This window comes from Rhinatrema bivittatum, chromosome 11 (genome assembly GCF_901001135.1).
Source record: "Rhinatrema bivittatum chromosome 11, aRhiBiv1.1, whole genome shotgun sequence".
Taxonomy (NCBI): Eukaryota; Metazoa; Chordata; class Amphibia; order Gymnophiona; family Rhinatrematidae; genus Rhinatrema; species Rhinatrema bivittatum.
The window spans coordinates 82,286,731-82,427,938 of NC_042625.1; the positions used below are offsets into that span (position 1 = coordinate 82,286,731).

The window sequence follows — 141,208 nt, forward strand, 5'->3', positions numbered from 1 at the left end:
TCATAGAGATTAGTTACTGGCGGCTCTGATTTCCCAGTCATTGAAGATGCTGGGAGTAACTGGGGCTGACTCCATGTCTGAGCCAAAGAAAGATCCCACTGATTTCTTTGCGTAAAGCCTCATGTTTCTTCCCTATTATGGAGGCCATTCAAGAATTAATTGATCGTGAATGGGACACCCCGGAAGCTAATTTTAAAGAGGGATGAGTCTTGGAAGGACTGTACCCCCTGGAGCCAGTTGCGAGAGAGCAATTGCGTTTTCCAAAGGTGGATGAGCTTGAGTGTACTATTACCAAGCAGATGACTATCCCCATAGAAGGAGGAGCAACCTTGAAGGATGCATAGGATATGAGAAGTGAGCTTATTCTTAAACAGGTTTTTGAAGCAATTGCAATGAATTTGCAGATAGCTTCCTGTTGTTCCCTGGTGGTTCACTCTTGTTTACTGCTCTCTCAGGAGATAGATGAATCTGGTGTGAATTCCAGGGCAGTGATGGAACCAGCAGCTGCCTTTTTCACAGATGCAGGCGGTGATTTGGTCCTCACTTCGGCCAGAGGGGTGGCTTTGGTAGTAGCGGCTAGGCATCAGCTATGGCTGAGACATTGTTTGGCAGATGTAAACTCGAAGTCTAACCTTACAAAGTTGCCCTTTAAAGGCTCACTCTTGTTCTGGAGTGAGCTGGAAAAAAATGGCCAATAAGTGGGGTGAGTCCAGTGGTTCCAGTGCCCATGTCTCAAGAAAATATGGACTGATATTCCATTTATTTTGTTGTGCCCAAGGAGGGGGCTCCTTTCGTCCCATCCTGGATCTCAAAGGGGTCAACTGTCATTTGCATATGACTTGTTCTTGGCATGGAAACCTTGCACTCAGTGATAATGGTAGTACAGTCGGGGGAATTCCTTATGTCTCTGGATCTGTCCAAGGCATACCTGTATATTCCCATCCAGCTGGAGCATCAACGATTTCTGCATTTTGTGGTTTTGGGGCATCATTATCAGTTTTGAGTGCTACCTTTTGGTTTGGCCACCACGCCCAGAACTTTTTCCAAGGTTATGTTGGTGGTGGCAGCAGAGTTGAGAAAAGATAGGATCTGATACACCTGTACTTGGACGGCTGGCTGATTTGGGCCAAGAGTCTGGAAGAGAGTCTCCGGGTCTCATGCAAGGTGATCTCCTTGTTGCAGGAGCTGTCATGAACCTAGCCAAGAGCAATTTTCAGCCATCACAATCGCTTGAGTATCTTGGTGTTCAGTTTGACATGAAACAAGGCAGAGTGTTCTTGCCAGAGAGCAATATTCAGAAGCTGATGTACAAGTGCATCTATTGACAAACACAATACACCTGACGGTGGGGGACCTATCTACAGGTGCTCGGATTAATGGCAGAGATCCTGGAGGCATATGTGTTCTCTTCAGCGCACTCTGCTATCTCATTGGAGCTCACTGTCTCAAGACTATTTGATTCAGCTCCAGCTGCTGATGGAGGTCTGCACTCAACTGCAGTGGTGGTTAAAAATCGGGTCATCTAAGAAAGGTGGTTTCCCTAAGGTCACCAGACTGGCTAGTACTCACAATACATGCAAGCCTTCAGGGTTGGGGAGCTCACTGTTAGGAGCTGACAGCACAAGGACACTGGAGTACAGAAGAGTCTCTCTGGAACATCAATCAGCTGGAAGCCCGTGCAGTCCGGTTGGCATGCTTGCGATTCGGCAACAGATTGCAGGGTCAAGAGGTTCAGATAATGTCAGACAATGCAACAACAGTGGCTTACATCAATCGGCAGAGAGGAACTAAGAGCCAGCAAGTGTCGCAGGAGATAGCCCAACTTATGGAATGGGTGGAACTGCATCTTCAGGAGATCTCAGCCAACTTTCTCAGCAGAGTCTGGATCTAGGAGAATAGGAATTGTCAAAAGAGGCATTTCAACTAATAGTGAATCACTGGGGCTTTCTGTTTATGGACCTACTGGTGACTGCTCGCAATGCGAAAGTCCCTCGCTTCTTCAGTCGCAAGAAAGGTACAAAGTCTTTGGACATCAATGCCCTCATGCTGGAGTGGCCGGAGGACAAACTGCTGTAGGCTTTTGCCCCGTGGCCCATGTTGGGCAGAATGATTAGGAAGATTGAGAGTTACAGGGGCTTGGTCTTCTGATGGCACCAGATTGGCCCAGGAGACCATAGTATGCAGATTTGCAAAGGGTCCTGGTGGACTCTTCCCTCTAGTTTCCAGCACACAGGGATCTGCTACGGTAGGGATCTGTTCTTCACAAAGATCCAAATTGATTTTGTCTTATGGTTTGGCCCTTGAGAGAGCTCGGTTGCTGAAGCATGAATATTCTACTGCAGTGTTTGCCACCTTGCTATGAGCGAGAAAGTTCTCCACTTTCTTAGACTATGTGCGGGTTTGGCAAGTGTTTGAGGCTTGATATGAAGATTGAGGAATACTTCCTCATTCAGTTAAGATCCTGCTCATTTTGGAATTTTTGTAGGATGGATTGAGTAAAGGGTTGGCCCTTAATTCTTTAAAGGTACAGGTGGCAGCTCTTGCCCGTTTCCGAGGTCAGATGAATGGTGGGCCCTTGTTGGCTTATCCGATGTGGCCTGTTTCTTGAAAGGAGTGAAGCATCTTCGTCCTCCCTTGTGGTTACTGGTGCACTTGTGGAGTCAATCTAATTTTGGATTTTTTTTTTAGTGGGCCCTATTTTTCAACCGATGCATAACCTTTCTTTTGAAGTTATTGACCTTAAAAATGGTGGTTCTTGTGGGCTTGTCTTGCTTGGAACCATTTCTGCAAGTGACTCCAGGGACGATACAGCTGTGTACTATTCCTTTTTTTTTGCCAAAAGTGGTCTCGGATTTTCACTTGAATCAGTCTATTTCGCTGACATCTCTGCGCAGGGCAAGAGATGCGGAGGAATATCACCTGTTATGGCCCTTGGATGTCAAGAGGCATATCTTGACGTAGTTAAGTTTTCTGAACCTCTCAGGAAGATGGACCAGCTGTTTATACTTCATGGTGGGAGTAAACAGGATGAGCCGGTGTCGCGGATTACAATAGCCTGTGGGATTGAGGAGGTAGTCACAGCCACGTATGTGGATGCTGAGCAGCCGTTGCCTAGTCAGGCTAGGGCTCATTCCACTAGGGCTCAGGCAATGTCATGGGTGGAGTTTAGATTGTCTCCTGCCATTTGCTGAGCTGCGACATGGTCCTCTTTAGCCACCTTTTCAAGGCATTATCGCCTGGATGTGCAGGCCCGGGAAGACGGAGACTTTGCATGTGCGGTTTTGACTGGACCATGGGCAGCCTCCCTCCCTGTTCGGTTCCCACTGGTTTTAGATTCACCTGTCTGAACGCTAAGAAAGGAGAAATTACTACTTACCTGACTATTTATTTATTTTTTTAGTACAAACAGGTGAATCTACTTTCCCACCCTTGGCTGCCAAATGGTTATACTATGGTACTCCTACATGGCTGTTTTCCAGGCAGTACTGGTGTCAATCCAGTCCCTAGTGTTATTACACTCCTTGTCTGAGTGCTGGAATGGGTGTCTGTTAATATTCAAGTTTTGTTAGTTTGTCCACAGTTGACTTTTGCAGAGAATACTGGCAGGCTGGTGTCCCTGCTGGGGTGTGTATATACACACACCATGATATCAGCTTTGCTCCATCTCCATCTGCTGCTAGAGGTGCATAACCCAGTGCTTTGGGATTCACCTGTCTGTACTAAAGAAATTATCAGGTAAGTAGTAATGTCTCCTTTTTCTCCTCTCAACTACAAGCCTCAGGACTGGCCTCAAATGGGAATCCCCCTCCCCCCCCCAAAAAAAAGGCCATAGGGCAGGGATATTAATTCTAGTGTTACTAACTGGGGAGGGAGAGGGAGGGATTGTTTATGAATGATCAAACGCTGGCAGTCATGAGGAGGTGTTTTTTTTTTCCTTTAAGGACAAAACTGTTGGCTGGCTTGGACAGGAAAGAGAGAGAGGGAGAGGGGATGTGTTTAAAAAAATAAGAGCAATTTTATTTTTTTTTAGAAAACAATTTTCTTCAACTGGCTCGTTACCTCCTTAAAATGAGATAGGCCAGCAGTAGGGCTGACCCATGAGATTAAAGACATAGTAGAAGATTAAAAGTGGAGGAGTAGCCAAGTGGTTAAAGCAGCAGACTATGAACCGGGGAAACCAAGATTCAAATCCCATTGCCGCCCCTTATGAATTTGGACAAGTCACTTTACCCTCCCATTGCCGCACGTACAAACTTAGGAGCTAATTTTAAAAGGCGTTACAAGTGTAAATGTAATATAGCATCCTAGCTATTTTCAAAAGCCATTTATGCCTGTAAAGTGCACTTACATGTGAATATCCTATGGACAATTCAATGGCATAAATTGTAGCAATTTTCAAAAGCCCATTTACATGGGTAAAGTGCATTTACACGTGTAAAACCCGAATGTTAAGCATGTAAATGCTTTTTGAAATCAAGCTCTGACTGTAAACCCTCTGGGGATAGGGAAATACTTGCAGTACCTGAATGTAATCCACTTTGAAATATCTGAAAAGCAGAATAATTCAAATGGATAAATTTCTCTTTACCTATACATACACCTTTTTCTACCAATATGTGGTATCAATTAATGTTTATACATTAATTGATAACAGATATTGATACCACATATTGGTAGAAAAAGGTGTATGTGTAGGTAAAGAGAAATTAAGCAAAAGGTCAGGGGAAAGAAGAGTAAAAGAGTAAGGAAGAAAGAAGAGTAAAGAAAAGACAAATAGATACATGAAACCCTTCAAAGTTGTTCTGTTTAAAGGCCCAAAAGGTTCTTTCACTAATGCCTGCAAAACTAAATTCAAACTCCATTGAGGATTTTAACACTCGAACTGGTGGACAAACATGCTTCACCTCGTTCACAAAAACATGCAACATCTTTATTTGAGGCTATGCTTAAAATATTAACTCTGCCTCTAAAACCGGATATTGTTGCTACCTGTACCTTTAATGAATTAAATGCCAAATCTTTATCCAAGCCTTTTTGTAAAAAACAAGAATATCTTTAATTTGAGACTTCCAGAGAGATATAGTAACTTATTCACAATGCAATTTGAATGTCCTACGTATTTGTATTGGGCAAGTCACTTCACCCTCCATTGCCTCAATGTGAGCCCTCTGGGGTCAGGGAAATATCTATACCAGCTAAATATACTCTACTTTAAAGTGCCTAAAAAACTGGAATATAAATCAAAACAATAATATGCGCTAAGGATGTTGATCTCTTCCTTGAGTGCAAAATCATCCCAAATACTGAAAGTGAATATCCCCTTCTGAGTAACTGCAATCTTTCAAGAGCCATGCCATTAGCGAAAAGGGAGTAGTTAGCATTACAATTGCCTCTTGTCGAAGAAAACCCTTTACCTGGGCAACTTCAACAGCTGATTGACTAACAACCTTATCAGATAGATCCACCTACCATTGCCATCTTGGCCAATTCGGAGATACCAGAACTACTTTTACTCCTTCCTTCACTATCTAAGGCCTAGATTCATCATTTTGGTATAAATATAGCAAAAATAGCACCTGCAATAAAAAAAAAAAAAGGAAAGGGTCGTGGTTAGGGTAACTTTCCTGGTACCGCTTCGCATAGGTATTTTACCGCAACATGCGTTAAATTTATCGCACCAGCATTAGTACGCTGAAAAGTCTATCACCTTTTATTGTGTTTTGGGCTGCTGGCTAGAGAGAGATTCTGTAGAGGCTCACAAAAAAGTTAACTATTTATACCACTTTAAGAGAGGGCACTAGTAACTCGGAAATGAAGGGCTCCTGTAGGGACAAAACCACTGGGAACACCTGTTATGACCCCTCAGAGAAAAGGGGTGTTGCACACATGCTTATCATCTGGCAATCGGGGAAGCAGAGACTCGCCCCACATACTGCCCAGTTTTTTCAATTCACTCCCAAACAAGAATGAGCCTTTAAATGGCATCTTAGTAAGATTAGGTTTGGACTCTGTGTCAGCTGACCAATTCCACAATCACAACTGACTGCACTACCGAAGCCACTCCTCTGGCCAAAGTATGGACCAAATCACAGCTCGCATCTGCTAAAAAACAACAGCAGTGGGTTCCATAACTGCTCAGGGATTGACCCCAGAATAATCCACCTCCTGAGAGAAAAGCAGACATGAATGGGGCCACAAGAGCGCAACAGGAGGCAATGTGTAAGTTCATTGCCACTGCATCAAAGGCCTGCTTAAGGATACACACAATCCGTCTATCATGCACATCCTTCAAGGCCGCTCCTCCCTCCATGGGAATAGTTATTTGCTTAGAGATGGTGCAAACCAGCACATCCACCTTGGGAAAACGCAAACACTCTCTCGCAGCTGGATCCAGAAGGTAAAAATCCTCCAGTGCCCGGCCCCCTTTAAAACTTGCTGCCGGGGTGTCCCATTCAAGGTCAATCAGCTCCTGAACAGCATCCATAACAGGGAAAAAGCAAGAAGCTTTGCGCAAGGAAACCAAAATGGGATTCTTCTTCTGCTCTGAAACAGGATCCGCCCCAGGCACTCCCAGCATCTTCAAGGTCTGGGAAAGCAGGACTGGCAGCTCATCTTTATGAAAAAACCCTAACATTGTCCATTATGGCTCCAAACCAGGAGGAATTTCCCCAACTTCCAAGGAACCAGGATCCGCCTCATCGTCCATGCCATCCAGATCCCTATCAGGGAAATCTGCGGCGAAACGAGATGTGCCTCAGCACTTAACCGTGGGAGTGGAAGAGAGAGGGGCCACCAGCAGAGGATCCAATCTGACAGCAGCGGGCGAAGCCAAGGCCTGAGCCTGAACAAAAGCCTGTAAACTCTGAAAAAATTCCACCCAAGAAAACACAGTTGGATCCAGGCCAAGCCCAGAAGACATTGGAGGGACCCAACAGAACTGCTATCTCGTGAAGAAGCCAGTCAAGGAGGCACCCAGATCTGATGCACCTCCAGTCAGAAGCAGACCATCAGCAGAATGGGAGGATCCAGGCTTAGCAAAATCCAAGGAAGACAACTCTCCCTGAGAATCTGCACAGTACTGACACGTCGTTAGACAGGTCAGGCTGAGAAATCCTTATGTGACAGGAAACACAGAGAGCAAGGCGCTTAAGGCTTCTTGGTGACCAGCACCATCGGTGATGGTAACAGTGCGTGCAAGCAGCTCGTGCACAAAAATCAGGCACTAAGGAGCAAGTGCACATGTGCACCAAGCAAAATATTGTCGTACACACTGAAAAGTTGTGCAGGCAGGGGCACACCAAATGCAACGCGCACTGCGCACACAGATGTCCTGTAGAGGGCAGTAAGAGACGCACAAGAGTGCGTGAAGAAACCGCTGCCATGGCCTACCACTTGGAGCGCCGACAAAGCCTAAAGTGGAGCCTAGCCCACCGAGGTCGCTCAACCCGCCAGGCTACCCAGGTCCCAAAAATCCCAAGGGGAGTGGGAATGGACATCAGAACAGTGCACCGAGCACGGAGTCAGAGGAAGTCCTGAAATCCCTCCGACTGACTGTTGCTAAGGGCAAAATCCTTTTTTTTTTTTTTTTTTTTAAACACACCTGCCTGAGCTCAGCGCTTACTAGCGCAGTACAGAGACGGTCTCCGGCTGCAGGGAGAGAGGGCTTTAGCAACAAAGTCCACGCCGGAACAGACTACCAGACCACAGCACACCTCTGAGGGACCAGGGAATTCAACTCAGGAATATCTCAACTGGGGGAGGGACCTTTAGGTATCATCACAGGCTTTTCCTTATTCTCAATTTAGAAATCTCCTTTCAAAACAAGGCAATCCCCATAGGGAGATGCACATCCACCAACTCCTGGAGATGGAGAATACTGACAGACTGGGGGTAACTGCAGGATTATATATATAGATTGTGACAGCTTGCTCCGTATTCATCTGCTGGCAGCGGAGCATAATCCACTGATCCTGAGTCCATCTGTATACATGCTAGTAAAGTATATTTTAAAGTGAGTTTGCACTAAGGAAAGATGCTGGACACTTTATTGGATTCACAAAATTAACTAAAAAAAATAGAGGAAAAATATGATCATGGAAAAATAAAGAGGTTTTCAGGACCAGTGACTGAATTATCTGAGTTTGGATCCAGCCATTGACATTTCCTCTCAGTACTGAGGTCCTTTCCTTGTTTAGAAATAAAATTCATATTTTTTTTTTAGAAAAGAGCAATTACTGGAGTTATTTTTTTGCATTATTGAATGATTAGCTCCCGATTCTCATTGTATTTTCAAATAAATAAACCATAGCATCGACTTTGAGCAAATAAAATAATTGTTCCACAATGTCAACAGGCAAGGGGTATAACTTATTATAAGCCCTCAATTGCCTGCATCCTGAATCTGGTGTTTCCCATTCAGAAAGCATCATAGGCTCGATATCTTGATGTAAAGGAAAAGAAGTTGTTGCCTTATGTAGGCTCTTTCAAATAGGATCCCTTCTTGAACCTTATTCTGTTAGCCTTAATGCTGTGATGACTTGCACAATCATCTCTTCCCTGTGAAATAATCTTATTTGCAGTTCCACTTCACCCCTAGAATTTATTTCCCCTTCTTCCAGGGACTCATGGTTATTCCCCGCATAATCTAACTAATTTTCTAACCCAGAGCAGTATTAATTCGGGTGAACCTAAATCAGTATCTCCCATTAAAAATCTTCTCTGTTTCTGAGGTCTATTCTGTTCTCCCAGTGAAGGTTCTGGCAGAAGAAAGATTTCCTTATCATCCCCTTTATCCTGCAATGCCTGGAAAGCCTAATGTAAAAATTAAAAAAAATTCAGGGGAATATCCCAATGAAGTGCTTGTTCCTTCTAAAGTAGCATGCAACTGAAAATCCTTTTCAGGAAACAATCGGGGGGGGGGGGGGGGGCGGTGTTTCTTCATTGCACATTAATTCAGCCTACAAGGAACCTCTCCCCGAACGTGACGATTTCAACTGACTCTCAGCATCGACTATAGAAAGACACTTCAGAAATACTGTAAATAATTATACCTCTGTCTGTTAAGTTACTATAGCTTTGTTTCTTCTTCCCCCAGTTGAACAGCCTTGTTTTATTGTAACTGCATTGATTCTCTGCACTTGTTCAAGGTTCTAAGTTATTACATCCCCTGTTATTTGTAAACTAGCATGATGTGATTGTATCATGAATGCCGGTATAGAAAAACTCTAAATAAATAAAAATAAATCCTCAGCAATGGCCAAATCCCCCCCACCGTTAAATTCTGCTGCCTCTGATCTCTTATGATGGCCACTGGCTCAGCCATCTGCCTCTTTATTTGTTATGCCAATTTGAAAGACTCGTTTTTCTCTGCTGTGGCTTGGCAGACAGAGCAGCTGGAAAAAATCAGCACAGGCAGAACTGCGCTTTGATTTTTCAGTCATGCTAAGCTTTTTTGCCTTACCCTCGGAAACAGTAGCAAAAGTGTTTCCTCTTTCAAGTTTAACCAAATCCCTCGATCCAAGGGAACTGGGAGCTGTAGAGTCAAACCAGCTTGCTTCACTGCAATGCAGTATTGTTGGCCCATTTAAAAAATTCAGCCAATAATGCCAGCTCTGTAGAAGACAACACTCTCCAAATACTTTCTTTGAACTAAATAAAAGGGTGTGCATTAGCCAATCATCGCATCTGGAAGCCGAAGACAGAGAACACTGACATACCGGTTCTAATAGTGACATACAGGCCAGTGATGTCATAAAAAAAAAGAAAAAGGACTGTCTCCAGTGGCTGTATGAGGACAAATCCATCTGTTCATGACTGGTGGAGCAGGCAGCTAAGGAAAAATAAAATTATCCTCCCTGCCTCAATTTATCCAGGGTATCCCTTCCCTGCAGTTCATCAGCACTGTTAACTAGCCCACCTATTTTAAAGAAGGTAGCTAGCTGGTCCTTGGCATACAAAAGGCTAAGAAACACTGCCATAGAGGACTAACAATTGTTTAGACTTTCTGATAAATCTGTAGAGGGGATAGCCAGCAAAAATGACAGGAGTCGGGTGGCACCTTATAGACTAACCGATTTATTAAAGCATGAGCTTTCCAGGACAGAGTCCACTTTGTCAGAAGCACGATGAATCTAGTCTTCCCCAACTGCAATTCTAAGGCTCTTGTAAGACCCAGAGAGTGATGTTTCACTTCCTTTTGGCTTTTCCTTCAGGCACAATCTAGAAAGCCTAATCTCTTGCCTGATATGAAAAGCAGAATTAACTTAACTTTCGGGAACAAAACCAACACCACTTCTCAAAGTAATTTTATTTGCAAAAAAATGCAAGAAAGGAAGCGCCAATGTAGGGCCTTCAACTCAGACTCTTCTGGGAGAACAAATAACAAGAGAGTTTTGGGTCAAAAAATAAAGAGAAGTTGAACTCGTAGTAGTCACAATATTCTGATCCTGGAAAAGGCAAATTTTCCTTCAGTAAGAGAAATATCTTGTCCTCTGACAATTTAATCAAATTAAAAAAGATACAGAATCTCAATCAAGGTATGAGAGACCTTAAGAAGGGTGAACATAGTAACAGCAATGACAGCAAATAAGGACAATTTGACCCACCTAGTCTGCTCATCGTCTTCTATTCTGGTTCTCTACCACTTTAGGTATATAAGCATATCAAATTTCCATAAATAATAACAGTTCCCCTACCCACATACATTTTACCTAAGCTCTTCTCGCTGTTCCTACCACTGCCTTTCGTATTCATCCCAAGCATCTATAGATTAAAATGTATTGCCAGATTGAGACAGCCTGTTTTTGTGCACATGACACAGGCCCATGGTTTTTTGTGCATTGGTGAGAGGAGGCTGTATGTGTTAGCTTGAAGTCATTTACATGTACATGTTTGTGTGTTGGTGATAGAGATGCTGTCAATTATTTGTGTATGTGTATATGCAATAGACAAGGGGGCTATGCATGTTTGAGAAATGGAGTATATGTATATGTCCTTGCTGATTTCCATTTATGTGCTTTTTGCTCAATAACTCCAAGGAAAGTGTAATACTAGTGCCTGGATCCTGATTAACAAAAAATAAAATTTTTTCTGTTTGAAGAAAAAGAGATCAGTGGATATGATAAAGTAATAAAATAAAGTAGATGAAAAAGGATTATTAACAGCAGTTCTATCTGAAAGCATGCCAGAGGGGATGATATCCAAAGTAGAAGATGCTTTCTTGACAGACTTAAATGACAGCTTTAAATACACTTTAATTTGACTAAATACCAAGCTTTGTATTTTCAATTTTTTTTTTTGCTGTAAAATTTGAGTGATCTTATTTTTGATTACAAAATACATTATGTAGCAAATGCCTACCAGTTTCATTTCATATATTGCACTACTGATTTTCCCACCATTCAAAAATATTCAAAGCAAAACTTAATCCTAATAAAATTTTAATGAAAAATGTCTCATGAAATATTAGTTTCTGTAGGTCATTTAAGTAACTAAATGCAACACTGCTTGGATCAAAATCTCGGGAATAAGTATACTGCATGTCAGAATAACCACACGCAATATTGCAAATATTTAAAACGCCATAGGTTACACTGAAAATCTTGTATGAAAGTTTATTGTACCATAAATAAAATGGGTGAAAAACTGTAATTTATTGAAACTCATAACTCAAAAAAATATAAGATGCTGTAGTGTACAATATATTACACAAAGCACGCTAAAGCGCACATTCAAATCAAGTAAGAACTTTTTATACCGCGCAAAGTACCCTGGTACTTACTTCATATACAATCATGCACATTTATTTTGCAAGAGGAAGCCCCAGTATTTTAATGTGTTAGCACCAAAAAAGCAGACCATTCAATTTCTTCAAAATGACTGGGGGAAGAGACCATGTTTATCAATACTGTCTACATAGATATAATACATTCATGGAATTAAAAACTGTATATTCTACCCCCAAAACATTTTTCTGCTCTGTAAGAGTTAATTAATTGGAAATCATCTCTCCTTCTTCTAAATACTGGAGGCAATCTAACTATGAACAAAATTATTAGTTATGAGCTTCCTACACAAAGGTCATCAGTCTTTTTTGATGGAAACAAATCAATAAGAGAGGTGGAAAATTTGGACCTCTCCAGGACAACAACTGGGCGTAAATAATGAAGTTGTTTTAAGGCCAAGTCTCCACAGTCATTCAATGCCTTGTCCAATATGTCCCTTAAGTTCTGTAAAGAAGGTACAGTTGGTGACTCGATCGATGACAGTAAAGGCTGGATTGCTGAAATTTTCTCATGTATCGCAGATCCATTTTTCGTCTGAGGTATAGTGATTTCTGGTTTCCCATCAGCAAAAGTCCTGAATGCCCCACTATTGTCGTCTTCTCTCTCATTTTCCATGTCATCTGTTAGGCTGTGTTCTGCTTGCTCCCACTCAATGTCTTCATCAAAGTCATCGTCTCTTTCTTCACTCTCCTGAATAAACTTCAGAAATGAGGATTCAAATCCCATTGGTTTGAAGGATTTTAAATCAATTGATCTGGTCAGTGAATGTTTTTGATATTTTTCTTTTGAAGCACTGAGTGAAGTACTTGTACTATCCTCATGCTCTGAGTTCTGTTCATCATCATCTTCCTCACGTTTCCTTTTCAAAGGTGACTGGGAAGCACAGAAATCTGATTTATTCTCTTTCACACTGCATTCATGCAAGCTTTCTTCAACTTTACATAGCGGGGAATCTTCAAAACAAGCTGTATTTGAATTGTGGTTATAGTCCAATGTGTTTCTGCACAGAAGTGCATCTGTGTCACTGATCATATTGTTCTCCGCTACACATGTCTCTTGGTCTTCAATTTCTTTACTTTCAGAAACACAATAATCATTCTGAATAACATTCTCACCACTTTCACATAACTGAGGCGGGTGCGTCATATTTTTCTGTACAAAGTGAATGACCTTCTTCCTTTTTAAATATAATTTCTTTTCTGAACAAGGTTTCATTTTAATTTCTAAGTCATATTTAACACACATGATCAGTTTATGATAATGCTTGTCCACATAGCTAGCCTCCAGGTGATGCGTGCGTTTATAATGTCTCACAATACTGCTTTCTAATTTCACCACAGACAAACACCCTTGTACCATGCAAGGAAACTGTGTGTGTTTAATCTCCTCTGAACACATATTTTGAGCATCCTCTCTTGTTTTAAACTGTAACAAACGTTTAAGTTTTGACCCAGATGTTTTTGCTTTGCTTTTGGTTGGTTTCTTGTCCTGATTTATATCACATTGACGGTTTTCTTTTACACAGTCCTGTTCACTATCTCTTTTAAGATCCTCCTCTACCTCTTCCACCTCCCCTTCTCCCAGTCTCCCAAAGAGATCATCATAATATTCCCTGTGTTGACAATATACATGTTGCGAGTAACCACCGTAATGTGTAAAATGTCTATCACAGCCATTTAAGCCACAAGGAATTTCAAAATTTTCTATTTCTCCTTCAGCACTATGGTCTTCCACCTGATGAGGTTTCAGCTTGTTACAGGTATAAAACATGGCAAGTCCCTTAGGCTGGTTACAAGAAAACTTTGCAGATTCTGTTAAGGACAGAACTTTTTGATCACTTTCATTGTCAAGACTATGAACATCACGATCATGTTTAGCCAGTGTTCTATTGCACATGAAGCGCTTAGTACAGTCTTTATATTTACAGACAAAGATTTTTTTACATTTAACAAACTCTCTTTTTGTTCTTGCTTTGTCTTCTTCTAAGCACAATTGTTCTCTGTTGTAGCGATGCACAGTTCTATAGTGACGGACCAGACCTTTCTGAGTGGTGAAGGAGGAATTGCAGTTTTTATTAATACAGTGGAATGGTTTGTGGTACTTGTTCAGCATATAGCACAGATTTCCCTTTGCAACAGTTCGTTTGCTTCCCCTCCCTTCCCTTGCTTCCAGTTCATCTGCATGGCTGTCAAGCGGCGAAAGCTCAGATGACTTTCTGCTGAAATTAGTCTCGGTTTCTTCAGACATTGAATCAATATCTGTTTCAGAGTAATACTCTTGGCTTGACGGGCGATGTATTGCGCGCTTCAGCTGCTGTTCAGAGAAGCCACTTCTCTTTCCCAGCTCTTTGGCTTCCCTCTTCCGAAAAGCAGAGCCTAAGTAACTGCGACTTCTGTTCTTCAGTTTGCGGACAGCAGGCTCGCGCATATTTGCAGAAAATTTGGAAGCAGTAAATATCTTGCCTGTTACTTTTGAGTTGCTCAACTGATGTTTGTTTTTATAATGAATTCTAAGGTGTGTTCTTCTTGTAAAAGCACTGTGGCAAATATGACATTGAAAAGGTGAATACCTATATTTAAACTTGCTTAACTGAAGGACTTTTTCCCTTGAATAATTGTGTTTTTTAACATAATGCATTAACAGAGCTTGTCGAGTCACAAACTCATATGTGCAGCCCTGAAGTTCACAAAAAAAGGGTTTCGCTGCTAGCTGAATAAGGTATTGGCTGGAGACATTTTCTTGATGCTCTTGAGAATGAGGTCTTAATACAGTTTCATTTACTGGCTTGGGGGATGCAGCACCAGTCTGCAATGGTGTTGAGACAGGCCTGTGTGTTGAACAATTTTTAGTAGAGTTCTGTAGGCTTAAATGTTTTAAGCTGGACAGAAGTTCCAAAATGACATCCTCAGTAACTGGCACATTACGATCATGAGAAAGTGAGGTTTCTTGGGGAAGATGATCTGTGTCTTTTTTGAGAGCACTTTTTCGTCTGGAATTTGATGTGCATGCTATCCTTTTATTTTGAAAACTAGTATTTGTTTTGAAACTACGTTTAGTCCCTGTACCAATTTTTTTAGTAGAGTTGCTCTTTTGACTGTCATTGAATAGCTTGATAAAACTTTTAGTCTCAACCCTTGACTTTTTCTGGATTTTGAAATGCTGTGGATGAAACTTACGAAGATGTTTTTGTATAATTCTTGTAGTTTTGCATGTAAAACCACATCCTTCATAACCACATGTAAATTTTTTACCATCAAAGCAAACTAAAGGCTTAGAACACTTTTCTCTTAAACAAGACAATTTATTTTTTTCACTGGATACTGGTGTACTTGTGACAGCTTGAGTGCTCTCTCCTTTTCCAATTAATTCTACAGAAATTTGCTTTTGTTTGAATGTACCTGAGTCACGGTTCTCTAAAAGTGTTCGATGGTTAGCTTCGTTTATTTCTTGAGAGGTATGTTCCTCTTTAATCTGTGGAATTACTTGATCATTAGCAGGATCCATAAACAAAGTAAGAGCTCCATGTACATCTGAATTCTGAGGCAGATCTACTTGTTCAATTTTGATTTCTTTATCATTTGTAGTCGATTCGTCAGAATGAATGACTATCTGATTTTCTTTTTCTTTAAGATTGTGTGTTATTAGGTGATCCTGAAACTCAGTTTTAGAATAATAGAACTTTTTGCAACCAAGAAAAGTACAAGCATATGATGCATCCCGAAAGTGCTGAGCTTCGTGGTGGTACAGCTGTGCTAAGTCGCTGAAAACAATGTTGCAGCCATTTAACTCACATTTATACCGCAGATCATCATGTGTTTGTTTGTGACTTAGTAATGCATTAACTGAATCAAATCTAGCAAAACAACCTATTGACACACACATAAAAGGATCAGGACCAAAATGTACTTTTTCATGCTTCTGCAGATGAAACCTTGACATGAAATGTCGCCTGCAGAAAGAACATTTCTCTCTCCTGTTTTTCATTTCCAAATAGTGTTTTACATTTTCATCATCGCTTTGATGTTCAGCTTTCAGATGGACACTTAAGTATTTAAACTGTTTAAAAACTCTGGAGCAGTCTGTTCCAGGACATGGATACAAGTCTTTGTCTTGTAAGTGATAGTCTTCTATATGGCTGAACATAACATATTCCAGTGGGTCATTTGTGGTTTGATCACATAGCTGACTGCTTTCCTCAACTACTGCAGAAGCGCTAGATAATCTCCTCTTTGATTTTGAGATTCTATGTTCTTTCTTCACCAAAAGCTTCTTCTTCCGTTGCTGCCTAAGTGGCATTTTTACATGTTCCATTACGTGTGTCACAAATGCTTCCTTTTTCTTGACCTTCTTTAAACATACTGGACACGTATAAATACCATCTTCCAGGTGCATTTTAGAATGATGAAGTATTCGAGCCTCTATAACTTCCCTTTTACACATCACACAGTAGAATTTATACTGAAGCCATCTCTGGTATCTTTCAGAAGAGCCAACTGGCTTTTTCACTTTTGTTTTATCTATCTGCTGATTTATATCTGTGTGCCTGAAGCGTGGAAGTTCTTTAGCACCTTCATAGTCACTTAAACGTTTTTCTAAAATATCTGCTTCATTAACAGGCATTTCATTGCAGCTTTCATTCTCTTCAGATTCAGATGCATCAATTCCTAACAATTTAAGACATTGGCGTTTTAAAGTTTTCCAATCCCAAAATTCTGGATCAAAAGGCCAATGGGCTTTCAAAGCCAACAAAAGCTCACAACGTAATGAATTTGGAACCTGAGCATTTTCTTCATCGCATTTTTGATCTGGTTGCAGGTAGAGTTCTTCCAACATATTATACGCATCAATAGTTGGCTCAAGTAAAAACTCTGTTAATTGGCAAGCTCTTTTAACCTCAAGGTCTTCTGATAAAAGGCATGAAATTGTCTTGCACACAGATGTCTTCATTTCATCATTTTCATTTGATTTAATCTGAAGAGCTCTCATGCACAAAAGCACAGAAACAGAAAGTCCCACTTCTTCTGCCTGTATGGGAAGCAAAAAAAAATAAAATAAAAATTACTTGCTATAATTTTCTAAAATTGACACCCCCTCCCCCCCCCACTACACATAGGCTTTGGAGTTAACTGCATCTTATTGAATACTGAACCTTTGCAAGAAAACTTGAAAAATCAGACCACAAAGTATGTAACCCATTTTCCAAGCTGCAGTGATAACCACTCAAAAGTTTGCAACATCTACGACAGCTCAAAAAACAAAGGTTTGCTTACCCACGATTCCTGTTGAATGAAGGCATATTTACTGTATTACATTATATTTGGTAACAATGTTCTAATGCAAAACAATTTATAGGTAATTGGGATGTAAAAATACTTAGAAAAGTTAGGTGCCAGACAAAATATCTGGCAGCCAAGGTAATGTTTATTTCTTTAGTATTTATTTTTATTTTTTGCTTTTATGCTTGGTTTTTTTTTTTAATTTAATTTATAATCTGCTATTTCATTTAAAAATGCTATGGTGATGAACAATACCAGAAGTGTTTCCCTTTTTTTTTTTTTTGTTTATTTTGATGGGGGGTTGCTTTTCTATTTTTCTTTCTTCCCTCTCATAGTGGCTAATCTCCAATAACTATCAAACTCAGGCAGCCCAGAGGGGCCCATAGCAGGTTGCAGTTGCCTATCATTTGTCAGTCAAGGATCAAAGCAACCTGCTAGAGACTGCACCAATATACAATTTTCTTTCAGTAGTACTGGCATGCAGTCCTATGGTGGCTTGGCAGAGGCCACACAAGCATGTGGTTCTCTCTCAGTGGTCCCACGCCTGCCCTCACTGGTAGGCACTTCTCTCACAAAGGCCCAGCACCAGTAACATTCTGCTCAATATATCCCAGCATGGATGCATGGAGCAGGTGCCAGCAATAACATTTCAGCAACCCAAGGGTCCAGAATTTTTCCCACCTCTGTCACTCAATAAAACATCTTTTAACAATCTTTTCTGTAAATAGAAAAACAAAAAGTTAAGTGTCTTCTCTGCACTTGTCTCACATGGAAATAAGCCACTGTAGTGGATCTAGACTGTCATGCCAGTTAGACCCAATATACTTAATTCAGATCTAACTGATGACTTCCTTGCCAAGGCAATTATAAACTGTGATCTTATTTAGGAACGATCAGTCATGACCCAAGCTGTGTCTCGTAGAACTGATTGATCCTTCTTGACATGCCAGGTTAGTGACTAATATTGATCTGGGTTCTTCAGTTTGAGAGGTAACTTAGACCAACTAATCATCCAGCCTGGGAAACACGTGCATACCCCAACCTGAGCAAATATATAATACAACAAATAATTTTATGAACACACACAAACCTCTTGCCAGCCCAAAAGGCAAAAAAAAAAAAATCTGGTGTAGTACCAAACCCTACTAAAAATCTGAGATAACTGAAATTATTCCCAGCATCACTCGATGGCCAGTTATCAGATTTTTTTATTGGGTGCCAGCTGGTAGAGTAACTGGTTCTCAAAAGCAGTAAACGAGACACTATGGGAAATGAAAAGCTTCTAGCAGTTAAATCTTCCCAGCCATCATTCAACAGTGACCCAAAGTGACCAGATTCAGGACACATATGGACCACGTTCCAGAAGCAGAGGCAGTCTGAGGCCCCTGGCTGACAGATTATCTCTGTAATGCATGAGGGCTCAAAAAAAAAAAATGAGGCGAAACCCTGAATATCCACAAATGAAGGGGCATGAGACCTTAGCCTCATTAGAAGCAGGCTCTGACTGAGCTGAAAAGAAATGCACAAAATATAATAATAATGATACAAGAGGTGCCCAGAAGATTTACCCCAGGTAAATCTAATTTAAAAATGAAAATAAGAAAGTAACAAAATAAATAAGAGGACAAATGAAAAAAGTAATGGCCTACAAAAACTTTGTGGCAAGGCAGGAAAAGAAGCAGTTTTGACTAACAGCACAAGACCTTATGAATTCTAGAAAGCTCTAGGACCTTCAGGTACCAAATCTTTCCGTCATGTGACCTACCAATGCGAATTCATGAGACAAATCGTCAATGGAGAATTTAAACCTGATTATAAAACTACAAAGTTCCTTTGGTCATAGAGCTGGCAAATCTTGTGTGTTTTATTTCTTCTTAATTTCCTCAGCCTCACTAGCTCTTTTGTGGTTAAAGGTACATTTTTATCCATTCCTAGTCTTACAACATGAAGTCTTTAGTAAGTCAAACACACATACATTTCTTATTTACTTCAGAAAATATAAAGTTAAGCATGCTTGTATAATTTAATGTTCATCCCCTAAACTAAGTCTCACTCTACTACACCTATACACGGCAATGTTTACACCAACGATGGTGAACTTCAGTCCTTGAAGGCTGCAAAGAGATCTCATTTTCAGAACAGTCAAACTGTGCGAATGAATGCAGATACTGAATCAAATGGGAGGGGTACTTCACTTTTGTATCTTTTCCTCCTCCCGTTTAGTTTTCCTACGCTGGTGAAGGGATGGGTGGTTTGTTTTGTCCCCTTTTAATTTTTTTTTAATAAATGAGCATTATCTGCAAATTGCGTGTTAAAATGTTAGTGCATACTAAAAGCTGACAGCCAAACCTATTAACCCCCCTCTTCCCCTCAAATCGAGTAAACCCTGCCCCTCAATTTTTTTTTTTTTAAGTTCACCCTTAAGGCTTGCCCTCCAATCCATTTGCTCCCCCTCCCTATCATACCTGACCTCGAGAGTCCATATGAGGCAGAAGTCAAACCCTAGTCGCTTCTGCCCCACTGGTGCTGTACTCCAAAATGATGGCAGCCTCTATTCAGCTGGTGTATGACACTGCAGGACACAGTTTGAGTCCCAAGATCCAAAGGTAAGATTTGGGGGATGGAGGGAGGGGAGGCTTTTTAACAAAAAGGTTTGGGGGCTGGGTTTGTTGTTTGAACTTATGTAGTAAATGTTAATGCTTGAAAGCTAGTCAAGAAATGTATTGTTAGTCCAATAAATGGGGGTCTCTTTATATTTTGTTAGCCTGTATTTCCATGCTTTCAAATGTACTACTATGACAACCACACTATTTTATTCATAGAAACAGAGAAATTTATTCATACAAAGAAAACTGTCCAGGCCCACCCAATTCGTCCATTATTTTTTCATCTATTGCAAAATCAGAGACTCAATTGACTTTTTGCTTTAACCATTCTCTTACCACTAAGAAGACGTTCTGCCTGTCCCATGCTTTTTCTAAATTCTGATGCTTATTTTGCCCCATCATGTCCACTGGTTTTTTTTTCTGTCACTCTGTTTTGTAAAGACAAACTATACTCAACATTACTCCTTATTCTACTTTTCTCCAGCCTCATATCATGAAGCTAAAGATTTTGCCCAAGGCAAAGAAGAATTTTGTAGCAGTAAGTCAAAAATTTGTACCAGTTTTTAAATTACAAAGAATAGTTAAATGTTTTTCCTAACCTGGGACTCTTTTCTCATCTTCTCTTTAATTTTGACTATTTTAGTGTCTTTTCATTACTTAAAGCAGGACTAACTTGGAGTTTCTGGTAAAGATAAAGGGGATGACCATCATTTTTTAAAAATATAAGCTCATTTGCAATATAGGTTCCAGTCATCAAGAGCAAAACTTACAAAGCAATGCTAGCAAGCAGAACCCCTGAAAATTCTACAAAACAATTTGGCCAAATTTTTTTATTTTGATCAGCATACTGTCAAAAAGTATCAACCACTCTGCAAAGTGAGAGAAAGCTAAGGAGTCTCAAAGAAAAATGTCCTCCTTAGGCCATAATGGTCTATAGCAAGATCACCAGAGCACAACAACCCAACATCTAAGATTTCTGCCACATGATGTTCTACACCAGAGCTTTCTGAATCTGAAAAACAACCAGTCGGGTTTTTAGGATATCCATGATGAATATACTTGATCTCCAATGTATGCAAATTGATTTCATGCATACTCATTGTAGAAAACTCACCTGGCTTTCTTGTCACCAGGACAAGTTTGGTAAGCCCTGGTGTGGAACATGCTTCGTGATCTTATCCCTAACAGACCCACTAGTGCATTTAAGATTAACTACTTACCTCTGCATGTACAACTCTTATCAAGAAGAATAAATGTGGAAGAGTTTTAGCTAAGACACCAAACTGTCGACATCTCTCCAGAAAGGAATCTAAAGAAGGATCAATTCTTCTTTGCAACTTGCTCCAGAACAGAGTTAGCTCCCTAAAGAAAGAGAAGTAAAATAGAATATAATTATGTAAATAATGTATCCAATATGAAAAGCATGGAGGAGGTCACAGGCATTGCATTTTAAGTAGATCTCCTGGTGACAAGGAGATTACATGTAACCAAATGGTTGGGGAAAAAGGCACATCTACTGAGACAGATGTGAAGCTGACTGGAGAATTGGATAAGCTAGAAAAGGAACATTAGGAAAAAAGTAAAGTGGTTATTATAGAGAAAGAGGACCAACTGATGAATGAGTTGGGAGAGCATGTATCAAAATAAACCACATGAAACAAACGTATAATAGGGAGCCTATACTAAATAAGGATATATTTAGAGATGTGAGCATGGAACTGGATTTCACTATTATGTACAATGGATTTCATTCATTATGGGAAAATGAAACAGGGCCAGCACAATCAAGGTCATTCAGGCTAGTAAAATATATCACCCCCACCCCTACGATTTATCTATCTCCTTTCCTATTCCCCAATTTAGCTTCTCATTTCCCCACAAATGATCAGGGTGGCAGGAAACCAACCCAATAACTCTTAACATCTGCTGTCTCCTCTTTGGGTCTGAGCAAAAGTGCTGACTCCGCAATCAACTTTAAACCTTATAGGCCCGTGACAGTGACATCAGCTGGTTCTTGAGTTTTAAACATAATTGCTAAGTTGGATGTTCCATACTGAGCTGAACAGGCAGCACATATTAGAAATAGTAAGAATGGGCTTCTGCTGTCCCAGTTGTTCGGAATGGAATGAGAAGATGTGGGGGAGGCAGATAATTTTGCTGAGCTCAGATATTCCAGTAGTCCTTGCATTTCAGAGTTGACCCCTCTATCTAAACCTCTGTCCTGCACAATATTCCTGTGGGCATCAGGCAGAACAGCCCAGGATCTGTACAGAACATATCCACAGATACAGGAAGTGGTGGCTCAGCTTACAGTGTACGGTGGCAGATGGAGGCGCAGCAGTTTGGCTCATGGAGACAAGAGCCATTGGGCACAATGGTGGAAGGAAGAATAAGCAGGCAACCTTGTCCCCATGGAGACAAAGCGTAGGCTGGGCAGTAGTGAGTGAGATCTACTGGCTCTATACTGGCTGTCTGCCTCTTGATAGTGGCCAGCCAACCAGCTGTAGAAGAGAGAAGAGCAAAACACCTGAGGAGCAGAGGGCCTCCTAAACCAGCTAAGCCAGACCAGGCCAGGGTAGTGCTGGAGCTGTGTGAGAAAGGCTTCTATCAGGAAGTGGAGGAAAGGACTGCGGATCATAAGAGGAGCTGGACGGAAGAAGGGAAGCAGTGCCTCTCTCCTTTTCACCTGCTAGTGGGCTCAGGGTTCATGTAGAGGACCAAAGTAGTATGACTTTCCCCACTTCCTGTAGCTGGTTCACCAGACCCAATACAGAGATACAAAAGAAGTATCTTGGCAGGTCCTCTCTCATCCTAAGTAAGTTAGCATAGGGCTATGTATTAGAAAATCCATAAGAAGTTATATGTATAGCTAATGAACCCTATAAATGCTCCACTTTTTGTGTTGGCATAAAGAGAATACGAGGTAAATTTGAATACAATGCTATACAGTGCCTTGTAAAAAAAAAAAAAAAAAAGTCTTCACACCCTTATACATTTTTCATATTCTAAAATCAAAATGCAGTAAAGTAGCAGTTTGTCTCACTGATCTACAAAACATACTATATACTTTCAGCGTGAAAGAACAATTATTCCAAAAATTGTTATTCCAAAAATTATTCCAAAAAAAAAGAATAAAAAAACAAGAAGTCTTGATCACACAAGCCTTCACCCTTTCCCACAGCAAACTCAATTTAACTCCAGTTCAAAAAAATAGCCTTAGCAAGGCTTATAATAAGTTAAACAGAGCTCACCTGTATCCATTCACAGTAGCTGAGCTATTCTGAATACTCCAGCATGAAGAGTCAAGCTGTTTCTGTTGTATGACGTGAATTTGAAGCAAAGGTCAAAACATGCAGAACAAGGGGCTGCCAAAAGAACTCCGTGATAACGTTATTCAAAGGTTTGACTATCCCTTGAGGCACTGTCAGGTCTATTGTTGTAAAGTGGAAACAGTTTAGCACCATTAAGACACTGCCACAATCCCAACTCAGAAATCATGGTGTTAAGAAAGCTGCTATGGAAGGTCACAGTGAGGCCGAAGATTATTTTAAAACAGGTACAGAGATCTCTGGCTGAGACCGTGGGGAAATACGGACTCTCCAGCAATTACAAGATTACGCCACAAACATGGCCTGTAGTAGGGGAGGGCTGCAAGAAGGAAGATGCTGCTGAAGAAAAATCCTATGTGCTGCCACAGTGTTTGCAAAGAAACTCAGAGGACACTGCACACATGTGGAAGACCCTTATGTGGTTTAATGAGACCAAAGTGAAACATTTTGGTCTCAATGCTAAGCAATGTGCGACATAAAACAAACACAACTCATCCCTGTAGTAAAGCATGGTGGCTGTAGTATTACCTGCAGCAGCACCTGGGACAGGGAGACTTGTCAAGATCGAGTGAAAGATGAATATTACAGACAGATCACAGAGGCAAACCTGCTTCTCTCTGCTATACACCTAAGAATGGGGAGAAGATTCACCTTCCAGCAGGACAATGATCCTCAGCACAAAGCAAAAGCAACAATGGAGTGGCTTAGCAAAAAGAAGGTGAATGTCCTTGAGTGGCCCAGTCAAAGCCCAGACCTAAATCCAAAGGAAAATCTCTGGCAAGACTTGAAGACTACTGTCCACAGACCATCCCCAGCCAACCTGAAAGAGCTTGGGCTCTTCTGCCAAGAAGACTGAGCAAAAACTGCACCATCCTGCTACGTAAAGTTAGTAGCCATTTATCCTAAACCACTCAGGGCCATGTTATTGCTGCAAAAGTGGCTTCCACCAAGTATTGAGTCACGAGGTGAGAAGACATGCTTTTTTTTTTTTTTTTAACTACTTTTGGAATGTTTTTATAATTGTTCTTTCACAATAAAAGTGTAGAGTATATAATGTCAATCAATGAGTGGAGCAGTGGGCTATGAACCAGGAGACCAGGGTTCGAGTCCTGCTGTCGCTCCTTGTGACTTTGGGCAAGTCACTTTACCCTCCATTGCCTCAGGTACAAACTTGGGCCTGAATTTTCTAATATCGCAGTGGTTTGTGAATCCCGCGGTGACAGGGGGCGGGCCTGCAAAAGCAGGCAGCGATTGTACCATCACGGTGTTATCGCTGCCGGCTTTTGCACCCAATAGTGCCTCCTCTTCCGGTCCCAATGCCGCCCCGACTCCGCCCCTATCTAGCTATTGCATGCGAAAAGGGACTTTTCGCGTGCGATAGGGATAGAAAATGAACCCCCCCCCCCCCTTAGATTGTAAGCGCTCTGGGGATAGAGAAATACCTACAGTACCTGAATGTAATTCACTTTGAAGCGCTGAAAAAAGTGCGAAAAGCAGAATATAAATCTAAAATAAATAAAAAATAAATAAATGAAAAACTCCTACTTTAATGCATTTTGATGGGTACTTTTAGATTGCAGAATGCAAAAAATGTTGAAGGGCTTGAGGACTTTAACAAGACACTGTATATCAGCTGAGACGTTTCAACTTTTCAAACCCATGATAAAATAACCAGGACCCTCCTTCTGGTGCAGGAGGTAAAGGGGAAGCCCCTCTACCAGGAGGAAGAACGCCTAGACCCAGAAGGGACCAGGCTATCTGAATATGGGCACAGGGAGGGCCAGATCTATATGGTACTATTCTGCTGCACAGCCAGTATTCATCTGAATACTTTTGGAAGTTTATATGGCAGTAAATCTCTGTAAGTATGGTTGCAAATGTAATTCATGTGCTATGTATGTTTGCTCTGCATGGCTCCTGTGTACATCACATGCACCTCAGACTGGCAGAGGTTTCTCTCAATACTGATTATCCCTCTGTGTTGAATGCATACAGATCTGTCTTACTGGTACGGTGCATATATACACCTGTTCATCACTGTAAGACGTGCTTTCTTTTTCCCTCTTTCCTATGTATTCAGATTCCATTAGTAACACCATTATTTTTTTTTAATATTTTGAATCCTACCTTTTTCTGGTACAGCGTCTTTAGTTGGCTCACTTCCACCATCTGTCTGTTTCTCTCGTTCTCAAGAGCCATTTTGTTTAAATTGTACATTGTAGTTTGTTAGGCAGGGTATAAGGAAGCGTTGAAGTATTTGTTTTCTTAATTTGTTTCTGGTTTTTTTTGGCAATCCTGGAGGAGGAAAAGGACCTCCTTTTCTGCTCCCCCCTTCAAGGCACTCCCCTCAGCCGCCAGCTAACCCTATTCATGATTCCTATATAAAACTCCCTCCAAGAAAATTTAAATTTAAATTTTTATTTTTTCTCTGTATATATATATATATATATATATATATTTTATTTTTACTTCTTATCTGTCATGTTGATTCCTGTACAACATGACATGTTGTGATGTGCATACAGAACAGATATGAAGAGTGACTTGAAAATCGGATGTGGTGCTGAAAAGGGATGTCAGTAAAATATGTTTGGAATGTATCTGACCAAGAAAGGACTGCATGTAGTAGCTGTAGCTAGTGTACAGTTTGTGTGGATCATGCATACAACAGTGGAGATAAGTAGGACCATGGATTTGTGCTATATGCCTTAGTAGATAAGACAGAGTTGCATGCATATTACAAGTGCCCTATATTAAAGTGTATTCTTTCCTAAGCAGTCTACTTTTACAAGTAATGCTTGACTTGGCCACATACAGTATTCACAGTGATTTTTTTTTTTATCAGCAAATCCATGCTCCTGCTATCTTCCTGATCTGGCAGCTATGATTTAATGCTTAAAAAAAAAAAACCCCAAAACCCAGGATCATGCATCTGGGCTGCAAAACCCTAAAGGAACAGTACAGTGTAGGGGATGAAACAAGAGCAGGATCTGGGGGTGATCATACATGATGATCTCAATCAGGCCAATACAGTAAACACACGCTAAAAAAAAGAAAAAGGCACGTCCATTTCGGCACCCGTTCTCAGAATGCGTGCGATTAAGCGTCCCTAGCACCTCCTTGGCCCAGGAGAGGTGGATGTGAGCAGGTTTGGAAAATGGATACTCAATTTTAAGGGCATCCGTTTTCCTAACCTGACTTGCCGGCAAATTTTTTTTTTTACCTTTTGGTTCCTCCAACTTAATATCGCGACAACATTAAGTTGGGCAGTGTAATATGTGCGGATCAGTTGCACATTTTTTTTCAGTATCCTGGGAAAATGATTAATAGCCTCATCAACATGCAACTGTATAAAGGGTAGTGGACGTGCATCAAAAACATGCATCCAACAGCAGGCTAAGCAGTGTGCTCAGCTGAGCGCACTTCACAGTATTGGCCAGATTGTGGCCAAACAGGTGGATAAAGCAACACCAAGAGCCAGAAAGATGATGGACCACACATAGAGAGGAATGGTCAGCAGAAAAAAGGAAATGATATTGCCCTATACAAGTCCCTAGTGAGACTTCACTTGGAATACTGTGTCCAATTCTGGAGACTGTACCTTCAAAAGGATATAAACTGGATGAAGTCGGTCCAGAAGATGGCTAATAAAATGGTCAGTGGTTTTCCTTGAAAAGCATATAGGGACAGACAAAGATCTAAACATGTATAACCTAGAGGAAAGGCAGGATAGGCAAGAAGGGACAGAAATGTAAATATTTCAAAGGTATCAATGCACAGGAGGCAGACATCTTCAACGGAAAGAAGGCTCTGGAATGAAGGGTTATGGGGATGAGGGTGAAAAGGAGTAGTAGACTCAGGTGTAATCTAAGGAAATCACTTCTTTACAGAAAGGGTGGATGTATGCACAGAACAGCTGCCCAAGGGAGCTGATGGAGTCAAGGAAAGGATATGAATTCAAAAAAGCATGGGACAAGCACAGGGAACCTAAGGGAATAGTATGGATTGTAGAAATGAGCAGTCTGTATGGGTGGGCAGATTAAATAAAAACATGATGGCAGAAAAAGATCATACGGCCTATGTTTCCCTCCTTCTATAGATTGATTTCCTCTTTTTGCTAGCCTGTAAAGCAGGAGTGCTCAAACTGGTCCTACAGTCCCCACCCCTAGCCAGTCGGGTATTCAGGATATCCCTAATGAATATGCATGAGATTTGCATGCACTACCTCCTGTGTATGCAAATATTTCTCATGCATATTCAACAGGGATATCCTGAAAACCTGACTGGCTGGGAGGGTGGGGGCCCCCATAGGACTGGTTTGAGTACCTCTGCTCTAAAGTATCCTATTTGTACTTAGGCTTGTAAACTGAACCTGTGACTCGTGTGTTTATGGAATCAGAACAGCACATCCAGAGGCATGCTAGCCCTTGACTTCAAGGACACATTAAGTGTCACTGTACATGCACTCTTCCATAGGAATAGATACAAAGACCAAGCTGTTATCCTCTACATCAAGTCCAACTTTCTTCTGATTGCTTAGCAGCCCTCTCTGAAGAAGACGAAATACACTGTGACTTGTAGCCAATTATGCAGCAACAAAAACATTCCTTCCAGCTTGAGGCTAGAGAAAATATATTTGGGTTTAAGGGCACCAACAAGTGATTACAACGTATGTATTTAGGAAAATCAATCTTGTGGGCAAGTCTACTGGTGGAGGGAAGAGGATTAATGGATCTATGGTGGCCCTGTCCCCTGTATGGCTTGAGAATCTTCATTCAAGTTATCCTGGATCTTTTTTTTTTTTTTTCAGTCAAACTTATTTTTAAGTTAGGGTTATTCTGATTTTTATAACTATTTGCTATCATGAGGACACTTATTTTAAATGACTCAGTTTAAGAAAGTCAAACAAGCTAGGCAGCCTGTGGGTAACCTCTAAGTTGTTAAACTCAGTTAGAAACTGGTTGAATGATAGCAAACTAGATACATAGAAATGACGGCAGAAAAGGACCAAATGGTCCATCCGGTCTGCCCAGTAAGCTTATGGTAGTTTCTGCTGTGCAGGTTACCCCATGCTTATCTTTTCCCAGACCATAAAAGTCAGGGCCCTCGGTTGATGTTTGAATCCAACTCCCCGTTACCCCTGTGCTTATCAGTTTCCCACACTAGCCCTCGTTAATTTCTGTTGAATCCAATTCCCTGTTATACCTTGCCATTGAAGCAGAGAGCAATGTTTGAGTTGCATTAAAGTATCAATCATATTGGTTAAGGGTAGTAACCGCTGCATCGGCAAATTACCCCCATACTTGTTTCCCCAGACTATAAAAGTCGGGATCCTCGGTTGGTGAACGAATCCAAATCCCCTTTTCCCCCTACCATTGAAGCAGAGAGCAATGATGGAGTTGCATCAACAGTATCAAGGCTTACTAGTAAGGATAAACGAACATTATGGTGGTGGGTCATCAGGTGGCTACATAGTTTTGAAGAAATATTTCAGAGTGACAGTTTCTACCTTAAAAAGCTTGCTGGGTAGACTGGATCGACCATTTGGTCCTTTTCTGCCATCATTACTATAATACTATGTTTTATATATATCTTCTGACAAGAAGAAAAAAGGAATGGCAGACAGTTGATTACAATTGTTCTATCACCACCTAGTGGTACATAAACTTCCTCAAAGTTCTACAGCTTAGGAGAAGCGCCTTCTGACCAGCCAAAAACTCATCTGTGTGACATATCTTTGGAGAAAGAGAAGTTTCATGGAGGCCCAAAAACTGGAACTTTTCATCTCAAAACATGATGATAATATTTATGATTAAAGGAATTCCAAAGAGTTTGCAACCAACTGAACGAGGGACTTGCTCAAGTCACACAGTAAATACCAGGTAGGGTGTCTAGGCTCACAGCTCTGTATCCACACTACATAACCAATTTGGATCTTCTTTTAACACAAAATTGTACCTTGGTGTTACTGCCACAGTTTACACTAGGCATATGCATTTGTTGCTCCTTTTGTTTTGGCGCTAGTGTATTTCTGACGAATGGATAGTGTGTGCATATGTATTTGGGGTGTACATATGCACACATTATTCATTTCTGTGTACACACTATCCTTTCATCAGATACATGTGTACTGCCAAAACAAATCAAATGAATGGACAACAAATGCACATGCCTAGTTTACACTACTTTGCAGTTACTGAAAATCTCATTTAATTTTTCAAAAAGCTCAATAGCTTTCCATAATCTAACAACATATAAAAATAACAGAACTTACCAGGAGCAATCTAAGTTTTCCGTTTGAAGCTGTTGAGTGAGATATGTCGTACACAGAATAAATGCTGTGTTGTCATGTCCCTCAGATTCCAGATTACAGATGATGTCTAGTACTTCCTTGCAGTCAACTTTTGAGATCTATTAAATTAAAATGATATAATTCCCTCAGAGAAAAAACTACATTTGGCGTAACCAGGTTTTATATTTTTCAATTAGCATGAAAAGTACATGTAACAAGAGGAATTTCTCTTACCTGTTAATTCCCCTTCTGTTAGTCTCTTGGAAGTCTGCGTCATGTAGGGTGCAACACCACCTATTGGCTTGGCTGCCCAACACCAGCATTTTTAGGAAGCATTCACTTGATGCTTACTTCCCCCTAGGATTATTTCTGCTGCTCTTCCTCCTCTAAAGAAGCAGTACATGATGTGGGCAGAAGGGGGTTATGTATGGAAATACAACAAACAGGAGCAAGATCTTGGGGTAATCATGTCTCACTATCTATCAGATCTTTCAGTCTTATGCAGATGTAAGCCAAACAGATGTTTACTATCAAATGTACCTTAAGGAAAGTCACTGTTTTAGTCGGGGGGTTCCTCAGATATGAACCCTATATACTATCATCATCAACACTGCAACAGAGTCAGAGGACGTGTCCATTAGGAACTAGACCACCATTACCATCAGAGTCTCAGCAGATCTTGACCTGTACCCATCTTTCCTTTTCATCAGGTTCTCTCTTTCCAGGTACTGAGCCTATTTCAAGATAATTCTGGGTCTTGTAACCTGTGATATGACTCCATTACACTCAAAGGGCCAGATTTTAAAAGCCCTGCGTGCGTAAATCTGGCTGGATTTACGTGCACAGGGGGGTTATGCGCACCGAGCCTATTTTGCATAGGCCCGGCGACGCGTATGTCCCGGGGCTTTGAAAAAGGGGCGGGACTGAGGCCTCCAGCACAGCGGCTGGCCAGTGGCAGGCGTAACTTGGCGCCAGGCCAAGGGGAGGGCGTAGCTTTTAATATCTGCCCCAAATTGTTTTTAGAGTCATTTCCATGATCTGCCCATTCTAGCCTTCAAGGATACCAGCCCTTTTAGCACGTTCTCTTTCTTCTTCTTGAACAGCTCACAAATACACTTTAGAATGACCCCATTGAAGTCCAAATCAGCCCGTTCCTTCTCTATAATCAGTATTAGAGATGTGAATTGGAACCATCGGGAAATTTTTTTCCCACGGTCCAATCTTTTTCTTTTTTAATCGGCTGTGCCCGAGCCGATAAAAAAAACCCCACCCCGACCCTTTAAATCTGATTCTTTAGCATCCCCCACCCTCCTGACCCCCCAAAAACTTTCTTAAAGTACCTGGAGGTCCAGCGGGGGTCCCGGGAGCGATTTCCTGCTCTTGGGCTGTCGGCTGCCAGTAAACAAAATGGCACTGATAGCCCCTGTCACATGGTAAGGGCAAAGGACAATCTGTGCCATTGGCCGGCCCCTGTCACATGGTAGGAGCAATGGATGGCCCGTGCCATTTTTAAAGATGGCGCCGGGCCATCTTTAAAAATGGCCTGGCACCGGGCCAAGGGGAGGATTTCCTATTGAGTTCGGGGGCCCCCTGAATTCTGACGAGTTTGAAAGTATCGTCCGATATTTTCAATCTTGAGAAAAACGATTCACATCCCTAATTAGTATTCCTTTGACTCCCTACTGTCTCTTCTGCTCTTATCCACGCCTTACTCCCTGAATTTCCACTTTCATAGACTAGACCTAATGATTCCATACTACAACCCACGCAAGGACAATCCCAGTCTTTTTGCTCTAGATTTCTTCTCTGTGAAGAAACAAACCAGGAAATCTTGTAACAAAATCAGATGTTGGCTGTTATACCATTAACTAGTGCAGATTATCCTGGTAAATGGATACATGCTTTCTCTTGCCTCTGGAGGATCCTTTTCCTCAGAAAGTAATCCAGGCCAACCCAACCAGCTACTGCCCAAGGTCCTCAAGTATTCCCATTCAGTCCTGCAATTATGTGAAGCATGAGAATGAAAGTGCATATACCCCCCCCCCCCCTTTCAAGCTCCAGTGCAATCTCCTCTGTCAGAAAGACTCAGTTTGTATTCACTGCTGCTCTTTAGTCATGCTTCACTACAACTGTACTGTGGGAACCACTCAACCAGTCATGTGCAAAACAGATGCTTGCAGCAAGAGGATCCTGCTTCTGCATGTCAGCAGACCATCGCGAAGACTAAGGGAAGGAGACATCATAGGAACTCTTCCAATAAAGGTGCTGGACAGCAGAGCCAGTAGACAGTATTGTACTTTATAGGGTCCAGACTGGCAGAGACATAGCAAAACCATGTTTGTATATTTCAAAAATCTAGACTCTATTTCTGAAAACTGGGGCAACTATACATTTTCTTTCTGTGAACTTTTTCTGCATTTTTGTTTATTTTTGTAAAAAAAAAAAAAAAAACCCACCAAAATTGTTTTTATAAAATAGCAGCGATTGGTAAGTATATGCCTTGGAATGTAGTAATACTTCTAGTGAAGACAAAACACTATTGAGCCATTAAATTATTTTTGATATTTCTATTTAATGTAGGTAAGAATTATTTATATAGAAAATAAACAGTACTTCTCTACAGAATGTACAAATACATTTGGATGCAACATTCTAAAAATTAGAAAAAAAAAATTCTGGATACACACGAAAGCATTTTTAAAAATCTCATTCACACAGTCTCCCTTGATTGAATCTTGGTTTACTTCTATTTGGCACAGTGACAAAAAAACATATGATGTAGAAGTTCGGGCAACCCAGATTTAAAAAGGGTTTGCCGTCAAGGCTTGCTGATGCATTTTATCTAAATATATTTCAATAAGCTCACAGTAGAGTTGATAAAAATATTTTATAAAGGTTTTTTGGTGAAGGCTTTTCTTATATTTTGGAGTTTCCTGTTTTTTGGATTAGTGTTCCTTCTGTTTGGTACATCTAAGGAATAGATACATTTACACAATAACATGTGCTAAAAGAAATATCCTGATTATATCGTATGGCAAGGCTTTTTGGATTTTAATCAATGGAGATAGCAAGGGGGAAAAAAAAAACCAAAAAAACAGCTTATGGCCTTGCTTCTTTCAGTTTTTACATTAAAAAAAAAATTTAGAGACATTCCTCCCCATATTTTATCCCTTAAAATATTCCTTCACGCCTATGCAACATAAGGCTGTTGACTTCTTATATTCTGTAGGGATGTGCATTTGTTTCTTCTGTTTCAGCAGGCAACTCTCCAACTTTATACTACATGTGAAAAAACTGATATGCGTATAATGCATTATTGAAAATGCACAATATCCATTTTTCACGCTCACTTGCCAAAACGGAACAAATGCACATCCCTAATATTCTGTCATAATGCATTTATGTTCGACAGCTTCCAATTAAAAAAAATAAATTAAACAATATCAACATGATATTCTCTCTGTTCTTGTTGTTTATTAACTGATATTTCAATAAAAAGTCTAATATAAAGAAAATGACTTTATTGTATCAAGCCAGAATTAATTATACTTGTAGATGAACCAGAATCGGCACAGGTGCCATAATCCTCCACAATCCCCATGGTGCCAAGTCATGTGTTTTAAGTGGACCAAAGCAACATCTCTACCACTGGCATGGAGCTCAGATTAGAGGACACAGCTAACACATTTGGTGCATAAGACCTTGCATTGTCAATTTGGGCTATGAAAATTATTCTACTGGGACAGGCATATGTCATGAGAATTGAGATTTGTGCACATTGGATTAAACCTGAAAAGACTGGAGGGCAGAACCCAATTGTTTAGACCGGTGGGGCAAAGACCCCAGACTTCATCTCTGTACTGTGTTCCTCCCTGTTTTCATGGTTTGTTGGTTGTAGAATATACTGTCCTGATTTGCTCTCGGGATAGCGTCTCCAAACAGGTTTGTTTCACACTTACTATGGCAGTAATGAACCTCACTTGTAAGCCAGAATACTGAGAGCATCCCTTTCTGCTGCAGATCTCACCTCGCTCTACTCCTGACACTTTTATACTCACAGATCGACTGGATTCCCATCAGGTATGCTAGCCTGCCTTTTTAGCTATCCTCTTTTTATTACTATTCAAACAACTACTTTCAGCATGGTACCCATGCATTTTTCATCTTCCTATCTTCACAAATTTTATTTAGAGAGAGTGAGCTCCTCCACAAAGTTTTCTTAGAGGCCTTGTTATTTCCATTCATGTTGTACCATGTCCATACAACTCAAAAGCATAAATTATCTACCAACAAGAAATCAGCATAAGATCTTATATACACTACCAGAAGTCTCCTCTAAAGTGTTACTGCTGTGTACATTTACTAAGGAATCTTTTGTTTCCCCCTGTCTAGTACTTCCTCTCAATTGCCATTCATGCAGAAACCTAAAAATCTAATTTCTTAGCGCTTTCAGGTTTTACAGGAAGATCCCTCAGCAGTCACCATGACAATAACCCTTTCTGTGAACACTGGTAACAAGAGAAAATTACAACTATTTAAAAATATATATACAACAGAAAGGGGGGAAAAAAAAAGTATGAGAAAATGCAAATAACATGAGATATAGAATCTATTGGAAGCAAATACTAAGACACCCCAAGAAAGAGGGGAAGAGAATTAAAAAACAGGTAAGTTTATAGTCTGACAGGCCGATGCAGAAAGGTGTGTTCAGCTGAACACACCTTTCTGCCTGCACATGAACCCGCATTTTCTGTACACAAAGGTTACTGCCGACGCAGCAAGCAGTTCTGCACGCAGAAAATGTGCGTTCCTAAATGGGAGTGCTGCTTAACGCCCTCGCATGCAAATCCCAGGCAAATGAAGGCATTAAGCAGTACATCCCAATGCAGAGAGATTGTTTGGTCAGCACACCTTTCTTAGTGCTGGAAACTTAGACCTGGGGTCAGAGCTGGAGTTAATTTCCAACGCTACCTCAACTGGTACAAAAATAAAGTGATAAAAGTCCAGAACATTATTTGATTAAGTGGCAGCAGCCACTGTCACTTACTCAAATAAGTACAAACTTACTGGCTCTGTCTGGCAGGCCTTGTCTTTTGATTTTTACATCCTTCCTAATGAGATATCTATGAATATTAGAGCAGTACTAGCAAGAAAATTGAAACCTGAAACTATTAAAATAAAATATGCTAAAAAGCCACTTCATTTCTCAATTTAATAGAAGTGGGTTTTTTTTTACCATTGAATGTTTCATATAAAAAAAATAAATGAATAAATACAATGCACTGTTACTATAAGCAGCAGCAGAGCTAAAGAGATTTTTTTTTTTTCAGAAATGAAACATGGCAACTTCAGCACAGAAGCATTAAAAGGAAAAAAACAACAGGAAATAAAGTGTAATAAAATAAAACACACCAATACATGTGGGTTGTAACACATTTTGAGCGCTTTCTGAAATAAAAGCAGAATATAAATCTAACAAGTTTAAAAAATATATATTTAACATCTTTGGTTATTTTATGTTTGATAGGGAAATGCATTTGCCAGGAAATATACCCAGATAAGTTAGAGTTAGCCGGATATGTGGTATCCAGCTAACTTTAGACCTGCCCTATGGTACGTCTAGAGGTAACTCCGCTCCTCCCCAGAAATGCCCCCGACTTATCCGGCTAGAATATAGCCAGATATGCCTTTTAAAGATGCAGCTAAGCCATTTAAAAGGAAAACGTTCCCGTTATCTATCTAAACGGCTTTTGAATATCTACCCCCAAGAAGTTCTTCCCACTTGGCTAATCTCAATATTATGATGTGAACTAATATGGAAGGCCGTGCTGCAGAATCTTATCAGAACGCCATCAAATCTGAATGTTTTATGTAAAATATAAATACAGTACCAATGAAAAATGATGCAATGGTTTTTTCTAAATGGGTGACAACATAAGAAAAGACATAAAACTTTTACTCAAAAATCAAAGTGCTAAATCATAAGACATATGATACTGTATGACAAAAAAGAAAACAAGACATAGGAATAACCCACAAGGAAAAAAAACCAAAAGGGTTGAAAACTGGCAAATCTATCTTGAGAGATCGAGATGGTGCAGGAGCTCTAGAGCAGAGCTTTCCAAACCAGTCCTGAGGATGCTGCAGCCGGTTGGGTATTTAGGATATCCCCAAGGACTAGAGACAGTATATGCAAATTTATCTTATCTACCTGAAAACCCGACCAGCTATGAAGGTCCCCAGGACAAGTCTACAGGGTAATAGCAAACATTATTCAGTTGTACATTCATTAGTATCTGCCTTTTTATTCATTTCACTTTTAGTTGGATTCTGAAGAGTTAAAAGTGTTATCCTACCAAGACAGGATACTGTACTGCAGACTCCTCAGAATCCCATTCATACATTGCAATGATTCATGTAAAGTAATCCTACAAAACTGAAGAGGTGACTCAGGAAGCTTTAATTCCAAAATGTATAACATTGCATTTTCTGAGAGCAGGGAAAACAGAAAGCAGATCTAGGAATAAGCCCTAAATGGAAGCAATAGGGCCAAGAAATGGAGAAATTGATTCTTGGAGGAATCTAGATAATACTGCTGCTTTAAAAGACAGTGGTAGTCAAGCACTAACCTCTTTAATTGCTTCTTCATTAGGCAGCATGGTGCACAAGCAAGTGATGTACGACTGGCGAAAGGAGGATGCATTTGAAATTTCTGAAGACTCAGCACACAGTTTTGCCAGAGTAGCTGCCTGTGATATGCAGTTTGACTTCATCAAATGCTTTATTCGCAACTGCAGAAAGGAAGGGCCTTCTTGTGTAATCAGCGTATTAACTAAAGAAGATTTAGAAATTTTAAGAGTAAGCATTTTACAACTGAGGAGGTGAAGAGCAAACATATAAACATTAAAAATTAAAATCCAAGTACTATATTGCTTACCACAAATAATGAACAAAAATCTTGTGCATTTGAGTTTAATTATGGAGTGGAGGAACAGTTCAATTGTTAGAGCAGCAGGCGGTGAACCAAGGAAGCCAGAGTTCAAATCCTGTTGACAAGCCTTGTGACCTTGATGAAGTTACATCACCCTCCAATGCCTCAGAGGTACAAACTAAGGAGGTCATTCTCTAACGCTAGCTGGGGGCGGAGTCGGCCCCGGAAGAGAAGGAGTCAGGGCAGCACCGGGGCCGACGCTGCGGACACATCGCTGGCGGCGAAAGGTAAGATTCCTTATCGCTGCCAGTTTCGCGGAGGTGCGATCGCTGCCGGCTATCGCAGGCCCGCCCCCCGCTTCGCCTCCCCGCCCGGGGACAGGGAAATACCTTCAGTACCTGAACGTAATCCGCTCTGAAGTGTCACGAACGTCAGAAAAGTCAAGTTTGCTTACCGTAAAACGGTGTTTTCCATAGATAGCAGGCTGAATTAGCCATGCTGAGTGGGGTGACATCATCAGGCAGCACAAGGTGTAGCAGTCTTTCAAAGCTTGTAGAGCTTTTAGCTCTGCTGGGCATGTGTGGCTCTTCCCACGTGAATCAGTGTTCCAGAAATCTCAGTCCATATCAAAGCAAAGGATTTTGGTTTTAATGAATATACTATCCAGGAGGAGGGCGGGAACACATGGCTAATTCATAATGTCTATGGAGCGCACCATTTACAATAAGCAAGCTTGCTTTTTCTCCGTCAATAAGCAGGCTGAATTAGCCATGCTGAGTGGCGAGACCCAAGCTGAGAAGAGCCGCTAAAAGGTTTTCAGGTTTTTTGTTCCCTTCAACCCGAACTCCTCAGTGGACAGCATTCTATTTTGGTGCTAACTGTGGCAATACTGCTTGTCCAGCTGCACTGTCTGTGTTGCCAGTTCATCCAGACAGTAGTGCGAGATGAAGGCGTAAGCAGATGTCTTCAATGGGCAAGTTATGCAAGCGTGCTATGGAGATCACTGCTGTGCTTTTACCGGTTGAGTCAGGGAAAGCGACTTTGAAGCACAATAGTACTGTATGCAAGATATAATCCAGTTTGACAGTTCTCTTCATTACTGGCATTCTCAGTCTATTTGAATAGTAGATAATGAATAGTTGAGAGGAACGTTTATGTCCTTGTGTTCTGCACTTGTAATAGACCAAGGCTTTTTGCAATCCAGGGTATGGAGCGGTTTTTCCTGTTCTTGCTTGTGTGATTTTTGGAATAAAGTTGGAAGAGTGATGGCTTGATTTATGGGGAAAGCTGATAATACTTTCAGCAGGAATTTTGGGTGCATGTGTAGGACTATCAAGTCATGGTAAAATTGTAAATATGGAGGGAAATGAACTAATTCTTGCAGCTCACTTACTCTCCATGCGGACATGACCGCTACCAAAATGACCACTTTTCATGTCAGTAACTTGAGGTCAGTTGTATCTAGAGGCTCGAATGGAGTTTCTGTAAGTGTTGTAAGTACCACATTAATGTCCCAGGATATGGATGGCTTCCATGTGGGGGGACAAAAATGCAGGAGGCCCTTCATAAATCGGGAGATTAGCAGATGTACAGAGATCAGGGAGCCATTCTCTTGTTGCTGATAAGCCGTTATGGCGTTAACGTGCACCCAAATCGAAGAGGTTGCCAGACCTGCCTTGGAAAGATGATGGAGATACAATAGCAACTGACAAGGCTCACATGTGAGGGATTTAATGGAATGCTCCTTGCACCATTTGGTATAGGTCCAGGATGGAGCAAAGACCCCCAGATTTCTTGGGGTTGAGGAAGTATTTAGAATAACAACCCTGATGTATTAGGAGTAGTTTTTCCAGGATGGCATTCTGCTTTAGTAACCTTTCCACTTCTTGGGCCAGGATGGCAAGGTGTGACTGATTGAGTGGAAGAAGAGTCAAGCGAGGAAACTGAGGACAGTTGACAAAGTTTCGATTTTATTTTTGTTTTAATTTGCAATATTAGTTTTTATTACATTTTACAATGTGTCATTTAATTTGAAGTCAGTACTTTATTTGATTTTATATTTTTATTGTCTGTCTTTTTACTAAGTTAATTTTATTATGTATGTATTTTATGTTCATCGCTCAGGCCTTCATTGTGTTGAGTGATTAAAAAATTCAATAAATGTAAATGTTTAGGTGGTAACCATTCTGTACTATTGTCAAAACCCACTAGTCTGTTGTGATCATGGCCAGTCCCTGAAGAAGTGATGGATCCTGTCCTCTACTGGTATTTTCTGCTGTGGCGGTATTTGGTTGCCGGCTGGGGTTGGGAGATTTGCTGATGCCGGTCTCTTTGTCACCCCCGACCTTGTGAAGGTCAAGACTGCTGTCGACGTTGTTGGTTACGGGTCTGGCAGTAGGGTTAATACGGCCTCTAGAACCTTCTTGGGAAGTATGCACATTTGTACTGGGAGTAGAAGCATCTTGACATGCTCTGCTGGCCCTCCCCTGTGGACAAAGATTGGACCATGACATTTTGCTCTTTTACCTGAAACACCATCTCTCTCAGCTTCTCGCTGAAGAGATGGGCTCCCAAACATGGGAGGTTCGCCATCTTTTCATGGACATCTTCTCTGATGTCGCTCGCTCTCAGCCACACCATGCGCCTTGCTGCCATAGAAGCCGCCGATGTTTTTATTGCAATGTCGAAGCCTTCGTAGAATTACCTTAGATGGCAGCAAAGCCCTTCCTCCAAATCATGGAGTGGCTGTTGTGTCATTTGCTGTCCTTCCTTCGATCTGATATAGGGTTTCAAGCCTTGTACGCATTTATACATTTATTGTACCATATAAAACTGACGTTGCTGGACTCGAAGTGAGCACTACTCTCTGAAACACCTTTTTACCAAAGTTGTCCAATAGCTTATGGTCTTTTCCCGATGCACACTGGATTGGCTTCTGGTCTTTTTTGCCTTCCTCATTGCAGATTCCACTACCAAGGAATTGTGGGGCAGTTGGGCTACACCGTATCCCGGTGCCTTCTTCAGACAGAATTTGAGATCTATTTTGCATGCAACGGCTGCCCCCCAAAAGGAGGACTTCCCATGACTTCATGCGCATGTTATTGAGTCCCGCATGAGAAGGAAGTGAAGATGGCGCCACTAGAATGTCTAAAATCTTGAAGATTCCCATAACTTTTACTTGGGGACTGAGATTCTTCTTTTCCTCCACCTTGAGGGAGATGCCCATTTTTTCGACAAATCAGGAATAAGTTAAGTCCTCTGGTGGAAAGGAATAATCTGGTGGTTCATCCAGCAGATCAGATGGTATTCCAGTAGACCTTCTGGGGGACTCCCTTGGGAAAGGAAGTATGGGACTTTCTGATCTCAGTGAGTGTGCTGGAGTAGGTTCTCTGGAGGGGACAAACAATGGTGGGAGCTCTTCGCTGTTGTCCTCCAAAGGAGGTGCTAGTGGCGGCACTACTATCTCCGTGGTGACTGGTAGAATAGGGTACGCTGGAGGGAAACAAGGTTGCTTCACTAATGGGAATAATGATGAACAAAAAAAAACTTCACGATATCGGTAATCTATTCTACCGCTTGCTGTGATCTGCAACCTGGGGAGCGTAGTGATGTAGGTACTAATGCCTGTTCCTGCTCTGCGAAAAATGTATAGCCCAGTGGTAGTAATGAAGAAATGGGTTCTGGTGTCTGTAGTAAAGTGAACTGCCATCTCATATGAGGAGTAGATCCTTTGGGGTAATCTAGGAGGTAAACTGCCACGCCTAAGATGTCATAGGCTGGACAGTCTGGAGGAAATGATGTTGGCATTGACCGTCCTTCCATATGCAAGTGTGAAGCACCGTCCTCCCTCCTAGGGGTCACATGTCCAAAATACATCTGATGTCCACTAGCCCAGAGGACTTTGATGGAGTTTTTGACCTGTGTATCTTCTGTTGAGGAACCGGTGAGTCATGGCTCGTTGCGACTTGACAACAAGGCTCTTGCATCAGCTGAATCACCTTGCTTCAGTTAGTCGAAGCAACTTCGCTGGAAGGTCTAGGGGCACCATGCTCCTTGGTTTATGGCCTCTCATGCTCTTTTCTCCTTTTGTCTTGTGGAGCAGAGTTATCCAGAGCTGGTTTCTTGGTGGAGGAGGCCTTTTTTATGATCCTTTGAGTCTTGAGTTTTTTGACGAGTCCCCTGCACCATGGGCATCGTGCTGTACGTTGTTCAAGGTACACCATACGCAGTGGAGCGTCTTAAGGCATCGGAGCATTTGCGCCTTGGGTGGGTGCGATGTGTCGATGGTGTCGACTGTTTCTTCTTGAACGCTACAGTGCCGTGTGCATTAGGCTGTGCCGTAAGAGATTTCAATGGTACTTTTGGTGCGTGTGTTGACTCTGGAGGCCAGTTGGCACTCAATTCTTTTGGGAGAGGAGTGTGAGGACCTCCTACTGCACTGCCGATCTCTGATGATGAACTGCCTGATGTTGAGACAGAGGAGACTCCTGCGGGCAACAGCGGTGTGCCTTCTGTCCAGAGACACTTTTTTTCTGCCTGCTGCCTCTGAGCCCTGGGGGACATTCTGCCGCAGTCACAGCAATTTGCCTGATCATGATCAGAGACCAGGCACAGGTAGCAAGAATTGTGGCCGTTGGTTATGGACATTATACGGCCATACGAGCAGTACTTAAATCTGGAGTTCTTTCATTGAGCCATCGTAGCACTGAAAAGTGCTGTTTGGGTTTGCCAATATGAGTAAAAGTAAGGAGAAAAAAAAAAAAAAACCTGCAAGAGACAGGTTCTAGCCATCCATGCTATGGGCGGACAAAACAAGACTCCTCAGAGACTTCTGGAATACTGATTCGTGCAGGAAGAGCTGCACATGCCCAGTAGAGCTAAAAAGCTCTACAAGCTTTGAGACATACCTCTGCCTCGTGCCACCTGATGACCTCACCCAACTCAGCATGGCTAATTCAGCCTGCTTGTCAATGGAAAATATAAATTAAAAAAAAAAAAAAAAACAACCCAGAGTACTGACCAACATATTTTACTGCTTTTACAATTTTTGAATGAAGTACACCTGTTTTCCTAAAAGAATCAAAACAGGTGAAATTCAAAAACACAGTTCTGGTACAGCAGAAATGTTATCAAACTACTAAAAATTTTACAAGACTTAGTTAACTTTATTGCATTCTAATTCTGAAATACCCTGAACTTAAATGTACTCTAGAACATTGAATTAAACATTTAAATTGTCTTCCTCTTCATCCCTTTCAACCTGAATCACATACAGCACACATCATTATTTTTTTATTTATTTGTATTTTTCTATACCGGCATTCACGGAGTTCGTATCATGTCGGTTAAAAGTCCTTACTAAAACATGAAATGACGCTCTTTTGCCCAAAAGCAAGGCCAATGCTTTATCATGACCTTCTGACACTACTGCCGACTAGCACAGCTGATCATGTTTTATTCCTTAGCATCCTTCAAGTCTTGGATTTCCTAACTCTGTCCTCTTTTGATTAAGAACATAAGAAGTGCCATGCTGAGTGAGACCAATGGTCCATCAAACTCAGGATCCCATCTCCAACACTAGTCTGGTTCACTATTATCCTGGAGATCCCTGCATTCTTTGTTGCTTACTCCCAAGGATAGCAATGGTTTTCTATGGTCTACATGGCTAATAACTGTTTATGGACTTTTCTTCTAGGAACTGGTTCAAACCCCTTTTAAATCCGGCTACACTAGATGCCTCTGGCAACAAATTCCACAACTTGATTGTGTATAGAGTTAAAAACATCTTTCCAATTTGTTTTAAATCCACTACTTGCTAGTTTCATGGAGTGTCCCCTAATCTTAGTACTATTTGAAAGGTAAATAAACTATTTACCTATGCCTCACCACTCAAGATTTTATAAGTCTGTAGCACATCAAAACGCTGATAACTTTCAAATCAATCTACCACTGGCCTATCCTCATCTATCCAGTCCTTTATTTCAGTATTCCTCTCTGCTATCTCTTTATGGACATTCAACTGCCATCAAGACTGAGTTCCTTGCATTACTTCTTTCTTCCAATTTCTCTATCATAACAAATACAAAAATTCCTAAGCTCCCTTCAAAGCACACTTGATTCCTCCCTTTCAGACCCCTGCCCTCAATACTCTGTCATGAAATCTTGATTCTAAAGCACAGATCAATTTCTTCCTCTTTTCCCTTCTTGCTTTGACTGCTGAAACGTATGCTTCCATGTGCTATAAACATGTAAGGTTTACAGCTGAGTCTTACACCAGACTGACGTATCCCCGTTTCTTTTCCAAAACTGATCCTTGGTATCATACTGGATTGGACACTAGTACCAAATCTACATGTGGTGGGCAAACGTTCTGGCACATGGCTCAAGCTGAATATACGGCCACAATTGGTTCATTTCTATTACTGCTTGCATTTACTTTTTGTTTGCTTGGATACTGGCTAACAACATTGCTCTGATATACTACAACAAGCTTCTTGTGCATTTGTTACATGTGGCCAGCTTCACAATTGCTAAATTTTGGAAGCTAGTTCCAATAATGGATCAATTATGTATACAAGTATTTAAGATCTCAAATGTTGAACACAAACACAAAAGCGGGAGCTTGCACATTACCCTCTGTTTGGGAAAGTCATCTGTCCTTTCATAACTTGGTTTAGACTGGGTCCAGCTGCACAAATTTTATGATTTGTGCTCTGGGGAAAGCTTTGATTGATTTTTGTTTTGTACTTGATATTTGGTGTAAGTTCTAATTTTCTGAGTGTTCATGCCTGTATTCATGTTCACAACATAATTTTTTGCTTGTGTATTCTCTTATCTTGTTTAACAAATTAAAAGAAATGTTCATGCTTACCTTCAGCCACCTCCACTGGTTGCTGGGAGAGAATCTTAAGATATAATGGGTTTTTCCAAATGCCACCTTCCTTAGTAATATCAACCAGTGTTTTAAGATTATTGTTCCCAAATTCCAGTAAAGCATCATGTGAATTCTAAAAATCAAGAAAGTAAGAAATACTGGACAATGTTCTAAGGAACGAAAAGGTTAAATTTAAAAGATGAGCGTGGGCATCTATATGTGCGCGGTTCCCAGCGTGCGCACTTGGTCGTGCCGATTTTATAACACGCGTACATCACAGCATACATGTTATAAAATCCACTACCCATGCGCCAGATTTTATATCGGCGCACGCAAAGGGTAACTGTAAACCGTTGTGATGATGCATTACTAAACGACGGTATAGAAAAGATTTTAAATAAATAAAATAAAATGAGCACAGCAATGCGATGTGGCCTTTCCCCAGATCCCTCCCAGTCCACTCCAATTAAGGAGTGGACTGGGAGGGATCCAATTAAGGAGTGGGAGGGATCCAATTAAGGAGTGGACTAGGAGGGAACTTCTTTAAACCTCTACCTACCCTACACCAGCCTTTTCCCCTAATTTCCCTGACCTCTAAAATCCCTCATACTTACCTGCTCTCCGGAGCAGCAGTAACTTGCACGGACCGGCTGGCTGCCAGCACGTGCTGCCCCAGCCCGCCTCTGGCTCACCCCCCCCCCCCTTTTTTTTTTTGCTTTGCCGGTTCTTCCACGTGTATCAAGAGATACACGCGAGGCCACGGGCCTTTAAAAATCTCCCCGGCGCGTATCTCTGGTTTTTACACACGCCAGCCTTTGAAAATGAACCCGAAAGTGATTTACATACTGCCGATTCTTTCCTTAGTTTTTGGGTCATGAGGTGCAGCTGACATGAGCAATATTGTATTTATATGATTGGCAGAATTAAAGATATCAGAGAAACAAAAGAGTTATAAGTCAAGGCTAACACCAATATTGCAGACTCGAGAAGAGAAACCAAACTGTGATCAATTATTCTTGCCTACAAGGCCTTCAGACAAACTTCCAGCAAAAAGAAAAAGTTAAAATGAATCCATGAGTTGACTCAACAAGATGATATAATATAGCTTGCATTTAACCCAATGAGATTGGAAAGTGGTTTCAAACAATTTTACACTGCAAAATGAACTTAGTCCATGACTGAATGCAAGTAAAACCCATTTCAAATGCATTGTACTACAATTAAAAGAGTACTTCAGATTATGAAATACTACAATGGCAGGTGAATCATGAGCCATCAACAGGCCTGATTTACAAAGGCTTCTTGCCTACTCTGGGGGGGAAAAAGCCTAGTTAACCAGAACCCAAATAAGATGTCCAAGAGGAAGTAAGTGGATTCAGAAAAGCATTGTGCTAAGGGTAGAACCCTAGTGAAGGGGTTAAGAAAAGGAAGAAAAAGCACCTCAGAGCACAAAGACCAAGCAGTCAGAAAGGTAAGAGTGAAAGCACAAAAAGGAAGAAAGGTGGTCTATTATAGTTAGGTCAACTGTGACAAACGGATGGAAAGCTATAAAGGAAGAACAACAATCAATACACAGAGGAGGCACTCAGTAAATATTCACGCCAAAGCTACCCAAGTTCTGCCTCTTCTTCAGAAATAAACAGAAGTGAAAGAGCAGCAACCTTACCCAAATGACTTTCAGAACAAAAGCAAACTTACTTGTAAAGACTGTTGAAACTGTAGCCATACTTCATAGGATAGTTCATTATCAGGCACTGACAAGAGCAGTTCAAAACAACTCCTGCAATATAAAGAAAATACTTTTAAACACTTATGCAGCGCAGCAGACATGCACAGTGCTTACAGTAAAAAAAACAAAACAAAATATTTGGTAGACCTTTTGAAATTCCAATTCCAAGGACAAAGTCAAAAATTTAACTTTTTCAGTTTTCAGGCAATTAAACAGCATTTCAGTTTATTTAAAACAAACTAGTAAATGTAAAGAGTAAATACATATTCATCATAGTGTGTGTGTGTGTATATATATATATATATATATATATACACAAACTGTTCTCCACAGCATATTTTAATGTATATGTGTTTTATTACACTGCCATCTGCATCAATTATTGTCATTGCTTGACATAGGTTCTCTTCATGTCGTAGAGCTAACCCTCCTTATTGGTTATTGTTTAAATGTTGCTGAGCTTCTGATTGCTCATCCTCTGACTCTATTCTCCAGCTTCTTCCTATTGGTCTTTCGCTCCTTGGAATCCCTGGGAGTCCCTGCTTCCTGCTCAAAGTTCACTTTGGAACTAGCTCTGGACAAGCCTGCGGCTCTCCTGGATCCTCTGCAGGTTCCTAGGAGCATTGCTCTTTCACCTTGCTTCCTTTCCCTCCTGCTGCTGGTTTCTGCCATCTGCTGCCAGCCACAGCTTCCTCTACGACTGCAGTCATCTGTCTTTGACTGAGCTCTCAGAGTTCCTCATCAAAGCTGTATCAGTTCTGCCATCTGTGCAGTTATCTTCAATACTGTTTGTCATTCAATAAATGTTTTGGTATTAAGATCTGAGTTCTTGCTGACTTTGGAAGCTTTAAAGAAAGAGGTTTCATTTTCTATATAGGCTCCCAAGCTAGAACATGGGGTGCTAAGGACAGAACATATACAACACACACACACACAAACAAGTGTGTGTATATATATATATATATATATATATATATATACACACTTATATATATATATATTATATATATATGTATATATATATATATACACTTCTCTTTTCCACTTATACGTTAATTGGTTTTTCCCCTTGTTCTAATGTAAACCGGTACGATAAGACCTGGTCTTGAGTGTCGGTATAGTAAAAGAAGTTAAATAAATAAATAAAAATAAAATATATATATATACACACACACATACATACACACACATATACCATGATGTAAATGCAAGCTAAATATTATGAAGTGTGTATTTCAAACAAAGCCCAGAGGAATTAATGTATCAATGAAATAAAAACAAAGAGCTTCAATCTCTGATATCGATTATGCAAACATCATACAGCAGATGGATAAATTCTACTTTGGTTTGAAAGTTTTCAAATCTAATAAATTTGTTAAGAGACTATAATGATTATCAAAGGGGTGGATGGTGAATCTCTGAACCAACTGTCAATGAAATGGCAACCAAACACTTTAACAGGCTTCCTGATCATAGAAGCAGAATGCAAAACCACTTAAGTCCAAGCACTCTTATGATTATCTAAAGGGCCCAGTTTATAAAATCACTGGGTCTGGTTGTAACTGACTAGAGATTTATTTATTTATTTTTATACACCGTCATTCGGTGTAGACATCACAATGGTTAACAAAGCATGACAGAATCAATTCCTAACGCAGGCAAGTACAAATGCACGCTAAAATAATAAAAGGCTCCAAGTGAGGAGCCTTTGAGAACTCAGTTAATGACCGTTCCAGTAAAGATTACTTATATTTAATTCCTTCCATCAGCTTGTTTTTGGACAAAACTATGAGATCTGGCTAGCTGCCATAGAGGACAAAATGATGTGGCAGATCACAATAAAATTACTCTGCTCAGCAGCAGGACGTCCTTCACAGACACTTGCTAACAGCCCATCTTGATGATTAATTTATCCCCTGTCCTCAAATTGATACATCCTGGTCTCTCTCTTTGCCCTATCCTTATTTATGATAGTTTTCAAACTTTGTGGTCAAAGATCTCTCACGGGCCGATACAGTAAAGTCCGCGGGAGAGCGGACGAACGCCTGCTCTCCCGGCGCGCGCGATTCTGTATTTAAATTAGGTGACGAGGTAAAAACGGGGAAAAGGAGGCGCTAGGGACACTAGCGCGTCCCTAGCGCCTCCTTTTTGACAGGAGCGGCGGCTGTCAGCGGGTTTGACAGCCTACGCTCAATTTTGCCGGCGTCGGTTCTCGAGCCCGCTGACAGCCAAGGGCTCGGAAACCGGATGCCGGCAAAATTGAGCATCCGGTTTTCGGCCCGACAGCTGCAGGCCGAATTCAAATTTATTTATTTTTTATTTATTTTTTTTTACTTTTCGGGACCTCCGACTTAATATCGCTATGATATTAAGTCGGAGGGTGCACAGAAAAGCAGTTTTTACTGCTTTTCTGTGCACTTTCCCGGCGCCGGAAGAAATTAGCGCCGACCTTTGGGTCGGCGCTAATTTCTGAAAGTAAAATGTGCGGCTTGGCTGCACATTTTACTTTCTGTATCCCGCGCGCATACCTTAGGGCCATCAACATGCATTTGCATGTTGAGGGCGCTATTAGGTGCCGCGGGTTGAAAGCGCATTTTCCTCCCCTTACTGAATAAGGGGTAAGGGAAAACGCGCGTCCAAGAGCAGGCTAACAATGCGCTCCGTCGGAGCGCACTGTACTGTATCGGCCTGTCAGTACTTGAGGTTAATGCTCCCAGAACTTTCAATAGCTTCTGCCAACCTATGCGCATGGGCCATGTTGAGCTCTCCGAAGATGCCTCCATTGTCATTAAATCAGCAAAGAAGGAGCCCTTGTTATTCAGAACAGGGCCAATTAGGTCTCTGAAATATACTGCCAACTCTTAAACACTTCATTTTATCTTAAACTCAGCTCTGAATCCTACTCTTTGTTTAAAAAGAACAAAACATCAAAACCAATGGGGATGAGGCTTTGCCGGCTGCTTGGTTACTGACCAAGAACATTCTTTTCAATTCACATTCTACGGTTTTTGTTATGTCCGTGCTCCATAAAGGCTCAGAAATGATTACAAAATTCTCCAGCCAGACCAACTGTTTGACACAGCAGTTCCCTTCATGAGTCCCTCCTACAGTATATAGATTTTATCTTCTAGCAGCTCTTTACACTAACATTGCTCAGGATGAGGCTCTGGAGATCATTCAGCATACTTGAGACTCAAGAGGTTGCAATCTGGCTCCATAATTGGACTTTGCCCTCTCGCATTTAAAGAAAATTATTTCTGTAAATTGTGGTAGCAATTTTTACAAGCAAGTCAAAGGTTCTGCAACAGTGGCAAATCTGTACTTCTTTCTTGAATCACAACATATTTATCCAGGTCACAATAATGAACTTTGTTGGTTTCACTACATCAATGAGATTTCTTTTTTTTTTTTTTAATTTGGCATGTGATGAACTATTACTGACCAAACTGCACATCTGTCTTTACCATTTCAAACCTAAACTCCATATAATATCAGGAAGATCTACTTCCAGCCTTAATATGTATGGTTTTCATATAAGACAATTCACCGATCACTACACTTTTGCACAAACATACTGACAAATATACTTCTTCCATAAGCCTGGCAGTTTCCTCTTGCTTCTCTGGGCTTTCAGCTCTGTCAGACCCGTGGCATAAGCCTTCATTCACAACTCCCTGAGTTTTATACTCCTATTTTTATATACCCTCCCAACTTATCTAGCCAGTCAGTGCAGCACACGTCCTTGGTCTGGGGCCATATACTGCTGTTCCCTCTGGAACATAGTAATATGGACCCTGCGTGACTACAAATAGAAAACCTCAAAACAGATGAAATAGCCAAATGCAGAAAAATGTGTGCAAAAGTTGTGTAAAGGACTCGATATCTTGAAAGAAAATAAAAGGGAATCCAGCAGAAAAAATGTTAAGGAAGACAGTGAGGTCCGGTTCAAAGTATGCTAATACAGAGGTTGTCCTTGAAAAAATCTCACAGAATTTTCTTCTACCCAGGTTGTTAAACCATTATTAGGCATATTATATTCAAAACAACGGATAGTTTTCATGCACACCATTTTCAAAAATTCTCTCTATTTTTCCTGCAACACAACTAAAAACATATGAGATGCTCTGGTATTATTTCAGCTCAAAGATCTACCCATTCAAACCATTTTTCAAGTCTTCCCCCACCCTCTGGCATTTTCATTCTAAACCTTGTTTTACTGCACCTTAATGTTAACAGGAACCTCACTGCATATTCCTTTGTCTAGAATTATCCTTAAATCACGTGGTTTTTCTAACAAAAGAATGTCACTCCTCTACTGATCTGCCCACATAGTATGTGTTGGTAAGACCAGCAGAATACTCAGAATCGTAGAGCACAGGCGCCATATCAGAAAGCAGGTCCTATCACTGAAATATTTAGGGAATATTTCTGCAACAACCACCATTTTTTGTGAAGACTGTAGAGTCCATATGCTAGATCTAGTTTCAACCACAAGGAAAGTAGTCATATTTATACATTTTATAGAAGGAAAAAACATGGCTTGAACTCTTGTTCAACCAAGTGGCTTGAACTTGATGATCTTCAGGAATGTATTTTCTAAAACATTCTTTTTTCTTTCTTTCTCTGCTTTTGGCTATTTCATCTGCTTTGGAATTTCCTATGTGTTTCTTTACATTGCCTTAACTACATTGATAATGCTATGTATGCAGTTAAGAACATTAGACATGCCATAATGGGTCAGATCAAAAGTCCATCAAGCCTAGCATCTGTCGGAGACAGTGGCCATCCAGCAGGATCCTAAATAATAGAACCAATGCTATCTGCTCATTACTAGGAATAAGTTGCAACTTTCTCAAGTCTACATGGCTAATGAACTTTCCTCCAGAAATTTGTTAAAACCCTTTTTGAACCCAGCTACACTAACTGCTTTCATCACATCCTCTAGCAACAAGTTCCACAGTTTATGTGTTAAGTGAAATTATTTCACTGATTTGTTTTAAATTTGCTATCTATTAGCTTCATGGCGTGTATCCCAGTCCTAGTACTATTTGTAAGGCTGAATAATTATTCCGTTTACCCAATCTATCCCATTCAAGATTTTATAGATTTCTATCATAACTCTTCTCAGCCATCTTTTCACCAGGCTGAACAGCCCTAACTTGGTTAGCCTTTACTCCTTTTTAGGGAGCTGTTCCATCCCTTTTATCATTTTGGTCACACTTCTCTGTACCTTTCCTAGTTTTGCTATTTTTTTTTTTAAGATGGGGTTACGAGAACTGCACACAATACGCAAGGAGTGGTAGCACCATGGGATGGATACCAAGACAATATGACATGTCTATTTTCCATTCCTTTCTTAATAAAACATGTCTATGTATTTTTTGGATGCTGCCACACACTGGGCCAAGGATTTCAAAGTATTATTCACAGTAACTCCAAGATCCTTTTCTTTGATAGAGATGCCTAATATGGAATACAGCATCATGTATCTATAGATTAGATTATTTTTCCCTGTATGCATCACTTTACAGTTAGACAGTTACCAATCCATAACTTGACATTGCCTATCCCATGAGGTTTTAATTTCCTAATGAGGCTCTCACAAAAGACTTTGTAAAACACCTTTTGAAATACAGATACACTATCAACCAACTCACCCATGTCTACATGTTTGTTAATACCTTCAAAAACATCTTACATTAGCAAGGTAAGATTTCTCTTTGCTAAAACCATGTTGGTATTGCCCCATTAGCCTGTATCTAGCCAGATAACCAGTAGTTTTGTTCTTCAGAATAGCTTCAACCAATTTTCCCAGCACGACATCAGGCTCACCCCTTGAGCCCTTTTTACATTGCCCATCTTCGACTCCTCAGGTACTGTAGCTGTTTTGAATAAGAAGTTAGAAATAACTAGTAATAAGTCTACAGTTTCATTTTTTAGTTCTTTCAGAATTCTGGGGTGTATACCAATTATTCCCACTGATTTGTTTCTCTTTAGTTTATCGATTTGCTTTATTACATAAGAACAAAAGTTGCCATACTAGGACAGATCAAGGGTCCATCAAGCCCAGCATCCATTTCCATCAGTGGCCAATCCAGGATACAAGTACCTGGCAAGTACCCAAACTTTAAATAGATCCCATGCTACTAAAGCCAGTAATAAGCAGTGGTTATTCCCTAAGTCAACCTGACTTCTCCAGGAACTTGTCCAAACCCTTTTTAAACCCAGCTAAGCTGTCTTAACCACATCCTCTGGCAATGAATTCCAGAGCTTAATTGTGTATTAAATGAAAACGACTTTTCTCAGATTTGTTTTAAATGTGCTATTTGCTAACTTCATGGAGTGCTGCCTATTCCTTCTACTATCTGAAAGGGTAAATAACCGATTTGCATTTACTCATTCTAGCCCCCTCATGATTTTGTAGACTTTCATCACACACCCCCCCCCCCCCTCAGCTATCTCCCCTCCAAGCTGAATAGCCCTAACTCTTTAGTCTTTCCTCATAGAAGAGCTGTTCCATCCCCTTTATCATTTTGGTTGCCCTTCCCATGTCACCATGATTTGATTCAGTACCGCTGAATATCTGCTTTCAGAGAATCTTTCCAGCATCATCGTCAGTAAAAACTGAAGTAAAGAATTTTTTTTTTCTGCTATGGCTTCATCTTCCCCGAGCAACCCTTTTACCCTTCAGTCATCTAGTGTTCCACCCATCTCCCTCATGTGCTTCTTACTACGAATATTCATAAGAAAGTTTTTGCCTCTCCAGCACACTTGTTTTTTTTCAGTTTTAGTGCAAGAGTGGCCAACTCCAGACTTCAAAAGCCACAAAGAGACCTGGTTGTCAGGATATTTATGACGACTATGCATGACATATATTTGCATACAATGGCAGCAATGCATGCAAATATATCTCATAAATATTCATTTTAGATATCCTGAAAACCAGAATTGTTTGTGGCTCTTAAGAACTGGAGTTAGCTACTCCTACTTTAGTGTACTCCCTTTTAAATTCACTTCCTGGCTATATGTGCTATTCATCATCCCACACATTCTTTGTACTTGGGTTAACTATGTGCTTTGAACTCTGTGCTGTATTTTGTTTCTCTCCGATACACATTCAATACACACTCAGACCATTCAGAAGCTGAATAATACAGGAGGACCAGACCAACATAAATTTGGACAATATGAAATAGACATGTCACTTGATCAGAATACCTCAGAATTCAATTGTCCATTTCAAGAAACAGTTTGCAAGGCTTTCATTGGCTCAAGGCTACTGTAACTCCAGTGGTTTTTTGGCTTTGTCTTAGGTAACTACATTTCAGGGTGGCAATATAGCCATCAGATCAAGCAATCGGTTGTTAGGCACAGTTCTAAGATCCACAGATGGCAGATGACAGATCAAGTTGCCCATGCATCTAAATCCGTGGAAAACATCTTTGAAGCACCTGATGATGGTGGATCTGATGATGCTTAACAAACCAATATTTAAAACCAAGGTGTCATGTTTAGTGTTTTCCCCAGCTATCATTTGACATCTGTATCATGCTCTAAATCAGCAAGCCAATCACTTATCTGAGACTATCCTAACAGAAGCTGTCTTAATACAAACATAAAGGACAGCAGCAGTATACCAGGCTAGTGAGAAACATACAGTAGCAAATGTTAAGGAGCAAGAGTCAAAGACAGGTACCTGAAACACTATGATCATCATTCAGAAGACCATGTTCCTTGTATTTCCTGTACAATATATTTTCTCTATTGACATTTGTTTGCATGTAAATCTTCAATAATAAAAAGAAAAAAATAAATTGAACTTACAGCACTAGTCTTCCGAGTACCAAAAGAACATCTTCACATTCTGTAGTAAGGAATGGCCGTGCACAGGCAAAGCTTTGTATGGATATTCGATACACTTCCAAAAGAGGCAAAATATGTTCTGATGCATTTTGGTTATCAGCATATTGTAGTAATATCTAAAAACACAAGTTTAAGCTTAATCACAAACCAGAATTCTTTGCTATACAAGGGATAAAATACATACAAAACCTTTGCACAACTGTAATATTTAAAAAAAAACAAAAAACCCAAAAAACTCTTGGTTGTTATTAAAATGAGAAAAAATGGTTGACAGCTTGATATTTTGATGAGCCACAGATGTAGTTAAAGCATCTTATGCAGATTAAAATTAACGGTACGTATTTAAACCCTGGGTTTTACCTGACTAAAGAATACCAACAGATCTGGCTTCATATTTCCATTAAACAAAACCGGCACAAGTAAGTAGTAAAAGCCTGTAGTCAGGAGTCAAGCATCATTCTCAATTTATCCCTACCAATTGTTTTCTATTTTGCATAATTAGTTTAGCATTTAAAATGGATTTCTATTTCTTCATGAAATTTCCCATATTTTGCTAATCTAATATGATTGATCTATTTTCATTATCTGTTAAACTATTTGATATCCCCCCCCCCCCCCAATGTCTTCTTTTCACTAGCCTTGAATTATATTTATGTATTTTAAAATATGTATTACCTGCCTTTTCTACATTCAGGGTGGGGTACAAGAAAACACACATAATAAAATTAATTAAGAATCAATCAACAATGACAAAAATCAAACAAAATCAGACACTGACAGGACTGATAGATCCAACTATTGTCAAAAAAGATGACTTTATAGTGCTCAGATGGAAATAAGAGCATTCCGGGAAAACTTTGGTTCTGCTTTTGTTATCTCTTTCAGGAGGAGTTCCATAAAAAAGGGCCAGCAATGGAGAAAGCACATTCCCTAGTCTCTTCAAGATGGACTGTCCAAGGAGAGGGTTACCTAGAAGGCATTGACTGGAGAAGTTTAAAGTTCTGGACGGAGTATGAATTTTTAATGTTGCTGCAATCCACGGTGAAGGAATATTATGAATGAGGATATGAATAGTAACTGAGAGCTTATATTGTATCCGAAATGAAATTGGGAGCCAATGTAACATTTGCAAAACTGGGCTATGTTCTCGTATGTGTTTTCCCGTTAGTAGCCTGGCAGCAGAATTTTGATGATCTGTAAAGGGCGAATTGAATAAGCAGGCAAACCAGTGAAAAGTGCATTGCAATAATCCAAACCAGAGAAAAGAAGCAAATCGTTCGAAAATCAGGAGAATCCAGAAGTGGTTTTAGATGGCGTAAGAGTGGCAGCTTGAAAAACAAAGTATGCATTAAGGGCTATGATGTGAGCATGCAAAGAGAGACAGATCGATGAGATGCCGAGATTACAAACTGTTTTGGATATGGGTATAATTTGATTTTTGAAGACAATTTTTTTAGGAACATAAGAAAGAAGGAACCGACGTAGGATCATAATTTTGGTTTTCAGGACATTTAAAGCAAGTTTGTTTTGAAAAAGCCAATCATGAATGGTTGTAAAACATGATGAGATGAATTGGTCTGTAAGATCAATTGTATGTCATCAGCATACAGTTTATAGTGTACCCCAATGCCAGCAAGGAGCCAACATAGTCAGATAGATGTTGAAAAGGGCTGCTGATAAAACAGTCTTGCAGTACACCAGAGCTCAGAAGGAGCTAAGTTGAAATGTCCGACCCAATTTTTGCTTGTTAAGAATGACAAGTAAAACCATGAAAGAATGACAAGCAAACCATGAAACTACAGAACCAGCAATACCAAGAGAGCACATCCTGGAGAGGATACAATGATCAATGGTGTCAAAGGCAGATAAAATATCTAGGAGAATTAGTGCAAAAGAAATTCCACAAATAAAAGCCCGTTAAATGGGGGTCAAAGCATTTCAGTATTATGAAATTGCCAGAACCCAAATTGGTACGGATTCAGAGAGAGGTTGGAAATGAGAAAAATGGTAAGTTGTTGGAGTACTGCATTCTCTATTATTTTGGCCAAATATGATAGGGACGAGATGGGATGATAATTTGAAAGTAATGTCGGGTCAGCAGAAACCTTTTTCAAAATTGGATGTACCAATGCTCTTTTCAGTCAGTCAGGAAGAGAACCTGCATTCAGTGATGTATTTACACATTTTGAGATGAAACTGGTTGATTCAATTTTGATAAGTTTTAACAGAGCTGTAGCACATGGATTAAGAGGGCTAGCTGATGAATTAATTCTATTAGTAATGGAACTAATATCAGCCTCCGACAGGGTTTCAAAACATTCCATCTCGTTACCACTGATAATACATCATTGATTACAGCATTCAGAGAAGTTTGAAATGTTTACCTGATAGCAATCACTTTTTCATTAAAGTAAATTACAAAAGTGTCTTCTAGACTCTGTCCAGGAGCTGAAGGGGGAGTATTAGAGAGAGCAGAGATCAAGCTGATAAAAAGTTCTCTTGGATTATTAAAAGACATTGATAATTTTGAATAAATATATGATTTTTTTTTTTTTAGCAGTAGTGATAGCATCTTGATAACTGGAAATAGAAAATTGATAAGTTTAACATGGTGGGATATCGATGCCATCTCCTTTCAGATCTTTTCACATCTCTTTTCTTCTGTTGTAATGAACTATTAAACCATGGGGCAATGTTAGACCTCTTCCTAATGAAGAACTTCCTTAGTGCTAAATTGTCAAGGACAGTGTTCAACAAGTTGTCCCATAGAGTCAACAACTCATCAGGTGAATCACTATTTGCGGATTCCAGCACTGGTATGAATACGGAACACAGGCCATCTGGGTTTATAAAGCCTTGCTTCGGGGAAGTAGATTGTGACAGTGGAGGTGGAGAATTTTGAGAAACAGAGGTTAGTGAGAGAGAGATTAGGAGATGTCGCTCCATAGAACTTCTCTAGTAGAGACACCTGTATTACAACTGAAAAATGCAATATTATTTACAAATACCAAATCAAGCGAATGTCCAGCTCTGTAGGTGGGGACACAGATGATCTGTTGCCACCCACATGCTGATAATGTATCTAGTAGAGAAATAGCAGCGTGAGACAAATTAGGAGCATCAACATGAAGGTTGAAATCTCCTAAAATAACTATCTTAGACAGATCAAAATTAGCATTCAACAGAACCTCTATCAGAAGAGAATAATTATGAGATAGTAAACCTAATGGGCAATAAGTGAGACAGATATTCAGTCCATTTGACTTCAAATAGAGAATCTTGAATGGGGCAGAGTAGAGATATCAACTTTGGTGAAATTCAGATGGTTCTTAAAGAAGATAGCCAAACTGCCCCCCCACCCCATGACCCATCCAGGATTGATATGCATATGAAAACTTTGGTGGACAGCAATGATTCAATGTAGGAATATCATAACTTTTAACCATGTCTCTGTGAGATTATATGCAGATGATATTCAGTTTCTCTCTCCTCTGAAATCATCCCGGGATCAAACTAAAAAATTTGCTTCATTCTGTATCTATTCAATCCAACACCGGCTTCGCTCTAATAAGCTTTCACTCAATCTTAAAAAAACTGAAATTCTCTTTTTTTTTTCCTAGGTTCCCATCTTGCTCCATTCCTTCATTTATCATACTTAACGCATGTCAAATCTGTATTTCTGACACAATGCGCGATTGACCCTTCATTTTCAATGCACGCCCATGTTGACTCACTGTCTTGTTCTCTTCATTTTAAACTTTGACTACTCAGACATTTAAAACCTCTTTTAGAACCTTCTGATTCCCAAACTATCTTTCAGTCGTTCATGTTTTCAAGTCTGGACTGCTAACTGGACTTCCTGCTTATATCATTAGACCACTTCAAATTCTGCAAAATTCCACTGCTCGTCTTCTAACTCGCACACACCCAGCCGAGATCATATTACACCTGTTTTGCAGTCTCTTCATTGGCTCCCTGTTTCCTAACGCATCTAATATAAACTAGCAATCACTGTCCATAATTTACTGAACAATGTCACCTCCTCATGGATTTCCTCAACATTGAAACTTTACTCACCCTTCTGATCATTACGATCCTTCAATCAAGGTCTCCTTGACATACCCTCTGTAAAGCTTGCTCATCTTGATGAGACCAGGGACAGGGCTTTTTCAACTGCTGCCCCTATCCTCTGGAACTCTCTTCTGACAGATCTAAGAAGCCTGAAAGACACTAAGTTCTCTAAAAGAGCCCTCAAAACTAATTTTTCAGACTGGCATTTGACATCACTTAGCCAGTATGTTCCCCGAAATATTTAATGTCTTTATTTGTGAGACCATATGTATAAATAGATGTTTTTATTTTATGACTTTTATCTTTTTTATACCCTGCCCTGAACCATGGAAGGGCGAGTAACATTTTAATAAAACTCATACTTGGCTTCATTTCATATAATGCTCCTCATCAACCCCAAGGCAATCTTTGTAATTAATTGACTTAACAACATAACAAGTGCCCTGCTGGGTCCATCGAATCCAGCATTCTGTCTTCTACACTGACCCAGGTCACAACCACCCAGCAGGATCCTCAATAGTAGATCTATTTCTTGTATCATTCCCAAGGATAAATGCCAGCTTTTCCAAGTCTACCTGGCTAATAACTATTTATAGACTTTTCCTTCAGAAATTTGTCCAGTCCTCTTTTGAACCCTTTTGTCCACATCCTCCAGTAATAGATTCCATAGCCTGGTTATGCACTGAACAAAAAAATTCTTCTTAGGATTTGTTTTAAAATCTGCCGATTGCTAGTTTCATGGAATGTCCCCTGGCCCTAGAGGTGTTTAAAAGGGTAAACAGCTATTCCCTATTTACTCATTCCATACCACTCGATTTTATAAATTTCAGTCATACTCCCCCCTTTCAGTTGTCCCTTTTCCAAGCTTTTCTGAGGTGATACAACTAAGTAGTCTGCAGTAAAGCCAATTTGAGTATCACCACAAGATTATAGCAATCTATTCCTGGATTACCTAACATCGATCCCAACGCATTTTGTACTAGACCTCTCCGTCTTGAGATTCAAGAAATACAGGACTGAACCAAAATCCCGTGACATGCCGATAGAGGATTCATCCATATTCTCATAGTATTTCTCTATTTAATAAACTAAATATTTTCTCAAGACATACAAACAGGCAATTTTTATTTCGACCTTTTCTATATGTTACAGCTATCATCAACACTGCTCTTTTCTTATATCTGGCATTCAACTGTGTCTCATCCAGCATTAGAAGTGCAATTTCATTCACCAGGCATTTTTCATCACTCTTCCAGACTTATATAGAGGAGTGGACCTGCATATATCCCAAAAACCCTGCCAGCCCAAGAAAAAAAAATGCACAATTAAATATGTGAACAAGAGTGATTTGGTGTTTCTAAATTTTCAGAAGGCATTTGACAAAATATCTCACGAGAGGAAATTAAAAAGTCATGGGATGGGAGGCAATGTTCCATTGTAGATTGGTAACTAGCTAAAGGGTTGGAAACAGTAAGACCGGATGGTCATTTATCTCAATTGAGAAAGGTAAATTAGTGTCCCTTGGATCTGTATTAGGTCTGGTGCTTTTTAATATATTTCTAAATAGGGCATTTGATTTTACATGTTTACAAATTGAAAATTTAGGTGTTTATTTTCCAACTATGTGGTACCTCCAATTACTTTCTAGCTGGGAGTATGGACTGCAAGTAACCCATATGAGTGCTTTTTCATATGCCGCTCCTATGCTATGGAACAGTTTACCAGTGTCTCTCAAGGAAGTGCCAGATTTAATGCTATTTAGGAAATCTGTGAAAGCTATATTGTTCCAGGAAACATTTGGATGTTTTATTTTACTGTTTTTGTTTATTGTTTTATTTCTTGAATTTTATTTTATAAAACATTGTTTTTATGAATGTTCTCATGTTATCCACACTGAATGCTATTTGATAGGAAGATGCAGAATACAAGACCTTAAATATAAATAAATAGGGGTTCTTTGAGGGTATAAATACATACATTTGTTCAGCTGAGGAGTTGTTGGCTTGAAAAAGACACAAAAACAAAATGGATCCAGAGTAGGCAAAGAAAAGATGATAGAATACTAGAAGTGTTTTTCCAGTGTTTATGTAATAAACACCTATTTTATTTTTTTTTGTATTGGGGTATATTATCGAGATTTCTCAGTTAGAACCTAAAAGCAAAAGCCCTATTTATAAATTATCTTGGAATAGAAAGTGGGGTGATCAAAATTTGCAATGACAAAATTATTCCTAGTTGTTACATCACGCGCCAACTGTGAGAAAACACAAGAGGGTCTTGTGAGACTAGGGCACCCAGCTTCTAAACGGGAGAAGAAATGTAATGTGGACAAGTGCAAAGTGATTCAAATAGGGAAGAGTAATCCAAAATATAGATACACGATACTGGGTTCCATACTAGGTATCACCATCCAAGAAAAGGATCTTAAGAGTCATGGTTTTTGGTTTTTTTTTTCAACTGTACCTTAATTTTTGAGCTCTTTCATCTTTTGTATTTATACTGTATTCACACTTCATTTACTCTATCCCTTTTATATTTATTTTCTATATAATATTTATTACTATATTACTATGTTTAATTGGTTATCTATTCTATTTGTTCCATCATTATTGTTATTGTTCTATTGTTACCTGTTTTATTGTTCAATTGTTCTATGTAAAGCCCCCTACTCTTTTTGGGCATTTAAAAGTTGTATGTAAACCGGATTGATTTGTAGTTCCTACAAGAACTTCGGTCTATAAAAATTAAAAATAAAATAAATAAATAAATAAATAAATGGTGGACAGTACTTTGACATCTTTGGCTCAGTGTGTGGCAGAAATAAAAACATAAATTGCCATACTGGGACAGACCAAGGGTCCATCAAGCCCAGCATCCTGTTTCCAACAGTGGCCAATCCAGGCTACAAGCACCTGGCAAGTACCCAAACACTAAGTATATCCCACGCTACTGTTGCTAGTAATAGCAGTGGCTATTTTCTAAGTCAACTTGATTAATAGCAGGTAATGGACTTCTCCTCCCAAGAACTTATCCAATCCTTTTTTAAACCCAGCTACACTAACTGCACTAACCACATCCTCTGGCAACAAATTCCAGAGTTTAATTGTGAGTTGAGTGAAAAAGAAGTTTCTCCAATTAGTTTTAAATGTGCTACATACTATTCCCTTCCTAATAAATCCTAACAGTTTGCTTTTTTGACTGCTGCAGCACACCGAGCTGCCGATTTCAAGTATTATCCATAATGGTGCCTAGATCTCTTTCCTGGGCAGTAGCTCTTAATATGGAACTTAACATTGTGTAACTACAGCATGGGTTATTTTTCCCTGTATGCATCACCCTGCACTTATCCACATTAAATTTCATCTGCCATTTAGATGCCCAATTTTCCAGTCTTGCAAGGTCCTCCTGTAATGTATCACAGTCCGCTTGTGATTTAACTACTCTGAATAATTTTGATCATCTGCAAATTTGATTACCTCACTTGTCGTATTTCTTTCCAGATCATTTATAAATATATTGAAAAGTACGGGTCCCAATACAGATCCCTGAGGCACTCCACTGTCCACTCCCTTCCATTGAGAAAATTGTCCATTTAATCCTTCTCTGTTTCCTGTCTTTTAGCCAGTTTGTAATCCACGAAAGGACATCGCCACCTAACCCATTGTCTTTTTAGTTTTCTTAGAAGCTTCTCATGAGGAACTTTGTCAAACGCCTTCTGAAAATCCAAGTACACTACATTTACCAGTTCACCTTTATCCACATGTTTATTAACCCCTTCAAAAAAATGAAGATTTGTTAGGCAAGACTTCCCTTGGGTAAAGTCATGCTGGCTTTGTTCCATTAAACCATGTCTTTCTATATGTTCTGTGATTTAAAAAAAAAAAAAAAAAAGTAAACAGAATGGAATAGAAAATAAAAACAGGAAGATATTTAAATGCCTCTATCAATCCATAGTGCGAGTGCACCTTGAATCCTAAGTGCAGTTCTGGCTGCCCCATCTTAAAAAAAGATACAGAAGAAGGGCAAACAAAATGACAAAGGGAATGGAAGAGCTCGTGCATGAGGAAAGCTAACCAGGTTAGGGCCTGGAGAAAAGACGACTGAGAAGAGAGATGATAAAAGTCTATAAAATACTGAAGGAGGATGCAGAAAGGGGGAATAGAGAACAGTTATTTACCCTTTCAAATAGTACTAGGAGTATTTATTTATTTTTATTTAAAATTTTTATATACCGACATTCATCCAGGATATCACATCGGTTTACAGTGTAACACAAACACACGCCAGGCATGGCGCTTTACATTGAACAAATAAAACAAGTTAACAAATGAATAAATGAGGGTGTGAGTAACAAGGGGAAATTTGCATTAAATAATCAACAAGGTTTGTAAATATATACATATGTACAAAAGGAAGACACTAAGAGATAAGCAGTACACTCCATGAAGCTAATAGGTAGAAACATTTAAAACAAATCAGTGAAAAGATTTTTCACTCAGTGCACAATTAAACTGTGGAACATGTTGCCAAAGGATGTAGTGAAAGCAGTTAACACAAATTCCTGGAAGGAAAGTCCATAAAACCATCATTATCCAAGTAGATTTGAGAATGCCACTGTTTATGACAGATGAAGACTAGCATTTTAAAACTCATCTCTAAGTCCTTATTGATCTTTCTGCCCCATTCAATTCAGCCACCCTTTCCGGCTGGTTCTGCCAACACTTCCCTTATCGTCTTTCACTCTTTCACTGCTGCTAGAAGAAGAAGAAATAAGCAAAATGGAAAAGGCCCTTGAAAAGCCCTCACAAACGTTATGCTGAAGTAAGGCACAAAAGTACTTCCGAGTACTGTGATATCAATCGCTTAACTTTATGACAAGAAGAAGAATCATTAACAATGTACAAGTTTTGATGTCAGACCCATAGCTTCCAGGGCTTCCCAAACCTGTCCTGGGTACCCCACAGTCACTCAAGTTTTCAGGATATCCACAATAAATTAGCATGTACTGGAGAGACTCACTACATGCACATTTGTTTCCTGCATATTCATTTGTGGGATCCCCAGAGCAGGTTTGGGAAGCCCTGCTTAGTCTACAATATTGTTTGTGACAACGAAGTGAACCCCAACAGAACTCCATCCATCAGGGCTGGTTAGGCCTGGTGTATTACAGAGATGGTGAGTCTGAGTCTGGAGAGAGAGAGAAGACAGCTGCCACTTCTGTGACATCCACGGCAGGTCAACAAAGGGGCGCATAGTAAGCGCTCTATACAAGGTCCTCTTCTGCCTGGCAAGGGTCTGGAGTTGCCTGAGAATGCCATCTGAAGAATGGGAATGAGAATGTGAGGACAGCGGAATTACAGGAGGAAAAAACAATAAAAAGTAAAAACCACACAAATCAGAAAGTAAAAGTAAGCAAACCCTTCAACTATTCCCAATATCAAGATGGCAAATTATTTGAAGTAAAGATTGGAGAGGAAACAGAAGACATGAGACAAGCAGAAATGAAATCAGTAGCGAGGAAATGAGGGTAAAGATCCATAGGAGAGAAGAGTTCATGGAGGAAGGAGAAGCACAAAGGGAGAACATCTAGGAGGAGTTCTTGTAAACAAAGGCAGGAAAACTGCTCCCAAGTGAGTCAATGACAACAGCCTCCCAGACAAAAGAAAGATAAGCGGAAAACAAGTAAAGACCTTCATTTTCTGCAAAAGCTTCATGACAGACTGAACAGCAAGATATTCAGTAATCTGCTTTGATATTTTTAAGTTTATAAATATGAGATTTTCATTTAGATAAGAATTAGTGCATCAAAACTAGCTTCAGCAGTGCTTTCTGAGCCTGAAATTTAAATATGACACCTCCACCTTCAAATAAAGGAAGTCTTTTATAATGTATTATGGGAGTATGCAGTGTTGGCAACTGAAATGACCACTTTCATTTCATTAGACTTTAAGTTTTGGGGGGGGGAAAAGAGGTACTCCAATAGTGAAAAGGTTCCAAGAAGAGAACATGACCAACAATTACAGAACACTGGGGCAGGCCTGCAGGAATCTCAGAGGAGAACCTATTTATTAGCTGGCAGTGTGGGAGGAGCTATGACAAATGAAAACTCGCACATTTCTTTGGAATGCAGCACATGATTTTTCTTCATGTTGGGCTATTCTGGCAAATCTTTATTTGGTTATGTTGATGGGCCTTTTTATATTATGAAATAGATATTTAATACTACAAGAATTCTAATCTGCACTGCATATTGAGCACCATCCAGGCCTGAGTATCAGAATTCAAGAAAGATGAGAAAAGAGAAACACATTTCATCCACCATGGGACAAAAGAACAAGGATACCAGGAAGTAGGAAAAAAACAGGATAAGGAAAGAAGAAAAATAGAATCAGAAAACGAAAGTAACATTTATGAGAATAAATCACTCCCAATGGGGAAATTGTTTTTTTGCCTCTAATCAAAAATGACTCCACTTTGCAGAGCATTGATGACATCATCTGGCCGCTGCAAGTCAAAAGGCAGCACAAAAGCAGCGACTGTTGTCATCATCAGAGCAGAACAGGCAAGGGACCCAAGATAAAAAAAAAAAAAGTGCTGCCAGAGAGATGGATGAGGATCACAAGCCTTGCTAGCCCAAAAAGAGGTACGGCAGGAAGAGGTTAGAGGAGAGGGGGAAATGGAGGGAGTGCTATGGTGGGAGTCCCTCTCTAGCCAAATGCACATCCACCCCTTCCCCACTGTCACACGCCCCCAACTCTGCAACACTCCCGCCCATCCCATCCCCTCCTGACATCCAGGCCTCACACTTGTTTTGTTTTTAAGTTTGTGGTAAGCTTTTGTATGGCTCTTTTTTTTTAATAAAATTGAATCAACCTAAAATTGTCCCTGGAGGTATTCTTCATACTGCAAAAACACTGACCACCCTCTATTTTTAGCACCTACCAAATACACCTAATTAAGAATAAAAGAATTGTCATATTTCATTTCATTTATTAAAATTTATTAATCGCTTAACACAACAGGATTGTGGCCTAGGCAATTTACAATAGAACATCCATAAAATAATATCAAAAACAAACATCACATACAATAACAGACTCTGATAAAGCATAGAACTGCCAGCATTAGACATTCAAACCTTACATTCAGGCCGATACAGTACAGTGCGCTCTGGCGATATTAAGTCGGAGGTCCCAAAAGTAAAAAATAATTAATTTAAAATAAAAACATTTTCCCTAAGGGAAGTCAGGGGCAATAGGATCAACTGAACCACTTTCTCTGGTGACTCTGTGCCTGGATGCCATGGTGTCCATAGTGTCCAACTATGTGACCACCAGCCAATAGAACATCAAAGGTCAGCGACTGTGTCCCACTATCATACAGAGGGTATGGAGTTCTGGGTTCAGGGAGACCCAGAGATAAAAGGTATGGTTTGAGCTTTTAAAAGCCAACCCCCCCGAAACCAATAGCACCCGCAACATGCAAATGCATGTTGATGGCCCTATTAGTTATTCCCGCGTGATTCAGTAAGTAAAATGTGCAGCCAAGCCGCACATTTTACTTTCAGAAATTAGCGCCTACCCAAAGGTAGGCGCTAATTTCTCCGAGCACCAGGAAAGTGCACAGAAAAGCAGTAAAAACTGCTTTTCTGTGCACCCTCTGACTTAATATCATGGCGATATTAAGTTGGAGGTCCCAAAAGTAAAAATTAATTAAAAATTTAAAAAAAAAAATTTAAATCAGCCCGCGGCTTGAAAACCGGATGCTCAATTTTGCCGGCATCCAGTTTCCGAACCCATGGCTGTCAGCGGGTTTGATAACAGACGCCGGCAAAATTGAGCGTCGGATGTCAAACTCGCTGACAGCCGCTGCTCCTGTCAAAAAAGAGGCGCTAGGGACGCGCTAGTGTCCCTAGCTCCTCTTTTTACCGCGAACCCTCATTTGAAAACTAAATCGCACGCACAGGAGAGTGGCCTATGCGCTCGCCCGCGACTTTTACTGTATCGGCCTGATTAGGAGCATTGAAGGAGGAAGCTTTTTAGAGAAAGCCTAAATTTCTTCAGATTTTCCTGCATATGGACCTCAAAAGGTAAGATGTTCCAAGTAGAGGGAGCAGCTACAGAGAAAGCAGTTTCCCATGTAGACGCGAGATAAGCATGACAGACGGAAGGCACGTCCAGCAAACCACGTTGTGATGATCTTAATTGCTGAGTAGGGTGGTAAATTCTGAGAAGGACATTTGCCCAGGGAGGAGAGTCAGGACTGAGTATTTTATACACAGTCATCACAATTTTGTATCTAATTTGTTCTGAAATTGGTAGTCACATTGAGTCAGATTGAGGATGCATCAAGCCTAGTATCCTGTTTCTAACAGTGGCCAATCCAGGTCACAAGTACTTGGCAAGATGCCAAACAGTAAACAGACCCATGCTATTATCATACAATGATAAGTAGGGTCTATTTCCTAAGACTACTTGGTTAATAACAGTTCATGGAATGCCCCCTAGTCTTTGTATTTTTTGAAAGAGTAAATAATCGATTTACATTTATCTGTTCTATTCCACTCATGATTTTATAGACCTCTATCATATCTCCCTTCAGCCGTCTCTTCTCCAAGCTGAACAGCCCTTTTTTCCTCGGAGGGAAGCTATTGCATCCCTTTATCATTTTGGTCACCCTTCTCTGTACCTTTTCTAATGCAATTATATCTTTTTTTAAGATGCGATGATCAGAACTGCACACAGTACTCCAGGTACAACCTCACCATGGAGTTAATTCAGAGGTATTATGACATTCTACATTTTATTCTCCATTTCTTTCCTACTTAAACATCCCTCCCATCAGAGATGCGCATCTAACAACAACAAGAGAAAGAGCCTTTTCCATTGCCTCCCTTAAATTTTGGAACTCCCTACCTAAAGATCTGAGAACCCAACCCAACCTCAAAACGTTCAAAAAAGACCTAAAAATATTGTTGTTTCGCAAATTCTACACTGACCTTCAAACTTCTGAACATCCTAACTCCCAATCGAACTTTCATCCAAAAACCTCAAAATAACTTCTCTCCAACCAGAACAAACAATCCCTCCTCTTCCCACATAATACTTTCTGGACTTGAAATGTTTAACCTCTGTTTAATATGCACATTGTTATACTTTTTCTACAATTGTTAAGAGAGTTACAATTTAAATTTTGTAAACCGTTATGATGGCTTTACCGAATGACGGTATATAAAACTCAACAAATAAATAAATAAATAAATAAATAATTCCTAACATTGTTTGCTTTCTTGACCATCGCTGCACACCGAGTCAAAGATTTCAAAGTATTGTCCACTGTGATACCCAGATCCTTTTCCTGGGTGGCAACTCTTAAGATTGAGTAATCCTCACTGAACTAACATCATGTAACTTCAGTGTGGATTACTTTTCCCCCATGGACATCACTTTGTACTTGTCCATATTAAATTTCATCTACCATTTGGATGCCCAGTCTTCTAGTCTCACAAGGTCCTCCTGTAATTTTTCATAATTCGCTTGGGATTTTACAACTCATACAATTTTGTGTCTGCAAATTTGAAAAATAAGCACTTAAATTTTCTATTTACAGACATCTATGCCCCGAAGCCCTATACATAAGGTTAAATTATTCTTGCCTGCTAATTTTTTTTCCTTGAGTCCTGCTAGACCAGTCATTGCATATAGGATTTTCCTTCCTCCACAGCTGACAGAGATAGAGTATACACTTCTCTTATGATCTCACTCTTGGCTATAAGGGAGGTATGGGTCAGGTCCAAATTCAGTAGCATATCACCAGAGCAATTGACAATTCCCCCCTTATCATAAATTTAAAAAATCATAGGGCCCACAAGACTGTTCTGAGTGAGCAAGAGGTACAAGTATCGAAAGAAAGAACAATCATCTTTAGGGAGATAAGAAATGTGCTGTATGCTTCATACCCCCCAAATCCTGTGTTCCTAAGTGGATTCTGGACTGGTCTAGCAGAATGCAAGGAAAGAAAATTATCAGGTAATAATAATTTAGCCTCTCTTTTCTTCCTGCTAGATCAGTCATCATGTATGGGAGTTACAAAAGATACTCCTTGCTAGGGTGTGAGGAAGACAGTGCTGCCTTAATTCCTGCCCTTCTGCAGCATCTTCCATTGGCCTGTATGTCCAACTTGTAATTCTTAACGAAACACCACGAGGATGACCAAGCAGCTGCCTTACAAATTTCCTTCAGAGAGGCTGAGGCTGCCTCTGCCCAGGTTGATGCTTGCACCCTTGCAGAATGACCCGGAGTGCTGCCGGAGTCTAGTTACCTGATAGTAAGCAAGCTGATAATTGCTTCCCTAATCCATCTAGATATGGTGGCTTAGAGGCTGCATCCCTGTTAGGGAAACTGCCAAACAAGCCAAATAGCCTGCTTTCCTAAAGACTTTTGTCCCTTTCAAATATCTCAACAAAATCCAATGTATGTCTAATAGGCATAGACTCCTGTCCTCCCCCTGACAGTCCAAACTATTGAAGGCTGGCAGGGATACCACCTGATTTATATGAAATGCTGAGAACACCTTGGACAGGAATGACGGAACTTGTTGAAAGGTGACGGATCCCTGCATGATCGGGCCTACAGCTCTGAGATGCACCTCGCCAAGAAGACTGCCACAAGCAATTAAGCATTCAGTGACACGTCCTTAATAGATGACTGCTTTAACGGCTCAAAGGGCAATTTGACTAATGCCTTTAGCCCCAGATTGAGGTTCTACTAGGGTACTACTGAGCGGAATGGTGGTCTGATGTGTAAGAAAACACCCTACGTCTGGAAGTGCTGCTACTGAAGTGCCTTTAATTCGGCCCCTATAACATGCAACCTGGACCTTCAAGAACCTGAGTGCCAGACCCTTGTCCAGACCAGCTTTCAGGAAATCTAATATTTGCAAGATATCCCCTCTCCAAGAAGAACGAACCTGCTTGGCGCAAAAATTCTCAAACCTTGACATAAGCCAGGAAGATGGAAAACTTCCACACCTTTAACATAATTGAAATTACAGAGGCAGAATTCCCTCTCTTGCACAGGTGCACCCTCTCAAGGGGCAAGCCATTTATTTATTTAGATGTTTTATATACCTTCATTCCAAAATAAGATCACAACGGTTTACAATATTCACATTGGTACTGGACCTTACCAGAGACAACCCTGCTCCTTAGGTAGAGCTTAGCAGGGCTCCATCCAGCAGCCTCATCAGATCTGCATACCAGGGTATTCTTGGCCAATCTAGGGCTAGTAGCTATGATCAAGAATAGATAGTTTTCCATCTTCTTTATTGGCCTTCCTATTAGTGGCCATGGTGGAAAGACATATAGCAGGCTGAGCTTTGGACACAGCCATAAGAGTGCATCTGTCCCCCTGGACCCTGGCTCTGACCTGCGGTTAAAAAATATGTAGGCCTTGGCATTTGCAAGTGTTGCCATTAGGGCTATGCATGGGGGCTCCCAGCGGCTTACTATCCTTTGAAAAGCCTCTGGCTCTAGTATCCATTCTCCTGGGTCCAATCTGTGCCTGCTGAGGTAGTTGGCTTACAGGTTCTTCTTTCCTGTAAAGGCTGCTGAGAAGATGCTTCTCTGCTCTCTCAGGCAGCCAGGCTGCTTCCTGTGCTAATGAGGGGCTGCGGGTGCCCCCTTGTCTGTTGATACAAGTTACTTCTGTGGCAAAATCTGACCAAATACTGCCTTCTCTCTTACTAAGGGAAGGCAGTGCCACAGAACCAACCTAATGGCTCTATTTTCTAACCTGTTTATTGAATAAGACATTTCCTCTCCTGTCCAGTGCCCTTGGGCCAGCTATCCCTGGCAATGAGCACTCCACCCCCTCAGGCTGGCATCTGTTGTGACCACCACCCAGTCAGGGCGTTCCAGGGCTTTTCCTTTCTGGATGTTTAAAGGGTGTGCCCACAAATCCAGGCTATTCCAAATCCCCGAAGGGACCAGGAGCAAGCACTGGTAGCCTTGGGGGGCCAGAAGACCAACTCTATTATGATTAGGGAGAGCATATCAGAAAACATCTAGATGTTTTCCTTAGGGATAGAATATCCTGCACCGAAAAATGAAATATTGTGCTCTGATTTATAATCTAGCATTGCTTGAGACAAAAATTTTAACTACGCATTTCTTTGTACTGTACAGTATTCTCTCTCGTCCCCAGCCCCAAATATTCAGAACAGATAAAAGGCGCTAGATGCAGATCTGTTCTACTGTGCAGCTTGCCCTCATACCATGTCACAGAATTCCTTGAATCTTATGCCAACCCCTTGTGGGGACAATACTATGGGTTGTGCTACTTATCTACTGGGGCGAAATAAGGAAAATAGACCTATGATTTATTGTGTTGTATTATAGCACCTTATCTTTCTCTCTCCCCTTCTTTTGGCTGTTCTGTACATAAACACGTTGCAAGCAATAGTTTTCTTTTTACTCTATTATTTTCTTATATGCATAAATTAACTATCCGTCTCTTACTAGTATAACTTCCTCCATCCTGATACTATATTTTTGCCAGAACACTTTTGCACAACAATACTATTTTATAAAGTAACTTTTTCTACTGATCTCCTGTGTCCGTCTCATCTTCCCTACATGATTTAGGATCGGTTACATGGCCATTACACCAAAGCGCAAGTAATGCCTTTTGGAGAGGCTACCTATGGAACCTACTGATGCCATAAAACCTAGAAGATGAAGGTAGTCCCAAATTCTGGAAGCCTTCTGTCTCTGTGTCTGAAACTTACCAGGCCAGGGCCACACCCACACTCTGGGAGCCAAAATGCTCGTCACGTGTCTACAGTAGACAGAGATTACTGGACTGGACCAGGCACACACTTTCCTTATAGTCCAGAATGTCTCCATCAGCTGTGGAGGAGGGAAATACTAAATGTGATGACTGGTCAGCAGGAAGAAAAGGAATATATTTTATGTTAAAGAAAATTTACATCTGATAAAGAAAAGTATGTTCTGCTTTTGCGTATCAGGGTCCATTATTGTGGAATGCTTTGCTGCACGATATTCATATCAAGGCCAATTATTCAAAATTTAGGAAAGCAATGAAGGCTTGGCTCTTCAACAAAGCACTTAGTTTAGAGCAAATCAATTTGTGACAGTTTGTTGTTACAAAGGGCTTATAACTGGCTGTGACTATTGATGTTTACTATGTCTGATTTTTGTTTGCTGATTAATTATGTTTTGTTTAGACTTTGTTTTAACTGATTTGTTGTACTATCTGTTGATTTATTTTATTGATGTTTATTCTATCTGGTTATGTTTATTGACTGAGCATAAAATAGGGACAGTTAAAAAAAAAAAAAAAAAAAGGCATGTTTCAAAAAATGGGAGACAGATCCAAAGGAAGAGAATAGAAAAGAACATAAGCACTAGCAAGAAAGAATTTGAGAAGAAGCTTGCCACAGAAATAAAAACTATTGTAATAAAATCTCTCTCAAGTATAACAAAAGCAAGAAGCCTGTAAGGGAGTCAGCTGGCCAACTAGATGACCATGGAGAAAAAGGGCACTTGGGAAGAAGGCAGGCCATTGTAGAAAAACTAAATGAGTTCTTTGCTTTGGTCTTTACTGAGGAGGATGATAGGAAGATACCAACAACTGTAACCATCTTTGAAGATGATGACCGAAAGGAACTGAAGTAAATAATAGTCCTGGGGGAATTCCGTGCTACTCCAGAATGCAGAATTTGTGCAGAATTCCCCCTTCCTGCAGAATCCAGGCCACACCGCCGCTCTGAACGCTATCACAGGCAGGAACATGGCAACAATCAATAATGGCTCCATGAGCCTGCCAGAAGAGGAAAGGCTTAATCCTGAGAAGCACGTGGAAAGCAGCATGGCATGGGTCAGACTTGCAAGAGACAGCTCAGCTGCCCGGAGTGTATTCTCCGGGCAGGGAGGACTCCAAAAGAGGTAAGAGAGCAGTCGCAGGGCACAAAGAGAGAGCATGCTCCAGATGTTGGAAGGTAGGCTCCTCATGGGGCTTGGTAAACAAACGTTTGCACTCCAGGTGGTAAAGATTCCCAAGAAGTGTCCAAAATTCAAAACTCTCTCTTCTTTCAGAATGGGCAAGAACTGGTGGTAAAAGAATTCCAAAACACCCAGAACAAAACTCACGCCAAAAAATACTGCCTTCTGGTAGGTCACTTTTGTCCCTGCTTAGTTGAGTAGCAGGCAATAACAGCACCTCTTTTTGGCCTCCTAAGGCAGAGGTGAAAATCTTCCTCAGGCAGGTGCAGACAGCAGGTCAAATTCTTGTTGCAGATTGTTGAAAGATTTAAACTCCGAGCCACTTCCCACCCCTCCAGCCCCGCCCCCAGTTAAGCATATTACCTGAAAGAAATTGTGTTCTCATTTCTATTGAAACTTTGAAAAATATTCAGTCACAAAAAAAGACTGATTCTCAAATGAATAAGAAACATTCTCTGTACAGTCTGATGCTTTCTGCCGAAGGAAATCACTAACAGACCGATACAGTACAGTGCGCTCCAGTGGAGAGTACTGTTAACCGGCATTTGGACGCACGTTTTCAACGTGCTAGCTTTAGCCCTTTTTCAGTAAGGGGTAATAGCGCGTCGAAAAAGTGCATCCAAATCCCCCCCACACCGAGACTAACAGCGCCCACAACATGCAAATGCATGTTGATGGCCCTATTAGTCATTCCCGTGCGATATAGTAAGTAAAATGTGCAACCAAGCCGCACATTTTACTTTAAGAAATTAGCACTTACCCAAAGGTAGGCATTAATTTCTGCCAGCGTCGGGGAAGTGCACAGAAAAGCAGTAAAAACTGCTTTTCTGTGCATCCTCCGACTTAATATCATGGCGATATTAAGTCGGAGGCCCCAAAAGTTAAAAAACAGTTTAAAAAAAGTTAAAAATAAAAAAAAAATTTAAATCAGCCCGTGGCTTGAAAACCGGACGCTCAATTTTGCTGGCGTCCGGTTTCCGAACCCGTGGCTTCAGCCACGGGTTCGGAAACCGGCATCGGTTCTCAAGCCCGCTGACAACCCGTGGCTGTCAGCGGGCTTGAGAACCGATGCCAGCAAAATTGAGCGTCGGCTGTAAAACCCGCTGACAGCCGCCACTCCTGTCCAAAAAGAGGTGCTAGGGACGCGCTAGTGTCCCTAGCGCCTCTTTTTACCACGGGCCCTAATTTAAATATTTTGGTTTACTGAATCTCGCGCACAGGGCATGGGCTCTTGCCCACGAACTTTGTATCGGCCTATATGTGAGAAAAATGTGAAGGCTCTGCATTCTATACTATTATTTAAATAAAAATACTGGATTGTACTGAAATGCTGAATGATAATTTGCAAAAATTATTATTTTGATAAATGTGCAGAATTTAGCAAAATTTTGAAAATGTGTGCACAGAATTTTAATTTTTTGGTGCAGAATTTTCAATTTTTTTTCGCAGAATTCCCCCAGGAGTAAAATAACTTTGAAACTGAAAGATATAATGGATATAATAATATGACAAACTAAAGATTAATGAAATTACCAGACCCAGATGGTATTCATCTCAGAGTTCTAAAAGAACTCAAATATGAAAATAAATGTTCTGGAAAAAGGAGCTATGAGTGAGGTGGTCAAATTCGCAGATGAAAGAAATTATTCAAAGTTTTTAAAACACAAGTAGATTGTGAGGAAATGCAGAAGGACCTTGCCAGATGGGGGAACATCCCAATGGCAGATGAAATTTAATTTGGACAGGAGCAAGGTGAGGTAGATTGTGTAACTATAATTAGCATTATTTTTCGCTATGTTGGGTTCTGTATTAGGAGTCATCACCCAGGAAAAGGATCTTGGATTAGATGCAGACATAGCTCCGTTCATAAATGATGCTGTCTAGCAATCCGGCAGCGTTATTCCCATCATTAAGTGCACTATATTTTTAAAATACTCAAAGATTTTTGTCAATTTACAGTGTTTATAAGAGAAAATGAGTTTAAAGTGGGACATTTATTACTAAGAAGATTGTTTTTCAGGGTTTTTCCAGTTGTGACTGTCCTTGTTTAAACTAAGTACGTTTTTAAAGAGTTTTTTGATTAGGTTGGGATGGCCAACTCCAGTCCTCGAGAGCCACAAACAGGCCAGGTTTTCAGGATATCCACGATGAATATGCATACAATAGAGACGATGTATAGAAATCCATCTCATGCACATTCATCGTGGATATCCTGAAAACCTGGCCTGTTTGCTGCTTTCAAGAATCGGAGTCGGCCAGCCCTGGACAAGGTAATAAAGCCATACAGGCCAATGCAATACCGAAATGCTAAAAACGTGCCACCAAACTGAACGCACTTTTTTTTTAAACATGCGCACAATCTCCTCTCCTGGGCACTCGATACAATACACAAATGAGCCGCCGTGCTAAAAAGGACACACTAGGGATAAATTGTGTGACCCTAGTGCATCCTTGGCTTCGGGCACCCAGGAGAAGAGGTTGTGCTTGGGTTTGGAACATTTTATGAGTGTCTGTTTCCTAACTTGACCGCCGGCAAGACTTTAAAAATTTGTTTTTTTCCTGTTGCTGCTTTCTGTGGTTCCTCCGCCTTAATATCACCATGATATTAAGTCGGAGAAACCACAGAAAAATTGTGTTTTCTGCTTTCCTGTAAACTTTTGGGGCTCCTTAAGACTTAACACCAGCTCCAGGGCTGGCGTTAATTTTTGAGAGCAAAAATGCATTGGATGCACATTTATTTTTTACATAAGGGAGTACTAGCTAATAGCCTCCTCAACATGGCATGTACATGTGATGAGCACTATGAGCTACGCGCTGAGTTGGATGCGTGTATCCCCTTATCGCATAAGGGGTTATGGAAGCGCATCCAACCATGGGTTAACTTGGGCGCTAACTGGAGAGCACAGAATTGCATCAGCTTGTTAGTGAGCTGTGAAGTATAGAGTTGGCGATTGTTTTGGGATAATATGTAATTTCATTCAGCTAATCTGGATTTATTTTCGTTTGTGTTGAACAAAAATAATAATTTACATAAATACAAAGATACAGACATTGCAAAACATAAAATAATAAAACTGTAACACCACTAGTAATATCTCTCTAATGGGGAATTTTAAAAGGCCAGCACATGCAAATCCCAGGAGATACGTGTGTGGCCAGGCTGCGCGCAGAAAGTACATTTTCAGAGCAGCCCGGCCTCGCGCATATCTCCCGGAACACACGGAAGTGGCAAGTTTTTAAAAAGGGACGGGGTCTGGGCAGGGGCCGGCTGGGACAGCCATTAGGCGCTGTCCTGGTGAAGCCTGCGCCGGCAGCTGGCCAGCACAAAGAACATACTCGGCTCAGGAGAGCAGGTAAGTTCAACAACAACAAAAAAAAAAATAGGGTAGGTAGGTCGGTTTTAGAGGTTGGGGAGGAGAGCATTGAAAAGGGAGGAAGGACAGATAGGGAGTTAGAGAAGTTCCCTCCCAGTCCCCTCCTTTGTTGGAGCAGACTGGGAAGGAACTGGGAATGGCCTGATCGTGTCACCTGGCACTGTTACATAAAATACCCTCCCCTTGCGTCAATATAAAATCAGCGAGTCCATATGTGCATGCCGGGAACCGTGCTCACATGGACGCCTGTGTGGTCCTTTTAAATGTTATCCCCGTTTTAGAATAATTAGATGAACCAGAAGAAATATAAGCACTTACACAGCCAGGTCTGCCCGGCAGGCTATTTCAGGGGATCTAGGAGGCCGGATGTTCAGGTAACAGTCATGATGGTATGGGCAACTATTTACATCAGATTGTGATGATATAATTAAATTAGCAGCTAGGTCTGTCTAGCAGCTGCAAGTAAGATAATAATTAGAAATCCAAAAGAAACACAGATGTTCATGTAGCCAAGTGTGTCTGACAAGTTATGCAGGGACCCAAGAGGCAAGGTATTCCAACAATGGCCACACTAGTATTAGTAGCCATTTAGATTACTACAAAGTTTTGTAGACAGATATGGGAAGCAAGGAAGTGCTAGATATGAACTAAGGCCCTAAATTATTAAGGGCTTTCCCCCCTATTCTGTGCTTATGGAAGGGGAAAGCTTAGCAAATTAGGCCCTAATTGAAGGGATTTATATGCTCATCTGCACAAGATGGTATAGCACAAATGAGGAAGGCACAAAAAAAACGTCCTGGATAAGAAGAGCACTTACAAGCAGTCAAACACCATGAATAGCAGCTGGGATATATCTTTGTAGTGTGTACAGGAATCATTGGTCAGAATGGATGAGTCAATTGGTCTTTCTACCATCATCTGCTAGCTATGTTACATAGTAACACCTCACTAGAAATACAACTAATGATCAAACACTGTGCTACATTCTGATTCTAACAAATTAACAAAGAAGTTAAGAAAACCAAATTTATGATTCTCTGTTTATTTATTTATTTATTTATTTTTGGTTTTTTTATATACCGATTATCTTGCATTGGATGCAAATCAAACCGGTTTACAGTAAAACAATTCAACTTGCCTAGTAGCATTACATGGAACAAAGAACATGAAACAATATAATAGTGCTTGCGAGCATTACATAAAAAACGAGGAACAATTAAACATTTAAACCTTTAGAAGCCTTTACTTCCTAGCTACTATAGCTCCCAAGTTCAATCCCCTTGTTATATGTAACTTTGCTTGTTTCGGCCTTCTTGTTTGGTTACTCTGGTTTATCCCCTAGTTCCATGTAAACCGGCCTGATATGAATCCCATTCATGAAGTCCGGTATAGAAATATTTTAAATAAATAAATAAAAATAAAATGATCACCACAGCAACCATAATTTCATAGTCTTTTCAAGCTGTCATTGATAACACCATACCAAACAGGTGAAAAAGTTAGAATTATTTTTGTTCAAAATTACAATGGGCTGTAATTGCTAGTTTGTGATTTGTAGATGTGCATGATGCTGGAAGATTGGTTCAATGATCAATGTCACTGGCGATATTATCAGATGTATAGTACACTGTAAAATATCAGGATTATTATGGAGTGGTCATAAGATCGAATATGAAAATTTTTTTAATGAAATTTGAATTAGGATTTTTTATGTATGTCTCTGGATGTTATTATAGTTTTAAATTAGGAAGTTTGATGTATGCCATTTGATGTTATTCAATGTAAACTGTATTTTTCTGTAATACTGTACCTCTGTGATATTACCTGTATGCTGCAAATATACACCATGTGTACACTTGGGGAGCATGGGTTGGTGTTATACTGTTTGATATTTTTACATCAAATATTCAAAAAAATACAAAACAAAAAAAATAGCCAAATAAGCATTAAAGCCAAAAAAATAAGCAAAACAGCAACATCAAAAAAGAAAAAAAAGCAAGAAAAAAAATTTTAGCCAGGAAAAATTGTTTAACTGATGCTTACATTTTATAAATATATTTTCATGCCTAGAAATTCATCTATGAAACAGTAGCAGTAAAGATGAGTCCTCCTTATGGTTGCCATGGCATTTCTCTCCCAACTTTGAAAAAGACCAAATAGCTATCTCACTATACCACAGCGCGAAAACCTCAACCAACCTTAAATTCTCCAAGCTTTCAACTCTTTTACTCAGGATGACAGCCAGCAATGGTATCAACTTTCATAATTGTAGTGTTACCAACCAAAAAGTAAGATTGGCATATTTATTTCTAGCATTTATAAAACGGGCATGAATGGTAATATGACATCCACTATGGAAACATTCTAAATCTACTAATATTCTTGACAACATGGTATTTTCATGGGGCTATAAATATGTATCAACAACAATAGCACCTCATTAACCATAAAAAAAAATAACACTTTCTTCTTAAAAGTCACAATATTCCAGTAAGCCCATATTAGTAATCTTATTGACTGTCTGTCACCAGACTCATGTCACCAAGAACTGTGATTTTTATGCCAATCCTACAATATCCATAGTAAAGATATTCCTAAATTTGCCAACATGCTCCACATTATATCAATTCTGTAATCTTCAAAAATGCTATTTTTATGTGGCTTTCCTTTTTTTTTTTCTTTGACGAAATAGATATATAAGAACTTTGAAAACTATAACTTCTCAAAAAATAAAATGTCTAAACAAAATGCAACCTGCTAAGGAAGTGAAACTCATTGAAATTCCCCAGCAAGATAAACTAAAAAAAAAAAAAAAAATGCTGAAGATTTCTAAAAAGTAAACAGAAACTGTCATTCAAAGGGTTCTGAGCGATGAGAAGTGTAAAAGTGATTGGGACTAACTCCAGTTAAGGTTAAAGTTCAGAAACGACGGAGCTTTAGGACGAAATGCTATTCGAATGAAAATTAACACAAAAGCACCGGCAACACCACAACAATAATGCCGCAACAGTCAGAAGCAAAACAGAAGGGCATCCATGATTTTCTGCCTGTTTCAAGTGCGAAGCGAATTATCCGTAACAACTCATTCTTGGCGATTTAAATCATAACGTGCCGCATCCGTTGGTCGTGGTTATTCACCCCAATAGCCACCAACCGCCCGCGATCCAGAAGCAGTCTCCCCTCCCCGCAGAACTCATTTTACTGTCATCAGAATGCAAAATGTCCTCAGGTCTACCTCCCACCACAACAGACCCTGACCCAGGATAATGGTAACCCGCCCCCTTCCCCCATTGTTCCGGGCCGCGGTCTCTCTCTTTCTTTCTCCAGCGGAGGGGGGGGAGGGGAGAGGAAGACTGTGTCTTTCCCTCCCCACCCATCGTAGAAGGCCGCGGTCACTCCCCCACCACCACCTCCGGAGCTCGGGTGCATGGAGACTGCGGCCTCCCGCTCTCCTCGCCGCCTCACGACCGTGCGTTCGACCGCTATTCCCTCCCTCTCCCCCAGGGTATTACCGGGCCTCTTCTCCTCTCGCTTTCTCCTTTCCCCGTACCTGGCAGAAACTCCGGCAGTAGCTCCGGGACGAGCTCTCGGACACCTCGCTCTTCCGCAGCTCGCTCTCCAGCTCCCGCAGCGTGCACTGCAGGCCCGGAGCCAGTGCCATCTCCCCGCGCTCGGCAGCACAGTCCCCCTCCCCGTCCGCCATCTTCCCTCTCCCAAACAGCGCGTAGGCAACCGCCTCACGTGACCCGACGCGCTCCGCGCGACCCACCGCAGGTTACCCGCGGCCACCGCTGATGACGTCAGGCAGCTGGTTGGGAGACGGAGGGGGGAGGGTAGGGCGAAGTCCACGAACGTGGTTAGTAACGGAACCGGATCTGAGGCGCTAACGATGGCACAGAAGACAGAACCAGGCCCGGTCGGTGCTGGACGCCGAGGACAGGTATTACTTCCTGGTCACTGTGAGGTGAGGACACTCATCCTGCTTTTCCAGTTCGTTGGCCAGCGCGGGGGCGGGACTGTGATGGGAGTTAGAAAGGCGACTGGGGCTTACGGTGACCGGTTAGCCCTTACAGATTTTAGACTCATTTTGGTGGAGGGCAGGGTCGGGTCGCACATACTCTTCTTCAATCTCCTCTCCCCCCTCCAATATCTTAATACTCAGTCTGTACCGCTTAATGAAACAGTTTTCCAATCTTTCTCTAGTGTAATTTTTTACCTTAAAATCATTTTTTACTCAGTCTTTGTCTGTCTCTATTCCTTTATTTTGTTTTTCTCATTTTTTTTTATCTTTTTTCCTTCAGCAGCAAATACTTTAATACTATCTCTTCCCTTTTTTTTCTGTCCCCTTCCTTTTTTCCCTCCTCGTCTTTCTTGCCTCATATTCCAGTTTTTCCAACCTGCTGTCTTCTGCCGTTCCTCCTCCTACTCTTTCTTTTGCATTAACATAACAGCAGATAAAAACCAAAAAGGCTCATCTAGTTTGCCTAGCAGTGATTTTATGTACATTTACCCAAAGTAGATCAAATTCCCACATGGAACCCAAATCCAGTTTGTCCCTTTTGGATTAAGCTGCCACTCTGTGCAGGTTTCCTCATGCTATCCAGAAAGCACAATGCAGCCATATGACTGGATCTGCACTTCTATGTCCTTGATCACTGAAGGTGTCCCTCCCTCCCTTACTATCCCTTTCTCCTTCTGGCAGTTACCTCTAACTTCCCCTTTCTCTTCCCAGCTTTGCTCATCCTCCCTCATCCAACATTTTCTTGATCTCTCACACACATATAAACACTCTTGCTCTTATTTCTCTCTGCCCACCCACCACTGATGTCTCCATTCTGCCCTTCCCCACACTCACACTCTCTTGTTTTCTCCTCTCTACTGTATCCTCACTCACTCTTGTTTATCCTCACTGTTTCTTCCCCACCACCACCTTTCTCTTTGACATTTTCTCCTCCCGGTCTTGCTCCCTCCCCTTTCTGCCCCTCCCCCAAATATCTCTTGCCTTCTCTTTTATGTAAGTTACCCTCATCCTCTGTCTCCCCCATACACAATCTTGCTCTATTCCCTCTGCCCCTCCCCCCAACCCTCATCAAGCTCCCTCTCAAACCCAATCCCTTGTGCTTTCCTTGTTGTCCCTCCAGGAGCACAGAACACCCAGAAGAGGGCGGCTTAGACTTAGCAGCTGTAGTAGGAAGCTGAGAACTTCCTCTCAGTTTCTGCATGGGCTTCCATCCTAGTGCCAGCTCACTTCTCAGCCTATACTGAGGAAAGATGCAGCCAGACTGGGAATAGAGGTGATTTTATTTTAGGTCCCTGTGATTCTGGCTTACTCTACCCAAACTCTTATTTCAGGTGCCTGTGTTCCAGGTGGGTAACTTTCCTGTCCAAAGAATTGCAGCTGGCAGTCAGTGCTTTTATTACTGTTGTTTCACTATGGGGTTGAAGCTCTTTGAGTTTAATCAGGATCTCTTTTCCTGCACCCCACCCAGGGCACTGAGATCAGAGGATTAGCACTTCCGAGCCCCTGGTTTCCTTTGGCAGATTTTTCACAAAATTTTGCTTACTTTTGCCACAGAATATTCACATTTTTTATTGAAAACTTTTCCTATTTTAAACAATATATAAAACAAATACAAAATTTACCAAGTACAAAAATCAATTAATCAAGCAAAAGACATAGCTCTCTATATTATAAGATTACTAGGGCTCTGGGTAATCATTGCATTGCTTCTATGCATGCATGACTCCATGACATCACCCAGAGCAGAGGAAGGGCCTGCAGGCAGCAAGGGAAAAGCGCAGGTCCTCACCAGCAAAATGAAACCAAAATATGACTCGCTGGCAGAAGCAGAGCTGAAGAGAATTGCAGGCAGAATTCCCAGGCCTCAGCAACTGCTGATGATGTCAGAGCCCAGGTGGGAGGGGACTAGGAAAAGGGCAGGCTAGGGTAGGAAGAATAAGGAGGGGGAGGGGGTTGGAAGAGGAAGGGCTGGGAGCAGTGGGAGAGTGGATGGGAAGGAGCTGGGGAAGGAGTGGTAACAGTGGGAAGGGACTGGGACTGGGGTAGGGGGGGAGGGAGCAGTGGGAGGGGGTGTGCAGTGGGAGGGGAAGGGGAGAGTGAGGAGTGGGAGAGTGAAAATGGGTGGAGCAATGAGGACCTGTTCAAGCCAGCAGAATCTCTAAGGCTCCATGGCAAAATCCCCTGGCTTTGAACAATCTTGATCCCCAGAACAGCAAGTAGATCTGGCATATTATGTAAACAGAATTTGGCACAATTGAAGTGCAGTTAAAAAAAAAATCTTTTCTCTTATCTCTATGAGCAGACATTAGTCAAACATCTGTTCATGGATCCCTCGAGGACAGCAATGAGGCTCCCTCCATAGGTTAGCAGGAGCTCCTGATACTCAGGGGGACAAGGAGCAATAAGCTTTCCTGATATGAGGAGGGAAACTGGCCCCTCCTTTTAAGCAAACATTAGCTTAGTGGTGGACTGAAGTCCAGTAATCAGAAATCCAGTAGTGTCCAGGGCTAACAGCAGTGTCTTGCGATTGTAGGTTAGAATGAACATAGCAGAGGCCTTGATTGGACAAGGTCTCACAGAAGGAGCCGTGACCACCATGAGAGGCGTATTGGGTCAACTGCATTGAATGTTTAAACAGGCAACTTGCTAACAAGAAAAGCGAAAGCAGGGACCGGGAGGCTTCGATTTCCTGGAAGAACCAATGGCTGATATCCAGACTTGGGAAGATGTATCAGCTAGAAGCCCATTCAGTCCTGTACTTAACCCCAGGGGGAGGGGGCACGCAGAGGTTCTCCTTCATTTTAGACAAATAATTCTTACCAAAAAAAGCACGATATTCTCTTGCCAACATTGATGCTGTAAGGACTGGGCCACATAGTAGAGGATAGGTAAGAATGTAAGATTAGGGCCACAGATAAGGCATACCTTAGAGTCTGGGGGGGGGAGGTGTCTCTGAGAGGACAATGTTACAAGAGGTACAATATACCAAGAGAAGAGTCCAGGCACTTGATCGCTAAGGGATACTGGGAGGAAGGCACACAAAAGGGCAAAGTCCACATGGATTCAGGGCTCATGCTGGGCGCGTGAGATTTGATTAATTTCAGTTGAGCATTTCAACTACATTTCTTTCTGAAAACATTAGTGATGTGCAAGGTGATTGTATGTGAACTCATAAGAGCAATACAAGGAAAATACTTCCTGTAGCATGCGGGCTTGTTGCAAGGAACAGAGGAAGGAAACCTACCTCATCCCGCTTGCACGTTAAGAAACAATTCTTTTGAGGAGTCAAGATCACAAGTTTTCCACTGAGAAAACTTGGTAAGGAGCTTACTGTCGAAGAGATCTACTGTTGCTTCCTTTCAAGCATTGCAGAGGAGCATCTCAATGGCATGTTGGAAGTCCGTTTCTTTGGGGATGTTGAATAATTCTTCAAAAAAAAAAAGGATCTCAGTGCCCAATATGTCCCCCTGTTGTTTTGACAATAATGGGACTTGTTGTTCAAGATTTTTTATGACTGTGAAAGGTCAAGGTCACGGAAACTCAGATCACAAGATAGGCTTAAGGCTTCTTGAAGATATCTGCAATTCACTAATGAGTGCAGGAGCTCAAGCAGTCAGTTATATTTCACTGCAGAGGCCTGCAAGAAAGAAGTGACTTCAAAGACAGCAAGTGCATAATGGATTAGGGAAGCAATTTAGGGCAGCATGCGTACTAAAGGCAAAGTCAAGGTTCAGGAGCCTAAAAGTACACTTGGCGAAGGCTAGGCAGCGTTCTCTTTACCGGGCAGACCAGTGACCCTAAGAGAAATCTGTAGGGCAGCTACTTGTGCATCTCCTTTTACACTGACAGAATATTAGTGATTAGTTCTTTTAAGGGGGAAAAAAAGATATGGCATCCAATATGAGAATCCTGGAAGTAGGCCTAAGTAACTCCCACCTGGGCTAGGAACTGCTCAGGAACCGTCCCACCTGTACGGACTAGTCTGCAGGATGAAAAGGAAGGTGAAATTTATAATTAACTGTTAATTTCCTTTCCTTTAGTCCTAGCAGACTAGTCCAGGACCTACCCCAAGACAATTCTGGTATAAAAAAAAAAAGGGGGGGGGGTGAGTGGGATATACACACACACTCAATAACAAAAACTATCACAATCTACAAAAAATTGTTTAGAAATTACAAAAGGTTATATGAGCCTGTACATAATACATATTTAAACAAATGAGGAAAAGCCAGGTCATAACCTATTACCAATCTTAGAAGGCTGTCACCTCAAGTGCCCACAAGGCTCAAATAGTTATAGTCAATTCTGGCAAAAACCCCTTGATGAAGATAGTCGAGTCTCATATATTGCATTACAAAACTTATGTGCAAAAAATGTGAAAAATGTTAAGGAAATTGTTTCAAAATTGCTTTGTTGTAACTCAGTGTCTAACATTATAAACCAGAGTAAATACTGTGTTGCGAGAGTACTTAAATATGCTTAGCTGCAGTCCAGCATAATGAAACTGTTTAAATCTGCCCAACTGAAGATCTTCGTTTTGCCATCAAATGGTGGCTTCCTCAGGGGAATAAAAAAAAAATACTCGCTGGCTGGCTGGCTGCAACATGGAAAACAAATAATTTCTGTAAAAAACTTTACAAACCAAAAAATGTTTTAAGATAGAAACATTCATCAGTGTACTGAGAAACAAAGCATATATATGTTTGCCCATCCCTATAGGAAGTAAATGTGGATAAGCATGTATGCAGCTTAAAATAACCAAAAATATCATCTGGAATCACTTACTTAAAGCGTCAAACTTTATGAAGAACGTTTTAGTACGCCAAGAAGAGCTTCCACGTCTTCTCTCCCACACTGTAATGAACACCACTGATAGCATGCCTTAACCATCCATTCATTTTTTCACACACCAACGTCCTTTTTTTTTGTCAATAACTGATTGGCCTGTTTAATGTTTGTATTTGAATACAACTTTGTGATTGGTTAGCTTTGACGCATGTCCAATACTAGTTTGGAAAAAAAAAACTGTAATATAAGCCAAAGAATGGGGAAAAATATTATGCATAGGGAGTTCTTAATAAAATGTCCAGAATGGGCAACTGTATTCCAAGTGAAGATTAAAAAAAAATTGTTCCTTCTTATGTATAGAGCTGAGATGTTGCCTTCTCGTTGTTTTGACAAATGATACATCACAACAAATTTTATACCTTCAACAGTGTGAGCGTATTCCTGCCAGTGTTTAACAATAGGGGCTTCAGTTTAGCCGTGCGAACACAGCTTTTGTGCAGTATTATTCGAGTCTTAACCGGTCCTCTTCTGTGTCCTGTGTATAGGAGCCCACAAGGACATTTCATCACATAAACCACTTGGGTGGTGTTACAATCAGCCCTTGACTGAAGATGATAAAGGTACTGTTTATTATCAGTGAAAAGAGTACTGATTTCAATATGACAGACAGAGCAAGCCCCACATTTGAAATTTTCATTGTACGACCTGGTAGACTGAATCTGGCCAACAGGAGCGGTATGCACCAAATGATCTCTCAAGTTATGACCATGTGTGTGGGCAAAAACTGGAGCCTGTATCAATGTATCATGTATGGTGAATACGTTCCAATGACGTCTAATAATGTGTTGGCATGTATGGCAAGACACATAACATGCGATCAAGTTATGTATGAGTTTGTATGTGTAATAAAAGATCTTGATTAACATGAAGTGTCTTTTGTAAGCTTCCTTGATTGCCCTGTTCGTGTAGTCTCTAATTTTAAATTTAGTTGTCATAAGAGAGGCTTGCCACTTATATTTCTGTGCATTGGAGCATAAATGCTGAAGGCGAAGAAATTGACCTGTTGGGATGTTGTCTCTAAGGCGACGTAAATGTTGACTGTTGTAGTGTAGAATGGTATTTCTATCTGTCGGCTTAATGTCAGTTATAGAGAGTACACCATTCAAATTGTAAATATGAAGGTCTAAGAAAGGAAGCTGTCCATGATGGCTAGTAAGAGTGACGTGGAAATTAGTATCACTTGTATTCAGCCATTCACTAAATTCATTAAGTTGGTTCTGTGTGCCCATCCAAATAAAAGAAAATATAGTCTATTAATCAAAGGACATTATTCAGAAGGATAAATTAGTTTATTCAAATTTTGCCACACACACACATATATATATATACATACATGCCTATAGATATATGTACTCAATATGAAAAACTGGTGAGATATGTGATGAAAATGTCAAAAAGCCAAAAAATCACATATATTCAACGTAAATTATTGAGTAAGGTACACCCTCGTATATGAGCTATGGTACATGTCCACTGAAACAGCGTTTTAAACTATTATGCACTTGTTACAAATGTGCCTGCTCGATTAAAATAATCATGAGGTAACCCTTTTCAATTTACGTTGAGATATGCCACTCTTTTAGGCAAAAAAACTATTTTTGTTAGACTTTTTCTACATTAAAGGTCTGCAACATACAAATATAATTTAGGAAAAAGCAAGCCTTTCTCCTAACAGAGAAGTGTAGCCTAGGGAAAGGGGAGCAAAGGGTATCCTCAGTCCCTGACCATTGTGGTTTGACTAAGAAAATGATTCTTGTGGAGTAATGTCCTTTTTCTGCTTCCCAGGGGAACCTTACACTCAGAAGAACCAACGGCAAGTTCCACATTGTCCCTATGGAATGCAGCAGTCTTGATTGTGAACTTATAATGGCAATTGGGGAATCGGAGCTAACAATGGCTCCTGGCTGGTTTCTAGTTTCGGCATAACATACTGAGGAGCAGAGGGTAGTACCAGGTCTTTTTTATAAGGAGTGAAGTCAGCTCTTGAATTTTTGTTTCTGCTTCCCATCTGCTGGCCGGAGGGTGCATCCCACTGGTCTGCTAGGACTAAAGGAAAGGAAATTAATGTAAGTATAAATTTCATCGTTGTTGTATAAAGATTCACATGTCTGACTATGTAAAAAATGTCAGGTTGTTTTTATTGAAAATCTTTCACATTTTTTTTAAAACAATAAACACAAATTAAAATTTACCAAATACAAAAATCAGTTATCAAGTAAAAACATACAAACTTTTAATTGTGAAATATCAGTTTTGTTTTGAATTGAAATAATTTTGGTTTTGTTTTTATATGCTTATTTTAATTCTGAATGTATGCTTGGATTCCACACTGACCGTTTTATGGATATTGCAGAATATAAGGATATTAAATAAATAAAAATACAGTGCAACCCTTTTAGTATTTTCTTTAGAAAGCCTTTGTTTTTCAAGTATATGAGCTTACGTTGAAAATGCCCTCCATCAGTAGTATGTCATGCTGTTAATTACCCAGAAAAATATGTGCACATATGGTAACAGACACAAAAAGGTGTTGAATTATCACAAGCATGAAACTTGTCAGCAGTAGTGCCAGTCATCAAGGCTTCTATGAATTGAAATTAATGCCCTCTCTGCCAGCGGTGGGACAGCAGCATTTGCAGACTTCCAAAACACACCCAGGTCTTTGTAGTTGGTGTATGGTTGCCTACACATGCAGATATAAGAACCTTTTGCAGATTGATGAAACTCTTCTAAAGGGATATCACTCTATCCAGGAATTATATGAAAATAATCTTTGGTTTGATTATAGAGGTCTTTGAGAGGTCACACTTTCTGCTTTCTCTGTCCACCATATTCCATCCCCCCCCCCCCCCCGCCCCTTCCCTCAGAACAGAAGAGGGAAATGAGGGGAGGAGCAGAGTACATCTCCTCTCCTCTCCTGTCCTCTGCTCTGCCTTCCCCAGCTTCACCCTCCTCCTCTCCTATTCCCTGCAAGCGTTAGGGGAGGGTCTGGAGCAGGAAGCAGAGAGGGCTGAGACTGAAGGCAAGCACCCCATATCTTTCTTCAGATGATTGAATTAGGAAGTGGAGTGGGGAGCTTCAGGATTGCTGATTGTGTAACAGGTTGTAAATTATGCAGCAACAGGTCAGTTATGTGATTTGTAAGAGATAAAGGATTTACTAAGGGGGTAGTGATGAATCCTCTCTCTGTGCCTCATTTTTCTTAGTTTGTGTGACTGTTTCCTGCCCAACCAGTAGTGTAGCCGGAACTGAATATTTTTCGGGGAGGCCCATGGTCTACATGGGTGGCACTCCGCCCCCATTTCTTAACCCATCCACTGCAGGTCTTCATGCCAATGGCTGCAAACTCCTTTTAATTTCTGGTGACACTTGTCTGTGCTGCTTTCTTCTGTCAGCAAACTTAGTGGCAGCCTAGTGTTGTGAGGAGATTAGTGCACTTTTAGTCAGAAACAGACAATAAACATGTTCCACTGAGAATCTGGGCAACTTTGCATACCTTTGGGTATGAACCTGTTTTAATTTCTGGCAATTCTGCCTAAGAAAATCTCTCCTCCAGAGGCAGTGGTAAGAACTTCAGCGGAGGTACAAACAGACTCTACCTTTGGTTTTGTCCTGCTCTGTCTTCAGACTTTTCCCATCAGCATTTTTCACCTTGGGTAACCTGGCCTGAGTGCCAGTGGTGACAGATCAGCGATGGTGGCCTCTCCTCCCCTAGCAGAGTGGTCAAAGTAGGTGGCGCACAATCCCAGAGTTCGGCGGAAGGGGCGGGCGGCTCTGCCAGTGGGGGCTCTTTTCTTTGAAGTCAGTCCCTGGCTTCAGCTCAGTATTTGGCCCAACACCGGTGGCAGGAATACAAGAAGTGAGGGAGAGGGACCTGGGCCAGAAGTGAGGGGGCACAGACTCCCGGGTCCCACACATGGCTATGCCACTCTTCTTTTTTTTTTGTGCAAATTGTGATGTCTCTGAATGTGTGTTTTTTTGTTGGGTTTTTTTTTTTTGGACGTACGTTTTCTTTTGTTCCTTGCGTGCACACCATCCCACATTATATTTTCCTAATTATTGTAAATGTGCTTGATTGAGAAAATACATTGGAGCTTAAATACTAACTATCCCTAGCTATGGTTTCACCCTTTTCTCAGCATTTGATATCGGGGGCAATTTTCAAAAGATTTTATCTGGGTAGCTAAGTACCTTCCGGCATAAAATCGGGGGCTACTTTTACCTGTTCCACCCAAGGGCTGGGGGCAACAGACAATGCACAGGGCTTTGAATTTGAAATTGCCCCACTCCGCCTTCGAGGGAATTACTGTTTATAAAGGTGCTAGCCTTACCACTCAATACCAGACTGCCTGTGGGGTTTAAAAATGATCCCCATTGTAAGATAACACACTAGCAACTATTAGTAAAAGAGTCTTATTAACATCTTTATATAGGAGAACGTGACCCAAGTCTTTAATGGATGCGTTTCAGGCTTGAAGCCTGCTCTTCGTTAACACTTCACACTCCAGGAGAGACTGTAAAATAAAATGTAAAATAATCATAAAAGCAGTGTGCAAGCTCATGTTCTATGAACAGAACCTTCATTTTCAGTTTTTATTTTAATGTTATAAGAAAAAAAATCAGTGGAGAAATTATTTTGTTATAACACACAGGAGGCAAATCAGTGGCAAGGTAATTTTTCCACCGATTTGTTATAACATTGAAATTCCCATGCACAATACAATAACTAAAAGCAAAGGTTCCTGCCTATGCACAAATACAGTATGCAAAGGCGATAAAGGATTGTCGAAGTTCTAAATGTAAATGCCACCAGACATAAGGCATGACAAGTGACATGATGGGATTCCCCTGGAATTGCTGTCTTTTGCATCCATAGTTGGAGCTGCTGTTTTTAAATATAACATACTTACAGATCATTTAGTTACAATTAGCTTGAGGACCTCTTTATACAGAGTGAGGGTATATAAATAAAAATGATCATTTTTGTCTCTATTTGCTAATATCTGTCTTTTCATACCTTTTTTATTTTGCTGGTTTTGTTATGTTGACTTTTTTTGTAAGCATTTAATTAAAAAAGAAAACATCAAAACGACACTGCCTGCCTTTGTTGTTTGTTGCTCGGTGGAGTCGGTAATCCTCTGGAAAGAGCACTTAAGAATTTTCCTTCCTCTTTTTTTTTTTTTTTTTTTTTCTTTACACCATATGTGATGGAAGTACTATCAATCTTTGTCAGTCTGTCTTCTCGGGCACTGACCCTTCAACAGCACAAGGCCAGCCCCTTGGCGATCCCATTATAGTTTGTGGCTCAGACCCTGATTGATCACCTTCCTACACAGCTCCAGACTTGTCTTGTATTCAAGATGGCTGCTCTTTTACTCGTAGCCATGTTTCAGAGAGAATATGTGGGAAAAAAGATCCCACTGTACGAAAGAAAAACCCAAAGCAATCAGAATTTTAACTATTTGCTATGCACAAAGGCCCTACATCTTCCCTGGTAGTCTGAAGGGTGGTTCTGGGAGGGGAAAAAAAAAAACAGACTTGTGTCTGGTATCCATGCACAAATGTTATGTTGATAACTGCGGAGCAGAACCCATAGAGCGGGTGGCTGATTATTATTTTTCCCTAACGCATTGATCTAACAATCGGAAGCTCATTTTGTAAGTCGCATTCCAGAACATGGAATGTTCAGACAATGTGCTGCGGAGGAATTCCAGTAATTCAGACGCCTGCGGGATTCTCGGTACATGCCGGGCTGGTGCAAGGCAGAATCGGCAGCAAAGGGCCGCAAAGATTTTCAGTAAAGCAAATACGGCCAGCCAGGATCCATTCTTGGCTCTGTTAGAATACAGAAACCACCCACATGGGGATTTAAAATCTGTCCAGCCTGCAGGGATGTTACTTGGGCCAGAAATAATGCTTCTGAATTATGCAGTAGGTCAGGCAGATAATAAAGGGACATAGAAGTATGACAACTTATTCTGTAAGTTACATGCAGTCTACCAGAGCAATAGTGAAGTTTAAATAACAGTGATATAGTGCATTAGATTTTTTTGTCGCCCTACAGTTTATCTTGCTCCATTAAAAGTTCAGCTGCTTGCTTCTCTGCCATTCTCCTTTAGTTTTGCTTTCTCTGTGCAGTTATGAAGAAGAGACAAATATGTTCTGATGAAGAAATAGCAAAATGTACACAAGGGTGTGCTGCTGGGTGTGTCTGCAAACCCGCCATACTCATCTGTAGTGCTCTATTTCTCTAATTGTGTAGTTCAATGTGAATATTAAAGCTCTGCAACTTTTTTTTTTTTTTTTTAAGAGGTATGAATTTTATTATTTATTTAGTGACACATATCTCGCTTCCTCCATACAGTGTTTGTGTGCTTAACAGCTTATACAATCATAATAAATGGAACAATATAGAAGATACTGGAGAAGTTTTATCTCTCCCTCTCTCTCTTTAAATTCATCTCTTTCAATTTTGGTCAAAAGTTCAGGAATAATGGTGCATTTGGATCATTCTTATGTTGACTTGCCACTATCCTGAGGACATCAAGCCTGCAACAGGCTCAGCCATAAATGACTCAATGTGGAAGGAATGGAGACCTTTGGAGATGCTGAAGCGAGGAAAGATCAGTCACTGTACCTGCCAGGAGCCCATCTGGTCCTGTGCCCATCCTGATGACATCAACCCCACGATGGGCTCGGCCATAGAAAGGTCAATGTGGGAGGAATGGATACATCCCCCAGGAAGACCTTGGGAGAAAAAAGATAGGTTGCTGTATCTGCTGGGAACCCAGCTGTTAGCATTCCCTATGCCTGGAGCCATGAGTTTGACCTCACCCCCATCCTGGTGATAAAAAGTTCCACCGTGCGTGGCAGGTCGCCAAAGGACTGCTGCTGTGGGGGTGATGCTAGGATGTTTTAAAACACTTGTATGTGGCTAACCCAAATACTTTCAGGATTCCCTTAAGTACTGTAATCCACCTAGCTCTTTAAGATCTTCTCCGCCATTATTGATCACACCTTTCCTGATTTCAGCTACGTTATCCTGCACTAGAAAGAGACATTTGGCTATACTACGCCATCTAGTTGGAATTCCAGGCCATCCGAGTTAGAAAAAGAAAAAGTGCCAAAGCTTGGTTTCTTACCCAAGCATTCCCTACTTCATAAGCTACTCTGGATCTGTTTTAGAGTTTTAAAAATGTTATTAATGTTTGTGGGAATCCTTATTTTGATATTTTAACACGTATTCAATTTTACCTTGCCTGCTCTTTGTGTATGGGGGGTGTTGGTTAGAGAAGTAGGGACTAGAGTGGGGCTTTTGATAATGGTACATTAGAAGCGTAGTTTGTTATGTAAATTTGTAAACTGAATCCCTGAATTGTGGTTTCTGCCTGCAAAGTCCCTTCCCTTCCTTAGATATCGCAAGGAGACGTTCCTCGTAGAGTAAGTAGCAATTAAAATCTCTTTGTTTTACGTTATCAGCTTCTGTGAGCTTGCATCCTCTCAATGGCACCACAGACTAGGTAATTCTGAAAATAAGATGTCAGCTTCCATTCAATATCACATCAGTGAAGTGATGCCACCGGATAGGGCTGTAGCCAGTGTGCTAGCTTGTTACCATGCATGGAAACTTAGGTGTACATTTTGTGATTAATCTCCTCCATAATGTATAACACAAAAGACTGCAGAACTTTTTCCTCTTGTTTTGGTTTTGGGATTCCAACTCTTTATCATATTTGCTGTAACTGACAAATTCCTGGCCATAATAAAGTATACACTATTTCAGCACATCTGTGCCTGTACACCATGGCTTCATAGGAAGGAGCTAAGTCAGTACTTCATACTTCACGTGTATTTATTGGTAGCAGCAAGCTCATTCCCCTCTGCTCTTAACACTTGGCGAACTGGAGTGCCCCTCTGGTTCACAAAGGCGAGGGGATGAGCTTTTGCTGGCTTGACCCAGGGAAGAGTCACAGATTCCAGCCCTTGCCCATCAATTGGAGATACAACAATTTCTGGGTAGTTCAAGGTCTTAGGTTGCATTCCATATTTATTTTATATGAATGCAGAATATGTGTTTTAATGCTTTTATATTGAATGTTGCTCTGAATCCCTGGAAGAGAGTGGTATAGCTGCTGAAAACAGAAATAAAAAGAAGCACAGCCTGCAGTGATTCTAGTTTTCCTCAGAGCTACTTGTGCTCTGCAGTAGGGGATGGAGGATACTGCAGTTCATTATTTAGAGGGGGTTTTTTGGGGTTTTTTTACTTACACATCCATCGAGGGAACCAGAAGCTGCCTGCAATAGAAATTTCACTTCAGTAAAATTTACAAATTCTTTTTCTCCTGTGCACTTATTACTCATGAGCTCCACAGACTTAACCACCTGCTGCCAGGTCAAGCACAGCTCTCTTGCTTGAGTCACAGGCCCTGATAGCCTGGTGAATATCAATCCACATCTTTTCTGGTCTTTCTTTGGACCCGCACATATAACTTTTTGTCTCTTCTCTCAGCATCTTCTCTCCTTCATCTCTTCTGCGATCTCAGCCACCTTCAGTGGCCATTTTCCTAACATACTCATTCCTGACAAGTACAAAGTCTACAAATTGTTTTAATCTGAAATGGTAGATAAATATTGTATGCAGTTACCTTTATCTTACACCTATTGTGCTTTTACATTTCATTAAGTCACAAATGACCTCATAATGGCTTCTCTTTTCTGACTGCTTTAGCTCTGAGTTTGAGACACTGGGAATGTCACTGCGACTACAGCCATGCTGTCTCCTGGTGCTGTCAGCTGGCGCAATAGCTGTAATGCAGAAGGATTTCAGTGACCCATTGGGACACAGTTTAAGATGCTGGATGGACTGCTGTATCTGCTGGGAATTTATGAGGATAACCTAGAGGACGCTACACAGGATTTTCCTTATGAGTCATCTGCCTCAAAATTCGAGTCCTGCTTCCTACTTCACTGGTTCATAGAGTATAAAATTCTAGTCCTTGGTGTAATGTTCTTTATCTTGCTTTTTACTAACTGGCTTGTAAGATTGAACAAAAATATTATGGAAGGAAAGGTAAGTGGCAGTGCTGGAGTTAATAATAGGGTTAGGGGTAGGCTGAGAACACGGGATAGATGACTGTAATAAGTGTCTCCATGTCAGCCAGAAGGGCCGATGAGTTTAAGCAGATACGGCTCCAGACGGGGGTTAGCTTTCATGGCAAGGCATTCTGGTGCTTGTGGTCCAGTGCACAGACAGGGCAGAATTTTGTTGCATGTGATTTAAGTAAAGAGAAATAACCTGGGGCTGAGGCTGTGTGCAGAAAGTACTGTGGCATTTTTTGTCTTGACCGTTAACGTTTTGGGGCACAAGCCTCATAGCAAGCACCCTTTGCATAAGATTTACTTGCATGACTTTTCTTTTTTTCTCCCCCTGTGGAACTTTTCCCCTTCCTGAAGTTGCTCGAAATACAATTCATGGAAGAGAGATGTGCTGTTTCAGAATTGTGCACACAAACTGACAGGCAGACATTTTGTGTTCCCCCCCCCCCAAAAAAAAAACTTAAGAGATGGGCCATTGTGCAATGGGGGTACTGTTCTCTCTGGGTTTCGTTCGTATTTGTCGGGCCGTTGGTTCCACGTTAAGGTGAATAATTCGTTCTTATCATGGAAGCTCCTTGATAGAGGAGTTCCACGAGGTTTCGCTCTACCCTCAGTGCTGTTCAGTCTCTATTTGCAGCCGTTGGCGTAATGATATTTCTTCATTTGTGGAAGGATTTAAAATCTGTGCTGATTGATATACAGCTTGTTTTTCCTATAACACTTCATTAGCCCATGTCTGCGGAGCTGTCGTGTATTGTATCTCTGCCATAAAGTTATGGTTTAAGCCTCATGGACTTACTCTTAACTTGGCCAAAGTTGAAGCCCTGTGGTCGAGTAGGCATTCGGCGCAGGTAGAGTTGCCAGCCATCACCATTGAAGGGGTCTTACTGACGTTTTCCCCAGAAATCAGAGATCTTGGCTTCTTACTGGATTCAGCTTTTTGTTTAAAACCGCAATTGCGTGCCATCCTCATGTCAGCGTTTTTTAAGGTTTGGGTGCTTTGTCCTTTAAGTACTTGTTCCCAGTCTCCGATTTCAGAATAGTGGTACAAGCGTTCATATTGAATGCTTTGGACTACTGTAACTCACTTTATGTAGGACTGCTGAAATATATGACTGGACTCCTCCAATTGTTGCAAAATGCTGCTGCCCGCCTAATCACATAAATACAGGATCCAGTTTAAACTCATGACTGTGATACATAAGGCACTTTTTCATCTTGAGCTTCTATTGATATGTTTTTAATGTACGTTGTCTTTGCATCATATTGTATTAAGGATGTTTATTATGATTATGTACTGTTTGCATATTTGCTGTACACCACCTGGAACTGGTTTCTGCTATAGGTGGTATAGAAAAACTTGTAAATAAATATTATGTTACCTGCATGTTCTTAGCATGTTGCATATGTGTTATGGTATTAGAACAAAATCCTCACTGTATAACTTTATTCCTACCTGACCTTTGCAAGAATAGCTGAAGGTGGTGTACAATAAAACATATAAAATATAACAATGTACACACAATACAACACAAAAATATTCAACTGTATTTAGAACAGTATATAAGAACAAACTAAATACTTCAAAACACAGATGAAATCTAAAACCCACCAACTGGAGTATCATGAAATGTGCATTTAGCCGTGGGCGGAAAAAGTGTTCCAGTGTGCGTATCTTCCATTTTCAGAGGCACGTGTGCTGTTTTGCAACCCATTCTCTGCTGACCACACAAACAACAGGGGCAGAGGACTGAGATGCACTTAGTACATGTGCATTTTAAAAGATTGCATGGCTAGCTCTCTTGAATGTACATGCTTGAAAAGTACCCAGGTAATTTGCAACTACACAAGCTATTTGAAAGTTGCTCCCCTAATGTTAAGGTAACTCCAGCACTGGTTAGTTCTTTTTTACTTTTACTGTATATGTTATATTGAACTGCTTTCTGTTTTACTGAATACGGTTTATTTTTTTTTTTTACTATATTTGTAGCTTATTTTCCGAAGGGGGAGAGGCATATGCCATCACCCTCTATTTTTCTGTCCCCCATTAATGCTCCCATTTGATGTCCTATTGATATATTTTTCAGGGTATGTCAGCAGGACCAAGGGGAGTCAGACACATGTTTTTTGTTTTGTTTTTTTTTCAAATCGACCTAGTTCTCGAAGGCACGCCTGCAATTGTCATCCCCTAATAACTTTATTGTTTTGCATCTGATCCACACCAAATTGTTACCACCTTGTCACGGGGTGCACAAGGATCATGGCTTTTTGCAATAGCAACACCTCCTAACGTTTTGGTTTTCCATCCAGTTCCCACTGGATCCTCATAGACCTCCCCTGACGTGTTCTGCACATGTCAGGGGAGGTCTATGAGGATCATGAAAGGGGTATGTGTTGGGAGAATCCACATTTTAATATGTACGTACAACTCCACCACCTAATAACTTTTTGGTTGTGCATCCAATTCACCCCAAAGTTTCAGGAGATGTCGGGGGAGGGGGTGGTTATGTGTATAGGTAACAGGGCCAAAATAGTATGCATAGGTTTAAAAATTCTAGGGTGGACATTTGAGACTTTGAAAATTATCCTCCCTGAGTGCAAGTATTTTTGGCATTGGCATGGTCCACTCCATGGGTCTCACTCAATAAAGATGGGGGCGGGGGGAGGGGGTGGAGACCATTTTGGCTAAAGTCTCCACAAAAGCTCTTTAGGATGAGCAGAGTGAATTAATTCTAAATGAATCCATTCTTTCTTTTCAGTCGCCAAAAAGAAGCAAGTCCCTGTTCTATCACTGCCCCAAAGGTTCTGCTTGTACTATATCTCACATCACAACCGAAGAAGCAAAAAAAATACATTCGTGCATTAAAGTCCAGGACAAAGTGTTTAAAAAGCTAATTTTCAATGAGATGAAGTTGAAATTTTTGGAGAATCTTATATTCAACTTCTGGAATAAAAGGCATGCGAAAAGGTACGTGATCTAGAATTTATACTGAAAACAAGACATGCATTTATTGTTTCAGCTTTCTCCGCGATGCCCTTGACAGCCCAGTTTGGGGGTCGGATGTTTAAAGTTGTCTTCTCCTACCACTACAACTGTTGTTCACTTCTGTCACACTACTGGATGTATGCAGTGCTATACAGTTACACACAAGAGATGAGCCATGCAAAGCCCCTTGATGCTTATGCTTTTCTCAGCACAGGCAGACAAAAATAATAATATGATAAACAGCGTGGTAAGTGCGGCATTAGGAGCTGGCAATAGGATAAGAGCAGAGCTTACCTGAGGTCATGAGGAGAGGTCTGGGGAAGGGCGAGGTAGTGAGCTGCAGAGTGAAGGCACTTGAGTAGGAGAGGCTTGAAGTGTGTACGGAAGTGAATGGAGAGACAAGATAGTGACTGGAGGAGGTGAGTCACATGGCTCCAACAGCACGGGAGCAAGATCAGTCCCCTTAGATGAGCCCTGAATAAACTAGTGGAGCTCCTCTGAGGAGGAGGTTGCCGTACTCTAAGCAGCAGGTGACGAGAGAGAGAGAGAGTGAATAAGGGTTTGAATAACATGTTCAGAAAGAGAGAGGTGGATTTTGGTGGCATAGCAAAGAAACTGCATTTTACAGTGTTTTATAAGCATGAAGAGGTATGAAAGGTGATCCCAAGGCTGTTAAGTGAGGAGACTGGAAGGATAACAGCGAAGCAGGTTTGGGAGGAGCACACGTTAGTACATCTGGCCCTTTGTGACAGGACAAACCCTTGTGTCCACTTCTGATCCCCAGGGTGTGACCTGATTGTTCCTGGTTGGTGTTCTCCCAATGCAAATTGTTGAGGGCACCCAAATTTAGGGACAGATTGTGTTGATGCTCGCCAGTGCAGACCTTTGATCCTTACTGCCAAGTTGAAAAAAGGCCTTTTTGTGCATTGCAGTTGGGCTTCTCTAAATGCTGTGCAAATGCCCCTCTCTTCTCCCATGATAGAGGTATTTAGGTTCCAGAGGAAGGATAGCAACATGGGCATTCTTTCCCATCAAGCTCTGCAGTCCTACACGTGCATTTATTCAAGATGGCAATTGCTTGCAGCGAATGGCCTTACAATTCGGATTCGACATGCAGACACAGAATACAGATAAAGGCCCACCCGTCTGCCCATTTTCCTATCCTGCTATGATGCTGCAGGCCCTGTTTGATCTCTGGCTTACCTTCACTTCCCCGCTGCTAAGGATCCTCTGTTTTTCCAAGGCTTTCTTGAGTTCCGTTACTGTTTTTTTATAACCCCAACATCTCCACTGGGAGGTTTTTCATGCACTCACTCCCCTTCCTGTAAAGAGATTCTTCTGTAGCCCCCAGCCCAAGAGCATGAGGCTAGTGGGGTGGGGGAGAGGATTTAGATTAGATAGTAATGTAACAAGTTAATGAAATAAGCCAAAATGCAACAGGAGGAGAGTTCATAGTGCTGCATTGAGAAGAAATTGGTCTTATTCCTCTCCAAGCTATCCTAAAACATAAATGTGGTAATGACTAACGACTTGGCGCTTACAGCTTCACTATCATCAGAATTGAAATGTTAATGTGTGAAAGTCTGTTTTTGTTTGCTGCTGTTCTATTTTGAGTGTCTGAGTTCATCTATAATGTGTGCTTGGGGGATTTCAAGGTTGGATCCTATTTTTGAGATGAGGACCTGGTGGATCTTCTGGTTAGGAATATTTGTGAGATAAAGTATGTCACATTATCATATTTTCTTCTTATACTCCCTTGCATCCACTCATGCTTTTCAGCTATTCTCTCTTTTTTGGGGAGAGCAGCAATGTCCCCCTGCTGCTTTTGAGATTTCAGCCCATTTGGAACCAGCCTCCTTGAGCTATGGTACCATGAGTTTTCATTTGCAACTATCTGGGGGGTTACCCCTTTATTTTATATCCCTCTCCCATTTCACTTAAGTCCACTCATTGCAGGAACAATCAATCCTTGGCTCCCCCTGGAATCCTGCAGTCACAAGCTCCATGTCTGGCCACCAGGTGTCACTGTTGTGCAATGATTGGAACACTCTCCCTCCTGGGACTGTGAAAGCTGCTTCTGCAGCATCCCCAGCCAGCCCAGGAGAAAGGGAAGACCCGATCCAGGACTTGAACTCGGCTCCTCGGCATGGCAGTGCTCAGTACTGAGCCACCAGGATGACCCCTGTCCAGTTTAGTCAAAGTTACTTCAATCAGATCTAAAGGGGGAACATTCCAGAACCTTTACCCCCATGAAAGAAAGAATGCATCCTTGAAATTGTAAATTATCCCTGAGCGGGTTGAGTTTACATCCTATCGTGTACACTAAAAGGTCCCTTACATTCTCATTCACCATTATTGTCTTCCCTTCCCTTAGGTCAAGTGGGATAAGACGTCCCTCTTCTACAGCCTTTCGGAAGAGTCCCAGGTTTTTCTCCTCCAGCTCCGATTGAATTGCCCAGTGTCATCTGTAGAAAGGCCTCCAGTTTGGTGCATGTAATAGATGCTTGCTAGCAAGAGCATTTTTCTATTTTTGCCCTTTTATGCTAAATACTACCTTATTTTGCAAATAAAATAGTCAACTAATTTTGTTTGGTTTGTATGCCTTTATTCAGTTGCCTCTGATTTCCAAAGAATGAACAAATGAGGAAATGAAATAGAATACTGTCATAGGAAACAAGAATACTATGTACATTAAGAGTAAAGCAGAGCAAGAGAACAGTCTAAAAATGGGAGCAGGGGATGGTGGTTAATAGAAAAAACATGAGGCAAATACAGTTTGAGAACAATTGTTTTTTTGTCATCTCGATAGACTATGACTACAATATTTCAAGCAGGTCCTTTGTTTTATGAATATAGCAATAGAAAAAATAAATTATGTTTTTCTGTAGTATGTTAAGGTCATAGCAACATTCAGATATGGTCATCCTGACTTAAGCTGCTTGTTATACAAACATTCACCTCTTTGTCATCTACCCATGTTATTTTTAAAGGAGTAGAAGGCAAGATCTTGGGTTTCTGCTGTAGTCAGCTTGACGGACTTGATATAGGATACACAGAATCACTGGACTTGAGTCCACGCTAGTGCTTCTCTTCTTTGATTCTTGAGATCTGTAGAACTTCAAAGACTATCGGGAGGGAGAAGCACCTTGTAAAAATGAGGTTTTGCCAGTGGAGAGGGTCTTCATGTCAACAGTGCTAACAGGATACATGTGCGAGAAAGAAGAGCAGCGTTTGTTAGAAATGCAGCTGCTCACAGACCCACATTCAGTTTTGCTCATTGAGTGTTGCTGCTGTTGGTGGATCGTTAGCAGGATGGCTGGCATTGATCAGCAGATCTAGCCCTGCACTAAATCTGAATCTAACTTCGAAGATGTTCAGACATATAAGGTAAGAGCTGAAGGGAATGGAGGATGACATTGGGATGGGTAGGAGGGAGAGAAGACCCAGGAATGTGTCATGAGATAGCAGGGAGAGAAGACCTGAAAATAGGCCATGGGAAGAAGATAGGGAGAGGAAGACTCAGGAGGAGCAAGAGGTCCTGGGAATAGGCGATGAGGGGTAGGGTAAGAGAGAAGACCCCAGGATGGGCCATGAGTGAGGGAGAGAAGAGGCCAAGAAGAGGACTCAAGAATAGGTCATTGGGTCAGGGAAGGAAGAGAATGGTTATAATGGAGGGAGAGGACCTGGGAATGGGGCAAAGCGGGGGAAGAGCAGTTTAGGTGAGAATAAAGAGAATTAGGGAATGGTCCTAAAGCCACTGCTATATCTCTGAGGACAGAGGGGTCCTCCTATCTCCCCCACTCCCAGATCTTCAGAGGATGACAACATCCTTCACCCCTCCCTCCCTTCCCAGACAAATTATAAAAATTTTGTTTGGGTACCCAGAATTTCAACTTACACCACTGCCCCTGGGTTTTGCACAGATTTTCAATGTGAAAATACACGTATACTTTTGCTTTCGAAAATTGCAGCTGCTCTTTCTGCAGGTGCTATTTTTACCATGGAAATTAATGCATGCAGTTTTGAACATACAATCTGCAGGCACTATTTTCCTCCCCTGACTTAACCACGCTCCCTGAAAATGACTCCTAATATGTATTAGCTGGGTTAAGGATGGGAAATGAGATAACTCATTAACCTGAGTAAATCGGTACTTACCCGAGCAAAATGGCTCATGAAAACCACCCCTTCCAATGAAATGCTGGTGTTATGTTGCAACTGTCTGAGGCATGACATCACAATGAATTTTGCATCATAATTGACATGAAGCAGCAGCCCGGACCATAAGGCAGCAGAGCCATGCAACGAAGCGGCATGCTTTTGAGTTGTGTTGCCACGGTAGAAACCAGTTTTGCTAAACCTTAACGCCATTAGTTTCTCGTCTGTTCAGGTATGTTTGCTTCTCTGGCATTTCTTTGGGGAGGTGCATCGGATTATCCGCTTCTGAGTTCTCCTTGTTCCCGGATTCGAACTATCGAGGACGGTGCAGATAAGACTCACGACACGCCTGCATTAGAAGCCTCTACCTTTGCTGTTGGATATTTCCTCATTTTGGCTTTTCTGATTCCTCTTCTGGGCTTGGCAGCACGCATTGTTTGGAAACATCGCATTTACCTGCATTTTAAGGTAGCCTAAGTTGTCTTTTTTTTTTTTTTTGTGAAGATTGTTTTACAATCTATAAGGTTGTTTTCTGTCCTTATAAATATAAAAGGTACCTTCATCAGTGATCTCGGGGTTGGGCTTATAATTCAGTAATTAGCACTGATTTTCAGTACTAATCAACTAGGTTTATCAGGGCAACACTGGCAGGCCAAAATTTAGCCGCACAAGCTTTAATCAGCTGGAGTTAGGAAACTTTTCAGCCAAACACCCAGCATCTTTTTTTAAAATTGACTCTCAAGCTATAAGCCCCAGAGAGCAGTCTATTTAAATTAATGCAGGGCTTGCAGGCTGGTGGGTATTTTGCACCTGCACGACTACAAATGAATTTTCAAAAGGGAAAACCCCGTGGAGTTTCCCTTTGTAAATTTGGGGCTGGCTGGTTGGTACTGTGGGTACTTCAGCAGCTGCAAAGTTTGTGAACGTAAATCACATGTGAGAATTTGACAATGAAATCCTTGCACTTTGCCTGTGTTGCGTCTGTCAGTGCTAGATGGCTTCACCCGTTTGCCTCACCTTGTTCACGGCTCCTCCCACTTCCCTTGGGATAATGGCTACTGCCGCGTATACAAGCCAACCTCTCCGGCATCCCCAGAACAGCTATGGTGCTGCCTTCCGCCATGCTCCTCCCAAGGGCCTATTAGGATACGCGCACGCCACCCATGACTTTATTCTAGCATTGGCACGAACCTCGGGGGCGTTCCCCTCTACTGACATTACGCCATCCGGGTATATAGCCTGTACTAAGTTGCTAGCTCGTTGAGTTAGCAAAGGATTGGTTTTGGCCGATCTAAGCTACTCTGCCGCTTCCGTGCTGCCGCTGGAAGCTCTCTCTCTGCTCTTCGCTATTGCTAACCTGGATACCCGCTCCTCGGGGGCTCTCTGCTTTATTTCAGGTGCCTTACAGGGATCAGGTACTCGCTCCTCAAGGGCCTGCTCTCCCTGCCTCGGTGCTTGTACCATCTTCTTCAACCTGGTGGAATCGCATACCTACAGCAACCATCTAATGAGTAATCTACTCTGTCTATCTCATCCACAGTACTGCCTTGCTGGGAAACCTACACCGGAATTCCCCTATACCAACGGGGTGAGAAGGGATCCCTCTGCCGAGGATCCTGACACTGCTACATCCAGACTACCTCACTACTGCCACCTCTGGTGGTATACTTCAAGCTGTATAAATAAAGAACTAACTCTGTGTTTGTGCGTCCTGCATTTAGCCCAGTACTGTGGCACCTCACAGGGCTCCTCTCCGTGAGTGTGGTCATCTGCCAAAGTACCCAAGAATCCACCCAAACACCGTTTAACCATAACAGATTGCTAACTCCATGGATTCAGTTCAGCTCACCGCATTGCAGGCCATTCCAGACCTGGCCCAGCGAATCTCTGAACAGCAGAGTGTGCTGGAGAGTTTGACTACTGCATTCAACTTACTGCACACACAGATGAACTTACCCACCACCACAGGCAAAGAAGCTACACCGCCAGACATGATGGTCAAGACTATTGTACCTCTATCTGCTCCTACATGCTTTTCAGGGGAAGTTTGGAGATGCAGAGGTTTTATTAATCAGTGTTGCATGCACTTTTCCCTGCAACCTAGCCATTTCTCCACAGCTTATGCCAAGACCACCTATATCTTGTCTTGTCTTATCTGAAGGAAGAGCGTTGACTTGGGCCTCTTCACTGTGGGAATGCGAGGATCCTATTCTACATGACATTGAAGGATTCCTCGAGCTGTTCAAATCAGTTTTTGATGACCCTGCCTGGTATACTACTGCAGGATCTTCTTTGGTTCACCTGAAGCAAAGTAATAAACCTTTAGCTGACTTCACTATCAAATTCAAGACACTGGCGTCTGAATTACATTGGGACCCTAAATGCCCGAGGACCCTCTTCCTTGAAGGACTGAACTCTCGTCTGAAGGACGAGTTCGCTGCTCATGAAATCCCTGAGACCTTGGCTGAACTAGTGAAGTTGGCAACAAGGATTGATTGCCGACTTCATTACAAGGTTCAAGAGACCAAGACTCCCAGAAGAACCTTTCAGGATGAAACTCGAGTTACGTCCACACCCAGGCCTGAGCCCCCGGTTCCAGTTGCTGGCGGTGAAGAACCAATGCAATTAGGCCGCAGCCATCTGACAGCCAAAGAGAGAAGAACACGGAAGAAACGGGCTGTGCATGTACTGTGGACAAGCTGGCCATGCTGTTCAAACATGCCCGATATGTCTGGGAAACTGGCAGACCTAAATCCTGCGGGAGGACTCTTCTTAGGTCTTACTGCCCCCTCTCCTCCGCTCTCCCTTCCTGTATCCTTGATCTGCGGACCCTTGGAGTATCAGACTCTTGCCCTAGTGGACTCAGGGGCAGGAGGTAATTTCATTCTTCAACGATTAGTGGAGCACTTGTGGATTCCCACTACCACTATGAAGTCCCTGCTACTCCTATTTTCAATTCATGGAGAGCCCTTGCCGGGCGAAGTAACCCAGCTCACCGAGCCAGTATGTCTGCAGACTGGTGCTCTCCATTCTGAAACTATCGCCTTCTTTGTTTTAGAGAAGGCCATGCACCCTATAGTGCTGGGGCTACCGTGGCTGCAGCAGCATATGCCTCAATTCAATTGGGCTACTCTGAAGCTTTCACAATGGGGTCCAGATTGTCATGGTAAATGCCTGATGGAGGATGCTCCTATACCCTGCATGCCAACTACCCCAGTGATGTCGGGGTTGCCGCCTCAGTATGCATCATTCCAAGACGTTTTTTCTAAAGAAGCTGCAGACGTACTACCACCTCACAGATCCTATGACTGCACTATTAATCTGAAACCGAACACTGAACCACCCAAGGGACGTGTGTACCCTCTCTCTGTGGCAGAGAATAAAGCCATGTCTGAATATATTCAGGAAAACCTTCAAAAAGGCTTCATAAGACCCTCCAAGTCTCCTGCTGGTGCAGGCTTCTTCTTTGTGGGGAAGAAGGACGGAACATTACATCCATGTATAAATTACAGAGGTCTTAACAAGATAACTGTGAAAGATCATTACCCACTACCTCTTATCTCAGAGCTATTTGACAGACTACAAGGAGCCAAGATCTTCTCCAAGCTTGATCTTAAAGGAGCCTACAACTTACTTCACATTCGCTCAGGCGATGAATGGAAGACGGCCTTCAACACCTTGGATGGTCACTTTGAATATTTAGTGATGCCCTTTGGCCTGTGCAACGCCCCGGCTGTCTTTCAAAATTTAATGAACGACATTTTCAGGGATCTCCTCTACAAATGTGTCATCATATACTTAGATGACATCTTGATATTCTCCCAAGACATGGCCACTCATCTGGAGGATGTCAAAAGAGTGCTGCAAAGACTCCATGAGAATCTTCTATATACTAAGTTGTCTAAGTGCGAATCCATAAGGAATCAGTGCCTTTTTTAGGCTACATTGTTTCCAATCAAGGTTTCCAAATGAATCCACAGAAGCTGGAGAGCATAAAAAATTGGGCTCAACCCACTAGTCTGAAGGCTCTCAGACGTTTCTTAGGTTTCACCAACTATTACAGGACTTTCATCAAGAACTACTCCTCGCTCACTGTTCCGCTCACAGCTATGACGAAGAAAGGTGCCAACGTTGCTAATTGGTCTATGGAGGCAATAACTGCATTCCAGAAACTAAAAGATGCCTTCTCAAGCAAGCCGTGTCTCCGACACCCAGACCCCACTAAGCCCTTCATCATTGAGGTTGATGCCTCAGACGTTGGCGTAGGGGCCATGCTAAGCCAGGCCGGGGATTCCAAGGCCTTACACCCATGCTCATTCTTCTCTTGTCGCTTCTCTCCAGCAGAGAAAAATTATGGAATAGGAGATAAAGAGCTTCTGGCAATAAAGATGGCATTCGAGGAGTGGCGCCCTTGGATTGAAGGAGCGCAACATCAAGTCACAGTCTTTACAGACCATAAGAATTTGGAGTACCTCCACCACTCACAACACCTAAAGCATAGGCAAGCGAGATGGTCTCTGTTTTTCAACAGATTCGACTTTGTGCTGAAATACCACCCTGGAGATAAAAACATCAGAGCAGATGCCTTATCTCGCTCACTCCTCTCTGAGGATATCCCAGAGGAACCGCAACATATCATCAACCCGAAAAGAGTTATTTTGGCAGCTACTCACTCAGTACCTGCAGGTAAAACCATCGCACCCAAGAACCTCAGGAAAAAGCTGTTAGCATAGGCTCATGATTCCAAACTGGCTGGACACCATGGTCAACACAGAACTCTGTCTAAACTGCAAAAGATTTACTGGTGGCCCACCATGAAGGAAGACACATTCTCCTACGTTGCTTCCTGAGCAAATTGTGCCAGATAGAAGACGCCATCCGGTCGTCCTTGGGGTCTACTCCAACCCTTACCAGTAACAGACGAGCCATGGACACACATTGCTACAGACTTTGTGGTGGACTTACCACTCTCAGGAGGTAACAACACGATTTGGGTAACTGTAGATCAGTTCTCAAAGATGGCTCACTTCGTGGCTCTCCCTGGTTTACCCATAGCTATAGAGCTTGCTAAGCTCTTCATCACGCACATCTTCCACCTACACGTCAAGCCTAAGCACATAGTCTCCGATCACGGAGTCCAATTCACAGCTACATTCTGGAAGGCATTGTGCAAGAAGTTTGACATTTCTCTTGACTTCACTTCAACATACCATCCACAATCTAACAGGCAAACAGAGAGGGTGAATAGGACACTCCAGCAGTTCATTCGTGCCTACGTGAACACTCACCAGAATGATTGGGCAGAACTGTTGCCCTGGGCTGAATTCGCCATCAACTATCATCCAGCAACATCCGCTGGATTAATACCATTCGAAGTGGTTTACGGACGACTACCATTGTCACCACTGCCACTTCCACTGTCAGTGTCCTCCCTGGCAGCTCAATCTACTGCCAAAGATATTCAACAACTCTGGACTCAGACCAAAGAGATGCTTCTCAAAGCAGGACTTTGCTTCATAGATTGACCTCAAAAGGTGTCGGGAACACTCTTCCATGTCATGAAGAGGTGGAGGTATCTGATCTGCAGTCGAGGAAAGCATACCTTTTATAGCCTGTATGCACTCATATAGGTATTGTACCATGTAGAACATTGTGTATATTTTCCTGCCAAACTCATCTAAATATTTGTTGTCTTTCCATGGTGGGTATGAGGAATGTGACTTTGTTTTCTTAAATCTTTGCATCACCGACTCTACTACAATTGAAGCATGAGGTAATTGTGGTACAGGGTTCGGTGATGTTTTCCTCATACAGAATTTTATGTCCATTTTTCTGGAAACCGCTGCTATTGTGTAAGGTGTTTCCCAGGATTTCTGTAAGACTGAATGCAGGAGTTCTTGTGGTGGAAGAGATGTTGGTTCCCCTGGAGTATCAAAAATCTTTAGGAGACCTAGGGATTCTGACCTAGGGTCTGTCTCTTTTTGGACCTCTAGATTCAGTATTGTACCCAATTTTTCTAGAAATTTTGGGTATGTAAGGTCTTCCGGAGGGGAATACGGCTCCTGAGGTTGTTCCTGCGGATCCGATGGGAATCCCGTAGATGATGATGGGGATGTTTGCGGTAAAGAGGAATCAAAAGATGTATCCTGTTTATAATTTGGTAAAGTTGGTTGGTTTGCTATGGGAGATGTCGGAGGCTCCACCAACGGTTCTCTAAACGAGCTCAGAAAGGATATGATGTTCACCACTGCAAGGCTCCAGATTTCCAGCCTGGTGAAAGTCTGGCTATCTACTAAGTACTTAAGATTTAAAATACCTTCAGCTCGCTTCACTCCACACTTTGTTGGACCTTTTCCCATTCTCCGACAATTAGGCAATCTCACCTATGTTGCGTCCGTCCCCGTTTGCCTCGTTTGCCTCACCTTGTTCACGGCTCCTCCCACTTCCCTTGGGATAATGGCTACCGCCGCATCTACAAGCCTACCTCCCCAGCGTCCCCGGAACAACTATGGTGCTGCCTCCCGTCATGCTCCTCCCAAGGGCCTACTAGGGTGCACGCGCGCACACCACCCACATCTTTATTCCAGCATATGCACGAACCTCGGGGGCGTTCCCCTCTACCGACGTCACGCCATCCAGATAGATAGCCTGTACTAAGTTGCTAGCTCGTTGAGTTAGCAAAGGATTGGTTTCAGCCGGTCTAAGCTACTCTGCCGCTTCCGTGCTGCCGCTGGAAGCTCTCACTCTGCCCTTCGGGGTATTGCTAACCTGGGTACCCGCTCCTCGGGGGCCCTCTGCTTTATTTCAGTTGCCTTACAGGGATCAGGTAATCGCTCCTCAAGAGCCTGCTCTCCATGCCTCCGTGCCTGTTAGAGATGTGAATCGGAACCGGAATCGGTTCGGATTCCGGTTCCGATTCACATGTGGGGTTTTTTCAATCGGACCCGATCGTGGTTTTGTTTATCGGCTGCGCCCGAGCCGATAAACAAAAAACCCACCCGACCCTTTAAAAGTAACCCCTTAGCTTCCCCCACTCTCCCGACCCCCCCCCCAAAAAAAAAACTTTTTACAGGTACCTGGTGGTCCGGTGGGGGTCCCGGGAGCAATCTCCCGCGATCTCCTGCTCCGGGCCGTCCTCCCGCTCCCGGGCTGTCGGCTGCCACTAATCAAAATGGCACCGATGGCCCTTTGCCCTTACCATGTGACAGGGTATCCGTGCCATTTGCCGGATCCTGTCACATGGTAGGAGCACTGGATGGGCGGCGCCATCTTGTGCTCCTACCATGTGACAGGGGCTGATCAATGGCACCGGGAGCCCCTGTGACATAGTAAGGGCAAAGGCTATCGGTGCCATTTTGAATACTGGCAGCTGACGGTCCAAGTGCAGGAGGTCGCTCCCAGACCCCCGCTGGACTTTTGGCAAGTCTTGTGGGGGTCAGGAGGGTCACCCAAGACTTGCCAAAAGCCCTGGTGGTCCAGCGGGGATCCGGGAGCGATCTCCTGCACTCGGGCCATCGGCTGCCAGTAATCAAAATGGCGCCAATGGCCTTTGCCCTTACTATGTCACAGGGGCTTCCAGTGCCATTGGTCAGCCCCTGTCACATGGTAGGAGCACAAGATGGCGCCGGCCATCCAGTGCTCCTACCATGTGACACGATCTGGCAAATGGCACGGATACCCTGTCACATGGTAAGGGCAAAGGGCCATCGGCGCCATTTTGATTAGTGGCAGCCGACAGCCCGGGAGCGGGAGGACGGCCCGGAGCAGGAGATCACGGGAGATCGCTCCCGGGACCCCCACTGGACCACCAGGTACCTGTAAAAATTTTTTGGGGGGGTCGGGAGAGTGGGGGAAGCTAAGGGGTTACTTTTAAAGGGTCGGGGTGGGTTTAGGGGTTATTTTTGTGTGCCGTTTTTTCCCACCTTCCCCCAAAACGATAAGGGAACCCCCACGATCAATATCGTGGGGTTTTCCTATCGTTTTGGGGGAGCCCCCGATTTCTGACGATTTTGAAAATATCAACGATATTTTAAATCGTCCGAAGCCCGATTCACATCCCTAGTGCCTGTACCATCTTCTTCAACCTGGTGAAATTGCATACCTAAGCAACCATCTAGTGAGTAATCTACTCTCAGTCTATCTCATCCACAGTGCTACCTTGCTGGGAAACCTGTACCGGAATTCCCCTATACCAATGGGGTGAGAAGGGTCCCCTCTGCCGAGGGTCCTGATACTGCTACATCCAGACTACCTCACTACTGCTACCTCTGGTGGTATACTTCAAGCTGTATAAATAAAGAACTAACTCTGTGTTTGTGCGTCCTGCGTTTAGCCCAGTACTGTGGCGCCTCATGGGGCTCCTCCTCGTGGGCGTGGTCATCTGCCACAGTACCCAAGAATCCACTCAAACACCGCTTAACCGTAACAGCCTGTTGACTTCACCTTCCTCAGCCACCCCTTTTGCATAGGGAGAGAGCAATTTTTCACCCCTGATTTTTACTCAGGTAACGGCTTAATTACTCGAGGTAAGATCTTTTGAATATTGCACTTCTCCTTAGCAATTACAGGAGGCAGTTACAGGAGAAAAAAAACTAAATTATCAATGTTAAAATAATGTAAAGATGGGAGAGTGCAGGCAGTACCAAACACTTTCCGCAGAGAAGGGAAATTGGAACTTCGGGATACATTTTCAAAGGCGTAATTGGGATAGTAGAAGAACTAGGGGGCACTCCATGAAGTTTGCAAGTAGCACATTTAAAACAAATCGGAGAAAATTATTTTTCACTTAACACACAATTAATCTCTGGAATTCATTACCAGAGCATATGGTTAAGGCAATTAATATAGCTGGGTTTAAAAAAGGTTTGGATAAGTTCCTGAAAGAGAATTCTATAAACTGCTATTAATCAATAGAAGAGGCACTTCAGCGAGGCGTTACAAATCTATGTACGCATCTCTGAAATTTTAAAGAAAAGTGCTTGTGGGACTGCTTGGGCACATATATTAGCATGCAATCTGGTCCCGCATGTTGGACAGTTTGGATTGTTCTATGCTTTTGTGAATATGGGGATTTCCTAGCAGGTGAACAATCTGTATTCTGTGCCATGAAATGGATTAGAAAATAATTACTGTGCTTTTGCTAAGTTATTGAGGGGAGGGCACAGTCCACAAATTCTTTTTATCCACAGACATTTTATACACTTCCACTTTGAAACTTGCCCTGGGTACGTAGCACCCATGGACTTTTGCACCTGCTTCTGTGCACGTAGATTGTCTATGGATGCGAAAGCACTATCTAGGCAGGAATGTCAGCAGAGCAGCGTATGGAGTAGATAAGTTTAATCTAGGAGCAGGCTGGGGTAGGGAGAGCTGTTCCTGTTCTCCTCCTATACTGAGCAGATTCCTCAGAGGAACCTTAACTGCCGCACCAGTGAGATATTCAGCTGCTAAATCGTGGGAGCTCTTGCACTGCTGCCTCTGCAGCTCAGCTGCTTTGTTTAAGTTTTAACTCTGTATATTTGCTGCATTAACGTGAGCATTTAGGGAATTTGATTTATAAAGATGTCATACAGAAAAAGTTCATAGGCTGTCAGTTTTTGTTTTTTTTGTTTTGCTTGATGAATAATTGATTCCTCTTCACTGTCCATCTTTTAAACCTCTTTCCAGTTAACTGTGCGATAAGGACTGTCTCTTTTCCCTGCTGAGGATAGGGGATGGGGTAGGTCTGCATTAGGGGTTCTTAGGTTATTATTGCATTATTATATTAATGCTATTTTCTTGTACTGTATTGCTTTTTATGATTGCTGTGCCGTATATGAAATAAACTGATTTGGGTCCCCTTTTCTGGGTGGGGAAGGCAGTATATAAGTATGAAATAGAAATGTTTTCCAAATTCTGCTCAAAACATGCCCCTCTCCAGGAACACTTCTTCGAATGTGGTAAAAAGTCTGTCTGAGAGAGGATAGCTTTCCAGGCAGCCAATCTACCTGCGTAAAAGACTTTGAAACTTACTCCCCCACTGTAACCCTCCACCCCAGCATACTCAGCACACGTTTGCTACCTCTAAAACCAAATTTAAATGCTCCTGTGACCTTGTCATTTTAGGAAGCGCTGAGAGTCTGCAAGGCAGCTCACAGACGGTCTGCAGGGCTTATCCGAGCCTGGCTCCATTCCCGCAAGGCTGAGAAGATCAAGCCCCTGACCAGAGCAGAGAAGAATGCCTCCAGAGTCCACGTTTTGCAGGAGAAAGTGCTGAAAAAACTGCAGACGGTGGAAGTTAAAGTGAAAGAGCTGGAAGGCCTGATAACGGCCTACACGGCTTATCGGGGCCCGCAGTCCTCCCCGGTGTCCTCGTACTGCACCTGTTCTTCCAGGACTGCTTCCTCGGCTGATTTCTGAAGTTCAAAGCTACCTCATCGGCTCTGTGGTGATTAGACTGCTTAAAAGGCTGAGAAAATGTTGTGTTTCTTATAGTTTTGTGTGGGCAGAAAGAGAATAAAATTGGTAACACACTATTATGTAGTATTACTAATTTACTGCACTGTGGAAGAATGTGGCCTTGGGAATTTGTTATTTGCAGTGAGCAAGGCCTTTATTTGACAGTTGAAGCTCTTGAGCTGTGAATGGGGGCTCACCTCTGTCTCTGGACAGGACAGATCCAACCTATAGGACATTAATGCCTGGGCTTGTATGACGGTGACTAAGAGCCTTATTTACTATGCTTTTTTTTTTCCCCCCATAGACACAGACTGGGGGGAAAGCCTTAGTGAATCGGGTCCTATATCAGCATGCAGAAGCTTGACTTCTTGTCCCTGCAACTGATAGGTAAACCTAGAGCGCCTTTCCATCAGCAGGAACCTTCACACTCCAAGCAGAGGGAGGGAAGGATTTAGCTGGAGAGCCTCCTTGAATGCCAGGTTATCCGTATCATATGATGGAGCGAGGTGCACAACCACAACTGGAAGGCACAGGGTGCTGCAGTAGGTGAGCTTTTGGGAGCCTTGTTCATTCGTCAAGAACTTATGTGCTTCCGATGTTAGTCCAATACAAGGTGACACAACCTAGAAAGAGTTTTCCTCGGGACCGAAATGGCTCTCCTAACGCTCTGCACTACAGCGTGTGGTTGTATGGATCAACTGTTTCATTAATAGTGGAACAAGTAAGGCAAAATCCCCATCATAAGTCCCTTTTATGTTTTATGTCAACTTCCATTATCTCTCTTCACGTCACTGGCTCTTTTCATGTCAGGTTGCCAGCACCATGTCTTTAACTTTGGGCACCTTGCAGCCATAGGCCCTGTGGTGGGGCAGTAAGGGGTAATTGGAGGTCCTCCCAGGGTTCAGGAGTGGGAGCCGGATGCACGGTGGTTAAGGAGGCAATACAGGACCAAAAGCCAATATCCATCCCCAGGGTTGTCTTTAGGTAAGTGCTACCTCTCCCACTGCCTTCTGTGCACTTTCTCATCACTGAGCACCACAGGCTGCAGAAAATGCAGGCAACGGACTCCTGCCACTCTGACTCCATGCTAGTTCCCGGTGGCTAAATAACTTGGAGATCAAGACAAATAGTTACTGCTGATGCTTCAGTTACTCTCCCCTGCTATTCCTCCTGCTTTCTGACTCTTGCTACTGTTGCAGCTATCACCTGTCTGTTTCAGATAGTCACAATAAAAAATGGTAAGACAAATAGATTATCCTTTAGGGTCTGGGATGGAGTTTTACAGACCTTGCTAGGGAAAGTGCCTATTGTGTCACATTATATGCTAAACAGATGTTGATTTGAGGATTTACAGTACTTTATTACTGATAACCTGGCACTCCCATGGAAGGGAGGGGACAGGGATTGTGTCTGTGGTCTGGCTGTGGCTGAGGACTGCAGGTGTTTACAGGTTATACGAGGTCCTTTCAGGTGCCTTGGATCTGGACTTTGAATTCTCTGTAGTTTTGTAAAGCTGCCTCTATGGCAGGACTGGGATGAATGCGCTGACTTGTGATTGGCTGCATTTTCAACCAATTAGTTTGAAGTTGTTCTGTAATGTGACTTTTTCATGCCACAAAAGACTTGACTGTATCGTTAGGAATGTGTCCTAGAACCTACATGAACCGTTTGTATCTAACAAGGTAATGAAAAAAGAGTGAGACATTGCTTACAGGGGTGTATTCAGGTAGCATCTGAATATTTGGGATAAGAATCACTTTTTTTAAAAAATAAATTCCCTCAAGAAAGTCACTGCTATGCTGAAAGATGGTCATCCTGGGGTTGTTTTTTTGGATATTTAGAATGCTTTAGATATATAGCCCTCTTTGAGAAGTGCTTTTTTGTATATACTACAAGAAAAATTAATTAAAAAAAATGAACTAAATCTGAGCCAGGATGGCAATGATTGTGTTTGTGATTGATTCTTCTGTGCAGATTTACACACATTGATATTCTTTGGCCTCCTACCTATGATGGCCCTTCAAATTTAGTTTATTCCGCTCGGGTAAATCGTAAAGAGAAAATGTATTTTCCTATTTGTAAATTTTCTTTTAAGTTTGAAGATGTACTGTTGTTACCCCATCAAATCAAGAAAGTTCCCCACTCTGTTCCTCACCCTACTCCCCCCCCCCCCCAAAAAAAAATATTTTCCGCAAGTTGACAGGGTAAATTTTGTCCGAGTGTGTCTTCTTTTCCTTCCCGCGAACCTACTAAGGGGCACCAAAATTGACAAAGGCGGCCTTGCATTGAAGTCACAGTTAGCACACAATAAATGGGACAGCGTGCACCACTGACCCGTTTAGGAGGTAATTTCAAGATTGGCCCTCATGCATGCAAAGCACACAGGTACTTCTTACCCACAGACTCTGCACTTTATTTTGAAAGGGAAGTGTGCACATGCTTTTTCCCTTTGAAAAATGTGCTAATTTGTGCAGCTAGATTTTGCCAAGAAAAAAAAAATATAGGCGCGTGCTTTTCAAAATGCTAAAGTAGCAGGTGCAGGCAACTCATCCCCAAGCACGCCCAGGGGAACGCTTTGCACACATACAGGGCAAGCAAGCTTCTAAGAAGCCATTTCCCCAGGTAATGTCATACTTTTACCCATGGGAATGGCTTTGATATTTGCCTTCCCTGTGCACATGGTTTTTACTTTTCACAGCAGCAGCAATTTCACCACACAAACTTTTTTTCTTGCAAATTTTAGTGCCTAGGAGTGACTACAATGCAAAATTATGCAAAGCAGCTCATTAGCTGTGACCCCACTGTTAAACTACGAATGAAAAATGCTTTGCAAACGCTATTTTGCAAATAATTTAACTACACCTTAGGGAGGTCTAGCTAAGGATCTTGCGATAAAGTCTGTAAATGAACTATGTGCATTATTTTGCTACTGGGTCCATTGGCTTTTAATGCCTGAAAGTGAAGAAGCACATGCTAAGACCAAAATAGCACATGAATGTATGTAAAGTTTGATATACCGTGGTAAACTGGCCTCTACATATGCATTCTCTTTAAAATCATCCATGCTGTCCCTCAGCTAAGAATTTTAAAATGTGCTTTTTATTTTTATTATTTTAACATTTATTTAATTTATTTCACAGATTTATAATCCGCAATTCACAGAGCATCAATATGGATTTCAACCAAAATATGCAATAAACATACAATACAATAAAATGCACAATAAAAAAACATAGATAACACAAAATATGACAAAATATGACAAGCATTAACTAAAAGCTTCAGAGAAAAAAATAGGTTTTCAATGCCTTTCAAAACATCATATAATCAGTAATGACACAAAGCTCATTTGGTATGGTATTCCACAATTCAGGACCCAAGACAGAAAAGACTTTAGAGCGAGTGCCAATTAACCTAACAGATGTATGAGATGAAACTATTAACAAATGCTGAGAACCAGAAGGGATTACATATTTCTTTAAGCAGAAGGAATCAGCATGCAGAGATTTATGGACCAATGGCAATATCTTGAACTTCACCTTCTGCTTTATTGGAAGCCAGTGCAATTTTACTAAATAAGGAGAAATACTATCACCGTATTTTAAGTCAAAAATTACTTTAACCACAGCATTCTGAGTAAGCTGTAAAATATGCATAAGGAATTTAGGTAATCCTCCATATAATGAAGTACAATAATCCACATGAGCACAAACTATGGATTGAAAGACTAATCTAAATTCAGACAAAGGAATATATGGCACCAAGGGATGCAATAATCGCAGTTTAAACAATGTGTGTTAGGACACACATTGACCTAAAACATTAAAGTTAACCGTGAATCCAATGGCACCCCTAAGCTCCCAGCCTCTGCACATAATTGTAACTGATCATTGCCTGGAGAGGATATCCTTAAATCAAGAGACATAGGTGAAGACCCCAAGCATAGAATCATGGCTTTGTGACATTCAAGATCAAATTATTATCCCTGAACCAAAGATCTATAAGTTCCTTACAGTCTTTAGATGTAATCTCAGGAAATTCCCCAGGCATATCACTAGGCAAATAAAATTGCAGTATAGACTCTACAAATTACAGACAAGGCAGCTAATTCTAAGACTAGGGGGCTGCAAAATTATATTTAAAAGTATCACCAATAAGGCAGACCCTTGAGGGACTCCTCAGCTATTAGAAAACCACCTAGAACAATCAGTTTTAATACAGACCTGCTGCAATCTCCCATTTAAAAAATAATAGAACCATTTCAATACTGATCCTCTAATCCCAATGTCTAACAATCTTCTCAATAATAACATGCAAAATAGTTTTGAATGCTGATTCAACATCTAACTGGACTAAAATTTCACTCTTCTTATATTCTAAATTACACTGAATATCATCTAACAGGGATGCTAACAATGTCTCTGTACCTCTCTCCGAAATCCAAACTGATCTTTATGCAGAATATCAGATGTATCTAAAAAAAAATCATCCATTTGTCCTAACACACATTTTTCTAAACTTTTTGCAATGGTACATAAATTAGAGACTTGGCGGTAATTAGTATCCAAAGAGCTAGAGGAGTTTTTCCTCACTGGTCTAACAACAGCTCTTTTCAAGATATCCAGAACAGATCCAGATTGGCAAGAGAGATTAATGAACTGTAATAAGAAATTTTCAAATAATTTAACTTTTCTGTTCTCTGCTTCAAAGACACTTGAAGAAAGCACATTTGAGACTCCCAAAAGTCAAATCCAATAATATCGATGTAGAAAACCTTTTTTTGTTACTGGCACTTAAACATAGTGTGTCACAATCTCCAGCCTACCGGATGTACTGGGAGATAAATGTTTTCTTTTTAATTATTGGAAATTTGAGATCATTGTCATTACCAAAGCAAATTGCCTCAAGAAGCCTCTAGTCTACATCCTCTTCTTAGCCTTTGCCAAATTCATCTTGTAGTGGCTCATTGTCGCCAGGAGATGGCAAAAACAGATCAGCATGAATTGTTTGCAGCGACAGTGCAAACTTGAATACAAGAAATAAAGGTCAACAGACAAAAGTTATGCACAAGGTGATATGCTTTTATTGTCCTAACGTAACGCATTTCTTGAAAACTAGTCACCTGATGAAGCGGACTTTTGTCCTCGAAAGCTCACGCCTCAATAAATCTCTATAAAGTGCCACCAACCCTCTGTCAAGGGTTGGGGTTTTTGTTTTTTTTTGCTTTTGGTTTTTAATAAAAAGGGACTGCCTTCGTTGTTCTTGTTGACCTTTACTTTGCAGTTAGGGCACTACACGGCAGGTCTTGTGTGAACGAGGTAAGACCCTCTTATCTGGATTTAGTGTGCGCCCCTCCCCCGCTGCATTCAGGCCGGGGCACAGGTCTTCTGAAATGTTTTCTTTAAAGCTCGGTTTGGAACGGTGCTGGCAATTTTGTGCGACCTTTCAACATTGCCGACTTTAACCGAGTACCAGAGGTTATGTTCACCCTTACCCCCATGCCTAAGTGGGATAATTGCTTCCTGGGTCACAGATCGCCTACTGGAATTACTTAGCATGAAAAAACGAATTATCCTACCATGAGTGTACGTGTTGGGGGGTGGGGAAGGGGGGTAATTAAGAAAACCATTTTCCTGGATGAATTAGGAATCTGAAAATCGCCTTCACTCAAACTGGCTGCAAGTTGGCGCAGGTTAACCGGATGGAGAGAAGGTGGTCCGGGGATGCTTTGAGCAGCACGTTCACATCGTGTGTCTTATTTTCCATACAAACTTTGCCCACGGGGGGGGGGGGGGGGGGGGGGGGAGACAGGTGCAATAGTCTGCAGTGTACGCATACTTTCCTTTTTCCATGTGGAAGTCTGGAGAGTGGAGGTTTGTGAGGGATGAGTGCATGAGTGAATGCAAGCTGAAATCTCTGCAATGGCATTAATGCTTATAAGTTTCAAACTTGGGCCTTGTCATTCACCTGTGTGTCTAATGCATGCTGTGTATTTTTATGTTCACTTTAACAAATAAAGGCAAACTACACAACACAATAAAAAATAATTTCCTAACAAAACAATCCCTAAGGCTTACTTTCCTTTTGTTTCTTAGGTATAGTAACATAGTAAATGACAGATTGAAAAGACCATCTGGCATATCCATTTATTCTGTCCACACTGCTAAGGATATAGCCCAGCCTTAATGTGACCACCTGCAAGATTTCTCCTTATCCAGGACAGTCTTTTTTTGACTTCCTGCTTTGTATCACACCATCTAGGGTAGAAGAGCTTCCAAGATCCCATTGAGTTCTCTTCCGCAGTTCCTTCCCATGCCTTACCATAAGGCTCAGTTATAGCCAGCAGAACTAGCCCAAATATCCAGCCTCTTAGACCTCTGTGCATCCTGCCAGACAGACCCAGTCACATGAGCATCTGTATGTTCACTAGGACTTCTAGTTAATTACAGAACTTGCAGCCTGCTACACAGACCCAGTGATTCTATTATCATAGTATGCCAAGGTACAAATCAAATTCAGCAGTTTCTGTTTAGCATAGTCTACTGAGCTATGGAATCTGCATCAACTTTCTAAACTGCTCTAGAGTAACCATTGATCATGGTATAGTTGAGTCCCCCCCCCCATTGATCGAAGCTTTTCTATGTTTTGGCGTAGAAGGCACCAGTGGCAGTCACTGATAGCACTGCACTTGTTAGATATTCTATCTACATAGAAACATAGAAATGATGGCAGAAGAAGACCAAACGGCCCATCCAGTCTGCCCAGCAAGCTCTCACACTTTTTTTTTCTCATACTTATCTGCTACAATAAGCAAGCTACTCCCATGCTTGTTTACCCAGCCTGTGCCATTCAGTCCTTGTTGGTTGTTGTCTGAATATAATTCCTCTTTTCTTTATTCCCCCCTGCCATTGAAGCAGTGAGTTACCCTGGATATGTATTCCAAATGAAGTATCAGGCTTAATTGATTCGGGGTAGTAACTGCCATAACAAGCAAGCTACACGCAAAATTATTTGTTTACCCAGACTATGTAATTCATTCCTTGTTGGTTGTTGCCTGAATATAAATCTTCTTTTCCTCTTTCCCCCTGCTGTTGAAGCAGAGAGCTATGCTGAATATGCATTGAAAGTGAAGTATCAGGCTTATTTGGTTTGGGGTAGTAACCACTGCAACAAGCAAGCTACTCCCCGTTTTTTTGTGAATGCAAATCCTTTTTACCACATTTCCTCTTGCCGTTGAAGCATAGAGCAATGCTGGAGTCGCATTGACAGTGAGTATGTTTATTGAATAAGGGTATTAATCTCCAGGTAGTAGACACTGTGATTAATGGACAGAAAGCTGTCTTGTATACAGCTGCCCAGATGATGCTCTTCTGCCTGTAGATAAAGGAGGTGGATTTCCATGCATCCTCCTAAATAGCCCCTCAACCATGATGGGAGGTTCAGGTTATGTGCTATCTCCTTCATATCTGCTGAATGTCTCCATACCTTTGGCCTTCTTAGTACCTGCCTTGAAGCAGTACATGCTAGCTCTCAACCTAAAGAAGACAGAAATGATGGTACTTCAAAGGTCTGATTGTTTGCAAGTCCCTATCCATTTTTCATTCCAGAACCAGAACATTCCAATTGCATCTCAAGACGTTTAGGTGTCTTGCTTGACTCTAACTTGAATATGAAGGGCCAAGTCAAATCTCTAGTAAAATCTGGTTATTACAAATTAAGACTTGTACATCCCTTGAGAACTTTACTATCTCTGTCCAATTTTCGGCCAGTAGTGTCTACCATTGATTACTGCAATGTTCTGTTGTTAGGACTCCCAAAGTATCTATTAAGGGCTCTACAAGTCCTTTTGAACTCTGCTGTTCAGCTCATCTCTGTCCTGTACAGAAAGGAACACATTTCTCCTATCCTTAAAGACCTCCATTGGCTTCCCATTGAACCGAGAATCCAATACAAAACTGTGTTTTTAATTCACAAAATGCTTAAAATGAACTCTTTCCCCTGAATTAATCAACTTCTCCATGTCTATAACCCGGACTGAAATCTGAGATCCTCGCAGAGAGGTCTATTGGACATTCCTTCGGTCTGCCAAGTCTGCCCCGCTGAATCTCAAGAGTGTTATTTTTTGTTGCTGGTCCTGTGTTTTGGAATTCCTTGCCTTTTGAGTTGAGAACTAATGAGTGTACTAAAATCTTTATTCTGCTAAAAGCTTATTTATTCAGGCAGGCATTTGATTGTTGATTCCTTGACAGCGGACCACTTTTTTATGTTCCATATTGCTTTTAGTCTTATTTTATGTATTGTTTTATTTTTTTTTTCCTTTATGTTTATTTTATGTATGTTTTACTGTTGGCCACCTAGCACTGTGTATGGGTGGCATCTAAATTTATTTTAATTAATTAATTAAATACTCTGGATCAAAATGTATTGGGTGCTTTGGTGCTGCTGCCTACCTGCCATCAGATTGGGAAAGGAATGAGGATTTTTGTTACAGCAGATACAGAAGCAGCAAGTGAAACGGTCATTACACATGCTCACTGCCAGTAAACTGGGCTTTGTATCAGCCCCGCCCGAGGAGAACTCAAACCCATTTTAACCTGGGCTCCAATACTCTGATCATAGTTGAAATCCTCAGGCTCTGGCTTTAGGTGCTAGGGAGTTTATGAACAAGGCAAATGCTTCCAAGACGTTTCCTCTGCTTTTCTGGACTCTGGCTGGAGATCATCATCAATTCATTCAGCTATTACTACACGTATAATTACAGAAAACAAATACAATGTAAAGATGATCTATATCGATTTACTAGTACAGGTTTCATGTATTCCAGTTCTCTAAGTGACCGGTAGAACTGGCCCTGGCCCTGTAAAAGTGACTTCAGCATGTGAAATTTAAAGTAGGCTTGAAGATTAGGAGAAGCATGTCAACACAGCTCTGGTTACGCTTTCTGACAGTATGAGGTGAAGCCTGGGTGGGGCATGGGAATACAATTATGAAAAAAAAAACCAGCAAAGAAAGTCTAAAAGTATTTTTAAGTGCCCCCTTGAACAAATGAGAGCCGTGTGGGGCTGTGGCAGACCTCCAAGTCTGAATACCTCTTGCCAAAGGAGCCTAGTTATCAAACTGTGATGTGCAGTAACACGTTATTAGAAAATAGATCCATCGCAAATGATGGGAGCTGTAATAAATAACACACATGTTGTAGGTTAATAAATGGACCCCCTAAGACATACATACTGTATATTAAGAGTATTTGGATTCCCAGAGATGAGGAAGTGTTATGCATTGTGCCATGCGGAAAGTCTTCACACCCTTGTACATTTTTTCCACATTCTGCTGGCTAAAAATTACAAATCAAAATAAATTAAACTAGATGTTTCTTTCACTGATCTTTACAACACATTCTATGCTTTCATCATGAAAGAACAATTATAGAAATATTTCAAAAGTAATTGAGAATAAAAAACCCCCCAAAACATAAATCTTCACATTAATGCTTGGTGGAAGCCACTTTTGCAGCAATAACACTCAGCCCTGAGTGGTTTAGGATAAATGGCTACTAACTTTACGTAGCAGGATGGTGCAGTTTTTGCTCAGTCTTCTTGGCAGAAGAGCCCAAGCTCTTTCAGGTTGGCTGGGGATGGTCTGTGGACAGTAGTCTTCAAGTCTTGCCAGAGATTTTCCTTTGGATTTAGGGCTGGGCTTTGACTGGGCCACTCAAGGACATTCACCTTCTTTTTGCTAAGCCACTCCATTGTTGCTTTTGCTTTGTGCTGAGGATCATTGTCCTGCTGGAAGGTGAATCTTCTCCCCAGTCCCAGGTGAGGTTTCATCTAACTTTTGAGAGATTACGTGTGCAAATATTTTCTTCTGTGCAACTTTTTCTAGGCTGAAATCAAATTTGTGTGCTACGAGCCAGTAAAATGCAAATAATCTTTGGATTTTTTATGCACACACTGTTTTGTCATATGGAAGGGAGTTCACATTTGGGGTAGGTGGTTTCCACTTAAAAATTCAGCAATGCCAAGTTTTGTTTTGGCAGGGGGAGGCAAGAACCCTGCCCCTTAGTTTCCTTTTGGTTTTCTGTTGTTTGGTTTTTTTTTTGTCCTCTTTCTTTGATTTTTATTTTGTTTCAAATTTATGACACGAACAGAAATAAACATCAAACAAAAGAAAAAAAAAAGTACACAATACCACTCCCCCCCAAAAAAATATATTTTTTTAGTGCACTCTCCTGTTCCCGCACTTGTATTAGGCTGGGGGAGGAGAACTCTGCACATGGATTCCATGTGTAATTTTCCAGGAGAGTTTTACCTGCAGAAAACACAGGTACAACTTGTGACCGCACATTCAGGCCGATACAATACAGTACAGTGCGCTCCTGCATTTGGATGCGTGTTTTCGATGCGCTAGCTTTACCCCTTATTCAGTAAGGGGTAATAGCGCGTTGAAAATGCGCATCCACCCCCCCCCCCCCCGAGACTAATAGTGCCCGCAACATGCAAATGCATGTTGATGGCCCTATTAGTCATTCCCGCGCAATACAGTAAGTAAAATGTGCAGCCAAGCCGCACATTTTACTTTAAGAAATTAGCGCCTACCCAAAGGTAGGCGTTAATTTCTGCTGGCACCGGGGAAGTGCACAGAAAAGCGGTAAAAACTGCTTTTCTGTCCACCCTCCAACTTAATATCATGGCGATATTAAGTCGGAGGTCCCAAAAGTTAAAAATAAAATTTAAAATGGGCCAGTGGCTCGCAGGTTGAAAACCGGACGCTCAATTTTGCCGGTGTCCAGTTTCCGAACCTGTGGCTGTCAGCGGGCTCGAGAACCGACGCCGGCAAATTTGAGTGTCGGCTGTCAAACTTGCTGACAGCCGCCGCTCCTGTCCAAAAAAGAGGAGCTAGGGACGCGCTAGTGTCCCTAGTGCCTCTTTTTACTGTGGGCCCTAATTTAAATAAATTAATTTACTGAATCGTGTGCTCAGGAGAGTGGCCTGTGTGCACACCGGGAGAGTGGGTGCTCGCCCGCTCTCCCGTGATTTTTACTGTATCGGCCCAATTACTTACTCCCCCAGCAAGTTTGTGCATACTTTTCCTTTGAAAGCAGGTGCAAGGCATAAGTAGCACATGGTCCTTGCAGTGAATTAGTTTGAATATTGCCCCCTAAATATCAAATTGTCCTAAATCAGTTGTATTTTTCCAATTAACCTGAAAAAAATATTTTCTTTATATTGTTTGACAGACAAGTCTCCCATATTTTTATCCAAACCTTCAAAATCTCTTAGCAGTTGCTGGGGAGGTGCAACTGTCCCATCTGCCCAGACCAGGGGGAGAAGGGAGACCTGAGGTAGGACTGTGATGCATCCAAAGCCATCTTCAGGCTGGAATGGGGGCCCAGAGCAGTAATGAATTGGGGGATCTTTTTGTGCTCACTGACAATCTGCTGCCGCCACCATCGTCTCCTATTAACTGAGCCCATGCGTGGCTCCAGCAGTTTCCCCTGCTGGCATAGGTTAGAGGTGGAGACCACCTGCCTAATCGAGCTTCCCACACTACAGGTCTGTCCTTAGGTCTATGTGGTGCTACTGCCACAGAGTCCTTCCAGCTGCAGGGCCCGTTTCGGTGGCACATCTCACACCTTTCCAAAGAAGGCCCTGAGTGAATCAGCGTAGCACCAGCGCTAGCAATGACCTGAAAGCATGAAGGAGATAATGTCCTTGCAAAAAAATATTCTCCAGTCTAATATGCTGAAATCTCTTCCCTGAGAATACAGCGTGGAATGAGGGTCAAAGGAACCCTTGTAGAATATGAGTTTCAGATTACACAGTGTGGTGGGTGCGGGATGAAGGTGGCAGGACACGAATTTTTGCAGACACTAAAATCTCATCTTAGACTATGCGGGGGGAGGGGGGTGTGTGTGGAGGGAGGCACCTGCAAAATCCAATTCCTCATTATGGGGAACAGGAGCCATTGGGTAATCTGACCCTTAGACTATTCAGTGACACAAGGTCAGGATTCCCTGTACAATCTGACCCTCAGTTTAAACAGTGAAACAGTGTTGGGACCCCTTGTACAACCTTACCCTCAGATAATTTGAGTTGTGTATAGGATCCCCTGTACAATAGTCCCTCAGATTAAACAGTGAAAGTGTCAGGACCCCCTGTATAATCTGACTTTAGGTTAAACAGTGAAACAGCATCAGGATTCCGTGTCCAATTTTACCCTCAGATAATACAAATTGTGTATAGGATCCCCTGTACAATATTCCCTCAGATTAAACAGTGAAACAGTGTCAGGACCTCCTGTATAATCTGACTTTATTTTATTTTATTTATTGAACATCTCGTCGGTTTACATAGAACAGAACTTAGCAACAGGCTTTACAATTATTGCATAATTAAATAAGGAACATTCAGAACATACAAATAACAGATTAGATTATATAAGTAAAATTATCAAAGTGGGATACGTGAAAGAGGTTATCTAAATGGGGGGGGGGAGAGGTTATCTAAACGGGGGGGGGGGAAGGTTAAACAGTGAATTATCATCAGGACCCCTGTACAATCTGACCCTCATGTTAAACAGTGAAATAGCATCAGGATACCCAGTGCAATCTGACCTTCAGGTTAAACTGTAAAACAGCATCAGGACCCCCTGTACAATCTTACCCTCAGATTATATGAGTTGTATATAGGATCCCCTGGACAATCTTACCCTCAGATTATATGAGTTGTATATAGGATCCCCTGTACAATCTGACCCTCAGATTATACAATGAATTGCGTATAGGACCCCTTATACAATCTGTCCATCAGATTATACAGTAAAAGAGTCAAATGCCTCTGTAATAATCTGACCCTCATATTACACAGTGTGACAGCATCAGAAGCCCGTGCACTACCTGATTTTATATAATCTGAAGGTTAAATTACATCATGGGATTCAGGAATCCTTGCAGTGTTCAACCCCAGGTTACATAGTTAGAGAAGGTTCTGTACCACTTTCCCTATCAACTTGGAAGAAATGAGAACCTTACCTGTTGCAGCAATGTTACAGAAAATGAACATTGGCTACAAATGAAACACTTTGAGCTGGAAATTGCACAGCAAATCTGCTCAGAGCAATGTAACCCAGCAAGTCACAACTAGTCCGCTGTAATTATTTTGAACCCTCACGGGGCTGCAGTTTCTGCAGAAAAGGTAAAAGTTAGCAGCGGCGGGGGTGGCCAGACCGCATTCCTTCTTCAGGGGACCTTCTGCTGAAAGGCAGGCGTTATCTCCTGCGCTCTCCTCCGTCGCGTGTGAGCCCAAGAAGGTGCTTCAGGGGGCAAAGAGCTGAGGTCTGACATGGGAAGCTCGAGCCGAGACACGCACAGACTCCCTGAGTCAGAGCAGGCCCGGCCCTGACAAACCTTGGCAAGGGGCCTGGTGAAAAGCCATGGCCGCCTGGTGCCAGGAGAGCGGCTTCTACTGGGCTCCGTGCCGGCCCTTTCCATGACATTTTTATCAAAGTGCACACCGAGAAGAATTAGTTTTACAAGATGACTGCATGTCTTCGGGGAAAAACAAAAAGATTTCAGGAGACCTGTCTGTGCGGGCAGAAGCAAGAGGAGCCACAGATGAGGAAAGGGATGGAGGAAAATCAGATTACACGCTTCCTTGCAGCGCACTTCTCGCAACTGAGCAGGAGGTTCATCATGCACCCTTGTGTCTGCAGTGAAACAAAATCATGTAAAAAAAACAAAAACAAAACAAGAAAACATGGGCAGACCCCATACATAATCTATGTGTTTCAATCAAAGGGTGGTCTGTCTCAAAGATAAAAAAAACAAACCCCAAAAAACCTAAGGGGATTTTTATAGCATACCTGCAAATCATGCAGGTGCAAAAGAATGTACCTGTATTCCCAAAGGTCAAATTCTACCTGCTTCCTTTCAGCCCATGATAACACAGCAATGGCAAGAGGGCAAGTTCGCATTTAACCAGGACAAGATCAAGCTGCACTGGCCTGCCCAGAGAAATCTGTTAGGAAAGTCTGACAGCTACCAAACAGGAAAAGGACCTGGAGGTCATCACGACTGGAGAGTTATCTGGGAAAACCAAGAGTACACTGGGTGGATAAAGAAAGGTATCGATAACAGGAGAAAAGAGTAATATTATTTCTGGATGGACCTCTGGTGTGCATCTCTTCCCCCCCCCCCCAAGTTCTGGAGTCCACATCGATAAATAAGGTAAATGCGGTACACCGAAAGGGCAATTTTCAGAGCAACCTACTCATTTCAAAAAGGATCTTTTTTTTTTTTTTAATTTCTCATCTCAAGGTGACCAAAAATACGTGCGGACATTCACAATGCACCTGCATGGAGAGGAGGTGTTCCTGGGGCCAGAGAGTGGGCAGGTTAGAGAACACGTGTGGATTTGGTGATAAAAAAAAATCTACATACATTGCTTTTTAGTCCTTTCTGCCTGCATAAAAAGAATTAGCTACAAAGTTGTACCCATGAACTTTGTACAAAGATCAGTTTTTGTAATTGCCCCAGAGAGCCTTAAGGAGCTAAAATATAGTATGTATATATATATAAAAAAAAAAAAAAGCAGAAGTATGATAGAAACATTCAAATATCTAGCAAGCTTTAATACCATACCTGAAACTCAAGGTCAAGGGAGTCATCGTGTGAAACTGAAGGGAAGGGAAGTTCAGAACAAACGCAAGAAAATTCAGTTTTCACTGAGACAGTGATAGATACCTGGAGCAGATGTTCCAGTGGATACCGAACACAAAATCCACACGACACACAACAGCAAGAGATCGGGCTTTCTCAACAGCAGGACCCTCACTTTGGAACTCCATCCCCACTGATCTGCGACTAGAACCCTGCCTACCAACTTTCCGCAAAAGATTGAAGACCTGGCTTTTTAAACAAGCCTTCCCGGACAACTCATAACCATCACCATCTCCTGTAACAATGTTACTGTAAATATTCATTAAGTTATTATTATTAAGTTATTAAGTAATTATCCCCTTACAAATCTTTACTCCCCACCGTTCCTCTTTTTTCTCTCTCCCAGTTATCTTACCCCTGTTTTTTGTAACTGCTTCCCCTTGCACCAGTTTAGTTCTACTGTTCTATGCACCCCTTGTTTCTATGTAAACCAGCATGATGTGACTTGTTCATGAATGCCGGTATATAAAAAACCTAAATAAATAAATAAATAAAATCGTAGCTATTTTCAAAAGCAATTTACCTGTGTTAAGTGCACTTACACAGGTAAATCCTATGGACAATTGAATGGCATATATTGTAGCAATTCTCAAAAGCCCACTTAAACAGGTAAAGTGCATTTATACCTGTAAAATCCAGTTTTAAGTGCATAAATGCTTTTGAAAATCAGGCCCTTAGTGTTCAGTTCCCCCCAGGAATTGACAGAATGGCCCAGTTTCACCACTCTTTGAGTGCCTTAGTGTCCTATAGACATTAAATGGGGGGAAAAAAAATCACTTTGCAATTAGGCGCATTGAGTTAAGCGTTCCTTCCACTGAAGGAATCTATTTCTGTTCATCTCTGGAGAATGAGCCTGGAAATTCCCAGTAGGGTTTGCCTATATATCTGAATAATGTAATTAATTCCTGACTCTCAATTATCTGGGGAAATTTTAAAAGGAAAATATCACCAGGCTGGGCAAGCTCTCACAATACATAAACCCTTGTATCCTCTTTATTTGCTCTTTACCTTAAGATTCTCATTAACCTTATGAACTTTTTATAATATTCCCAGCACTTGGCTATCCTTTATGAAAATGAATCCCCGAAACTGAAGATCATGTCATACATGAGGCCCAGCAATACAGCCAGGACACCTTTGTCCCTGATTGCCCTTCTCTCTTCTGACCCTTCAATCCAGGTCAACATCTGCCCCGGCTGTGGTGGCTGCTGCTACTACCTGGCAGTCTGCAGCCACTCCCAGTTCGTCAGCCGCACGAATGCGCAGGGATTTTTTATTTTAGGGATGGGTGCTGTGGGTAGAGATGGAGCTCTTCTGGGTGATTGTAGATAGGGAGAGAGGGCATATATGTATGTATGTGCTGTTCTAGTGCAGTCACAATTCATTTGCACTATACTGTGCAGGAGACAGTACTTGTGAATATTAACCAGGAAATGCACTAGGGCTGTACCTGGGAACCTTTTTCATTTTATTTTTTTGTTTCATTTTGCTTTTATTTGGTTTCATTTTTTTTTTTTATTTAGTTTGTTTAATTTGTTTTGATTTAGCACGTGCTTTTTTTTTGTTACAAAGCATGCTATTTTGCATATAGCTTGTGCTCAAAAACATGATGAAACAAAACATTTCATTTAATTTTGGGTCGTTTATGATGGGAAATGATACAAAATGAAACAGGAAGTTTTGTTGGTGTTTCCATGTTCTTTTCAAATAGCAGCACTCTCCTTCAACAGCCCTTCCCCTACCCACAAAGCCCCCTTCCTGCCCACAGTCAAATCCAAAGGGATTAGACCAGGGCTTCCCAAATCTGTCCTGGGGACCCCACTGCCAGTCGGGTTTTCAAGATATCCACAATGAATATGCATGAGATACATTTGCATTCCATGGAGTCTCAGTATATGCAAATTTATCTCATGCATATTCAAATGTGTCTAATCCAGGGCTTCCCAAACCTGGCCTGGGGACCCCACAGCCAGTCAGGTTTTCAGGATATCCACAATGAATATGCATGAGATACATTTGCATACCATGGAGTCTCAGGATATGCAAATTAGACATATTTACAGAAGATACATCAACCCCAAAATGGTATGACAGGGGAGGAAAAACTCTCTCTGTGCCCTATTTCTTATACACATCCTCCCCGCATTCATTGATTGACACGCTCGCTCGGAGTTAGGGTACTGGGCTACATGGACGGCAGTTTTTATTTTCTTCAGTATATTGCTCTCTCCTCCTACAGTCACATTCATAGGCCCCTTTCTCATGGGTCAAAGATCTTGCATAGTAAGTTCACTCTTTCAAAGTAAAACAAACATTAAATCTGCTTTGATCTCGTGCCTTTTCATCTCATTTCTTCTCCAGACCTGGTTTTCTTCTGAGGGTTTGCCATTTGCTTTCTGGTATTGGGTTCTTCTTTTCTCGTGTCCATCGGGATAGAGAGATGTGGATAGGGAGAAAGTCAGAGACTGAAAGAGAGACAGAGGAATAAGATGAGCAAGGACTAAGAGAAACAGCCTGAGACAGGAAGGAGTGAGGTGAAAGGGGAGACTGCCAGGAAAAGAGGGGAAAAGTGGAGCGAGAGACAGGATACGGAAAAAGACAGAGAGAGGTGGAGAGACCAGAGCCATGAGGGAGGAGTGCAGGGGGAGAAACAGATTGAGAGAAAGGAGATCAGAAGCCAAAATTATGGATTTTAGTAACAGAAAACAGCTGAGGCAGGTTGTACCTCTCCCTTTTTGGCATCTTGCTCCTCCACTCCTTTTCCCCTTACCTTATTGTCGCTTTGTGTGACCTCATGTACCTGTGCACTTGTCTTTGACTCACCTTTATTGAGTGACTAAGATGGAAACAGTCACAACTTTATTGCAGCAGTTTCACATAATAGTTACCACCACCACTCATACTGGCATAAGGAAGGCTTACCAGATAGCAACTTAAAACTAGCCAAAAGAGACTCCAATAAACCAACAACTAACCCTTCAAATGAGATGGCTGCCCGTGACTGCTGGTGCTAAGGGCGTGTGGCTACAGTCGCCTCTGCCTCACTTTAACGCGGCCACCTTTTTTTGCAGCCTTCCCTACCATGGCACTGAGCCTTGTTAATCGTGGCCAGGCCTGCGAAGAGATCAGGACCCCGGCGTGTGGCTCCCTGTGAATGCATCAGCTGGGCTTGGAGAGCGGTGGTGGGGGTGGAATCCTCCCGGATACCTGGGACTCTGACAGTAAAGGCTGCTACAGTAGCACAGAGGGCTCTGACTCACAGTGTTACATCGCCAGCCAGGTTGAAAGGAGGCCAGACATCCAGCCAGTCCAACCTTCTAATTTCCTGTATGTGGTAAATACAAGGGAAGCAACAACAAAAAAAAAAGGTGTGCGTCTTCACCCAATTATACAGCAAAGTGAAATAAATACAAACTTCCTTCCCGACCCCCAAACAGGGTAATCCGTTTAGATCCCTGGCTCAATCCCACCCGCACCGAGCCCTTGTCCGGTTCTCTTTCGCACTTGCTCTCGGTGCCGCAGCCACGGGGGCCGGCTGAGACGAGCCTGCCCGTGCAGGTGGCGGAGGAATGTGCCCCGGCCCTGGGAATGCAGCGCGGAGGGGTCAGGCAGGGGGGTGCAACGGCTCGCAGCTCCGAGCTTACACGTACAGCACGTGGGTGGGGCTTCACCGAGCAGGAGAGAATGGAGCTACACCGGCTGCGGGCGGCTACAGCCCTCCGGTACTGCACACGCTTGATCTTAGCCAAAAGGCAGGTAGGGTGTGAAAGCAACTGACTGGGCCCTAAGCCCATGTAAGGCTTCATCATGCAAAGATGCTGTAATGTAATGGGAGGGTTTCATTGTACCAATCAGCACCACAGGCGCCCAAATCAGTTTGGGTTATAACTGAAGCACAATGATTTTCGTGGGTAGCACAGGGTGGTTGTGCTGCTGGGATGATCTGTCCTCCATGAACTCAGCTCTGCAAAGTGAGCACAAGAAAGACCATCACATGAAGGAAGGGGTGTTAGGTCTCTCTTGGAAAGTACCAGTAGCATGAGAAGGGCAGGCAGGGAAAGATGAGAGGCAATAAAAAGATACATACATTGCAGGGGGTGCAGAGCTGTAGTGGCCATATTTTGTAGGCTTTAGTGCTTTCTATTGAGCCAGCATAACGTTTATAAAAACTGGTTACCCTACATGTGTTTTGAGACTTTACATTTGAAGACAGGATCCGTGTGCCCAGCAGCAGCTCTGGATAATCCTTATGTAAGATATCACAAATCTACTAAGAGTCCACTTTACCCCAGGACCAAAATGGCCACAAACTCTTGTTCTCATGATGGAATTGTAAATAAAGGTCAGGGGAGCGGAGAAGACGTGGAAAGGATAGATTCATCTCCTGACCTCAGATTCTTCCAGGCTGATACTGCCCTGGGGTGCTTGCCATCTCTCTGGTTGTGGTTTGGTGTGTAATAATATTTGATATAGCATAGCATCGAAACCAGGGGTGGGCCATTCTGGTCCTTGAGAGCCGCAAACCAGTCGGGTTTTGAGGATACCCCTAATGAATATGCACGAAATAGATTTGCATACAGCTGAGGCAGAATGCATGCAAATCTCTCTCATGCTTATTCATGTCCGCCCCTGTTCTAAGCGGTTAACAATCAGTTAACATAAATTACAATAAAACCATAAAATTCAATCACATACAATACAACAAACACAACCCCTCACCACCCAGAGCCCATTAATGATCGTAATCCACCGGGGGGTGCTGTGATCTTCTTAGCTGGATACTGCGGTGGGTGGCTGTTGCTTTCTGCAGCCCACAGCATCAGGGTCTTCTCTGGCGGTTTTTCCTGCAGGTACCGGACAGGTCTGAGCCTGCTTTAGCTGCCAAGGTCTGAAGCAGCCACAAAGTAGGCTTGCTAAGAACACCCACGCGCTTGGCACCCGCTACTTTATTCAAACGGCCAAGCAGGGACAAAACTGCATGCATTTGAAAGTTTAATGCACACGGGCTGTTTTACTCCTCTGCCCCCAAATGAGCCCATGGGTATGCCTCTTTCTAAAGTAAGTCATAAACGTGCACGCTGTGGAAATCAGCGTGCACGTTCAGCCAGGCAGAGGAGCGCTAGTCCCAGACAGGCCAAGTTACTTGGGGAATCAGTCATGAAAATGGTCCTCCTAATATCTCTCACTATAGTGGTACTGAGTAAGGACATGAAGGTCATGAATATGGTACTCGCGGTGGCATACTAAAGGGGGGGGGGGGGTGGGGGCCGAAGGAGCAGTCTGCCCCGGCTGACAGTCAGCAGGGTGTTGCGTCCGTCGGTCTCAGACGGCTTCGACCCTTGTGCCTCACCTTTTTCTCTGCTAGCCTTGGGAAGATGGCTACTGTCCCGTCTGCAAGCCGCTCTCTCCGGCGTCCCCAGAACGGCTATGGCGTTGCCTCCCGCCACGTTCCTCCCAAGGTCCTCCTAGGGTGCACGCGCCCGCGCTACCCACGTCTTTATTCCAGCTATGGCGCGAACCTCGGGGGCGTTCCCCTCAAGTGACGTCACGCCATCCGGGTATTTAGCCTACGCTTGTTTGCTAGCTCTTTGCGTTAGCAAGGATTGGATTTGTCCGGTCTACGTACTCTGCCGCTTCCTGCTGCCACTGGAAGCTCTACCTTGCCCTTCAGGGTATTCTCTAACCTGGGTACCCGCTCCTCGGGGGCCCTCTGCTTTCCTTTCAGGTGCCTTACTGGGATCAGATACTCGCTCCTCGAGGGCCTGCTCTCCCTGCCTTGGTGCCTGTTACCATCTACTTCAGCCTAGTGGAATCGCCAACCTTACAGCTACCATCTAGTGAGTAATCTCATTCTCAGTCTGTCTCACCCACAGCTCTGCCGTGCTGGGAAACCTACACCTGGATCTCCCTATACCAACTTGATGAGACGGGTCCCCTCTGCCGAGGGTCCCTGGACTGCTACCTCTGGATCACCTCACTACTGCCACCTCTGGTGGTTTACATCAGCTGTACAATAAAAGATCTAACTCTGTGTTTGTGCGTCCTGAGTCTCGCCCAGTACTGTGGCTCCCCACGGGGCTCCTCCCCGTGGGCGTGGTCATCTGCCACAGTACCCAAGAATCCACCAAACACCGCTAAACCAGAACACAGGGGGTGCCATCGAGAGACTCCAGCCCAAGGCCACTGGCAGTGGTGATATCCAGTGGCCGCGAGTAGAGCCCATCCCACTCATAGCAGAAGACCAAGGAGGTGGCCTGGCGCACTGTGAGCGAAGCCCATCCTGCTCGCATCTGAAGACAGGAAAGAGAGAGGCTGACTAGCAGTTGAAGAGGGAAAGGCCCAAAATGACCTCACGTGAGCTTATGTGATTGAGAAAGGTAGGTAGGGGTGTGTGTGAGAGAGAGAGAGAGTTTGTGGACCTGTGTGAAGTGGTGTGTATGTGTAAGAGAGAGAGAAATGGAGGGAGTGTGTGAGAGTATGTGCAGGAGAGAGAGGGAGCCTGTGAGAAGGGGTGTATGTGTGCGAGAGAGCTCCTGTGTTAGGTAAATGGGAACTGGAGATCACTGGGGGGATGGAGGTGTGAATCTTCGGGGAGACGGGGTGCCAAAGGAAGTATCCACCCAGGTGCCAAATACTTTAGATACGCCACTGGGTACTAGGACTATGCATCATGCACGTTGATGCTTCTGCTGAACCTGCTTGAACATGTCAGTCTGCTTCTCTCTATGACTTACGTTAAGTATTGCTGGCAGGGATTATACATATGTTGTCATTGAATTTTTCAGGTGTGCTGTGTTTTGCTATGCATTGTGGGAAATGTAGTTCAGGAGGTCATTTCCTTAATTGAATATCTTGTCTCCAGCACTTCATTTCCCCCCTTAGTATAGATATTATGGAAAAAGAGTATATTAAATTTATAAAGAAATATACATAAATGTTTTGCAAGTCCTCTGCCTTGCCCTGGGCTGAGGCACTGAACCTGGCTCTGCCAGAGAGGCTGGCAAAGACTGGTGCCATTCTTACATTAAAGATGCAGCATAACTAGTGATGCACCTGGCACAGAGTGGTGGCTCCAAGCCTGGCATCTGCTGAAGAAAAACCTGTCCTGACTGGTTCTGCATTTACATTCATCAGATGCCCCAGGTGCCTATAGAAAGGATCCATGGGATTTCCAGCTTGGTACCAATAGGCTACAGATCCCCAGAAATCAGCCGAGCTGGTGCCGGAAGTTTGGTGGTAGCCAGATATCGCCCAGTAAATCCATGGGACTCTAGGAGACTGGATGCCTGGGCCACAGCCCCACTAGTTTTAGTAGCTGTTTGAGATTATTGCAAATTTACAAATAGTGGCAAGACATGGTGAGGAAGGGGAAGCTGGCCAGGGTCTTGGATTAAGTATGGGAACTTGTCTGCTCATCCAGGATGGTGAAGAGCCAAGGAGCACACAAAAAAAAACTGACTTGGGTAACAGGTGATATCCTATAAGCCAGGTGGTGAGCATTGCCGGTGCTCAAGAGCCACCAACCAGGATATTCCTAGTGAATACGCATGAGACATATTTGCATACAACTGAGGCAGTGTACAGGCGTGCCTGTCTGGCTGGTGACCCTTGAGAACTGGAATTGCACATTCCTGCTATTAGCGGTCAAGCTTCTATAGCTGTCATTGCAGTATGGACAGGAATAATGGAACAATTGGTCATTATTTCCTGCCTTCATCTATTAAGAACCAGATTTAAGATTGTGGCTCCCATAGGCTGAGGACTGGGGGATGGGGAGGTGAAGAGAGGTTGCCCCAGAAATCAGAGAGCAGCGCGAGTGGTCTAAATTTTTGGGCACCTTCAGAATTTGGTACCTTAGACAGTGCATGTGCCTAAGTTGCCTGACCCTAAATATGGCCCTGCATCAACTATGTTCTTGTCACTGACCTGCATTAATGCATCATGCCACGTCCCCTCTCAAATACAACTATGGGTCGCTGCATCCCCCTCTCTAACATATACCCCTGCCCCATAGACTGAAAATGAGCCTCTGCAACCCACAATGTCCCTAACCCTCTCATCCCATCCAACTCCAGGTGGGCCTCTGGGCGCACATAGCTATTCCCTACCCCCACCCCTGGTGGATCAACCCCTCTCCCCACCCCCAACCCCCTGATTAACAATGGTCTATCCAAGCTCTCTCCCCACTCCCCTGAGTCAACATCAAACCTTTTGATCATCCTTTCTCCCCCCCCCCCTTCAAAAAGCCATGAATTTGATTTCCATGTCTGCAATGAGGCAAACCCAGAACTGGATTGACCTGTCTGGGCTGACCTGGGGTGAGGGGGCAGCGCTCTATGGGTGAGGATGGAAAAGACTAGGCCCATTGGCTCAGGTGGCAAGTGCTGTGCACGGCCATGTGGAAGGTCCCGGGTTGGTCGGGGCGGGGGATGGGGATGCTGCGTTTACAGCCCCCCCTGAGGGTGGGTGTCCTGGTCATTGTTTAATGCTGGATTTAGGGATTGCTGGAGCCCTGGTTCATAGACCCCCCCTGCCCCCCCCCCACCCAGGATCAGACTAGGTACATTGGGGGAGGTTATAAAATAGGGGAAAGATCCCTAGCTGGATGTGAATGAAGGCTCCCAGTGCTGGATCCCAGATCCAGTTCTGATTGAACCGGAAGCCCAGAGGAGCAGGAGGACACTGCCGCATCTAATAAAAAAAAAAAAAGAAAAGCTCCTCGGCAGAGGTTTTTATTTATTTCATGCCGTCCAATGACTAAGCCAGTCCGAAGCTGGCACTGAAGCAGAGAACAGAAATCAGCCGGCTATTTCCTTACCAGTACCACCTGCCTCTTCCTGTTCCCCATAGGCCTTTTGAGATGTTTTTCTCAAGCGCTGGGCAAAGAAAATCACCCGACCTGTTTAACAAGTTTTATTTACAAGCTGGGATGATTTGTTTAGCAAAATGCAATTTTTCAACCCTTTAATTCGAGGCATTGTTTCTGATGCTAAAGGCAGTCTTTTCCTTTTAACTGTTTCAGGGTTCCTCACTGGTAAACCTGCATTATTACAATAACTTCTGCCTGGTCCCTAGAAAACAAACAGATTCTGGAGACCGAGTAGGGGCTCCTCCTCATTCCATCGCCCGCTCTCTTATGTTTTAAAGATGTTCCCCCAGCACTGCGGAAATGAAGTTTTCTCCATACCCAGAACTGGTGATTCACATCTTTTCTGTAAAATGTTCCATCCTTTCTGCGTATAGCGTTGGCTGTCCTTATCATAGGCACATGAGTTCCAATCAAGCAAGTAATTAGCAGCAGGAAAAGTCTGAAAATGATAGCAGTGTGTCAAGTACATTACATTAAAAAAAAAAAAGTCACTATGGCTGAGCCCAGTGGCTCAGGTGACAAGTGCTGTGCACTGTCAATCCCCAGTTCAATCCCTGAGTTGGCTCTTATTTATTTAATAAAAACTTATATTCCACGTGTTCTCCCATTGTTCAAACGCGGATTACAATAAACACTCACAGAATTCAGCACAAACACTCCCCCAGGTCAGCTGAGGCCCAGGATGTTGCAGAGACAACACGTTCACTGTCCCTGGGAAGGAGAGGGATTTGTGCTCATTGCTTAAGGGTGACACCCAGTGGCCATATTCATGCTTGCATGGATTCTGGAAGATGTCCTAAATCCAGCCCCTGGCCCAGGACTGTCATTGCAGTGCCCAGACTGGGTACACTGGGGAGGAGATATAAAATAGGGGAGAAAAAATCCTTGGGTGGCTGTAAATGAAGGCTCCTGATGCTGGATTCTATTCCTGGTTCCGATTGAGCTGGAAGTACCAAGGAGCAGGAGGAAACTGCTAATCAAAAACAAATACAAAAAAAAAATCTCAACATGCAAAACAGCAAGGGAAATGTAGATCAGAAAGTCATTTTTATCATGGGAAGTGTAACCTTCAGAACTATGTTTCCATGCAGTTTTTTGGTTTTTTTTTCCTGTTCGGTTGGCAACATTCAGTGGAAGAAAGAATCCACTGCCTCCAAAAGCTTACAGTTCGATGCAGCACAGTGCTCCTACCAGCAGGTGATGCTGCAGGGAGTGAAGAAAACTGCAATGAGACAGGAAAACTCCTGTCCAGAACAGTCCAGGGTGCAGAAAAGGAGGCGGCTGGGGATGAAAGGGCAGCAGAAAATCCAAGGGTGGAGGAGAGAAAGAGCCCATGAAGCGAGAAGAAAAAAAAAAGAGTTCATAAGAGGCGGGCAAAAGGTTGGAACAGGCAGGAAGATCGAGAGCTGGGGGAGAGAATAGGAGAGAATCATCCAAGGGACAATGATGATAGGCATTGGAAGAGTAAAAAATAACAAATTAAAAAGACAATATGACAGACAAAATAAAAGAGGAGACAGACCTGAGAAGGAAAGGAGGAAGGGAAAAGAGGCAAGCATGCAGCCATGCAGTAGTGATTGTGCAGGCCACAAATGTAACTAAATAAATACGTTACAGCAATCCTGCACCTAATTTTGTGAGTGTTTATATTCAGCACTGGCACTGCAGAGAAGAGCTGCCGCTGTCGACTGCTTCAAATACAAGAAGAAAAGTTAAAGACAGTGAGTGGAAGGCAGGAGGGAGCTGTAGGATGGATGGACAATAGACAAGAGCAGGAAGATAGGATGGAGGAGGAAGTGACAAGAGAAGGATTGCAGGGGGCGGAAGCAAGAGTTAGGAGCAGGAGATCTGTTTGGGAATCAAGGGAGGGGTTAGTGAGGAGGTAAAGGGTAGAATCTGGGGAGGAGCAGGATATAGAGGGAAGGAGTGAAGGTAGTAGGTTAGGGATATATATGACAACCTGAGTTTGACATATAATGATGAGGATAATGTTGACAGACCAGATGAGAGCAGCCACGGATGTGGTCTGTCAGACCAAGTGCGTGTGTACCTTAGACAGGGAGGAGATGTGTGTGCATATGTCAGGCTAGGCATATGTTATCTTAGACAATGACCTCCAGATGTTAAAGTCAGTGGTAAGGTCTGGCTGATACAAATTGCACCTCTTGCAGCTTTTGAAATGGCTTCTGGGTCATCATGAGTTTCATTCAGGCCATGTTGGATTATTGTAATTCACTGCTTATTTGCCTGCCTGCGTTGCAGATCTCAGCTGTACGTATGGTATCTGGGCTGGACAGAAGGGCTCATATTTCTCCTGTTTTGAAGGACCTGCGCTGGTTACCTGTTAGTTGGAGGGTCCAATTAAAGATTGCTCTGCTTGTTCACAAAATGCTCAGTACAGATGCCCTACCCTAGATGAATTCTGTGCTTTGTGTTTATAATCCTGGTAGAGCTTTGAGGTTGCCACAAAGAGGATTGTTAGATTTTCCATTGGTTCATAGCGTTTGGCTTGCTGACAAGTACGACAGAACTTTTGCGGTGGCCGAACCAGTCATATGGAACTCGTTACCAGAAGCAGTCCACTTGGCTACATGTGCAAAATCATTTTAAAAACTGTTGAAAATGCACTTATTCCAATTGGGCTTTGGCCGAGACCGTGAATTAGCTGAAGATGGTTGCATATTTCTGAGTATGACCATTTGATACTGTTTGTCCATCTTGTTACATGTTGGTTATGATTATGTATGTTTTTACTTTTGCATGCCGCTCAGAGTAATAATATAGGTGGCCTATAAATGTTTTTAAATAAATAAATATGTGTATGTATCAGGTTGGGTATGAGTATATGTGTGATTCAGGCACTTGGGTGTGTGCTGATTGTATGTGTGTGTCACTTATGGTAGGGTAGGGTGTGTATGTTAGGGTATGTGTGCAAGTATTTGTATCAGACAGGGTGAGTGTGTGGGATGTCATATGGGGTAGAGTATGTATGTGCATACTGTGTGTGTTTGTGTGAGAGAGAGACAGTGGGGGTGTCAGATAGGTTTCTGACATTGCATATGTGTTTGTATGCATGCACATGACAGTGTGCGTGTGAGCATGTGTGTCAGACATCTTGCTATCGGGCCGATACAGAAAGAAGCGCAGGAGAGCTGGCGAGCGCCCCTCTCCTGACGCGCGCACAGGCCAGTGTCCTGGGCGCGCGATTCAGTATCGGCCTGCATGCAAATGAGGGCCCGCGGTAAAAGAAGGCGCTAGGGACACTAGTGCGTCCCTAGCGCCTCCTTTTGACAGAAGCAGCGGCTGTCAGCGGGTTTGACAGCCGACGCTCAATTTTACCGGCTTCGGTTCTTGAACCCGCTGACAGCCACGGGTTCGGAAAACGGTTGTTGGCAAAATTGAGTGTCCATCTTCCGGGCAGTGGACAGATTTTTAATTTTTTTTTATTTTTGGAATCTCCGACTTAATATCGCTATGATATTAAGTCGGAGGGTGTACAGAAAACCAGTTTTTTCTGCTTTTCTGTAGACTTTCTCGGTGCTGGCTGAAATTTACGCCTGCCTTTAGCAGGCGTTAATTTCTGAAAGTAAAATGTGCGGCTTCGCTGCACATTTTGCTTTCTGTATCGCGCGGGAATAACTAATAGGCTCATCAACATGCATTTACATGTTGCGGGCGCTATTAGTTTCGGGGGGGGGGGGGGGGGTTGGCCACGTGTTTTTGATGCGCTAATACCCCTTACTGTTTAAGGGGTAAAAATAGTGCGTCAAAAATGCGCAGCCAAACACAGGCTAACAGTGCGCTAAAACTGTATCGGCCCGTATGTTTGTAACACAAAAAACTCTAAGCATGACTCACACAATGACAAGAAATTATCAGTCTTTTTCATAAACTTTTAGCTTGCCTTATTTTTGGTGGTTTAACCGGAGAAAAACTAAAAATAATTTTCTTTGTGTTACCTTGAGTACTTTTATTTTGAAGCACAATTCTCATGTCACATGTTTCTATTGTTTCAATAATAGCACCTCATGGATATCCATCTGTCTGTCCAAGCATTCTGCAGTAACCTCACTAGAGCATATAATACAAGTGAGAAGGGACAGATGTTTCTGTCTTCTACTAAATGCAGATGTTTCTGTGCAATTAAAATATTATAAAAGTGAATTTCAGGGAACCATTGTAATCTCCTACTGTCCCACTGACTCTCTTTTCCTTCATCCTTCTTTGCTTCTGTTCTTGTAAGCTGATAATGCTTTAAACCATATTATCTTGCCAAAATTGATTTTGTTTCTACATAATTTTACCACTAGCAAAAAAGTTGCATAAAAACGGTGTGGATTTTACTTAGTTTCTTAAATAAAGAAAAAAATTATTCTCAAACGATGCATATTGGATGTCGTGACTGAGGCTGTCACCTGGTTCCATGTCATAAGGAACAGATCCCCAATTCGGGTTTTACTCCAATGCATGCTGGGACTTGTAGTTCCGATTTTCTTAGCCACAGTCAGTAGGGGCTATTGGAACTACATGTCCCTGCATGCTGCAGGGCGAACCCAGCCTGTGCCCATGACACTGAGCCTTAAGTGATGCTGAACAGCTCAGAAGTGGCCTATTGCTTGCTGCTTATGAATCCCTGCAAAATCATCACATAATAGGGGGCATGGGGCAGAGGAGAGAATAGAAAGCTATCATGGAAGGAAAGGGTGAAACTGGATGGGGTAAGACTCTGCAGTAACACAAGGAAATGTTTCTTTGCAGAGAGGGGAGGGGGAGGGGAGGGGAAGGGATGGAAGCTAAAACCTCAGGAAAGCCTGGGATAGCCACAGAGGTCCCTTAGTGGTGGAGAAGTGAGGGTAAAGTCTGCGGTCTTGCAGTAGGAAAGGGAAATGGGCAGACTGAAGGGGGCCCTTGTGGTTGTTATCACACGGTGTAGTACACTAGGGAAAAGCCAAAAACTCCTCTTTCTTCCGTGATCCTTGCTCACTTCCTGTGTGCAATAGTTCGGACCATCCATTCCGGGATGAAGTAGTGGTCAGTAAATACTCAGCCTCGGCATTAACCTGGTAACTGAGCAAACAGCTCCAGAAAAGAGACATTGCATTTCCATAAATTAATAGGTTAATATGCCATTGTATTTTATTTGCCTTATCTTCCGCTATGATGATTTTGTTTGCAAACTGCTGATGATCTGAATCGAATGGCGGTAAATCAAATAAATGATAATAATAATAATACCTGAGAACTTTTCCAGGTATGATCTGGAATCCTCAGGTTTTGAACCCAAGTTCTGGGTCTCTGGGAGAATTCCCAGGATCTGGGGCTCAAAGCTCTAAAGACAAAGAAAACAGTAAAACAAATAAAATAAAATAAAAAATTAGCCACAAGAAAGTGCCTCTCCTGGGCAGGCCCTGCTTCTGGTGGATGCTGCTGAGGTAGCAAAGTGCCAGTAGGGTTGCCATCTCACTCCAGTCAAGCAGAGGAAGCTGATCCAGTCCTGGTTTTTCCCCATGGCCCCCCCATAGAGATATAATTCCTTTCTCAGGGAAGTCAAAAACACAACTCCATTTGTGCCATGTGGCAAAACCAGGCTGGGAACAGACTCTGGAGGAAGCCCTCCTCCTTCCTCCCCCAGCCCCCGAATCTCCGGGTAAGCAAAGTCCCACAGTTCTCAAACAGGAGCATCTCAATAAAGAAAAGAAGGAACTTGCACATCCTATCTCCAAATCTGAAGCAGGTTAAGTGCCCGAAAGTTTCAGAAGACGACCTCTCCTCCTTTCTTAAGGCTGAGTCTGATCATCTGAAATACGGGCAACTTGTCAAAGGCTTGGATGCCTTTTCCACAGCTAAACCTGCCTAAATCAGTCATATCGGGTCGAGCGTACCTTTTTGCCGTCGGAAAAGCATTGCATGTATTTCTGTAAGACACGTTACCATCATCATCATCATCGTTTGTTTCATGCCTTTCCAGCCGGCTACAGAGAGTGCCCTGGGTTAGACATACAAATCATTTGTAAAGAAAGGTTACAGTGCTCACATGACTGGCCTACAAAGATCATGAGGTTATGGAGTAGGAATACAGCGAGAGCCCATAAGGAATTTCCTAGTAGACAAGTAGAACAGTTCTAGTAAAATAAAAACATGGCAGCAGAAAAAGACCATATGGCCCATCCAGTCTGCCCATCCGCCAAATTAATTTAGCTTTATAATTCCCATCACTCCCTCAGACATCCCCTGTATTTATCCCATGCTTTCTTGAATTCAGATACTGTTTGTGTCTCCATCACATCCACTGGGAGGCTGTTTCGTGCACCCCCTCTCGTTATCCAGTTGCCTTAATACTAGAGCATTACACTCTAGGAATTAATAGTAAAGGAGCTAAGGCAATCTAAGGATCTATATAAAAAGCTGTTAGGAGGATGTTCAAGGAGTTTAACATCGTAATAATTATGATACCTAGTTTTTGGGAGTTTATGTTCAGAATTTCAGTTACCGCAATTTTGCTTTACTCCTTGTAATGCGGTTTAAGGTTATGTGCGGAGTCTTTAGGAGAGCATATAAGTGCCGTGCAGGGTCAGACCAAGGTCCGTCGAGCCCAGCATCCTGTCTTCCACACTGGCCATTCCAGGTCGCAATTCCTATTGCTCAAACCCAGGGATAGAAATAGCCACCCCCAGGGATAGCGATCACATGTGTCATTGATGTGTAGCAAACGCTGCATCAAAGAGCCATGTTTTTTGCATTTTCTGAACGACAGAAGATCTGGAGTGAGTTTGATATGGAGCAGTAGGGAGATCCCATAATGCTGGTACTGAGCCTGTGATGGTTTTCTTCCTAGTTCCGGAGAGTCTCATAGTTTTGGGTAATGGCGCCACTAGACATGATCGTAAAGGGTGGGTGGGAGTATAGGGAATGAGATCTCTTGAGGTAGATTGGTGCTGTACCTTTGCCAGAGGATGAGGTTAAGGCAGTTAGTATAGCTGGGTTTAAAAAAGATTTGGACAAGTTTCTGGAGAAGTCCATAAACTGCTATTAATCAAATTGACTAAGGGAATAGCCTCTGCTATTACTGGCATTAGTAGCACGGGATTTATTTACTGTTTGGGTATTTGCCAGATACTTGCATCCTGAACTGGCCACTTCCGGAAACAGGATGCCGGGCTCAATGGATCCTTGGTCTGATCCAATGTGGCAACTTCTTATGTTCTTAAGTGTTTTGTAAGTTAGGACTGGAAGTTTGAATTTGGTGTGGTAATGGGTCGGGAGCCAGAGTAGAGATTTCAGGAGGGAGATACGATTGAATTTGCTTGTCTTTGTTATTGAGGGCTGTAGTCTTTTTGTGTGAGCTGTACGTGGTGGTTCGGGGTGTTGGAGAGTCCAGTACAGAGAGCATTACATGTCCTTTCCATCACAAGGAAAGAGGCATTCTAGGGGGCATTTCAAGGGAGCGGCTAAAAGCTAGGTGCATAGCAAACATGCACGCCGATTTTACGCCATCATTTTAACACCATGTAAAGGTACACATCTACTTTTAGCATATTGTATTGAAACACAACATGTGTAGGTACCTTGTGTGTGGAAAATTGAGTGGATTGGTGTGGGCAGAAAAGTACCCATTGTCAGATGCCTTATTGAAAATGTATTGTACTGGGAGGGGAGGGGGGGGGGGGGGCGGGGGACAGGGGGTGTGTGTGAAATTTTTTAAACTGCCCAGGTAGTTTGCAAGTTTACCTTGAAAGCTCTTGTTAAAGGAAAACTCCTTCGGATTTTGCCTTTGAAAATTTGGACTGGTAAGCACCCTGGTGGGCAAAATCCACAGGAGTACTCGTGGATTTTGCCACCTGCTTTGCCACAGGTGCAGAGGGCAGGCGCGAAAGTTCACGCGCTCTTTCTGTACCGCGCCCCTTTCACCCAGGGCTATAAGTTTGG

General features: G+C 42.1%; 2 protein-coding genes across 2 annotated transcripts; one reads left to right on the forward strand and one right to left on the reverse strand.

Annotated features, from left to right (window-relative positions):
- Positions 1 to 11,425: 11,425 nt before the first annotated feature.
- Positions 11,426 to 77,887, reverse strand: RLF (rearranged L-myc fusion). The gene is made up of 8 exons (XM_029619231.1): positions 77,702 to 77,887; positions 52,645 to 52,799; positions 44,790 to 44,871; positions 43,089 to 43,224; positions 35,916 to 36,118; positions 29,269 to 29,405; positions 20,886 to 21,027; positions 11,426 to 16,808 (listed from the first exon to the last, which is right to left on the reverse strand). Exons 1-8 carry the CDS (start codon positions 77,852 to 77,854, stop codon positions 12,057 to 12,059), a joined length of 5,760 nt encoding a protein of 1,919 aa, XP_029475091.1. The 5' UTR covers positions 77,855 to 77,887; the 3' UTR covers positions 11,426 to 12,056.
- Positions 77,888 to 97,712: 19,825 nt separating this feature from the next.
- LOC115100622 (transmembrane and coiled-coil domain-containing protein 2-like) lies at positions 97,713 to 109,774 on the forward strand. Its single transcript, XM_029619233.1, has 3 exons — positions 97,713 to 98,489; positions 99,493 to 99,728; positions 109,365 to 109,774. Exons 2-3 carry the CDS (start codon positions 99,495 to 99,497, stop codon positions 109,656 to 109,658), a joined length of 528 nt encoding a protein of 175 aa, XP_029475093.1. The 5' UTR covers positions 97,713 to 98,489; positions 99,493 to 99,494; the 3' UTR covers positions 109,659 to 109,774.
- Positions 109,775 to 141,208: the final 31,434 nt, after the last annotated feature.

What these genes read in the sequence shown, in the direction of transcription:
- RLF (XM_029619231.1), bottom strand. Translation starts at nt 77,854, where the DNA reads ATGGCGGACGGGGAGGGGGACTGTGCTGCCGAGCGCGGGGAGATGGCA. An exon ending in GAAAACTTAGATTGCTCCTG is followed by an intron (nt 21,028 to 29,268) that starts GTAAGTTCTGTT and finishes CTCTTTCTTTAG; the next exon opens with GGAGCTAACTCTGTTCTGGA. An exon ending in TAAGAGTTGTACATGCAGAG is followed by an intron (nt 16,809 to 20,885) that starts GTAAGTAGTTAA and finishes CTTCCCATACAG; the next exon opens with GCAGAAGAAGTGGGACTTTC.
- LOC115100622 (XM_029619233.1), top strand. Translation starts at nt 99,495, where the DNA reads ATGTTTGCTTCTCTGGCATTTCTTTGGGGAGGTGCATCGGATTATCCG. An exon ending in GCATTTACCTGCATTTTAAG is followed by an intron (nt 99,729 to 109,364) that starts GTAGCCTAAGTT and finishes TTGTCATTTTAG; the next exon opens with GAAGCGCTGAGAGTCTGCAA.